Raw genomic sequence first — 131,956 nt, forward strand, 5'->3', positions numbered from 1 at the left:
GCCTGTGATATCAGCCTGTGTAAATGTGGTGTCTAATTACAGCATCATTTGGTAGTAAGACTATGATCTGGTAAAATGGTATCTAATAGGGTATGAGGACTTCTCATTTGGTTTCTAATTCTAGTATAATTTTGTATAAAAGTGCGTAAGTATAGTATATTTTGGGTCTAATACTGCATTAAATGCAGCTTCTAATTCCAGCATAAATTAGGTGTATGGTGTAACTAAGTAAAAGTAATGGTGTCTAATTAAAGTATAACTATGTTTGTTTACTGTCAAATAAAGAACATATTTATAATTGTTGTCTAATTTGATATGAAGTATAGCTTATTTTATCTTATTAGTGTAAAATAAAGTGCAACCTAAACAAGTGATTATTGAACTGCTGGAGGAGTGCTGGAGGGTTCAATGTTGAATGTTTAATCCCACCCACTGTGGTTTGATTGGTTTGACTGTCAAATTTTGGGTGGAGTTAAACATCGTTGTCATTGGTTTAGGTAGGATGGAACATTAAACTAGCAATGTATGCAGACAATATTATAGTCTATCTCACAGACAGTTCACTACCTGTGTTACCAGATTCAATTATAAGATACATTTAAATATAGCTGAAGCTATGGAAATTGGTGGCAGTTTGACTTTAAATTGGAGCGGAGTAATGCAAGATATCTGGGAGTAACCATACCTAATCACTTTGAACACCTATATCACTGCAAGTATGGAAATTTGGAGAACATTGTAAAGGTAGACCTGAGTAGGCGTAACATTTTACCTTTCACCTACTGGAAAAAGTCAGAATTGTCAAATTTAATATTTTGCCATGTTTTCTATTTCTATTTCAGAACCTGCCATTATACATGAAACCTACATTAAAGCTCAAACATGTTAAAAACGTGTAAAGTCTAACTTAAAATCCTGCAACAAAAGAGAGACGAACGGGAATTTGCAGTAGTTCAATTAATTACAGCTATACAGCACAGGTAAAACTGATTTTAATATGGATGAATAATGTAACAAGCTTCAAATGGAATCCCATTGAGTCCAAACTGACGGAACCATATTGAGTGTATTCAGTATATTGATTTTCTCTGGTTATAAAAAACTAAAGATTAAAATACATATATATCACATTTAAAATCTGGAGAAGAACATGTAAATTAATCAAAATCAAGGAACAAGAACAAGACACTGATCAGATCTGCTGCAGGTAGCAAGCACAGGTTTGAACCTGTTGTAGAAGTTTGTCATTAAGTCTGGTGACAGTGTTGAAGAGGTGGAAGAAAGATCGTGCAATCTTGTTGATTCAGAGGTGGCAGGATAGTGAAGAAGGGGAGACAGTAGTGTTATCAACTATCAAAGATGGTACCAAGTTTGTATAGGTTTGTAAAACTAGAGGTGCGCTGCACACCTGCAGTGTGTCAGTGGAGTTCTGATACACACAAATCTGATTGAAAGAAAGCTTGTTCATGTGTCAGTTGACCAATGTTACTTCACCCCCAAGCTACCACTATAGGGCCGTTTCCACTGCAGGAACTTTGGGGTAATTTCACAGAGTTGTGACCGTTGGCGTGTCTCCATAGCAGGAACCATCTCTGAAGGACAATCTTCTGGAACTTTTACAGGGGTAAAACGAGTCCCTATCTTGGGGTATGTTTTTATTTTTTTTATTTATCCTTTATTTAACCAGGCGAAGTCCCATTGAGATATTAAAATCTCTTTTACAAAGGAGCCCTGGGGCAACAAATAGACAAGTTACACAGAAACATTGATGACAAGACTGATAAGAACAAAAATAACATGGAAGAAAGACATGATGACAAGACAGGCCAACAGAAAAATAGCAACACAAGCCAACACAACAAAACAAAACAGATTTACATATATTACATGTAAAAGCAATTTAAAAATGAGGTGGGTCATTGAAAACATGTGCATTGTTCAGATTTGGATTGTTTAAGTAATTGTTTAAAATGTCCAAGTGGGATAAAAACAGAAAGCTTCAAAACTTTTTGGAGCAGATTCCAACACCAAGGAGCAGCATAACTAAAAGCAGTCTTACCAAATTCGGTTGTAATACGTGGAATATTTAGAACCAGAGTGTCAGCGGAGCGGAGATTGTATATAGAGTGATTCCAGGTCAACAGACTAGCGAGATAGCTAGGTATATTACCGTTAATAGCTTTATAAATAAACATGTGCCAGTGAAGCCATCTACGCAGACCTAAGGAGCTAAAACCAGTCATCTCATAAAGACGACAGTGATGAGTGCGTGACTTGGCATTAGTAATAAACCGTAGTGCACTATGGTATACTGTGTCCAGTGTGTGCAGCGTGGTAGAGGCAGCATGCATATAAATAACATCACCATAGTCCAGGACTGGCAAGAAAGTGGCACTGATCAGCTTCCTCCTAGCTTGGAGAGTAAAACAGGATTTATTTCTAAAATAAAAACCAAGCTTTACTCTCAGCTTTCTCACCAATTTATCTATATGAGCTTTGAAGGTAAGCTTTTCATCAATCCACAGACCAAGATATGTACTCCATGCGGCCCCGAAAAATTCCTCTGTGGGGCTTGAGGTGCTGATTGGGTATACTCACGTTGCCTCGGTGACATGGCGGTCAGAACTGTCGCACAACGATTACGCTATGATCGAAACTGTTGCAGAATGCTTACATCACCTCCAGAGTCCGGTGGGTCCTATCAAGGTCCTACTCTGCAATGGAGACACAACAGCTGAGAGGACCGAGTGAGAGGACGTTCCTGTAAAGTTTCCACCTCCTAAATTTTACCCAAAACTTCCTTAATGGAAACCGAACTTATAATTAACTTGGTAGTACTAGTAGCCCAGCCCAGTAACACCCAACTAGCTAATGTGTGAATTAAGCTGGTTAAAATGTAGATAATAGCCTATATTCAGACCAAACATGTCATTTGACTATAACAAAGGACTATAACAAAAATATGTTTTGACAGTTAGGTTTGGTACTACATACCAGCGTTGGTCTTCATACTTCATCCTCCTCTATAGATCATCCAGTCATGTGACACTCAGCTAGCATCCAATCACAATTGACGTTTATATATCAGGCTGCAGCTAGGTATATCTGAGCTGCTCTGCTCTGTGGCAGGGGGGAGTGGAGATTGACTTCTGAGGGTAGATGAACTGAAGGCACAGATAATAGGGACGATCTAAGAACCCAATATGATCGAGCAACTTTATTTTAGGATGCACATTATTTCATTTTTAAATGCAGCTCTTATTTTAGGCTACTTGATATGAGAAAAGAACATGTATTTACTATTCGAGTACTTACTATTTATATCATCAGTGATATAATATAATGTTAGTTTCTTTCATGTTGGTGTATGTACTCATATACACCTCACATCAACTTTATTCATTTTTCTATGTGTTGAAGTAACAGGTGGTGGCCAAGCAATCAGCCTGTTCTAAACAGGAACATTTTGAACGGTCACTGCACTATTGGCTTTAATTAGAAAAAAAAGCCTCAACTCAAAAAATATGTTCTCACAAAGACAGAAGAAGCAGACAGATACACACACACACACACACACACACACACACACACACACACACACACACACACACACACACACACACACACACACGCACACACAGGAACAGGCAGCCTTTACTAAGTGTGGCGTGGTTCTGACTGGCAGTGGATGGCAGACCAAGGCAAGATCCCAATTATTGGTCAAATAAAGCAGCAGCTGTTGCTCTCAGTGAAATGGCTGGGAGGCTTGTTAGGTGTTCAGCTGCTAGAGGAGCTGGTCCTCTGGGAGCGTTGCTCTCACATGTGTCTTGTTACCCCATCAGCCTGTCCTCAACACACTCCTGCTTAATGAACGATTATGGAAAGAACCAGTACATTATATTTATTTCTTTAACTGTGCAGGGTTTTAGTGTAGTTGTACATTTTGTACATGTTTTAATGTTGCTTTTACTGTGTGTGTTTTTGTTTACTGTGTATTGCTCTGAGCTGTAATTGCATTACTTACACAGTTTGTATCCCAGTGTCTATTACAAGAATCAATTCAGACTCTGATTCTGACTGTGAGAATCCAACAGAGGAAATCATACCTCACTATTTGAAACACATGTTTGCAGCTCACAAACAAGCGTTCATAGAGAAACTGTTTAAACTTAATAAAGGAAAACTAAAAAACCCTAAATTATATTCTAAACGTAACAATAATAAGTCAAAATAAGGGTTAAAATGTGTTTATAAAAGATGAAAGTTTATCACAGTATCTTCACCACATGCTGCCGTTTGATCCTCAGCTGAGAGGGAATGTCACACCATTTATTTAACATTCACAACAAGCATGCTGCTTCAATAACTATAACCATCAGTGATGTCAGCATGTACTGACACATCCTTGGACTGAGCAAAGTTGGAGCCCCACAGTTGACATATTAGTCAAGTTTCCAATAAATTCTCAAATCATGTATGCCCAGGACATTGCTCTTTTGTTCTTGTCTATATAAGCATTTGGTGCTCATTCAGTTCTGCCCATGCTGCTACACTGCTGCCTGCTTCAGAAATCAAAATCCCTCCACCTTCCCAGCCTCCATGTGTATTAGCATTCAGTTGTTTGCAAATGTTGTATGTTTCTTTAGAAGGTAACTACAAATTCAAATTCTGCTACCTTCCTCATTCCCAATGTATTCAAAAAATGCATGGAGCATAATGACTATAGGGGGAGTGGCCTTGTATCATGGGCAGTGTTACCAGATTGGTTGGTTTTCACGATTTGGAAGGGTTTTTAATTATATTTCAAATCCAATCCACTTTATTTATATAGTAGTTTCCAAAGTGCTGCACAACAAGATAAAACACAATAAATAGATAACACAGTAGACGCACAATAAAAAGATGAAGTAGACAATATAAAGATGAAAGCAATAAAATAAAATGAAAAATAAAATAAAATAAAATAAAATGCACTGCCCGCACAAGATAAAACTATGCATGTATACACATAAAATCAACACTTTACATGGTGTCAAAAGCCAAAGAAAAGAGGTGGGTTTTAAGAAGCGTTTTAAAATGAGACAGAGAGGAGGCCTGTCTAATGTGCAGCGGCAATTCGTTCCAATGTTTTGGAGCTGCGATGGCAAACGCTCGATCCCCTCTGAGCTTTAGCCTAGCTTTAGGCTTTAGGCAGGAGCAGCTGGTCAGCTGACCTGAGAGATCGGCTAGGAGTGTAAGGGTGCAGCAGCTCAGAGAGGTAAGGTGGGGCAAGACCATTCAAGGCTTTAAAAAAAATTTAAAAAATTAAAAATGAATCCTAAAATGGACGGGCAGCCAGTGGAGTGAAGCTAAAATAGATGAAATGTGCTCATACTTGCTTGTTCCAGTTAAAAGACGTGCAGCATGACAAATGACAATATATTAAAAAATATATATTCACAAAATGTATTCAACTAAATAATTTTTTCCACATCCAATCACTTTTTGTCAGCGTCACCTCTACACCTCATAGTGCCTCTGCTGGACGGTGGGATGTGTTGGTCTGATTTTGGCGGCAGTAAGTTACCTAGCTAGCCAGTTGTTTGTGTTTGTGTGTGTTTCGTGTTAACTTATTTACTTTTGCAAGAGGCCAACACAGGAAAAAAAACCCAAAACAAAAACACGTATGCATGGATAATGCCAGCTACAGTCAAGGTGCATTGCAAATTTTGCCCCATTGCAAAGACATGAAAAGTATTGTTGTTTGCCTAGTGTCAAGACTTTTGCTGTATTTATTTATTTATGTTAACAATGCTTAAAATTGCTGTGGAGACAAAGCCAGAGAGGAGAGTAAAGGTGGACACGTGCACAGCTCCAGACCATATCAACTTTAAAAGATGACAAAGTCATTGTTGTGTGTATTATTTGTTGCACTGACCCCAAGTGACAAAAGAAACAATGAATGTAATGTTTAAAGAATAATCTAGTGTTTGCTGACCTGCAGTGGTTGAAGCTCTCATCATACTGTAGTGATGTAAAAGTGTATTCAGTGTGTGTCCATACACACAATGACCGCACTGTTGAGTGAGCACACCCATCATGAGCAACAGACCTGAAAGTTTCCACCAGAGGAGGTAAGAGAGACACTGCTGTTAAGCTTCATCACCAGTCAGCAGTGTCAGACTGTGTCCATTCAAATGAATTCAGTCACCAGTGGTCCTATAGCCCAAATGAGAGGAGTAAATTCCTGTTGTGTCTTTTAGATGATGTTGGGTTTGAATGACTACAGTGAACCCAAGACACAACAAAGAGAGACTTGTTGTGTTGTAGATGGGCATCAACCATGACCAGGCTCCATCTCCATTTATTTGTGAGGCAAAGCAGACCCACAGCTGTGTTTGTTAGGCTGTCGTCAGTTAAGCAGCAGAGACATTCGTCAATATCCGTCCTCACTGTGTGCTTTTAGCATATTTGCATATTAAATGTTCCATATCCTTCTGTCCAGTGAACACACTGACAGGTGCACACAGGACTGAGTTCTTCATGCTGCTCTGCTTATTCCCAAATGATCATCCAACATGTGTGAGAGCTCCTCTGGAGATTTGTAATGCAAAATAGAAAATAAAAAATATTGAATACAGTAATGATATTCCATTCTCACTTTCAGGTTTTCTTAGATTGTGGCCTTTTATTGTATAACATAGGAGTCTGTTGTGTTATATGATGTAGTACTAACTATGGATGTGTGCTGATGTGGGGCTACATCTTTTCATTTCATTTAAGACACATTTGTACTAAGATAATAAAAGTCCAGATTTGGCAGACTTGTTTCTGATAATTGTGTTATATATCCTGTAGTTAGCCTAATAACCGACACAATTATTTGACTCAATAAACAAAGTTGTTGACTTATCAGCTACCATGCCAATTTGTCAATCATTACAGTTAAGCTTCATTCTCTGCAGAACCTTTTACATTTAGGTATAACACTCCTAGCATCAGGATGCTGCATTGAAAAAACACAACAGCTGGATTACCTGCAGATCTGTGCAGAATAACTCATTAGGACAAACATAGAGGATCATCTACGTTACTCTGGTGCAGTCATAATGTGAGTTTATGCAACAGCCTACCAGTGGAGGTCCTACACTTCTCAAATAGGGACATATGACCCAAATGATATAATTAGAACATTCTTTACTTTACAGACTGCATATATAGATTGCTGGTAATATACTCAGAAATGCATGTCAGAACACCCCTAATCCTTTCATCTATGACTGAGGGGCATCCAGTTAACTCATTTCTACCATAAGTGGACATCTCACACAGACTAAGATGAGCAAATAGCTGAAAATAATGAAGGAGTAGCATTACTACGGAGCCCCTAATGGGCAAAAAAAGAATCAAATTCTTGAAATGCATTTGCATGCACATGAGATACAATTCCTTATTAGGATAAACTGACTTTATAATCTACATGCTTACTTTTTCACCTAGAAAATATTTAAATTTTGAAAGTGCAAAAGGTGCACTGTACTTCATGAGCCACTTTTTACATTTGCTGATTTCACTGCAAGATGAAAGCATATTTATTTGAAATACATAATAATACAATTGGTCCTATTGCACAACTTGCCCCATGATATGGGTAAAATGAGCATGGGATAAACGACATTGAATACTGCCACCATTAATAATATAAAAAAGACAGAAAATCAAATAATTTTAATGGATAATTTTGAACTTTATTTATGCCATCATTTTAACAAAGGCAAACTATATTTGTGTCCTATTGTTCAAAATGTAATCTCTACATTTTCAGTAAAGATTAAACCGTAATCTGTGTGTGCAGGGCCGCCTTAACCTAATGTTAGGCCCCGGGGCTGAGAGGTTTTGTAAGCCCTCCATCCCCTCGATTTATAGAGTCTCATTTTTAAAAAGTGTAATATCTGGGTAATCTACATCTAGTGGTGGCTAGTGACATAAATGTTTGGGGGGGGCGCAGTTTGATGGTTGGTGGTCCTAGGGTTAGTGTCAAACAAACCATAGCACCACTTCATACCGCAGCAAAAAAATAAAATAAGAAAGGAAAACCAATCTAAAAACAACACAACACACTATAATGTCCCCTGGTTTGTGGAGGAATAAAACATTATAACCAGACATGATAAAATGCCCATTTCACTCACATCACCTAAAGTTACCAGCAGTTAAAGCAGAGTTACCAATAAGGTAATATGCTTAAAAAGACTTATCACTTGATTTCTAACCTCAGTAAACATTTTCAAAATGTGTTTATGGTCTCAATCGCTAGTTTAAAGCCTTCTTCAATGCAGTATGATGTTCATTTGTGAAATTTTGGCCTCCCTGATCTTATATGTGACGATAAAGCAGGCATTAGGGAGTGGTTACCTCGTGATTGACAGGTTGATTGGTTCACAGGTTCAGGAGGGCGCCTCATGCTCCTCCTGATGCCCATATAAGTAGAATCCGTGTTTTTATTTTTCCAGGCATGCACCTGAAATTTTCAAGACGGCACTGCTCAGATCCGATACTATTGGCCTCCGAGCAGCAGTCCACAAACCAATGGGTGACGTCACGGATGTTACGTCCATTTTATATACAGTCTATGAATGTACCCCAAATTAACTGTAATAGTCAAAATTACTTCCATCATTTCTTATCCTGCATTTAAATTTTCTACACTTCATAGTTATGTCTTTTATAAAGTCTTTTTAACCGTTTACAATATTAATAAGAGGAATGCAGTTACTACCTGATCTTTTATATGTCCTGTTGGAGCTGCTGGATGCAGCCACTGATATGGACTGAATCTATGTTCCTCTTCTGGAGCTTGGCATAGTGGAGGTCCACATGTGGGCAGATGTGGCCAGCTGCAGAAAGAGCTCAGCAATGCTAAGTTTGCTGAAAACAACTTAGCTTCATGCTATTGTCTTGATGGCTACAGCTACTTTAGTGTTTGCATTTTTTCAGAGAGATGTTTTAGGTCTCGTTCCCCTGTCGTTGTCCACAACGTTTCGGTGCTGACACTTTGAAACAGCAAACAGATAAAGCTATAAAAGGACTAACTCACACCACATCCAGCTAGCCAGCTCCGTTTATTATAACAGCAGCGGGAGAAGCTCCGGGTCTCAGCTCGTCCTCCATCACCTGCTTCTGCTGAAGCCGGTCCAGTCTAAACTGATTTATCCTCTTATTGTCTTCTAGTTAAAGTCTGGTGAAATGATGTTTTTGTATAGAAATGACCAAATAATCTTTAATTTCCGCGGCTCCACTTTAACATAATCTCCTGAAACTACAGCTAACGGGAGGGTGTGAATGACAGTCAATCAATCAATCAATCAATCAATCAATCAATATTTATTTGTATAGCGCCAAATCACAACAAAGTTATCTCAAGGCACTTTCCACATAGAGCAGGTTCTAAACCGTACTTTTCAGGTTTAATTTTAAAGAGACCCAACATTCCCACATGAGCAAACACTTGGCGACAATGGCAAGAAAAAACTCCCTTTTAACAGGAAGAAACCTCAGAACCAGGCTCAAACTGGGCGGTCATCTGCCTCGGCCGGTTGGGGTAGAGAGGAGAGAGAGGAAGAATAGGAGAGAGAGAGAAGCACATAGAAAATCAACATTGAAGCTAGAAGGTCCGGGACTGGAATCTGTCATCCGGACGTCTACAGGCCCAGATTACCTGTGAGATGAGAAAGCACAGACAACTCCGGGTAAGAAGTTTAGGTTATTGAATGAATTAATAGTACATGAATGTTAATGGATATAGATAGTGGGATAAAGAGAGAGAGAGGAGAGAGAAGCTCAGTGCATCATGGGAGTAGGAGTCCCCCGGCAGTCTAAGCCTATAGCAGCATAAACTAGGAGCTGGTCCAGGACAAGCCTGGCCGGCCCTAGCTATAAGCTTTATCAAAAAGGAACGTTTTAAGCCTACTCTTAAACATAGAGAGGGTGTCTGCCCTCCGGACCGAATCTGGGAGATAGTTCCACAGGAGAGGAGCCTGATAACTGAAGGCTCTGCCTCCCATTCTACTTTTAGAGATACTAGGAACCACAAGTAGGCCTGCATGCTGGGAGCGCAGTGTTCTAGTAGGTACATAAGGTACTATGAGCTCTTTAAGGTATGATGGAGCCTGACCATTAAGAGCTTTAAAAGTGAGGAGAAGGATTTTAAATTCTATTCTAGATTTTACGGGAAGCCAATGCAGTGAAGCCTTTAGAGACTTGTGAGGACAGCCTGATAATAATGAATTACAATAATCCAGCCTAGAAGTAACAAATGCATGGACTAGTTTTTCAGCATCATTGTGAGACAGGATATGTATAATTTTTGAAATATTACGCAGATGAAAAAAGCGATCTTCCCCCGAGCTTGGTTTAATAAATCCGGTGAGCTTTGGGATGCTCTTTAGTAATTCTTTTTCGTGCAACTTTTCTTAATACGTTTTTTTCTTTTCTGGTCACCAATCTCAAACATCCTCCACTTAATGTCACTCATCATAGAGGGACACACCCCAAAACTAACCATAGACATTCTGATAGGTAAGCACACGGGCCATTGGCTATGGGGCCACGTGGGCTAATTTGGATCAATCCGCAGCCACGTAACATGCGATTAGAGTGACTGACAGAACACATGACAAGTTACAAAACAATATGACTTTTTCAGGTCATCATGACCCTGAACATGGGAGCCCGTACATTAAAGCGGCCTTGTTTGTGTGTTAGCTACAGAAAGAATGTATGTGTAAATGTGCTTTTTTGTAAATGTACAGCATGTTTGTGTGTGGCTTAAACTTAACATTAGTAGTTAACAATTATTCATATCAACATTGTAAAACTTCTAACAGTGATCAAACATTAACATTAACGTGTGTGTGTGCATGTGTGTGTGTGTGTGTGTGTGTGTGTGTGTGTGTGTATGTGTGCAGTGAACGATGACTGACCACTTTTAGTGAGACTCAGGACAGCACCTCTGTGCCTTACTCCATGTTCCACTTCTGACCAGTGCATGTAAAAACCAGCAGTTTTTTCCAACCAGCTGTTCCAACAAGTGTGATTTGTCTTTGCAACTTTTTATGACATCCTCTCTTGGAAAGATTTCTTCATCCATTGATTTGAATGTAAAAGTTGTCTTACGGAGCATAGGGCACGCCTCTTTTCAAAAATCTTGCTTCAAGCTCATCCTCTGAAACTTTCTCTAATGTAGTCGAATACTTTGGATTTTAACCTACCAGCAAATTTGACGACAACAAAATCACCTACAGCAAGTTTTGTCAAATCATCATAACTCCATTCTTTCATACATGCATCATCAGTGCAGTCATTTAAGACAACTGTCGTGTCACTTTCATGGATTGTGTATATAGGCTTAGATATTAACTCCCATCTGGGGCTCTGGTAGTGGTAATATGGAACCGGGGGAGACCTTAGGCCTGGCATCCAGATGAAGCCACTGCAGGGTCTGAGCCATGGCATAGCAGGGTACAGGGGCATCCATACTGGCAGCTGGTGCTGGGCCAAATGCCACTAGCTAGTCAATGTGCCTCTCTGTCCTGGATCTGGTGTAGAATGGAGATTCTCACCTGGAGCTCAGAGATGATGGCTTGATTAGTCCCCATGTAGATAGTCTTCTTGACTGTGTATTTTTATTGGCCTTTTATGGGTTTCTGAAGTGTGGTGAGTTTTTTGTTTATTTGCTCAACTAATCTAACATTCATCATAATCATGTGTCATCTCCTGTGGTCTTCATTATTTTAAATTAGTTGTTTCTGTTCCTGGATTTATGGATCATGAAGTTGGAATTCCTTGGACTTCCTGTATGGTCCTTGAAGTCAGCAGAGATTAAAGCAGGGTTACTGCAACTGGGATTTGAATCAAGTTGGGCTCAAGATATTTGGGTTTTTGTAGTCCATGGGCAGACATGATCACTCTTCATCACAGTTGAACTTCGCCCTTTTTTCTTTCTTTGAGATAATTTTCATATGCTGTCAGAGATGTGTATTTTATGTTTCACTCTGGATGGCTGTGTTGTCTCTGCCAACAATTGTCAGTTGTCAGTGTATTGAGAGTGTATTTTATTCTCTTTTGACAAGTTAGGCCAGTAGTTTCCCCGTTTCTCCAGTTTGTGCTAAGCTAGGCTAACACATCTGTCAGGAGTCCTGCATTTGCAGGTGTGTGCAGTAGTTACTAATTGGTATCGACAGAGCAGCATCCAGTCATTCAGATCACAGTGCAAATCCTTCCTTGACAGACGAGGTGATTTTATTCAGCAAGGATTCCAGGTCAAAGGTCGCCATCAGAATCAATAGCCATGGAGAGAGCTGATAGGAGAGGCAGCACCTCTGTGATTGTCATATTGATGGGTCATTACTCAAAAACAAGAAGCAGATGATGTCTAACAAATGCTCATGTCTAAATTAACTTCATGGTAGAATTAACAACAGCACGATACAAAATACAACTTCATTTATTTTTTTAATCTAGTGTATATATTTATTTAATACAAATATATACACTAGTTACTAAATAGCAAAAATGTTGAATTTATTTATTTGGTAAAAATACTTTCTTAAAACCAAATCAATAATTATAGTTTACAATACAGTCATCTCAAAAAACTACAATGTTATAGACATGTAAGCATGTCATATACACACAATAAAGCAAAGAAAAAGAAAAAGAACCAGCAATAAAAATATAACTAGTAAGTTTATGGAGACACAAAAAGTTGCAACAAATAATTTCATATATTTTCTATTTAATCCATAATCCCTAATTATTCTGGAAGTTTTTAATAAATTGATTTTAATGGTGCAATTCAAATGAATTAAATCACTTTATAAGAAGGGTCTGAGCCTGCTCAGGAGACTGGGGTCTTTTGGAGTGCAGGGGGCACTCCTGAGGACCTTCTTTGACACTGTGGTGGCATCAGCCATCTTTTATGGGGTGGTCTGTTGGGGCAGCAGCGTCTCAGTTGCGGACAGGAAGAGACTGGACAAACTGATAGAGAAGGCTAGCTCTGTCCTGGAATGCCCATTCGACCTGGTGGAGACGATGGGAGAGAGGAGAATGATGGCCAAGCTGTTATCTCTGATGAACAACGACTCCCACCCCATGAGGGGACACTGACTGCAGAGCTCGTTCAGTGACACACTGCTTCACCCTAAGTGTGTGAAGGAGCAATATTGCTGCTTCTTCTTCACTGCAGCTGTCAGACTGTACAACCAGCATTGCTCCCAGTGAACCTCACATACCCGGATGATTTTTTACTACCACTGTTTTTTTTATAGCTTTTGTACTTATTTATTGTTCTTTATTCTTTTTTATTGATGCTCTTTCTATTTTTACTATCTACTTTGCTACTGTAATAATGTCAATTTCCCCACCAATAAAGGAATATCTTATCTTATCTTATCTTATTTTAATTCTAAAACTTCACATCGCGTTTGTTCATGCAGGACACGGAAGTCATACGGCCCAGCTGGAATCAGCTGAGAGCCACTGATTGAATCAGCATACCTTATCAGTCTAACACCAAGCCATTCTCACCACAAGGTGGTCCCTTTAAATATGACTCCCACCTACACAGATCTTGCTTCTTCAACACTGCTGCTCACTGTTGCTGCTGGCAAAGCTTGCCTCCACCCCCCCCAGCCTCCACCTTTCTGTGTCAGGGTCCCTTCATGGCTCAAGGGTCTTTGGCCCACTCTGCAGGAGGTTTTGCATTGCGTTCCTTGTTCTTGCTCAGCATGCTGCTGGCTAATCCAGGGAGCATCTTAGAGTGGAGCCTTCAGTGCAAAGTAAAACTGTATTTCAATGTGTTGCAATAAATGGTTTGATCTATGACGACAGTTTTCTTGACTAAACTGGGTATATTTTTCTTATATTATTTAAGACATCTACAAGCTGTATCATTAACAAAAAGTGACAGTGTAGGATCTCGACACATCTTGAAGCCACATTATAAATGCTATAAATTACACCTCTGCTTTTATTGCTATGACACGTTATTATGCCAGATGTGAAATAAAAATATGATCCATCTTAAATGTCCCTTTTAACAAAAGTGATGAAGTGTGTTAAGTTCTGGAAAAATGTTGGTTATACTGCACAGTAGGAGATGTGTGCAGTTTCAGAGCAGGAAGTTATTGAAAAATATGCAAAAAGCAGCACTTCAACATTCAGCTCTCTCTGCTCCCTTCATGCTGTGTCAGTTGTTCTGGATGTAACGTTCTGTGAACACGCTGCATTCACTGTGAACGGAGCAGCTAGTAAATTTCTCTAAAAACACTGCTGACATTTTTCTCTCCATCTGCTCACAGCTCCATCCACCACCTTCACAGCAGATTGATGCTTCGCCTTATTTTATAGTAGTGCTATTGATTAGCACTGTGCTTGTCAGTGGTGCATAAAATTAACACTGTGTTATAGGGGCATGGATTTCTGTCAGCCCCTGACAAGATAACCCATTATTGGACGACTGCTCCTAATTTGTTTTTGTTTATTCAGAAGTATAAAGTAACATTCAGCCGACCCCAATAATAAGTCTATTACCTGCAAATCCTCGTCGCGCCATCGATGGCAACTAATCTTTGCTGCTCCTAATTACATCAGGTTTCTCAGCCTTAATTAACCAATCTTTACCCCATTTTACCTGCTTAATGCTGCACACAACTAAACTGCTGTTTGCGTTTGCCGAAAAGGAGTTACCACTTCTCAAGTTGTTATTTTGAAAGATAGGTAATGTCTTTGCATTCTATGCAGCTTAGATTGAAAAATGACTATCTATTCATTTTGTATGATCATATTTTGGTTTGGATGTGGAAAAAAACAAAACAACCCTCAGCCACCATGTACTGCTAGAACAGCTTCAGTTTGCATTGTCATTGATTCTACAGTCTGTAAACTCTACTGGAGATGAACACTCTTCTAAACATATTTCCTAATTTAGTGTTTTGACGATGGTATGAAGAGCGCTGTCTAACATGTCGGTCCAAATTCTCCCATAGATGTCCAGTTGGGTTGAGATGTGGTGACTGTGCTGTAGCATATGATTCAAACCATTTTCATACTCATGAAACCATTCAGTGATCCCTCGTGCTCTAAGGATGGGGGCATTTCATCTCGGAAGAGACCACTCCCATAAGGATAGAAATGTTTCATCATAGGATTAAGGATCACTCAGAGCTAATTTTCAGTGACCCTTCTCTCTAAGAGCGAAATCCCCCCCACAGCATAACAGAGCCACCAGATATCCTCACTATATGGGTTATGCATTCAGACCTGTTCTGTTTTTTTTCTTTCATTTGTCCCCTGTATGTAGTTGTCATCTCACCCAGGACACTCGCTGTTTGAGCTGCTGCCCTCAGGCAAACGCTAGAGGATATTGAGAGTACGCACAAATAGATTTCAAAACAGCTTTTACGCTAAAGCCATAAATGCACTAAACTGCATTAAATAATGGCAATTATTTATTTATTCTTGTTTCTGCACTTTAAAGACGGCATCTCAATTTCGTTGTGCTTTGTAAAATTACAATAAAGACTTTCTATTCTATGCTATTCTATTCTATTCTATTCTATTCTATTCTATTCTATTCTATTCTATATTGCAAGTGCAAAATAGTGCTATGATGCATGGAAGATATGTTAGACAATGTGTTCCAATCAAACACAGAATCAACTTTAAAATCCTCCTCACCACCTACAAGGCCCTCAACAACTTAGCCCCCCCCTACCTTGCTGACCTCCTTCATCACCACGCCCCCTCCCGATCCCTCAGGTCCGTCTCTGCCAACTTGCCAAGTCCCTCGGACTAAGCGCCGGACCTGGGGTGATCGGGTCTTCTCTGTTGCTGCCCCCACCCTATGGAATTCACTCCCCCCTCACATCAAAATCTCCCCAACCCTCTCCTCTTTCAAATCTGCACTAAAAACACACCTTTTCATACTAGCCTTCAACTCCTAGCTCCTACTGGACTCGTCATGTTTTAACCTTTGTTTTTGTCTTCTTTTGTTTGTTTGTTTTTTTAACCTTTTATAACTTATAAACATTTGTTTCATAGTTTTAAATAGGGAAATAGGGAAATTGTAAAGCGTCTTTGAGCACCGCATAAAGCGCTATATAAGTCTGATTTATTATTACTATTTATTATTAATGTACATCACTGTCCATGATGTACCATTTGTTCTTCAACAGAAAGATTCCAGCTCAAGAAAGAGATTTTTTTTGTGGTAATACTGAGTTTACATGATTGTTTTACCTGCATATAGTCTTGTATTTGCCTATGAGATGAATATAGACTATTCATATTGATTTAAAGTAACCAGATAAATCTTGATTTCTCTAGAGGAGAACCTTCTATTTGATGAAACTCCCCAATGAGGTGGCGGTGAATGCTCACAATCATTAGTCGCAAAGAAGAAGAAATCTAGGGCCAAATTACCTGCAAATCACGGTCAGTATTCTATATCCAAGTGTGTACAGTCAAAATTACTGTTTGAATAACACTGTTGTCATAATTTAAATTCATTAAAATGTATTTGTTCAAACGAGGGTATATAGAATATTCAAGAAACAGACACCCCATTTACCAAAAAGCAGGCGTAGACTACATTTTCCTAAATAGAAAAGAGCAGAGAAAGCAGAAGTCAGTAATAGAATCCATCGCAGTCCTATTTTGGTCCCAGACATTCCACCGGCCAGCCCCTTTGGTCAGGAGGATTGTACAGTTCTATAAGCTCCTATCATTCACTCCTAATGTGATTCTGGAGTGACTCCTATTGTGATTCTACCACCACTTTGAAAGTGGTGGTAGAACCGATAACCCCTGGAAACAACCCTATCAATCCTGACTCTGCAACCAAAGCGCCCTCTGATTTACTGGATTAGACAGACTAGCAAGATACAACTTTGGGACTTAGATGAGGTTCAACCAGCAACATATTGTAAGAAAGAACGCACCACACCATTGGAACAAAGAGTAAGAGTCCATCAGCCACTTTAAAACAAGATTCATAGTTATTCACAAAATGAACAGGAAGGTCTGTTGAGGTGCAGTAAGGCTAGCTACAGGCATGTAGAATAACAAAGGCTGATGCATTAAAAACAAGTAGGAAAATACGATTTGTTAAGATTTTGTAATGATTGAATTGATTGTGTCCTTTTGTGCAGTCCCATAAAAGTTACCCAGTTGGACATTCTAAAATAATCTTCTGCAGTTTCGAACCAATTGAAAATTGAAAACCACTGTTATCCTGAAAGAGCTTGTAGGGGCCTCGTAACCAAAATTGATTAGATATGGTATTTTACAGAGAAGAGTGACAATTAAGACCTTCCTACAGTGACAACATGAGGCTTTGGGCAGTGGCGAACCATGGCCCTGGATCATGGGTAGTGTTGCACGATATATGGAAATGTAGGTACTTTTTCAATACTTTTTGGATAAAAACAGTTCATATTAAAATTTCCCAATGTTTAGTCAATGGGTCTCTGGTATAAGTGATCGAGAGGATGAAATGTATAATTTGTCTGAATTTACACTAGGTGGCAGTACTAACAAGGCTTGTACGGTCTATCGTCAGGGGACATTTGCCTGTACATCCATTCACTTAACACAACCTGAGACTCATTGAGAGAGAAGCAATGCCTTTGCCTCAACATGTCTACTACTGGCAACAACAGTGTGTTATTTTCAGAAATAATACCTCCTCAACAACTAAATTACTGTTGGTGAAAATTGCTCCCAAACGCAAATTAAGACATCTGGTCCTTTTTAAAGAAGAACCAAAGTGTCAGTAACAGTTAACTTTAGTTAATAAGATTAGCTTACTTCTGTTATCAATGCAAACATTTATCTTTGAAATTAGTGGGAGAAATATTTACTATTTAATGCCATCGCTCCGCTCTTTCATGAGTCGATCAAGGCAGGTATTGTTTTGTCAAGCATTATTTTATTATGAAATATATTTTACAGTACAGAGGCACACAGTCAGGTGAACTGCACCCTCTCAGGTCAACTGCAGTGTCAAAGAAAGGTGAGCTGCAGCCTCAAAAAATGTGCCTATCAAATTTAAAACCAAACCTATGCCCTTACTGGATTTTAGTGTAATCTATGCAGTATCCAACTATACTACTATATACCTTTCTTCAACATTCACTGTTTTACTGACTTTATTTGAAAGTGAGTAGGTAATGAAGGCTACACAAGCTTATCTATTTAGATGTCCTTAGTTACAGTTACTAGATTGTTTATTCTCTGTCTGTGCCATTGATAACCTGACATGGTTTTGTTGTACTGAAGAAGTGTCCTAAATGTGACATGACAGACATTTTGTCTTAATGTGAAGATTGTCTTTGAGGACTGCTCACCAGTCAACATTTCAGTGGTAGATTGTTCCTCAGTGGCTGTAACAGCACTCTGCAACAATGCACTGTGCACAACTCCTCACTCAACCTTCATATTGTAACTTTGCTACACCGAAACAGAGCAGCATTGACACAAGCCAAGAAAGACACAAACTCAAATGGTTTAATACAGATTTCCTTTGTGCCAGGAGTGGATCTAGTATGTTGACCATATGTATGGCCATTTTTAATTAATTTGATAACTCTTTGTATAAGTAATAGGGTGTAAAATTGTTCTTAAAGTCCTACTTGTGAAATTAAATTCATGTACAAGGCAGTGTGGAGAGATCTGATAAGTGCGGATGTCCCAGTGGTTGACTCCATGAAAGTAGTCAAAGACCAGCATCCATTACCAGTGAGTCAAGTTGTAGTACACCACCCGGATGCCCCTCCACCACCACCTCTACCTGTAAGTTGCTCTAGGCTGGAGCCTGCCAGCTGCCAATTTGTGTGCAGTTACCAACAATCACCTTATTAGTATTGACAGTTACTTGTCACTACAGCAAGGAAAGTAGAGGTTGCCACCAGGGAGCAGAGCAAAACTGTGGAGTGGCAACATGTTAAGAGGCCGAGAATAACTTTGATTCAGGGAAATATGCAGTGGAACAGGTCAGAGTTCTGCTGAAAACCTGGCAACAGAGAATTCAAATGGAAGTGGCTCAGACGGTTGCAATGCAGGGGAGTAACTGGATAAAAAACACAAATTACTGGCCTTGTTGTGGTTACTGGCCTCATCCACCCAGATGGCCCCTGCTTAGGGTCATCTACTGATGATGTGGTGTTTGACACAACTGAGAGCCTGCCTATCGGACTGCTGGAAATGAAATGCCCCAACACAGAGATCTATGTGGACTGTAGCTACTTGAAAATGCAGAGTGGCACATTGAAATGAAAGCAGATTAACAACTTGGACTTGCTGGTGCAGGTCTCCTACTTACACATCAGGTTGAAGATGGTTTGGTTTAGTTTTCCCATAGACTGATATGCACTACATTTTTCTTTGAACACCATTGACACTTAGCATTGATTCTTAAAGTCCCCCTCCATTTAAAATGTGTTTTTCTTCTTGCTCCTGCAGTTGACTGTTTGAGCTTCATGGTGCAGAATGATATATGAGCAGTGTTTGACACTAGATAACTGTTTCAGCTTCATCTGTTGAAAGTGGAGAGTTTCTCTGTGTTTATTCTACGAGCATGATTTGAATACAAATTACAAATAGTTTGTGGTCCAATATTCAACTTACACAAGTGTGATGTGGAAACTTGAAGCCTCCAGTGAACATACACTGAGAATGGACTTTACAGTGAAATAGAAGACATCTTGTGTCCAGCAGTTAAACTTTTGAAATAAAATAAAAATTGCATATTTATAGATTCTGTAATTTTTAATAAGGGAGGAGATGTCATCTTAAGGATTTTAAAGTTGTAAGTACATGTGCAATAACCATATCACACACATATTATTGTTCCAAACAGAGTATGTACAGTATGTATAAATACATGTCATGAATGGATCTTTAAATGATACAGAGCCATTGTTACTGTTACACTTGTGCTTGTCTGTGTTCTACAGTGCTGTATGTTAACTGGGAAAACTACAATTTAGGAAATTGGCTTCTGCATTCTCACTTTCCAGTTCAGCTGAAAATATCACTCGATGCTGAAGAAAGATTTAGAAATATCATTGAAATTCCACACTATACAGAGCTTGTTTTTTTCATTTATACTGTGGAAACTTTAAGCCGTCGGTGGACATATGCTGAAAATGGACTTTACAGTGAATTAGGAGATGTCTTGTGTTCAGTAGTTAATACTTTGAAATTAAAATATATTTGCATACTAATAGTTTCTGTAATTTGTAATGACAGACACTATTCATGTGGGTGTTTCTTGAGAGAAATACGGGAGGTAAACCTTCCACAGAGCCACAGTGTCCACAAGGAACCCTTTTTCAACCATAATTGCCATGTCTGGTGTGAGTAGATTTGCGATGCCAGACAGCTTGAAGATCTCATGCTCACTCATGGATCCTGCATACAGGCCAGACATGAATGAAAAGGCTTCATGGGGTGCCATGCCAATCTTGGCCTTGAATGTAAATTTGTACATGGAAAACACCTTTAACAGGAGAGAAGATGCAGTCTGGCAGAATATTTCATTGCGGGCACTTGTGTGTCAGGGAAAGCTGAAAACTCTTTTGGAAGTTGAGCTCTGGCAGATTTAGTGGCATCCACAGATGTTTTCTTCCAAGCAGGTTGTATAGGAAGTGTGCTCAGGTGGCAATAATCCTGCTGTGGGGCAGTAAATGCCAAACCATTATGCCAGACCCCCGAGGGCCAGGCACACTGACCTAAGGACATGCATAAGGAACTCCAGCAGCTCTTATATGGGTAGAGGTTTCTATGAAATTAAATCATTGTTAGGCCTACTTTTATACATTATATTTATTGTCACATGCATTCATGCCACACTATGGTTATGCTGCATGACTGTTGAGAACTCAGAGCTGCTGGCAAGAGGCAGTCTTAGTGATGTGCACCATTTTGGTGCTGACTGCAGGCTCCACTCATTTCCAAAAGGCCTGGAAATGCTTGTATGAGATAAACCTAAGAATTTAAAAATGTTCATGTTAGACTTTGTTTTGTTTTTAAATTGGCTTCCCCAAATGAAACATGTTTTTCAAACTCCTACATAACAACAGACCAATGATGTAAGTTTGGTTTTAACTTTGGTTGGGACATTTTTTAGACTTTTGATGCAATAGAATGATGCCTGAAAGTCACCAACAGATCAGCTGGACATGCTGGGGCTAATTTAGCTGACAAATAATGTTCATGTCTTAATGACACACATGCAATAATATGAAACTGCTTCAGTTTCTCCACCAGATTCTCCGCTGCTAGTCAACAATGTGTAGCCTTAAGCTTGAAGTTTGAGGGTTGGGTCATCATCAGGTTGAGTGTTCCCCATATCCTGCTCTTTTACTCTTTATCATAATTAGACACTTTTTTTGCGGAAAACACACAAACCTGGGGTCTCTGCAGTGATTTTTCAGGTGACATTTCGTGGACTTAAAGCTGCTGGATTGTTTGAGATCAGTTAAAAAATAATGGCAGACAATCCAGCAACACCTCATGTCCCTACCGTCCATACCCAAATCTATGCCCATGCAACACACTGATAACAGGTCAGTGTAAAGCTATTCCAAAAGCCTTACAAATAGACCTGATATAAAAACAAATGTCCTCATCTGATGCCGCCAAGCACTGTATACCAACATTGATTGGGTGCTGTAGCACTTCCAGTTGATGTTGAAGCTCCCTAACCTTCTAATGCAAGGCTTCATTTTTTTTTTGCCATTTAATTTGCTATCCTTGCTGTCACACAGTAATCATGATCATGAACCCTTGTTTCCATCTTAGACTCAAAGTCTGCAGTTATGTCTGTGGTAGGGCTCTCTGCCCTCAGCCGAGGCTCCCAAACATGTGGTCTTGTGTGGGTAGTGCAGACTCATTCCAGAAGAAGAGAACCACTGTAGCTCCTATTTGTAATCTCCTCAGTCCCCCAGCAGTCACTACAGTCTCCTGGCTGAAAATTCCTGCTACACATGAGTTTTTTTTGGTGGGGTTGAAAATGTCCTTACAGATATTGATAAGCCACTGAGCCCGTGCTGCAGTATCTATGGGAAACGAATGCAAATGTATCTCTGAGTTATACTGCTATTGGTACAAAGGGAAACACAATAATGTAATGCTGAATTTCTCACGCATTGGAAGGCAAATTGACTTTTTTAAATCTTAAAACCACACATCCTTACTTACACACTAGTTCTCTATTTCAATGTCAAAACTCTTTCGTCAACATCAGTGTGAAAATGCTCAAACTGGAAGTACTCATCCTCACCCTCATACCCCAGAAGTTGATATCCATCTTGTGCATGGAGTCTATTGTGCAGGGCAGGTCTATAATACACAATATATAAACATTTGACCCAATAAATATAACCATAGATCAGCAACAACAACATGATACTGTATGTCCATGTGTCTCATTGGGTCCTTGTTTTAAATACAAGTTCTAAGAGTTCAAGTGAAACCACAAAGCAATCAACCAGTAGTCAGCTGTGCAATTCCACCACCCATTAATTTACCCAAACATACCCCAAAGATCAGACAGATGTCAAACAACTGAACAGGGCAGTAGAAGAATTGATTTGTCTGGATGTATATTGTGAAAAAAAAGCCGACATCAGGAGTCTTGTGCATGAGTTGGACAAAAGGTATGACATGCTGGGAAGAATTTATTTTATGTACATTCAAATACCAAAGCTCTACCAAGAGACCAGAAATACCCTCACTGTGAAACTGGCAGAGAAACCATACTAAAATGTATTTTAGTTTGCAGTTGATGTTTAGAAACACTCAATTACGAGTAAAAAATATTACACTGTAGAAGAAGAACAAAAAAGAGGCAGACAGCAGTTCACTGCAGTTAAAAGCATGATTTTATTTCTAAATACGCTACAAGTCAAATGGCAAAACAGGAAAATCTCTTTCACCTTTTTTTGAACATTTTTAACCCCTGAGCACCACAATCCAGCATTCCCATAATGCACTGGATTCATCCAAGATGAACGAAAGGGAAATGAAAGAAACATTTAAAGCTTCATACACAGCTAATAAAGCCATTAGTGTCTAAAAACTACCAGCATAGCATAGCTAAAATACAAAGTAAACAACATGTTATTTGATTACATAAGTCAATTCTTTTTATTTTTTATTTAACTGCTGCAGACAGACCAGTTCCTTTCTCTTTGTCTGCTCTGCTGTCGGATATGACAAAAAACAAAGTTTAAAAAACTCTTTGGTGAGAAGAATGCCAGTGATTCCATGCTGCTGCTTCACAGTCATCTGAAGGACTCAGTGACTGGCATCATTCAGCAGTATGTGCAGGAGGAGGAAAAGACTATTATGAGGAATAGACTGTGCCAGTGCTGCGTTTACACAGAGAATCTGTTCAGTCAGAAGCATCATGGAAGTAGAAAATACACAGGTGCACTTCTGTTCTTGATAAAGGACCCTTATCATGATCACATTGTTCAGATTCTTAAAATGAGTTCATCTTTTGAACTGATGACTTAACCAGGAGAGTTTCATGTCCATGCAATTCAAGTTCCAACAGTCAGTCACCTCACATTATCTATGAGAAAATAAACTAGACTTTTACTTCCAGAACCCCAAATGCCTAAAATACCTTCATCCATATCACAATGATAAACATGTCTGGATTCTTCTGGATTAGATTAATAAAAAAAAGTGATCAGAGGTCTGAAAAGACCCTAGCTTTGCCTGAACAAAACAAACACAACCATGACTGAAACGTTCATGCCAGACTTTCCAGATGATAGAAGTCTGTGTAGCCCATTTATATTGGTTATATTTATATCTATGGTTTCTGTGTTCAAGGTTAAAACACCAACTCTTTGTATAAGGAAGAGAACTTTTTTGGGCTTTTCTGTAACTACGTGCAAAATAGTCAACTGGCAGCTGAGAAGTCCGCTCGTCTCAGTGGCTGAGGATTGTCCTCTGCTGCATGATTGTGTCTGTACAATTTTCAACAACAAACAATCTATACACAGTCACACAATGTATTGTTAGCTTCATCATCAGTTATCAGCCTGGAGCCTTACACTGTCATCATGAAACTGAACTAGGTCTAGCTTTTGGCTGAAATTTGTGAACATTTGTGAACAATCTGCATGAAAAATTCTACACAGTGAAGAAGACACCAACTCTCAAGAATGCAGATCTGAGGAAACATCATGTGTCATTAACATCAACAGGCTTCATGAACTGGGGAGCATGAATAAACTCAGTAAATTCAACAGTAATATACTCATCTAGATTTCTGCTTTTGTACAAGCAGGTACATCTTTGTCCTGATGGTCATGTTAGAGAAAAGGTCAGGGGGTAATCAGAATCTGTCAGAACCACCCTCAAAGGACCATGAACATCCACAGGACATTTGATGAAAACTGGGACATTTAGTTGTGTTCTTGTTCTGGAAATAAGTGTTGACCAGATTGACAGATCCACTAGGATGGAATACTGAGAATTACAATCTTGATATTTCCCAGTAGGTCTCCCCAAAATCAAATCCCTTTTACTGGAAAAAAATACCTGCAAATTTTGAATAATGTGTGATAACATGTCTTTGTGCATCTGTGTGCTTCAGATACTTCACTGCCACACAACTGCTAAATACTGAAGTGCAACATTGAATAACTGCTACTATGATATGAGCAGATCCAATTGTCTTTAAGGACTGCCTGCTGTATTCAGAACAGTAAGCAATACTGCACTTAGTATGCTTTAACTGCATCTCACAGCATTGTCCAACTAATAATATTATGTCTTAGGCGAATGTAAATTAAATCAGAAACATAAGAATATTCCAGAAACTGCAGTTTTGTGATTAAATACCTGCAGTTCTATGTTTTACTCAAACTGTAAGAAATCATGTATTCTGGGAAAGAAGTCACATAATCCTGGGAAGTAATGATTTTAAAATGACAGAAAAACCTTCAACCCTACAACCAACTGAAGTTTCCATCATCAGGCCCTGCTGGACAAGACAATTAGGAAATGTGTGGTTGGCATTGGTGCGAGGTGCTGCCTTCCTCTACATTTTTTCATGCAGATATCAACCATTTTGACAAGTGTCCTACTGTGTCTCACTAAAGGCTGTTCTGTTGTGCCGGCACAACACCCAAAGTAAAAAAGCACTTTGAACATGTTGCTTCATTCTCTAGTATAAACCATTTAAGACTGAAAAGCATTTTGTGTTCACATAAATACATTAATATGAAACACCATGGATACACTGGCAATTAAGATTGTGGACATGCTTGTTGGCACAGTCTATAACAAATGAGGTAGATGTGTATCAATAAAATATTCCCTTCTTTGGTATAATCATACAAAATATGAAAAACAAAAATCCAGTGATCTGTTGAAGAAAAACATTGATTTTCAAGTGGCTGTACAATAAAAATAAATGATGAGGTATATCTTGTATTCATACTTTACTATGATTATATACAGGTAGATTGGTGAGGTATCTGCATTCAAGAAGACTCTTAAAAATGGTTTGCAAACAAAGTGGTGGAACTGAATGCAACATTTGCAGGATTGAATATAAAACAATAAATAAAATCTGCAATTAAAAGCTTTAACTGCCTTAATAAAAACCCATATATCTTCAAACAACGTTCCCCATTTCCCTTTACAATAAAGAAAATATTTTATAATTTTATAAAAGAAAGAGAGAGTAAGAAAGAAAGAAAGAAAGAAAGAAAGAAAGAAAGAAAGAAAGAAAGAAAGAAAGAAAGAAAGAAAGAAAGAAAGAAAGAAAGAAAGAAAGATGTAAGGATAAGGTCTCTGATGTTGGATACAAGTGCATTACTTAAAAAAAAGAAACCTGGATTCTATTCACAATATAAAACCACTGTGTGACTGATGACTCTTTCCTACAGGCTACCTGTCTTTGTATTTCCTGCTGTCACCTCTTTATTTCTGTTCACCTACTGCCTCAAGTGCTCTGCCCTTTCCTGTCACCATCAATTCTCGAAGAATTCCGCGACACACAAGGACTCTCTTGATTGTATCTCAAGACTGTCATTTCCCCATCAATATCACATCAGCTTTGTGCTTCTGTCTTATAATGTTAATCAACATCACTGCTAGTGTCTGGTCATGAATGGTCCTGTTTTAGTCAATGTGTGTTGCAGAATATTACTGTAAAGAAAGATGCAATCTCATGTGCTGCAGCTCTCCCCCCCACGCAGCCCCAGCAGAGATGTTGTAAGTATTTCTGAACACAACCCCAACAGTGGAGCAATGATGTTGATTGTGATATTTACCCTAATGAATGTGGAAAGCACTGGACAGGAACAATGCTTGTGGTCTTTCCTGACAAGCTTGTGTTCAAAATGATGATGTATTCATATTTTGTGATCTCTACTCAACAAATAATTAATTTTATGATCACAATAATGAGTTCTCGTAATCAAAATCATTTGAGACTTATTTTGTGATTACAGTAAAATAAAACTTGGAAAAAAGATTAAACGAATGTCCTCAGCTGCTTTCCATAAGGGCTTCCAAGTGATGGCATACTGAACAGCTCTTTGTTTTTTACATGAACACCACAGCTGACTCAGCACATGATTCATTTTTGGGCAGTTTGTAGAACATATTATTTCATCACTGATGCGTGTGAATAATTCTCTGTTTGGCTAATGGTAGCTTGTTACCAAGCCTATCATAAAGTTGTTTTTGCTGCATCTGATTAGCACAATAGCTAAAATATGAAAAGTTAATAACTGTGTCCCAGTTTCATATTATATACTCTTCCTAACTGTGTGAAGGAGTCTTTAGGTGCAGTGTTTAATACACAGCGTAACAGAAGAGGTAAGGAGCCAATTTGTCCCAGTGGCCAATCACTGTACTGCATTAAAAAATCTCACACAGACAAAATAAAAGAGATGTAATAATTGACCTCAGCAAACAAGATCAATTATTACCTTCTGAAAAATCAAATCATGAAATTGTAAAATTTGTAAAACTCCCAGAGACCAGAAAAAAAAGTTTGTGGATGAGATGATCTGAATGTAAGCACATAGTAAAGGTCCAGGACCACTGAGAGACACTAATGCACATGCGCAATGAAGCGCACCACACAAAAGCAAACCAAGAAGAGAGAAAATGTGTGTGTGTGTGTGTGTGTGTGTGTGTGTGTGTGTGTGTGTGTGTGTGTGTGTGTGTGTGTGTGTGTGTGTGTGTGTGTAGTATTAGTATACAATATGGATTGGGACTGTGTTTGTTACTAGTGGATAGAGCTATGTGTTAATTTAAAGCATAGGTGCTTGGTTCAGTTGGCCTGCTGGCTAGTTAGCAAGCTAACAAGACAAAAATCAGCTGCTTATCTTCTGTGGACTGAGCTGACTGTGTTTAAGAGAAGACAATTTACTGTCACTAAGCTATGCTACACAAATCCACATGTTAAACACTTCACTTTCACTGCGTGGATCCACAGTTACATCACTGTGCTAGCCATGTTGCTGCCTACACGTTGACTCATTACCAACAAACTGTCCAGTGAAGATCTGATATAGTTGAGAGACAGTGTCACAAGTCTCTAATGAGAACAAACGGTTCTGCAGTCTAGACAGTCATTTCCTCTTCAGATGTGCTTTGTCTGTTTGTATTCTTGCTATAATCTTTGATCATTGGTGCTAAAGCTGTAAATGCATGTTGAAGAAGCATAGATCTGTTTTCTTCTTTGGTATTAGTTGTAAGCAGCAAGTTTCTGAGGTCTGTCATAAAGCCTACAAATAGATGAACTGTGATTCCTTGTGGAAGTTTAACTGTCCGGCCGCCTCATCGTTTGATTATTTCTGGGGCACGAGTGAGAATCTTCATTCGCCTTCCTCCATGTTGCACCTCGAGGTTGACGAGCGACTGTGCCTTTGAGCTGTTCCACACTGAACAGATGTCTCTGAGGACTTGCAAGACAATTATAACACACAGAGGTTGAATGTCCTCGAAAACACACTGCTAATTCAGAGCAGTAGGAGCAGGAGGAGAATGGAGATGGAGCAGATCTCTTGCCAAAGTATTTAGTCTGTGAGTTTATTTGTTGCTTTTCATCTTGTTGTCAGCTGACATACAAGAATTCTGATGAAGCGAAAGCATCCTTCAAAAACAGCTGGAGTGTATCTGATGATTGTGTGTCTGACTCCTCCCTGGTGGGGTGGGAGGAGGAGAAGGAGGTGAGGAGGGACAGGTAACTCACGGGGAGGAGTTTCTGTGTCCGTGTAGAGAGGAGGAGGAGGATGAGGAGGAAGATGAGCAGGACGGTTGGAACTGTGTGGGACTTGTCTTTCCCTGAGTCTGACAGTTGCTGTGCTTCCCACGGTGTCCCGTAATCCCTGCTATGGCCGACTGCCGAGCAAACAGGATGCCTGAGGAGCAAACATGAAGTCAAAGTCAGCCTCAAACTCTACGCTGTCCTGCCATCACTTTTTAAAGGACCATGCTACTGTTTTTTTAATCTGTTTTAGTCTGTTTACAAAAAATAACATCACTTTTTCATACCTTCCAAGCTGCATAGTAAACACTATCTGTTTAATTGTTAATATTAAAATAATACTATATTACAATACTACTACTACTACTAATAATAACAATAATACACTAACATAATTCAGGATTTTTGCATCTAAAGATCAATTTAACATTGATTTATTTTTAATCTGCCACATTTGATATGTCCGTGTCTGTTTTAATCAAGAGAGATTACATTTCACTTATCTGTAATTGACTTCAATTTAATTAATTATCTTAAAATCACAATTGTGATCACAAAATGTGACCCACAGTTTACAAAATTGGAAATAAAATTAAAATTAAATTTTTGTGCACATCTTATACACATTTTTATATATGCAAATGTAAAAAATTGGACCTGTTTTTAATTAAACAAATTCAAAAATCAGTATTCAAACATGTTGTATTCTCTTCAAAAAACTGGTACAGACTGTACATCCCTCTGATACAAATGTGTGCTTCAGGCTATGTAAATAAATAAATAAATAAATACATAAATAAATATATAAAAAATAATAAAGCTGTCAGAGTAAGAGCTCAGATGTGAAGTGACGACCACTGGGCCAATACCCTGACATGTTAAAGTACAGAGGCAGTAATTACCTCAAGAAACAAGCTACCTCCGTTTACACGCACACACACACGCACACACGCACGCACGCACGCATGCACACACACGCACACACACACACACACACACACATACACACACACACACACACACACTAGGCTGGCACATAAGACAATAAGCCCCATCGACCTCCAATCTACAGGCCCAATTTTGAGATATTTAACTTTTTTAACTCTATTGGACTGCCACTTCATTACAATGGATTTTATAGCAAAGACATCAAATTGCGTAGAGGACTAAGCACCAGGGTGCTGCTATAACTTATTGAATTTCCTGCCTGCAATTACATCAGCAAACGGCCCCTCTATTTACCTGTGTAGACAACTCCATTTATTTCTATTGACATGTTGATGCTGCTAATGCCGTTGGTAGACAGGTTCAATGCGGTTTCTTGTCTATCATCTGTCAAGAGAGGAGGCAGAGAACGAGAGAGAGAAAAACTCAATATGAGCATTTAGAAAGGGAACAGAAGGAGCAAGAGGAGCGCCCCAATGGAGTATTGGTGATAATTCAGAGAGTGACAGGATAAGGAGAGCTTTATTAAAGAGTTCTGGGGAGAAAGAACTGTCAAAAGATGTTACAGCCATTTGTACATGTCAGTTATAGATGAACAGTATCGCAGCACACACACACACACACACAGCTGGAAAACTTGCTTGAATAAATGTGACTGGTTCTGAAATAATGGAAATGTCTTAAGAAAACAGACTAGCACTACACGCACACAGTGATCTTAGGTAGCTGCTGTGATATCAAATGCATCTGGGTGGAGACAAATAATAGTGTTTGGATGTAATCTTTAAATGACAGTGTTTATATGTGAGGGCCAGAGCCAGACGACCAGCATGGAAATTAACCTGGGAAAGATTCTCACTCATTTTTCCATCAGTTATCAAGTGCAAAGCCTGTTATTATGACTAATATGAGAGAGGCAGTGATGCAGACAGAAATGATATCACACTTGAGCAGATAGGCCTCTTATTCTTCCTTTGGCCTCTATCATTAAGTCATATGTGACTTATGGCTTGTCATGAGCTGTGCTGGCTGCAACTAAAGCCGAGCCAGATGAGCATTTTTACTCATGACAAGCTGGATTCTGCCTGTGGTGAAGAACTATTTCTTCATAACATCTGTGGAGCTGAGCTCAAATTACACATGTTATATGATGAACTATGTGCACATTAGTGGTTCAGGTGTTTCACAGTGGGACCTCAGACAGCCTCACTGGAAGGGCCATTAGCTGATTTTGACATGTCACCCATTGGTAGACATATTATCATTGAAGGAGGCTGTTGTACCTGATTTGACATGATACATTTAATGGCTATATCCCTGTGTTTTACTAGATCCATATGAAATATTTGAAGGTAAAACAACACTTAGTGAGTTAGAATGATCAGCTTTTTAAAGGATAAGGCTGGCATTATTCTAAATAGGACCAAAAGAAGAAAAAAAAGTGTACTTCCTTATTCTGTCTGTGACACTCAACTCTTCCTTCAGAACATTAAAACAAACATGACTCAAATAGGAGGATATTGTGCAACTGCTGGTGTTTATTTTCAGTGTGGGATTAATATTCAACTGGTGCTATAGTGAGTATTTCTGGCAGCAGGGTAGTGAGTTGAGCCCAAAATAAACTACAGTGTGTGTGTGTGTGTGTGTGTGTTCATGGTAATGAAGGAACATGTTACCCAGTACAACAGTGTGGCTCACTGAACAGAGAGAACAGCAGAGAACAGAGAAAACATCTCAGATCAGTGTCATCAAAGCCCCTCAGAGAATCTCACCTCTGTTGTTAAGTTTGATGTTGAGGGGCAGCTGGGTGGCCATAGCCAGCAGGTTCTGCTGCAGTGCGTGCTGCATTAGCCTCTGCTGTTCCTCTGCCACCATCATCATCTTCTTCTCTGGAGGTTCACCGCTTTCCAGCTTCTCTCTGAGCTGTTCCAGAGCTGCCGCCTGAACGGCTGCTGCAGCCTGAGCAGCAGCCTGAGCCGCTACTGCCTGGGCAGCCACAGCTGCAGCATGATGGCCACTGGGAGACATGGGCAGGGCCATCCGACTGGGCAGGCAGCTAGCCATCATTGGCTCCTCTGGACAGAAAAAGACTATTAAGAGGGTGACATCTGTCTCTGAACCAGTCTGCATGCTTATACATGTCTCAAATACACTGTGAGAGCTCCTGTCACATTATGATATAAATAATGTTTGTCTTTTCCTTTAGCTCATACTGCTCTCATGTTTTTCAGCAGCACTAGTATCTTTGACATCCTCGATCATTTCACATTTCTTCATCATATTTATATATTTTGTGTGAATATTTGTATTATCTTTAGCAGAGAGTCTTTTGAAAGCATTTTATTAAAGTTCTATTTATCTTATGAGGCTGCTATCTGGGTTGTATTTAAACATCTGAAGATTACGCTCTACAGAGCCTGTCCTTTAACAGCAGCTCTCAAGTGATCACATGATTAATAACAAGTAGACTTGTATGCTTGGAGCAGAACACCCAATCATAGAAGATTCATCTTACATCTGCCCTGTTGTCCACTCAAACATTCCTTATATTGATATTCTGCAAAGGCATTACCTCCAATAGAATTTAATGCACTAAATTATTCAGTATCTTAAAAGCACATAAAAAGGGATGAATTTACAGAAGATCAGCTCAATTGGGAAATTCTGCTGCTGGTTGAGGACATCCAAAAAACATAACAAGAGGCATGAAGTACATAAAAGATGGAAAAGAAAAACGCTAACAACAAAACAAATGTTAGCTATATTCTGAAATTTACAAAAAAATGTGGTGTAACATCTTTTTAAATATGCTTAGAGATCAAAACTTAGATGAAAGCAGCAGCTGCAGCTACTGAGTGACTGAACTGAACTATTCTGTCAGAGCCCTCGAGACAAAGCCAAGGACACACCTTCTGATATGATACAGTATCTCTCTAACACACACTCATAATATATCTGCCAGCCTTTACTGAAGCTATTAATACAAATAAATGAATGTTCTTTAATTCTTTATCCTTATAAAAAATGACTAATAAGAGTAGAGTAGTGGCTACAGTAGCTTTGCTTGTGCTTTAGACATGGCTGATGTAAAAACAAGCTCTATCTCCATGGAATGCTACACAGATCAGTCAGATGCTGTTTTTCCTTGAGGACCCATAATCAAAGAGCTCCCGTGCTCTTTGTGGTGCATTAGTGTGTCTCGGAAATTGCTGGCGCTGATATAAGGAAGTCCTGCAAGATGTTTCCTCTTTGGGGAGAATGACCATACTGCCCACAAGTTACATGAAGATGAATGGATGGAAATGGGGCAGCTATTGTGAAATCAATTTCTGACATGCAAACACACTGACTTCTCCTTAAGTGGGCAGGTAATCATGCAACAATTTCTCAAAAAGATGTTGTAATCTGTGTAATAGATCATGTGCAATCTTTTCCTCGACAAAGTATTCATGAAGGAGGAAATGAATCATCCTTAGAGGGACAGAAAAATAATCTGGCCTGATGATTGCATTGTGACAAAAACTACTAAACTGCCTAAAAAGGTAAAACTGTGATTCAAACTTCACCAACAATGTTAGCTGAAAACTACACATTTTCTTACTTCCCTTTAGTGGTATTTAGCCATAGTTCTGGTTTCATTTGATATAGATATCAGTCTCTGATCGTATCATAGCTGGTCTTATCTTGTAAATGATAAAATAAATGTTAAAAAGGGAAAGTGAGAGCAGTATCAACCTGCTTCTATCTGTTAATTGAAATAAAGTTGGAGACTTTATCTTGTTTAATATTTCTTCACATCTTGTGTCATATATTGTTTTGTCTCATCCTTGTATCTTGTATGGTCTTATCTTACCTTTCTTGATCACAGACACCTGGGAGATATGGCCACTGTTATGATGGGGCATAGAAAGGTGGGACATCTGCATCTTTGGTGAAGACAGGAGGGTGGGGGTGCCCACAGGAGAGTAGCTGAAGATGGTGGAGCCGTAGCTCTGCCGACGGCCTTCCCGCCGGTTGCTGTCAATAGCTGCCTGAAGCTCACCAGGGGAGCTCAGTCCCCGCTTTTCACATTCATACGGGTAGAGGTACTTCATATACCTGCAGGGAGGGAGACAAATTCAATGATTTACTTGGCTTTTTGTCACTTTGTCCCATGTTGTCAATCAATCATCCAATAATCAATTAATTAGTTTCTGCCGGGTGAGATTTCATGTATGTACCTGCAAATACAATTGTTTTCATATTAAGCACAGTTTACAAATGATAATAAACACTGTATCTCAGATAGTTCCTTTGTCCACATTATCACCAAAAACCACAGAGCTTCTATCCCTTTAAACTAAGTCACTTCTGACATTATATATACATTAAAACAGCCACATTTAACTAATTAATCAACCCATGAATATGGACTTTCTTTTACCACTATTCTGAACAAGTCTGTCATTAATAGTCAATGATGCTAACTAAAGTGGTCTTCTGCAGTCTTCTAAAGTCTTGTTCTTGGTTTAACAGTGAGACTTTTAAATATATTCTTAAAAAGAGATTCAAACAGAATCTGAGTTCAGAGCTGTACGTGTCTTGGATATAAAGTATTTACAACATCCAAAAAAGGAACTGGATTGACGGCAGGACGTTCTCTTGAAACCTGATAAAACTGCTATGGATATCATATGTATTGACCCTTGGATAAAAGAAACAGTTTCCTCTTAATGGAGGATGGTCTGGATAATCTTTTTCATTACAGAAGAATTCATACAGCATGGCAGGCAGTGCTTTATTTTGAAAAGGAGAGAGAGGAGCAGAACTGATTGGCCAGGCCATTTGACACCAGAGCACACTTATTGATAATATATTCCTTCTGGTGCAGCCTGTGGCACAGTCAGAGGAATCTGTGCTTTGAGTTCCCACCAACTCCTGTGAGTCTACACTGTGACTCACTGACACACTGACAAATACCCATATCATTGATTCTGAAGCAATACCGAAAAAAATCAAAGTTGCGGTTTGTGGTTTTAAGGGAAACTTTGACTACTACACTGAACATGCACATGAGTGAATTCTTTATACATCCGTATTTGGGTCAGTAACAAATAAAGGTAGGCAAGATGAGCAATTAAAAAATATGCTAAAAAATATTTAAAAAGCAGCATCAGGTTTGTTAAAATGTACATTTAGTATTTGTGTTGGTTTTATATCATTTGAAATGACATTTGCACCATTTTTTACCAAAAGTAAGACTGAATGCTCCTGAAAATGTCAAATGGTGTAACCACAAAAGAATGATAAATCCTGATTGTCATGATTCCCCAGATTAATTGTAATATTTAGAACAATTGTATTCCATTACCTTTATTTAATATAAAAGTTATAATGTAAGATCATGCCAAACTAGTTGATATGGTGTTTTATTGACAATTTACTGTTTTTAAGCAAGTTGAATTATTTGGTACAAAGTTTTTATGGTTACACCACTTAGACATTTTTGCCATAATCCTCTAATATATTCTCTCTAAATGGATTAAAAGCAGAAATTTGATGCTGGGTCCACAAAAAAAGAATGTGTGAAGTTATTCATACGTTTATTTTCACATTTTAACACTTTAAATTTGACTAAACCACACACAGGTCTTGTGATGTGTGTTACTAAATACAAATAATCTTTATAGCAATATAATGAGCAGATTCATAAATATATCCAGTAAAAAGTACTGCCTTTTCAGAAAAAAACTTTTAATTTTTCATAATATTCCTTTAATAATTACCATGCTTTATCAAGAATATGAAACCTAAGGGTTTAGATATTTTTTTAGGCCGTTCCACATATAACCCTGTTGAATACTGACAAAAAATGAATTGTTATTCAGCTCAAGACTGCTTTTCTTATTACCAGAAAGCTTCACTTTAAGGAGGTCAGAAAATATCACCTATTGACAGAAGGGTCTCATTGAATAATGATAATTAATAATAATGTTTTACGCTTCTCTGTTTGGCCAGTAGATTGCTGTGTGCAAACACACTGGTGTGGAACAACACTGGGACTATAGCTTAAATACAGATCCACCTAGAATACTATAATTACCATGAATCACAGCAGGGACTGGCAGGTAAAGACCACACTTATATTTCTAAATAAAGATGACTGTGCTTTTCACCTGTCTGGACAGTTGTAGTCAAACATTAAGCTTTTGATGGGCATTTAAAGAAAAGAAAGGGTCATGTTTAATCACAGAGACCTGGCTGCTTACAATATAAACATCAAGTATTATGTCATTCATCTTGGACACACATGGAACACTTGTGGCTAGCCCGAGTGAGAGCAGGTTATCAATCATCTGGGGTTATCATCTCTGCCTGTACTCACTGTGTTCGGAGAGTGAAAGCAGCACTGGTAATGGAGGTAGGGAGGTTAAGGCCTTTGGTGATCTCACGCCATATTTTCTTATTGATGACTTCCACTAAGCCGCCTTTTTCGGTGACGAGCTTGTAGAGCATGTAGAGATCTAACACCTGCTTGGCCATGATAGGAATCCGATTCACTGGAGTCCCTGCAGAAAGCAAACACAATATCCACAATCAATTCCATTAACTTTGGTTCCTACCATCAATAAGCTTCTGCACCTTCTTATAAGGCCAATTTATCTCGACCCAGTCAAATGTCTGACAGCTCTCTTAACAGCAGGAAATATAACTTTCAAAAAAAAACTTTCTAGTGTCTTATCCGTGCATCTAATCTGTAAACTTCTGTATTACTTAGAAATGTATTATTTCTATGACGTGATAAAACACACATCTATAATAAATATATCATAAATATAATATAATAAATATCCCTTGGACTGTACTTTGAATAAGTGAAAATATGCAGTGACAAAACACATTCTTAATTAATAATGTAAGACAACAAACTGAGAAGCTGCTCCTAATAGAATGAACGTACTAGGCATGAAATAAAAGAAAAGTAATTACCATAACAAAACAGATAAATTAGACTTGACTTGTTTCAAACTTTACAAATACAATCTGTGGAAGATGGGATGTCGTCTTCTATTTAATGACTGCCATGCTGGACCCTTATTAGCAAAATAAAGGGGCTCAGATAATAATTTGTATTTGCAATTTAATGTTAGGCAATAAAGAGAGAATGGTTGTCTCTTTGTGAAGATTCCAAAGTGGTTGACCCTGAGATAATTAACCTGCATTTTGCTGATAGAGTTCCATTGTGCCCATCGGATTTACCATAATAGCGATCAATAGCTGCAGAAATATAGTGCAAACAACAGCAGTGCGACCTATACAGTGAGGGGGGAGGACAGCTCTGAAGTATCGTCTGAGGTGGTAAAACCACATCAATTAAGGTCAGTAATTACGGCTTCATTTTGCGGTGCTGGCATGTGAACAAATGAGACACTATTAAAACAAAAGATTGATGGTCCCCACTCCTCTAAAGACAATGCCAGCAGTAAGTCTAGAGCTGCAGCTCCTGAGCATCGCTCTTTAGAGGAGAAAGTGCAGGAGTGGCTTGATTCAGGCAAAAAAAATGACTTCAGCTGGTAATAAATGAGCTTTCACAGGCATGGAGTTAGTGAGCTAGTCTAATGAAATGACAGAGGGATCCAAAGCTGATCGAATGAGAAAATTCTACCTATCACATGACAATCATTGCAATATATATATGTCACCAAGTAAATGTTGACAGTGGACTCACCCAGGGCACTTTAACACGTTAAAGAAAGTCAATGTGAAACCCTAAAACACACATACATAGCACCACAGTGGTCCTAAATCCACATACGTCTTCTGAAAACCCTCGCTGATGTTTAAAGACATCAGCATTGATCTGGACAAGGCGTCATGTCTTGTTGACGTGAACAGTCTGAACATTATGGATATCATTCTACCATGGTGCTGAGCATCAGTGCCTGGTGGCATCAGCACTGCAGACAGTGGTGCATAGGGCTGGGTATTGTTTAAAAAATGACGATACCCTTACCAATCCAAGTACCGTTAGAGTGATACTGATACCAACTGAGTACTTCATTGATACCCATTCCACATTTAGTGCACTTGTTTGTATCCGGTGTAACAGGTGTGTAGTGTAGACACACTTTAGAGTATTTAGGTGGCATCTTGGCTGCTGGACTCAAATTCACCACGACTTCACCACCACAGACGGGTTGTAGCTGCTGTGGCAGTGAACCAATCACATGTCGCATTAAATGAAGAACGCTTGTGTTGATTGGCTGTGAGCAAGTCCATACAAATAGTCATATTTTGGGAGAAGTTTCCATATTCAGTGGTGGACAGTAACAAAGTACATTTACTTGAGTACTGTACTTAAGTACAGTTTTTGAGTATCTGTACTTTACTTGAGTATTATTTTTGGGGGATACTTTTATTTTTACTCCACTACATTTCTATTGATGCTCTCGTTACTCGCTACTTTTGAGCTTACGCCAGCTGATGATTTAAAAAAACTTTTTTTTTTGCACAATTCTAAGAAAATAAACTGTTTCTGCTGATTCGCGTATATATTATACTAGTCGTATTGCCGTACCTGTACTACGTCACTACTTATCTCAAACCATGTTTGATGTTGTTTGGTGTTCTTACCGCCAACAAATTATATCACGTCCTATAAAAACTTGTCTTCCAACCTGAAAAAGCACGTCGCGGTATGTAAAGTAGCTACTAACCTTAACTAGCTTAATGTTTGTTAAATTGCAGATGAACATTTTAAACGTAATTGTATGTGCTTGTAGTAACATAGTTAGTTAGCTAAATATGGCAACTGTTGCAGTGCAGTTGAATGATTAAGTTAAGCTGTCTTTGATGTGGCTGTGACTGATGCATGATATAAGTAAACTATAAAGTAAACTAGCCAATAAGTTGTTAATCCGTACATGTCAATAGAAGTTCTTGTAGTGTTTATTTAACTGAAGATATTCATATTTTCTATCTTTTTTATGTAGAATGACAATAAAGCTACTTTCCTTTCCTGTATTTCCTGAGATATGTTTTTAATACTTTTACTTAAGTACATTTTTAAGTATATACTTTAGTACTTTTACTTAAGTAATGTTTTGACTAAGCTACTTTTACTTGTATTGGAGTAATATTTGAGGAGTATCTGTACTTGTGTACTATGTCCACCTTTGTCCATATTACTTGGTATCGATTTATTTCGGTTGATCCCTTAAAGGTATTGAGTACCTATACCTACCCAGCCCTAGTGGTGCCATCTGAGCACAGCACTCACTACTTTTGTGAATCTGTAAATAAAGTGGCAGAGAACCAGGACACACCAGATTATGATGGACTTTCACCACATGTAGTGGACTCACCTTCACACTAACACCCAGGAAAGCTTCTTCACCCTCAATCATCTGGACTGTGAAGTCTTGGGAACCCATACACTATCCTAGCTGCTCTACATCCTCCACGGCACATTTGATGTAAGTATTCTGTCTGTGTAGTATTTCTTTTAACTCCTTCTTTTGCACATTGTTTGAGACCACATGTCAACACAGAACATTTAAGTTCACACAGCTTTAGTAAGGAAAGGCTACAGATTAGAGCGTCCTCCTTGGCATATTTTTAAACCCTTTTTATACCTTTTCTTTGTAGGGTGTTGGCACATCCTGTTTTCATGTCTCGTATGTTGTACAGGTTGTACATTCTTGTGATGTGTGTCACTTTACAATTCACTCTCCATCCTGCGTTGTGCTTTTGAGAAAAACATGAAACCAACACAATTTCTCTTTATCTTTAACCAAACTTTAACCAGATCATTTCACTTCAAACTGAGTTGGCAACTGTAGGCATGAGACACTTTCTCTGTCATGTGATTAAAACAGATATTGTATTATTGTTTAAATTTAGGGCTGTCACTTCACATTTGTACTGTATGTTCATAGCCTTGGCAAATTACCTGTACAGTGAAATACGACAAACCCAGCAGCAGCCTCCACCCCTCCCCCTCCAGCTTATCTTTATTACCACTGATTATAATGTGTATCCATGCCGATCTATAATACTGTTATTATGTAGAACACACAATGGCCAACCAAACAAGGATCGAGGCAATAAATAAAAGCCTCAGCCTTTGTCTGACAGAATCTGAGGCTAGACAAGCCTGTTAAAACAAGATTTATGTGCTTTCAATACTGAGGGTGATGTATTTGTCCCTCTGATTCTCTGAAAGAGATATAAGGAATAAAAGAGTGAGGATGGACACCTTTTGTCAGCACAAACTATCTCATCAGGTCATGTATCATTATGACAATGAGCTATAGTGGACAAGGTGGAAGAAATCCACTTTCCTCTGAGTCTAATAGTTGTCTTCTGTTAATACCTCAGCTGCTAAGAGAAGAGGAGTTTGTAATTGGAAAAATGTGGAGCATCAGGGGCTCTAGTAGTGCAGTAATCCTCTTTATGCTTGGCTTCATCGCTGATGCGTTCACTTTGCACCTTCGAGCCGATAATGGGATGAGAATTTCTCCTCCTCATTGACTTTGCTCTTTTAACCCATGAAATGAACGATTAATGCAGCGTCACAGGGGAAACAGCTGTTTATCTACTTCTGTTCATCTCCCTAAATGAAGATGCCTGTCAAACATCAGCAAGATATGAACGAACACTCTTTCTCAGGGACCTAAGTGGCCCCAAACCTTAAAAACTAGCCTGATATATCTTATTCCTCTTCTCATCCAAAAACTGTTAAAGACACATCAATGAATTACCTTACACACACACACACACACACACACACACACACACACACACACACACACACACACACACACACACACACACACACACACACACACACACACACACACACACACGCGTACAATTTCCAGATTTACATCTTCAGTAAGAACCAGTGGGCAATGTCACACACAGAGTAGGGAACTAAGAAGATAAAAGTAAAACACTGTTAAACTTATTCCTTAACAAGCCTATAAAAGAGAATAATAAAAGCATTGTTTTGAGTGTTTTTAAATCCCAAGTGTTACTGTAAGACAGTAGCAGTAGTCATGCAGTCTAAAATATATGCTAAGTAGCCATTTTGATGTTTTAAGGTAAGGTAAGGTATCTTTATTGATTCCCCTAGGGAAAAATTCAAAATTGACACAACCTTGTAATGGTGAAAGTGATTTAAAAAATAAAAAAGATAAATTAAAATAAAATACTATATGCAATAAACAATCTCTGTGTAAAATAATGTGCAATTATATCTATAATAATATCTATAATTATATCTACAATATACATACATTCCTTATATTATATACAAGTGTTCAGTGTTCCTGGGATTAAACAGTAAGGACAGCCTGAGTCACCAACAAAACAATGGTTAACTCATTTTGAAAATAGTCAGCATGTTGACTCAATCACACACACACACACACACACACACACACACACACACACACACACACACACACACACACACACACACACACACACACACACACACACACACACACTGGATGGAGCATTGTACAGATGACTAGATCAACCACAAACAACAATTCAAAGTGTAAAACTGTCCATCTTGTGATTGGAATCAAAAAGACAAGAGAAGATTATACATCTGGCCTGACTTTTAATGTCACCTTCCAATACTTGACAGTTTTTGATTCTCAGTCATCCACACACATTTTAGTGAGTACCCAAAAAGTAGTTACCCAGCTCTACCTATGACCCAGTGCTTCATTAGTGTCTGCTCAGCACAGTTTCCTCTACATGGACATCATTCACTGAAATAAATACTGACAGAAATGACAGAAAATGAACTCAGGTCCCTGCAGTTACCAGCATTATCAGTCCTGTGCTAACTGTGTGAAGAAAACATCAAAATAAAGGAAGTCAGAGGGAAATGAAGGGGGGAATATTTAGTGTCACAGCGATCGAAGACTCAGTCATTTTTTAAGGTAACTCTCAAGTAGCCTTTTCTTCTGCCACATAGTATTCTTAAGCAATTAGGTGTGAGACAAAAGTTGACCCATTTGAGAAAAGGTGCTGATGGTAGTCCTCAGATAATAATCAATTAATAAGCACAGCCCCGGGGCAACAGTAAATCACCATGGGTATTTATCAGCACACAAAGGAGCCTATGACAGCCATTGTCTGCTCTGCTTTTGATGGAATCTCTCAATGAGCATTCCATGCCTCTGCCACACAAAGGTTTTCTGACCATCTACTGCCTGATGCAACACTTTAACGTTCCTCTGAGAAGAGACAATATGTCAGTGTACTGCATCACTATCACGGCACAGCTGCACCTCTTTGTAGTGGAAAGCAGGGCAGAACATAGTGAAGAATCACGGACATCTCATCTAGAAGAAGATATTCAATCAATAATCAATAAAAACAAACACAGTCGATTTCTTCCTGTGGAGCCGACATGAAAACTCTTTTGTATCAGTACATTTCTGCTGTCAGTCAGCCTGGTGAAGACAGCTTGTCTGTCAGCTGTTCTATCAGCAGGTCAGAGTCACTTTAATACACTTACACACTGCTCACCTCTCTCTGTGCAATCCAATTTCATTTGTCCTCATTTTTTGGTCTTTTTTTCCCCATTTGCATCAACAATTCTTTAATCTACAAATAGCTTATACTGTACACATGCTACACATGCTACACTGCTAAGTTCACAGCTACAATGTTATTGTTAACTTCATACTCACCCTCACACACATGCTCTCCCTCTCTCTACACACACAACCTATACACTGAGCTATTCCTTAAAGGAGCTACGCTACCTGTATAACACATTTCAGTTTAAAAAACATCTCAAAAATACCTTTAGAAAAAATATTCTCTGATGCTCTGATATTTTAGTTTTGAACCATTGATTAATCTCTTATGAACCTGTTGGTATACATGTGCAAATACGTTACTGTTACTAACTGTTGGCACCTGCAGGCCTGTGCAATAAAAACAGCTGTTTACAGATGAATTAGCAACAAAAATCAATCAATCATAAAAGTAACTTTAGATGTGTTCTGACAGGAAGCTGATCCGTCCAATGGTTGTGTCCAATGAGATGAATGTCTGTAAGGTCAAGGGTCAGTCAGAGGACCACTGAGCTGAATGCTGGATTAACACCACTGTTTTAAAAAAATGTTCTATTCTCACATTTTGCAACATTCTACCTGATTAGAGTGTAAATGTGCATAATAACAATGATTTAAAAAAATATAATAATAATAATAATATTCCTATACCAATCTCTAAAGGAGACCCTATCTCCTCAATAGAGACATTCTAAGCAGATCCTAAGCATCAGTATCAGAGCACATTATTTTATGATCAGATGCAGATCCTCTCATTACTGTGCTCCACAGCCTGCTACAAAGCAGAAAAGGCTCCTTCAGGAGAATATAAATATATCTGTATTATTTATTGTTCTGATTGTAGCAGTTGAATGTTACAGTTACATCTAAGCTAAGTCTTATTTCTTCTAAAGCGAAAGTTAAAAACCAGGGTTAGGGTTAGTTGTCACCTTTGACTCTTCACTGCATTTAAACACCTGAATGATATATTCAGATATGCTGTATATTAATATATTTCAACCATTGTGTTATATTATTGTACTGAACTATATGTTAGTTACTTATTATATCATTTTTATGACTTCCAAAATGTAGCTTCTAGAATTCTTACTATACCAACTTATTACCTGTGTCAAGCTGTTTTTTATATTTCACTTTATATATATAATTATTATTATTTATATATATATACTTGTAATGTGTATCAAGACACTGTGACTTTGCAATGTAATATGAGCATAATAAGTTAGTATGGGTTCCCTATTGTGATGAGCAGTAGCTACACACAAAGGGGACTGATCTATCAAAAGGCATAAATGCTTTATTATCCATTATGAAAGAGGTGTGTGTGTGTTGTTTCCTCTGAGGAAACTCTTTCCAAGTAACTTTATCCTGATACTGGGCAGGTTCCCACATAGGGATAAATATAGCTGCACACACCCCCACCCCCAAATAACACTGACAGGACCTGATCTTCTTTTCATCTGTTCAATCTACCAGGGTTTCTAATCATTCAATACACACACAATGCACGTGACCCGAGGCTGCAACCAGACGCCACACACTCGAGGCTGAACACTGTCAACACATCTGTGAGAAGACTTTGTTTCATACATGATGATTTATAATCCTCTGACTGCTATTCAAGAGGGTTTACATCACTGCAGTCATTCTAATGATTGTAACTATCATACAAACACTGATCATGTTATTGTATTCACACTAACGTACTGATCAATGACCTTCCACCAGTGTTCCAGCTGAGTTTACACAAGATGAACGTCACTCAAGGCTGGAAGGTCAGACAAGTTTAGACCAATGACATGACCCCGAACATGGTACGCATGTGATGTCTCCATGCACAGACGTCACCACGGTAACCCCCATCTCAATGGCAAATAAGCACAAATCACACCTCAACAGATTTATATTAGAAACTAGCCTTTATTCTTAATTTTCTTGGTAAGGTATACTTTATCATATTTACTGTAGTTAATAGTACAACTGTTTTCATTTGCTAATGATGCCTTATGGCAGAGGTTGGCAAATAGTGGCCCGTGGTCCAAATTCAGCCCTGCAGCAAAAATATTTGGCCCTCTGATGAAAATTCTGACTTTCATAGTTTATGTCAAAGCATTAACAGAATTGTTCACAAATCTACAAATAACAAAATAAACACAAAGCTCCTGTAAATCTCAGTTATTGTCATATATACTTGTTACATCTAATCCTGCCCCCACACCAGCAGAGGCAATCAAACTGTCATACTATCTTAAGTCCAATAAACCTTCCAGAAATCAAAGTTTAATACATATATAATACATATTCAACAACTTTTGGCAGTGGAAGAGAAATGCTGTGTTGATGCCATTTTCTCTATTAGATAAAATATTTAACTGTGTTGTAAATCTGATTTATTCTTAAATGAGTTAAAAGAAATAAACATATAAACCTTTGTTTTAACTGTATCGATTAACACCTCTCCCCCAATGACAAATCCTTAAAAAACTGGCCAGTCATTGAACCTAACTGCTGACCCCTGCCTTATGAGGTTGTGCAAATGAAGAAAAACTAAATATACTCTATATCTTAAGACGTCTCAGATACAGGAGAGCCCAAACCTCTTGTATTGTTGTGACCAGGATTTAACAGTCAATACATGAACGATATTAAAGGAGCCCTGTTTTTTTTGTGTGTTTGTTTTTGACACTTTCTCAGTGGGAAGCTGATCTAACTGACATTTGTTTGTCAGTGCAAAATGACAGTGATGATTTCAAGACACATTGATCGGGATATTTGGAGCAGTCCACTCTGATCACAGTTGTCAGAGGTGAACAGTGGAGATAGGCTGCCGCTGATTTGCTTCGCACTGACAATGTCTCCCTACACTAAGTCCAAAATCAATCTCTAATTGAACGCTCCAACAACAATCCATACTGTCTCTAAACCCAAGTGACCACCCGACTACATCATTACTCCATCAACGAGTGCTTTCCTGCAACTTTTCACAACTTTTTGGGGATATTTCTACAATTATCATTTATACAGTAATGTGTCATATTTAAAACATAAAACATCTGTCTACTGTGTGTGTCAGAAATGTCTTTTTTGTTTTAACATCACTTCAAATTGCATTCATTCTCATTTTTGATATTGTGAAACATACCTGTGAATGAAATGTCAAGTAGCTTTTTTCATTAAGTAGGATTTAGTCTTTTTTCTTTGCATATAAAAGACTGTGTGCTGTTTATTTGTAAGTTTGTCATATAATAAATATTCATTCAGTAAAAATAGTGTTGCTATCAGTGTAGGAAACTCTGACTATTACTTTAAAGTCACAAAATGAAGTTTGGTTGAGTGTGTAAAATATGTGTGATCTATGACATGACAAATGGTTTCATCCTCACACTTCAATGTAATCCAACACATGTTCAGTTTATAATGGAGATATACAGTATCTCTGGAATTCAGCCAAGTTAAATTCTCATTTGTTCAGCTCTCTGCAAATAAAACACATGCACATATTAAATGTGAGTCATTTCTTCTGCTCAGTTGAACAGGAACATTCTTTTCTTAGACTGGACAGGAAATCAGAGGGCAGAATTTGCTGTAGGTAAACAAAGAAATATTTTTATATGATACCAAATTTAAGACAATTTGATGTTCATATTTCAGATGAAGTAATGTAATAGAAAATAAACTTTGTAAAAAATATGCATTTCCTGATATATATTAAAGCCATTGTTTAGTAACTCAAGGACAGACAGGTGAGGACATGAGACAAATGTATCTGCCAGTGTGTAAAACATTGTGTACAGAAGAAAGAATTCAAAATAACAAAAACATGGCACGCTAGACGTGTGCCTAAAATAGACAGTCATTGTAACTGGCAGTGCCTTTTATTCTCTACTGGGTGGTAAACTTCCTGATATTATGCAAGGGTCTAAACACAGATCTATTTCCCCAATAAAACCAGCTGCTGCCGGCAGAATCCACACTTTGGGAAAATACACCGTCAGGCTGTAAGTGGCCAATAAAAGCAGAGGATGGATCACATTTTCAGGAGGGTGTCGCCCTATGCTTATGTCTGCTATTGTTAAGACTAGGTCAAAGCCCAGTATATAGCCAGTATATGACTGGATTGTGTATAGTCAGTATCCAGACTTACAGGGATAGTCAGTGTCATAATGTCAATTCTTAGATATTAAATATTTATCTGCAGTTTTCTGTAGTGGTCCTAGTAATATGTGTTGTTAGTTGTACTGAAGTAGCATATAACATGACAACATGGTTAAGCTCTGTTTGAGTACAAAAAAACATTACACTCACATCTTGGGAAGTCTTTGAAAGAGAAAATTTGAATATTTAATTATAGCTATATAATTATCAGTTAATTCCCCCTGCTCTTTCATCTGTTTCACTGTTTGGATGTCTCTTGTTATTCTAAGACTCACTCTGTATTGAGTGTTTTGTCAGAATGATTGTTACTTGCGGTACTTTAACTGTGTGTTCTCCTTCATGCCTCCCGGCGCATGAAGAGCTGTTTTTTCTCTCCTACTCTGTGAGCTTGTGCTGTTTGACCCGGCACCAATGCAGCTGAAGCTGAGTGAACTCACATCACAGATTCTCATGTGCAGCGGTCTCAAGCGCACCACCGGGTGAGCTGCTGAAATCATCTTGCCGGCTTAGTCGCAACAGCGCTTCCACACACTCCTTCAATAGTCTTGCAGCCATGGTGTGGGAACAGTCAGTCAGTCAGTCAGTCAGTCAGTCAGTCAGTCAGTCAGTCAGTCAGTCAGTCAGTCAGTCAGTCAGTCACAGACATCCATGATCACAGTGCTGGTCCTGCTACTGCAGCACTGCCCCAAAGCTGACACTTGTCGGGCTGATCACAGCAACATTTGTGGTGCCAATCTAAATTTCTTGTTTAATTTCTAAGTGCTTTATTTATTTTCATTTAATAACTGCAGCAGATCACAGAGATTGAAGCTATTTTATTTATAGCTGACCTTTATTATTTACAGCTATTAAAAATACAACCAAGGTGTAGTCTGAGGTGGTGGAGATAGTCAAATCACAAAATTCTTTCAGAAAAACAAACAAAAAAAACAAGCTTCATTTACAAGCTTTTTGTCTCGTCTTCCTCAGTGGATGAAGTTGACAAAAGTTGACAAAAGTTTCATAGTTTAGTCATGTATCCACCAGTAGATAAGCTAGTGGTTTGCAACCTTTTTAGCTTGTGACACCTTAAAGCAAAATGTCAACTTGAGACTCTTTGTCTACCTGTTTAACCTCAGCTGATCACAGTTTTTTCTTTGTTATATCTACGTCTAAATCATTTCTGGAGGCCTGGAAAGGCACATTTGTTTAGTAATTAACAAAAAATAGCAATATTTGGAAGCTGTGAGTAAAAATGTCATACAGGGAACTGACTGAAAGCATTAGAAATAACCTTGTCATGGGCTTTGACACATTAGTGAAATCAAGAGCTTGGACACAATGTGAGCTGAGCTGGTGATTGGGTTAGCTGGTATCGGTTACCAATTACTGAAATGTATTCATAAACTCTGTAATATTTTTATTGTGAAGGACAAGCAACACCCAAACTCACAGTCAAACACCACAAATATATGTGTATAAAGTGAGCATGCCATGTGGTGTTCTAAAGAGGAATCACTTACCTCGTTTCTGCATGAAACTGAAAAGGTCATCAAGAAACTCTTTGCGCTTTACATCATCATCCAATTCATACAACTAGAAAAAAAGAGAAGCAAAGAAATCAATTAATAATTAAGTTACATTTTTCACCAAAGAAATTAAACAGCATGTAGGTGGAGAGGCCTTTGAGTCTCCTGAACAGGGAACGTAGGTTTAGATTGTGGACAACACAGACAAGGACAATGTGTGACTTTAAGACAATCTCTGAGTTAAACTTGAGCACAGCGAGTGTAATGTAGTGTCACACAGCAGCACCTTCAATACAAAGACACACAGTGCCACTCTTATGCCACAACTATATCAGGAGAATGCTATTTAGCCATGAATAGCTTTTTCACATCCGGAGCATCACTAACGTACGTCTTTGTCAGCGCTAAACAAATGACCAACACATCAGTTTGTCATGCAGCTGCACACCACATCGTCTATGAGAACATATACACAACGTAAAGCAATCCATTCATGCAAATCAATGCAAATACCTGGACAACGTTGTTTTAATAAGGTGTTGAGGAGGCATACATTATCAGTACCTCCCAAATGTCATTAAATCATTGCAACATGACCAGAAACTTAGATTTAAAATAATCTCTGACTCAATAACTGAGCATGATACCTGAAATCAGCACAGTGCAACCTCATCTGCCCCACTTGCACTTCCTCACTGCAAACACATCTGTATTGATAGGAACCAAGAAACTACTCAGACCCAACAAACTGCTCTGCAACTGTGTTTGCACTGGCAGCTTTTGTCTGGCACTCAAACAAAAATCTAAAGCATCATAAGAGTGGGATGGTTTGTACGGTGGATGAACTGGGTTTGTACCTGATACCTGTTGGTTCATTTTTAAAACACTCAGATTTTAGAATACTATGTTGTTATAATATACGATAAGATAAAAGTTAAAAGTGTTGAATACAGCTTTACATAAACAACATACATGACAGACACAGTGACATGACCAAAAATGCAATATTGAACACAGTGACATAAGTATGTAATGAGGTAGGTGAGTTGCATATTGCACATTGTTGAATAGTGCATGTATTCCTAAATAAACATGGACATATTAAGGCACAAGGTAAAGAAAGAAAATAATAATAATTTACATAAAACCATTCAAGTAAAACCTATTTTAAAAAACTTTAAAAAGTCCTAAAACATGAGTAATAAATAGTAAGTGATTAATAGATTAAAGTGATCTCAAGCTAAAAGGGATATTTGCTTCTCAAGCTTAGGTGTGTTATGTGTGTGGCTGTTTGTTTAGCAGTGTTATGGATGTTGAAATGATTACTTTAGTATCTGCTGCTCTGAAGCATTTTCCTGATGGTAACTGTTTGTATTAATGATGGAGGATGTGTGTGTGTGTGTGTGTGTGTGTGTGTGTGTGTGTGTGTGTGTGTGTGTGTGTGTGTGTGTGTGTGTGTGTGTGTGTGTGTGTGTGTGTGTGTGTGTGTGTGGGTGTGTGTGTGTGTGTGTGTGTGGGTGTTGGGTCATTGAGGATTCTGTGTGCCTGTTTTATTACTTTTGCATCATAGATGGATTGAAGAGATGGCTTTCCTTTATGTCCTATGATTTTAATAGCAGTTTTCACTTGAGTAAAAAAATAAATATGCACACATAAATATGCCAACATTGTAAAGGAAACATAGATTTTTAAAATTAAATTAAATTTTAATATCAGACAGTGCTAGCACAGTAATTAGTAAGGCAAACCCAGGGTGTAAGCCACGCTTCTTAATAAGGTCTATAGTCCAGCTGCTCTTGACTTAACCCTTCTTTATATATGCAACATATGAAACTCTTTCCTTTATTCATTTATTAGTGTTTTGTATTTTGAATGTGTTTTCTTCTCCTCTCTCTGTTGTTTAACGGTCATATCGCAGCAGGATACCTGCTTGTGTCTGTGTCTGTGGCCCTCAGTATATTTTAGTAGCACTAGTTTCCTTATTGGCATATCCATTATGCTCCTCATCCTGCCCTATTCACAGGGGCAGCGACGGAGTCAAAGAGGCTTTTAAATGAACCTCTCCAGCCAGATGCTGGTGGAAATATGTCAGTGGCAACGTTCACTTTCAGTAAGGCCCAGAGTCATGTTAACAGGCCCACTTAATCAATACTGGAAGACAGAAGGATGACCTTTGGAATCAGTGGGGCCCTGTGGACGAGGCCCCTGAGATAATAACTGATCATTTAGAAGTGTATTAGCTGTCACCAATATTAAAGGACCAGTGCAGGTCAGCACTCAGGAGGAAACCATAGGGGGGTTGGGGGTTCGTTAAGGGGAGGGTTCCGGAGGTGGGAGGAGGTGTACATGTGTGTGTTTGCGTTGGGGGAGGGGAGGTTGTGAGTGCATTGTGAGTGCTGCACTGCAGGCGGTCCGTGGTGGAGGGAATATCGAAAGGTAAAGGAACAGCAAGCGATTGCAAAAATGTTAAGTGCACAAATGCACAGCGGATGACAATGCCACAGGATCAATTGTGAGGCCCGTGGTGAGCAAAGCATATATCCACAGACAATGATGCACATGTGCTCATAGAAGCAATAACACGTTGACATGCACACAAACACACACACACACACACACACACACACACACACACACACACACACACACACACACACACACACACACACACACACACACACACACAAAGAAGTACATTTAGTGAAATTAATTTAAAATATTTTTCTACAGTCAGCTTTAATAAAGATGACATGGAAACATTTATTTCATTACATGTATGGGTATATTTTAAGTAGTTCAGCAACTTTACAAATAAAAGCATGAAAACATTAATTTCAGGTGGAATAGATATGTTGCACTAAACAAATGCTTTGTCAGTGTAGTAAGCAACTAAACAACCTGTACAGTACTCTTCCATTTACTCACGATGTATTCTTAACTATTCAGAATTACTATTTCACTAAACTAAATCATTCCATGTGAAATATAGTGTGTGTATGCCAAACAACACATTTATTTAAGTTAGGCTAACTAACGTGACATTTCCTGCAACTTGAAATAAATTAAAATCATGGAAACTTATTGACTAAAAAAGACGTTTGTGTTCAAACATCCATTATACATGAATTATTAATGAATAATAATCTCATTTACAGTTAAACATAATAAATGAAGGTTCACAGTTCAAAGTTCAATTATATGCATTTATTAAATGTTCTTTCTTCTAAAACTGACGTTGCTCCTGAAATAGTGATTCACACCAACAGTACAGTTTTAATTACTGAATCACTTTGGAACAAAGCAGAAATTGATTCCTTGAAATTGAGCGTGTGTAGTGCAGGTTTTTGGTAACAAACTTGTGCCAATTTTAAAATGTATTGCACTGGTTTAAAACTATTTTAAGAGACTGTGTACAGCTATTGTCATGGCAAATACTGTCTTCTGTATCCCACTATTTAAATGACAGTATAAAAATAAGCCTAACAAATACAGAATTATTTGGGCCTATACCAATAGGTAGAACTAATACATATCCAGTAATGGTATAATGGCATATATATATAGTAAAACAATAACTTAAACTTGTTCACAATGACACCAGATGGTCACCTATGTTACACTGCTGGATACTGTGAACTGTCTATCATCTGCCTACATATATACCAAAACCTACTGTAGAACAATAAACACTTGCCAGCCAATGTATCTATTGGGCTTTATAAAAAGAAATACAAATATAGTTCTGGAAAAAAACCAAAACAAACCCTAACCTTTAACTGAACACATAATCCTGAAACAACGGTTTTAATACTGTAGTAACAATAACACACATTAAGCTTGGCAGACATTCAGTAAGTGCAACAATATGAAAGGGGATTGACTCTAGCAATATATCTCACTCATGTATGAATGAACATAGACTCGCAGCAACTGTCTGATGAACTCATGAGCTGAGTGCCTTCATTTAGTTAACATAACAATAAAAAGTAACTGAATCCACCATCATTAACGAGATCTCATGCATCACTTATTCAATAATTACATTCGAACTCTACACGAGATTAATAAGAGCTTTGGTGGGAATTGGTTTTGAAAAGCAGCTGAAAGTGCTTCTCATGGCTTTAGGGTAATCCAGATGAAAAATCACATGACCCAAACAAGAGGAGAAATTCTTGTGGTAGTTTCTGAGGATCGTCTATTACAATACCAACAAGTCCAACAATATGATCAGGATGTAGGTCTACATTAAGTAGTAAAGCAAAGGTGAATAGCATGCACACCGTTTCCTCACATGACTTCATTTGTTTAGGTTTCCTGCATCCAGCTCAGAGGCAGAGAGAAATGAACTCAGTGAGAGAAAAGTCACTGGGCAGCATTCCTGTCTGTTTGGACACGTCTTGATACCCTGTTTGTTTTTGTTTTCCCCTCTGTGTGTGTGTGTGTGTGTGTGTGTGTGTGTGTGTGTGTGTGTGTGTGTGTGTGTGTGTGTGTGTGTGTGTGTGTGTGTGTGTGTGTGTGTGTGAGGTAAATGAACAGACAGACAGGCTGAGGCAGGCTGAAGGACACTGAGTTCAGCTGAACCTGAAGGCTGCCAGTCACCGGGGTCAGCTTAGGGAAGCCTGCTGACATTGAACCTAGAAAAGCCTCCTGGCCATTCTGCTTTCATCAGAACTACACCTGTAACTCACAGTCTGAGAGTGATACACACTGTAAAAACTACACCTGTAACTCACAGTCTGAGAGTGATACACACTGTAAAAACTACACCTGTAACTCACAGTCTGAGAGTGATACACACTGTAAAAACTACACCTGTGACTCACAGTCTGAGAGTGATACACACTGTAAAAACTACACCTGTTATTTCAAAGCTTCTCATTCATTCATTTTTGTTTCTTAGCATTTTCACAAAACTGCCCAAAACAGAAATAATATGAAGTCATTTGGAAAAAAGTGGACTGACAACATCGAAATTCCATTTTGGATGTTAATAAGAGGAAGAGCAAGGTGTGTATACGAGGTAGCAACAGTGTGAGGTTTACTGAAAAATAAAACATAAATGATGAATTAATATGCATGTGACTTAAATCAAGCATCAAACCAGGGATGTGTCATTAAAACTGAATAATCAACGAGTCGTTCGCAGGGACTAATGTTGACCTTTGTGCTGTGGTTGTTTTGTTTAGTTTCGTTGAAAAACTCGGTAGTAAGTTATCCTGCTAGCTAGCTGACTGGAGGGAACGTGATGGTAGTAAGTTAGCCTGCTAGCTAGCTGACTGGAGGGAACGTGATGGTAGTAAGTTATCCTGCTAGCTAGCTGACTGGAGGGAACGTGATGGTAGTAAGTTATCCTGCTAGCTAGCTGACTGGAGGGAACGTGATGGTAGTAAGTTATCCTGCTAGCTAGCTGACTGGAGGGAACGTGATGGTAATAAGTTATCCTGCTAGCTAGCTGACTGGAGGGAACGTGATGGTAGTAAGTTATCCTGCTAGCTAGCTGACTGGAGGGAACGTGATGGTAATAAGTTATCCTGCTAGCTAGCTGACTGGAGGGAACGTGATGGTAGTAAGTTATCCTGCTAGCTAGCTGACTGGAGGGAACGTGATGGTAGTAAGTTATCCTGCTAGCTAGCTGACTGGAGGGAACGTGATGGTAGTAAGTTATCCTGCTAGCTAGCTGACTGGAGGGAACATGATGGTAGTAAGTTATCCTGCGAGCTAGCTGACTAGAGGGAACGTGATGGTAGTAAGTTATCCTGCTAGCTAGCTGACTGGAGGGAACGTGATGGTAGTAAGTTATCCTGCTAGCTAGCTGACTGGAGGGAACGTGATGGTAGTAAGTTATCCTGCTAGCTAGCTGACTGGAGGGAACGTGATGGTAGTAAGTTATCCTGCTAGCTAGCTGACTGGAGGGAACATGATGGTAGTAAGTTATCCTGCTAGCTAGCTGACTGGAGGGAACATGATGGTAGTAAGTTATCCTACTAGCTAGCTGACTGGAGGGAACGTGATGGTAGTAAGTTATCCTGCTAGCTAGCTGACTGGAGGGAACATGATGGTAGTAAGTTATCCTGCTAGCTAGCTGACTGGAGGGAACGTGATGGTAGTAAGTTATCCTGCTAGCTAGCTGACTGGAGGGAACGTGATGCAGACGAAGCCACACAAAAGTCCAGCGTGGAAAAACTGCTGACTCATCTGAGGAAGTATCATCTGCTGTGACGGTTACTGAGGGAGACGGACCTGACGCTAATCACCAGACTAGTACGTCAACATCTGGAACAAAAGTCTCAGAGAGAAAACTAATGTTACGTCTCTGATTGCTAACATGATGGTAAAGGAAATGCTCAGTGTTGTTTATGACGGGGAGAAAAGAAAATCCACGCTGTTCTATGTTTAAGGGTTTGTAAGCCTTTACGATTTTTTCTTTTAATTAATGTGTAAAGAAATGAAGACAATGAAAAGCTTGTTGTTTGTTATGAATATTGAATATTTTTTGACGCATCATCTATTTAGCTCCTGTGAATGTTGGCATGCAGCGAATATTCAGCTAGTCGTCGATTATACCCACCGACTAGTCGACCCTGAAATGTGGCCATGCACATCCCTAAATCAAAGTCATGAGACACTACAGATACTAACTTATAGTTACATAACAGAAAGTCATTATTTGAAGTTATAATTGAGGAGATTTCAGTCCCAGCATGATTTGGCAACTCCTGTGGTTACTGGTGGTAACAGTAAGTGTGTTTTATAAACCTCTGGAGACAATGAACACACCTGGAACAACTACGATGTCAGAAACACAACAGAAGAGGAGCATCATTGTGTCATATAATAATCCTAATTTTGATTTACTACGTCATAATTATGAGAATTGATGTCATTTGGTTTTTGTTGCATTTTGTTCATGTGTAAATGACTACACTGAGTGTGTGAGAGTCTGTAAGAGTGTGTGTAAGAGATAATCAGAGAACAAAGCTGCAGTTGCCTTCCTTGACATGCTGGCAACTTTCCAGTTGGCTAAGTGCCAGCAGTAACAGCACTCTCATAGGACCTCTCTCTCTCTCTCTCTCTCTCTCTCTCTCTCTCTCTCTCTGTCTCTCTCTCTCTCTCTCTCTCTCTCTCTCTCTCTCTCTCATTCTCTCTATTTCTCTCTCTCATTCTTTCTCATTCTCTCTCTCTCTCTCTCTCTCTCTCTCTCTCTCTCTCTCTCTCTCTCTCTCTCTCTCTCACACACACACACACACACACACACACACACACACACACACACACACACACACACACACACGCAGCATTGACAGAAGATGTGGAAGCTAATATGAAGAGGCATTCTGTGCCTCTACAGGATTAAGTGGCAACAGGCTGACCACATATTGGCAGCTCTAAGTGTTATTTTACCATGGGCCGATGAGAAGGATGAACAAACAAACACACACACACACACACACACACACACACACACACACACACACACACACACACACACACACACACTCATACTGATACTGATACTGTGCAGTAAAGGGCAGAGACTTGCAGCACAGCAGGGGGCAAGAGATGAACCAGCAGGTGATTATTTAAAAACAAAAACAGTGACACAAATACTATATTGCAGTAATTCATAAGTGAGTCAAGAAGTGAGAGCTAGCAGAGACGTATTCAGATGTACAGAACAAGTTAAGATGGCAAGTGAGGTCAGAATGATGTGTGGCCACCTGTGAGCACCCAGTGTGACTGTTGAACTCAGCCTATTTAGTATGTGTTATCATCACACATTTGTAGAATATAAGGGCTACTAGGGGCCTAGGAGGCTGATCACCCATCTATTTCAGTATGCCGGTGTTGGTGGAGCATAAGGCCTGTTATCAGAAGCTGTTACGTCAAATTTCTTTCAGTGAATACCGAAAAAAATATTCGTTTTTTATTTCAACACAGTTAATTACTTTCCGGAGTGGCCTGAACAAACATGGATGCTATAATTACCAGCTAAAGTATACCAGGTGAACCAACATCCTCCTGATTTTTTCACCCTGATCTAATGCAGTAGAATTTATTTTTTGGCTCAAGTAGATTGTTGATATATTTAGAAAAGATGGCTGATTTATTCACTTTGTAACAAATCTCGATCTAATGGGAATTGTCGCTTTTAAATACATTGATATATTCCCCATCATTAGATTAAACTGTAGGTATACATCAGGTGGTTTAAACAGGTGGCAAACACATTGGTGATTAAAGTCTAATTATTAAATGGGTGAAAATGGCTGTTTTTTCCATATTTGACAGGGCTCCTAATTGTTGCCCAACAGTGACCATACCAACATGAGAGGTGAGGTCACGAGCTTTCTATGACAGCTGCTCCTGTGTCTGTAGCCCCTCCTGTTGCTGATTGATAGACCTACAAACATGCATCAGGTTCAAGGTTCAGAAGTCAATATTTCAAAGCAGGAGCCATGTTTCATCTTCAGACTGAGGTGATGTTGTAGAGCATTTTGTAGGTGTGACAGCTTACTATCAATTTTTGGCTATTAGAAATAATCAATATTTGCATAGCATAACAATAGATGATTAAACTTGGAAAACTAAGCTCACCCTTTTCTTTAGGTTGGGTTAGCATACTTTGTTGTATTTTCTTTTACTTGTATAATTCCAGATACAATTTGAAAGCAATGTATATCATCTTTTAAAACCACTATGTGGAATGAGTAGTGGATTTTCACAATTTCTACTCTACCCAGTAATGATTCTGGTATTGTTTTCTATCTGTTTAAGTCTTGTCTCAATTTATTTTGTTCATAATGTGTATTGATTTTAATGATTACATTAATAATAATGATCTCATTAATTATTGCTGATAGCCCACAGTAAAGTGCAGGGGGCACTACTCTGTATTGGAGGAGGGGAAGCTTACCTGACATACAGTATATATGAAAAATAAAATAAAAAAACATAAATCTCAACTTTGCATGGCTTGTTTAAGTTTGCCAGCCAGAGTGCCATAACAATCTCATTACTGCCCTTTACCAACAACTGCAGTTTTTAACCAATCAACTTATTGTTGGTATTTTGGGGCCGTAAAGAAACCGGTCCAGCTTGGAACAGCAGAAAGAGGAATGAAACCATTGCACTGGATCACTTCAAGCATGAAGACTCAGTGGTTGACTGGGCAAATGTACTCCAGCTTAGATGAGTAAGCAGCATCTGAACCCCCCCTTAATGCCTCTGTGGAGTCATTTATGTAAAGAAACAACAACCGACAACCACGCCCGAAGAGGGAAGGGTTCGAATTGATCTCTAAAGCAACTCATTTTCGTTCCTTACACAACTCATTCTGTCTTTTTGTGAGTGAATGCCTTCGAGGAGAGACTGTCTGAAACTGTGCTACATTATCACTGCTTGAAGGATTCATCATGTTAAGACCACAGATACATAAGGAACAGAGCGATTGGAGAGATTAGGGAAGTATGATATGACTGCAGGCTTCCACCAGCCAGGTCAAAATGAAATGTTTATACTTTTAGATGTAGTCAGACATGGCATATAAACTGCTTCATGGCAAGCATACTGAACTCTTAACTTTCCCACCTTTAATGAAGAATCTGACCTTCCTCTAACTTCTTTAGCCAACTACTCCATTGGGAGCATCTCCCACTGACTGGATGAGTAGAAAAGATTTTCACTGTGAATACAATGTGGATCCATATCAAATAATGTCCACAACACCATGGCAACTTGCATGCATTGCTCTTTAATCTGGACATAAAACATTGTTACCTCCTGTGTTGCAATATGTCAGTAAATATGATGTTGATTAACTCCCACAGAATTTCCAGGTTAATGATGTCAAGAGGCACGTCAAGTTTGACCTCTGTCACCACTACCTGTACATGCTGGACCAGTAAATTGGGGATCACATCCATGTCAGAGCAGCAGATTTAATACAATGAGATAAACCGGCCAAAGGATTCCCATGATCTCTCCCCCTTATTCCCTGTCATCAATCACTTTGGCAAAGAAGCATTACAGGGTTAATCCTGAGGTCTGTCCTCCACTGTGAAAATCCATGTTTGATATAGAAGAGCCTTCAACACTGAGGACACTCAAAGCCCCTTTAAAATGACTGCAGTACTAATAGAAGCAGGAGGCATGCAGTGCTGTCTTTGTCTGTTCAGGAAACACCTCAGGAGCTCACATTCTCAGCCAGATGGCTTTAAGATAACATTTCACACACAGTAACACTATAAGTCTTTGTGTTTCAATTGTTTGTCATTGACTTTAAAGGCGCAATATGTAAGAATCATGTTAGAATGTTGTTTAAAATATTCAAAAATTAACATTATCAACAACATAATACTTCTCTGACTTCCTCAATGTCCTGTAACAGCTAGTGAAACTATTCTTGGGACTGTTTTGCCAGGAAAATCCAAAGGATGTGAAGTTTGTGTCTCGACTCTCCGGCTAATACGCCAACGAGGTGCAACGCTAGCAAACGTTAGCCTAGAAATGTAGTCTGTTAATATCTAACAATGACCAGCACCCATCACAACAGAGTACATAACGAGTCCACCTAAGCACAAAAAAGTTGATTAGTCAACTTTATGTATCACAGTTGTGTAAAGTTACCCCTGCAAACCCAGCATTTCCTGCTTAACTGCTTCAAAATAAAAGCTTTTAATTGACTAATGTGAAGAATTTACAGGAAGTGAAACATGGAGATTTGTTAGCAGCACTAAAAACTGGTGATAATGCAGGAAGGAATAGTACAAGCAGAAACAGCCAAAGTGATGATGATGTTTGATGAAGAGCTGCAGTCGACCAGCACACCTCCAACAAGTAAACTACTTATTTTACTTTGCCCTGCTGTGTAATGGAGTCATGGCTCGGTAGGACTGCTCACAATGGAAAAACTGAACTCATTGTGGAGCAGATGACCAAATAAAGAAATCTGTCACAAGCTGATGTCATCTTGGGCTGCAAGTACATACAGTTGCATTGTTATTTGACAAATTGGACACTTTTAACATCAACATCTGACACTGTGACATTATATTTATGTCTGAAAATTTAAGAAAAGCCTCTTTTATTGTCAATGACTGTTGTGATCCAAACAAATCCATTCCTTAAAACTAGCAACCACCAATTTGGACAAACACTCATAAATAGAAAATCTAAAACTCACGTTAGTTCATGTTAGGGCTAAGGCTGGGCGAACTGACTTCAAATCAGTATTACAATTATTTCAAACTTCGACCTGGAACTACCTCGATTAAGAATTAAATATTTACGTCAAAGTCAAAGCACTCATCGCTTGAAATGAAAAGTTCTTGTGAAAAAGGTCACATTTTAGTTTTTCTATAAAAAGCAAGTTTCATAAAAAAGTTGAATATCTTGCATCTTTTGCAAATAAATCATTTTAAATAATGCCATGTTAAAAGTAGAAAATCATAACTTGCATCTCTTACTAACAACATGAATTATTTTAAATAATGCCATGTGGAAAAAGGCCAATGGAACACTGCTGATTAAGATCAAGAGAAGAGTCCTAAGTGCATGTCGGCTTCATGAAAAAAACACAGCATGACTAGTAATGTTCCACTTACCAAAAATGTGTATCACTTTTGATATTTTCCACAAGGATTGTGGACTCTGTACAAACCGGTGTGACACAAGATGATACTAACATTTAAAAACATCTCTGTAGAAAATGGTGCCAAATATTTCAGGTTGATACAAAATAAAAGTGAAATTATGCTTCTGTATGTTTAGCCAGGCGGATCTTTAAATTTCATACATGTTAGCAACAAACACAACCTACAGTTTAAATTGTTTAAATGTGTCATTTCTCATACACCAAACTCAGCCTGTAAGGGTTAGGGTTATCACCACACTGTAGACATGCTTCATGTGGCCCAACGATCAGTATTATCTGCTGTTGATCTTTCCTCTCCCCTCACTGGAAACTGCTTCTGATGAACTACACCTTTTTTTTTAGATACATAGGATTGGTGAGACATGATCCTGTCAGAACACCGGAGGCTTGGCAATATCTCCCCACTTAACCAAATATAAGGAATTTTTGAAAATGTTCCTTTAAAAAAACCTGAGGCTGTATAACAACAAATATTGATGCACATAAACAGCTTATGTACACAGCTTTTTCTGTTCATTTTACTTTCAGTAGTTCCTAGTTGTTAGTCTTGTGTATTTAGTCAATGAAAACTAACAAACATATTAGTTCATGACATTTTAACATGACACAATAAAAACTATGAAGACATGTTGTACAACTTTCAATCATGGTTGGCAGGTCTCCAGAATGGGGCTACTTCTGAAGTGTTGCTGCAGGTTGATTATTAAGTCTAACGGTTGGGTAGACCTTTGTATGCAAATGACATGAATAATATCAATGAATAAAAATCATATTTTGAATGAAATTATTTATTTATACCCAAATCCTAATGAATGTGCTGTCTCTTGAAAACATTTAATACTGGCACATTACTTTGTAGATATTACAATGTATTGAGCAATTATAGCAAAGCTAGTGTATGGTTTAACGACTATGTGAAGTCTGAGCTGCAGTGCATAGCTGATAGATATGATATTTGTTACATGATGTAACAGAAGTGCATATTTTACAGATTCAGTGTGGACAGAGAACGTCTGATGCTGTAATGTGATAGTCAGTCACTCGTGCTGTTAGGGTTAGGTAAGACACAAACTTCACTATAATGTATGTAGTTATTGTTCAATAAAAATAACCATGATCAAATAACTCAAATGTGACCAATTAATAAAAAAAAATCATTTTCACACGTAAACTGTCATAATCCCACTGTAACATAACATATGGTATAATAAAGTGTGTGTGTGTGTGTGTGTGTGTGCGTGTGTGTGTGTGTGTGTGTGTGTGTGTGTGTGTGTAGATGGTTGTGTGTGAGGAACATCTGCAGTTCCAGAGGTGAAGGTAAAAAGACAACATGTCCACTTCTGCCTCTATGCTATAACACAATGACCACAGCCATTATGAGCAGCTTCACATGTCTCAGAGACCACTGCTCTCCTTCATCTGAGCCACTTCAAAGGACAACGTGGCCTCCAGCCCAAAGGGCAGATATAAGGCACAGTAAATCACTGCAGACACCAAATTACCATGCTGTCTCTCCCATCCTTTTATCCTGAGAACCTCCTCCTTCTGATCTACTCTGTAATGTTAATATGCAACAGTGCATCTGGTTTCTGCAAGAAAATACCTTCTTCCCAAAATAACTGTGACAAAGCTAATGCTGGCGACAATAAAGCTGTTATTCCATCTTAACAAAAGATCTAACACCTGCATTATAATCTTGAGGCCCCTTGTTGCAGAGGGGCTCTGAGGGCCCCATTATGTAAGTTATTTCAGTTTATTGCAGTGACATAGTGCATCTTCCTAAGTCAAGTTTTTGATCAAATCAGAAACAATAACTAATTAAATGGGGTGTTACGTTGCTCTCGAAATAGTTTTAAAGTTATGCATGCAAGCATTAAAATGACCTTTGAAAGTGTGAATAGTTTGAATTTACATCACAGAGGATTTTTGTGACTTCTGCTTTAAAACTGTCCTATTGGAACATTTAGTTAACAAAAACTGCTATAAAAGTAGATAATCACAAATCACAAAGGTCATGCTTATTGGCTTTGTCCATGAGGCTCTGCATGGACCGTCTGCCCTGACAAACATGTATGAATACATCTGTGTGTGTAAACACCCAATGTAGTGTAAGTAAACTACATACACATGCGTGCCCACTGTCCACCTCATGGGACTATAGATCCAAGAATAATAGTGGTTAACAACCACACAGCAGTCCTGAAGGCTCAAGTAGCCACAATAAACACAACTCCTGTAAAGTCAGTCTCTTGATCCCTGAGGTTATCACATGAGAAACACTGCTGTGATGGTAGGTGTTCTACCATAGAGACATATAACACTCTGACACTTAACTGATGACGTCACCACTATGGCATTCAAGGAATTTCACCTTATACACACAACTACATTCTCCAAGCACATACAATATCCTGCTGTGAACAAGACTGCTATAGAAAACAAGTTGTGACTGCTCTAATCTGGCCTGCAGTCCTCTCACAGGCCAGTTTCCCAGCTGGAACCAACAGCAGCACTTTTCCTCTGCTCTGTGTGTGTCTGGACCCTGTCCCACACTAAGTGTGTGTTTATCCTTGAGTTCTCAAGGCTGCTGTTCTAATTATCCCCACGTGAAAACCATCATGTCCTGCATTGTCATTAAAAATAGATTTAATAGCCAAAGCCCCAATACAGGTGTGCTACATTCATTAACTTTTTCTTTTTTTACAACAAATCCCTCACCACCACATCGGCCCCTTCCTGTTCCATTTCACAGCTCAGTGCCCCATTACTGTCGCCCTGCCTCCACTTAAATCTACCCCAATTACTATGTAATCCTAGCTAATAAAACACTGAGTGTAATATTCTCATCTTACTGCCTGGGTCAGTGGGTCAGTCCTGTGCAGATAATGGCGGGTAACAGTTGTTAGATGTCATGGTGATCAGGGACTGTACACATTCCAAAAATATCAAAATATCTTTTTTACGTTTTTAATCTAGACAGTGGTGGTACACTTTCTGAACCATTTATTTCTCAATTCCATGAAAAGAACAAAAACAACCACAGTATTTACCAAAGTAAAGCCTGTATCTAAATCAGGCATATGGCTCAACAGCCAGTAGAAACAAATAAAGTCTGTTTACTATTAGAAACTGGATAGAAAAACATGTACTCAACACTCTGTTCTCACTCAACACTTCCTAAAGATGTTTCACATTTAAAGCCTACCAGGAAGGGAAACTACTGGAAAGCTTTTAATGTGAAACATCTGTGCAGGAAGCATTTGAGTTGTAGTTTAATACTGGTCAAAGAAACTGAAAAGTAGTAGTGATTTAAATAATGGTGTTTTCAGCAGAGTGGTGAAATACAAACATGTCTCTAATATAAATCCTGTTTCAAATAAAAATGTTCCTCAGCAGTTGCAGTTAAGACTTCACTGTAACATCTGAGATAAAAGTGCTGATTTATATTCATCTTTAGTGACCTTTGGAAATTTGCCTAAAGTTTACACAGCGAAGAAAGATCTAGTTTGAGCCACAGTGAAACGGTTACTGCCATTAAACAGTCAACCTAATCTAAGAAACTAATAAAATAAAGACAATGACAGCGATTGGGTTGGTGGGGGTAAATGTCCCCTCCCTCCACAAACAGTGGTGGTGACACTGAGCTCAGACAGTAACTGCAGGCTCAGCATGAACAGTCAATGAGCAGCAGGCAGTGTGCCCAACACAATACAACACAGGCCGGCTGGAAGCTGCTCCATGTTACACGATCTGCTGACACACCGAGGTCACACTCAATTCACTGACACCAGCCAGCACTCTGCTCACAACTCTAGGTTCTATTGTTTATTTAGGTTATTTATCTGATTTCATTTTGGGTGTCTGTATTGGATTATGTGAAGCAGTCATCATCACATCTTTCTTTCATTTTCTCACAGTGAAGTCTGAGTTACAGTAGCTGATGCTCTTTCTTTATTAGTCAGTGTAATTATGTTATAAAGACAACTCCTATTTATTCAAAGCAACTTAAAATGTAAAATACATCATCTTCTGTGTGTCAAACAGTGCCAGGAAATGATACACACTACTCTGAATGTAATCACGGTTCTATTAAGGAGTAGATACTGTGTTAAAAAGTGATGCCTCAGTCATTCCTATGAAAGTTGTTCAGTGTCACATATTTTGAAAAAATCATCTTCATGCTTCTGGCTTCGTGCCATAATAACTGCGCTCACAGAGCATGCTCACTACAGTCTTTCTCCAGATGAGCCGACTAAGCATGTGTGTCACACTTCTTCTGGCCGTGCGGCTCACTTCCTGTTCTCTCCCCACACCTACGAATAGTATGAAATAATGTAATCACATGACTCCTCTAGACTTCAGATCATCAGATTTCCAATGAGTGTACATTGGGAGGGATGCCTTTTGGATGAGTGTGCATCACATGATGGTAGTGACATTAGAATTAGACAGCATGGCCACTACAGCAGAATCATTTCACAGCTCAGTGCTGCTCCTGGGACACTGGATGTCATGAAGCAGCAAATGTAAAAGCTTTCTTGACCTGGTTGTAGGTTTAATCACCAACATACTGACATTTGTGATACAAGGCATCAACCAGACTAAGAGTCCAAAGCCATGCTAGCAGCTCTGTGAGGTTGAACTTAAACAAAGTGGAGCTTGAACTAAATGCTGATGTCAGCATGCTAAATGACTCATAAAGACAATGAGGATTGGATTGATTTGTGCTGATACTTACTTTATAAAGCAGGAAAGAGTTTGGTCAGACATGACAATTCATATTAAATATAGTTTCTTCTTTAGCTCAATGATAAAAGTCTGTGTTTCTGCTCTCAGCTAACTTTATGAAGTCACTAGCTTTAAGTGGCATAGCAATTCCTTCACATAAAAAAAGGAGAGCATTGGTAGTGAATCTTAAGATACCCAGAGCTGAGACTTCAGGATCAGGACTGGATAGAAACAGTTGGATGGGTGCATCAGTAATGATAATATTAACATGTTGGTGTTTAGTAGGAAATGTTTCCTGTGGCCAGTTATGTTTCTTTAGTGCTTCAGCATAGTCACATTGCTAATTACAGCTGATAGATGTTGAGGTATTTCAGTCTGGACCAAAGTGGACTGATTTACATTAGCATACTGAAAAACCTGAATCAGAATTGGAATGAGAGTTGAGTTCATAACATATTTACACAATACCTAGCCTGACTGACAGAGCGCTCCCCAAGCACTTAGCAAAAACATACAGAGGCTGGTAAGTTCATGTTAAGATGTTTTTTTAGTCTCTGAAAATCAAAATCAGACAACATCCTGAACTAGTGCTCTGTAAGGATTTGAGTTCTGGAGGCAGACGACCCTGCAAACCCCCCCCAGAACACCTGGTGTCACATGTTCTTGACCCACCAAACACCTGCACTGAGAGTGTCTAGGCTCCTTATGGAGGGGTAACGTGGACTGTAACTGGTGGTGAGGGAAGTAACTTCAGGTTGTGGTCAGCTGTGTAGAGACATTCATTCACTTTACAGCTCGATCAGCTTTTCCTCCCTTTCATTTAGTCAGTTCACTGTTCTCTCTCACCACAAACCTGCATTCTTCTTTTGTATTTGCACTGGTACAGGTGACACACTAGTGATGTCACTGGTCACTCATGTCAGTAACAAATATCAAACTGACTGAACCAGAGTGAACAGACCCACTCCAGAGTAACACTGCTGTCACATCATTATCATCATCATCATCATCATCATCTGGGTTTGGTAGAAAAACAAGCTCATGTCCCAAAATGTCAGCCTGTCTTTAAACTACTGAACTGTACTTGCACTGTGGATGACATGACATTTGACATTTACTAGAATAAATAATTGACCAATGCTCACTAGTACACTATTTCTTTTGTGAGCAGGGTCACGTTACTGCTAGCACCTATCAGACGTACACAGGCACTAGTCTCATATCTGAAACTATTTCCAGAGGTAAAACAGACCCCATCCTCCTCCCAAAGTTCTAAAATAGACGTGGTGAAGAAGCTGGAATGCTGCCCAGAGCAAAAGTGTTAATCAGTGTCAGACAAGCAGCCGTTAGACATCTGATATTAAAATAATGCTTCACATTATGCGAGGCGGCTGCTTAATGTTCTGTTTATAGAGCTGTTTTTCTTTCTCGTGCTTGATTAATTTATTCCTGGTCAGATGTAAGGGCTCTTAAAAAAGTTAAAGCTAAACAAGAAGCATGTGATACCGTAGGCCATTCAAAGCTTAACTGATGTTAATTCTAACTTATTAGGATTCAAAGAGCAGCACCGGTCACAAAGTCCAGCTAATGAAACACAGCTCGGATGATATCTCCTGCCCTCACTGCTTTAACCAAACCTCAGGTAACAAAGGAACCCATTTTTATAACTATGAACCAAATAAAATAACACAAATATAATTAGTATCTTATTTGAAGTCAGGTAATCAGTGAAGTGCTAACGGTCCCATAATTATCTTGAGAATGAGTATTAGTGTGTCATAACTGATTATGGTCACTTAACATTTCTGAACAATCTTCGTCCATCTGTGAAGCTGCAGTTTACACTACTTTATATACAGTTAGCTAGTTTAGTCCAGTGGTTCCCAACCTAGGGGTGGGGCCCCTCCAAAGGGTCAGCAGATAAATGTGAGGGGTGGTGAGATGATTAATGGGAGAGGAAAGAAGAAAAAACTAAGTTCTGATACACAAATGTGTTTTCAGTTTTTTTGACTTTTTCTCTAATCTTTGATTTTTGCTGAAATATTGGATCATTTGAACATTTATTGAAATGAAACCATGTGAGAAGTTTAGAGGGAAAAATCAGTATTTGGTGGAGCTGTTAACAACTCATAGACATCTGAAATGTGAGCCTGACTACACACTGCTTTTTGTTTTTGTTTTTATTTTAAAAGCTTGTTATATTATCCATTGTGTCAAATCTGCATCTGAAAAGTAACTAAAGCTGTTAAATATGTAGTGGAGTAGAAAGTATAATATTTCCTCTGAAATATAGTGGAGTGCTTTCCATCACTGACTCTTGGTGATAAATACTAATAGAAAACATGATGGTCAGCTTTCAGATTCTGTAATTAAATGAATTTAGAGCAGGACAAGATTGGGATGGCATATATTAATGTGTGGTACACCATGTCACCATTTAGTTGTTGTCTGCTGTGGTAACAAGTTCACTGCTTTTAAAGGGAATGACAGGAGCTGATTTGATTGGCTATGATGATATAATCTCCTAATACCACTGCTGCATACCTCAGCCACCCCCTTACACTGCAGCATGTACCATTCATTTACAATAACGCAAACTTGAATATTGGAATGAAAGCTTTTATATGTACACACAAACTCCATTGATGTTATTCTTATTCATGGCCTCTAGTTCTTTACTGTGTCCAATGACCCAGTTTTCCTGAGAGAATCAATCTCACATAATCTAGCATCATCTAATCTCATGTAAGGAAGTCGGGACACAGATTATGAATGTTTTTGTTTGTTTGTTTGTAGCAAAAAATATGTGGACATATGAAGATCAGAGTTATTTGCTTACCTGACAGGTTGAACAAAGTCCAACAGCCACCGCACACGATGACATGAAAAGGGAGAGAGAGAGAGAGAGAGAGAGAGAGAGAGAGAGAGAGAGAGAGAGAGGGGACACATTAAGAACCTGGTGTATGTTGTATAGTAAAGACAATTACTTTTATTACATTATGATGGACAGTTTAAAAAAAAAAGAAAAAGGAGAGCACATTTCACTTTGACTGTACTGTATGAAGCAGACTGGACTGTGAATTCTTTGTGTCATGACTTGACATCTGACTTAAAGTGAGAATGTTCACAGTTGTCATGTTGGTTTTTACAGTTTAGCATATCTCATATCTCATATCTCATGACTCAGAAACAAGATTCAAATGAAGAAGACCTGTGGTGTTTACTTTTTAAAACCACATCATAGTAGAATTTAAAAGCTTATAATCCACAAATTCATACACAATCTTATGAAAGAATCCTCATTAATCAGGATTAGTATATGTTGTGAACATGATTTAATCATACAGGCATGGCCATAAATAACAGACAGAGTACATAGAAGAAATATTAATATGTCACCTGAAAACATTGCACACTCCTGATTGAGCTAATGTTTACCATGTCTCCTATTATAGTTTGATAATGAGTCACTATCACTGCTATTTCACCACCTGAAACTCACTAAGCGGCTCAACTGAAATGTTGCTCAACTGAATAGTTTTGTAAAGGGTCACAAACATCTGCTATCTGCTCTATAGCCTGTGGATACAGAGACAGATCCATCATGCTGAGTCACCTTCAACAACATCTTTATAAACCCAGGCTTAACCTTTAAATGAATTCTGCAATGTGTAACTATCAGAGGGAGTGTTTATGGAACAGCGGGGACATTTAAGAACAAACTCTGTCCTAAAGTCAGCCCAGCTGCTGCAAAATATGTCAGTGTGCATTATTCTTGAGAACCAATCAGAATCATTGAATTCACATACTGTAAATATCAGCCTGTATCTGATAACATGTATCAGAGACTTGTAACATTCAAGACTGCTAATAGCATTTCATTTGATTTTTAGGCCAACAATGGGATAAATCAAGCACAAAGCTAGAGCCCAACCCATATATCGATTGGTATCTGAATATGTTGTCCAATATGTGCTGATATTTTTTTTTTTTAAATTCATAGCTAATTATACTCCCAGTGAAAGTTATTGTTTCAGTGCACTGATTTCATTTTATCCAATAAAGTTTATTGTTAAAATGTAAAATATCATGCTTTCATTACATATCTTGTAATGATCATTGCAACAAAAAAAAAAGGTGTTTATCTTTACATATAATATGATCTACTCCTCAGTATTGGTATCCAGTATTGGTTAATATTAATATTGGTACTGCACAAAACAAAGTTGATATTGTATGTATCTATACTACATGGCCTAAAGTATATGGACACCTGAACATTCCAGTCTATCTAATGAATGCAACATTAAAGAAAAATACTTCTCAGAATATGTTCTTTATTTTGAACTAGAGGTCTGTCCAAACCTTTAATAAAACATCACCAGACCACAAGTACACAGTCACATTCTCGTCCACATACTTGTGTCCATACAGTGCACATCTCTAATATTTAAGGGAAGGTTGATGGTCTTGCGTTGAAGGTCAGGCTGTATGTGTGTTGTCCAAGTTTTCTGTTTTTTTTAAACCAAAACCAGAAAAGACTTTGTGCCTCTACATGGAGCCATTAATTGTGTAATGTTTAACTGTTGTGAAAGGCTTGGTTTAATGAACAGTGATAAAACATTACTTCTTCTACTTTAATTAACAACATCCTGTGAATACACTCTGGTCTCGCTCTCCTGCCTGACTGAGGCCATGCTGACCTCTGTCTTTAACTCTGTCAACTTATATGTTCATTCAAACATTAACTCCAGCTTTAATGCTACAGGTCTGCAGGTCCACTTCTTTGGATTGGTTTAGTGGAGCTGCAGCAGGCCTGAGGGCTTGGATGGGTCAACAGTGTAGCCATCTGGAGTGCACTATAAGTGGGGGGCAGAATTAAATCAGCCGCTGCTCTACAGGAGCAAATGAACATCAGAGTTTGTTGAACTGGTTACGAGACACACTCTGTAAACTGGCTCAGATGTGCAGTTGATTAATTTTGCCAACTGAAGTCTGTTCCCACTGTGCTGGGCTGACTCCACTGAGTGGATACACATTCAGAGATAAAGTTTAAAGGGCCATGTTTCAGGCTATTAAGTCTTAACTATTAAGACTTAACTTAAGCTGCCATTTTCCAAAGCACACCATAAATCTTTGAAATGTTTCTGATGTACAGGCAGCCAATGGCTTCGGTTCATTTCAATACACTATGAAAATCAAAGACTTGCAACCTGCTGATAGTCAATCCATTAATGTTGACACTTACCAACCCTAAAACAGCTGGTCTCTGTAGTTTTTAACAAACATCAATTAAACAGGAGGAAATAAGGCATTTCTTGGGGACTATTTTCAGCAGCGGATGAATCCACATTTGGTATTTCTGGCAGAAAGACACAAGTGTGTGTGTGTGTGTGTGTGTGTGTGTGTGTGTGTGTGTGTGTGTGTGTGTGTGTGTGTGTGTGTGTGTGTGTGTGTGTGCGTGCGTGTGTGTGTGAAAACCTGATATATCATATTACTAGAGCTCCTGTTGCACTGGGTGACATGGTCCTTCATTATACGAACACACACACTGTAGTTTATTTTGACTCAATCACACACACAGACACAGACACAGACACACAGACACATGCACTATAATTGTTAGTAAATGGGTTCAGTGTTGGTTTGGCTCTGCATCCTTTCATTTCAATGCTTCTGGCCTTTGAAATGTCTGAAAATCACACTGCAGCCAGTAGAGTTTCAAGCCAAACATTAACCCAGGCAGTGCTGATATAAACATATATTTCAACAATGTTTCAACCACAGTCATAGATATACTAACGTTTGTTCCCAGGAAGGACAGCAGCCAGACCCTCAGCACACTAACATACCCTGTAATCTAATTGATTGGACATCTTTCAGCCTAATGACAGATTGAGGGAAACCAACCAGGTGTCCACTCTGTTAGTTGGGGGGTAGAGGATTGGGAAAATCATGGGTAAGTGAGTGTGTGTATGTGTGTGTTCAGACAGTGAGAATCTAAACTTTTATAATTACAAACGTGATTAGTAACTTTTAAGATGTGGTCTTCAGCATTTTCTGTAAATCATTTCTCTCATCATCAATCATCCCAATAATAACAGAGTCTAACTGAATGGAGGCACACCTCTATAATACCATCGGTTTTAGAAAGCCAGCTACACCATGTCTACACAGAGAGTGTAGTAGCAGTGCTCAGTAGCATGTCCATACAGGAGGCGTTCAGGTACCATGTTGAACATAGGTCAATAAACAGGGACTGTAGTAATGTATGTAAAACAGAATCAAATAGACTTAAAGTCTAAAATGAAGCTTTGAGCCAGTACATGTCTGTGTAGACAGCTGTACTGATGAACACAGAAGCATTCTGTTCAGTCTGACACGCGTGACACAAATGACAGAAAAACCTTTTGTTCACCTCTCATACTGTTGTTCTAGCCAGCTCAACCACAAATACATGTGCACTACTTTGTGTGATTGAACCATTACAAAAAATGTGTCCCTGTACCTGTATGTGTTGCTATTTAAACTTCAGGAAATAGAAGCTGTCTGTGTGTGTAGTACTGAATGTAACAGTGTTAACATAATACATTTCACATTATAATTACAATTACAGACACAGTATGTGTTTGTAAGTCCTCAACTGTTTGAGAATGTTCAGGACATAATCTGAGCAGCAGATAATGCTTCCTCTGTTTTGTAGGAGATGGAAACTAGTTGATGCAACTGTCAACACTGGAATGTGTGTCCCAGTCTATTTTGGAGTCCCAGTCAACTTTTTCTTTCTGCAAGGGTTTTCTTGACTTTGGGTCAACAGTAGCTCTGATAGTGTGTTTTAACAGTCTGTTATATTGATAAAACCTGTTAACTTTAACACAAAACTGCCTATGTGAATGCATAACTATGATTGTGCTTTCTGTCAGATTTGAGCGTGCCTCCTGGCCATGTGAAAAGCTGAGACATGTATAGTGAGGAAGTAATTAGCGATCAATGAGGCTACCATTAAAGAAACTCGAAAAGTCAGCTTTGACCTCATTCTATCCTTAGTTTTAAACCAAGTCAGCTTTAAATCTCTTCTTTGACTTGGAATATTCTTTTCAGTGGAGCCATTTTAAAGGATTAGATATGGAAAGTTAATTAAAGGCTGTGTGCTCTATGGGAAGAGTGTATTATTGCCTCCATCAGCCAAATGGCTACCACAAACAGAGGCCATCAGTATGAGACGATGGGTAATTGTGTGGCCATAAACCGCGGGTGTTAATCTTGAGTCTGCCACCAATCTGGATGAGTCAACGACATCAACCCCCACCCTAAGAACCACACCTACACAGGCAGATGAAAGACCAACACCCAAACCCTCTGCTACTTCAATCAGCTGCACAAACTTGTCTTCTATGCCTGGTTACCCCTTCACTAATGTTTAAAAGTGTTCAGAGGAGAAAAACAACCAAATGTCTAGTCAACACTGTTCTCACCAGATAAGCATTTTATATAGCCTCCACCACTCCCTTCTACTGCGGCTTTCATCACAGTCAGTGTGTGATAGAAAACTGGAAGCAGTGATCAGTCGTGTCTATCTCTGCTCTGTTTGAAGTTTTTATGTAAGCTCATTTTATTATTGTCTCTCTCTCTCTCTCTTATAAATGTTCTTCTAAATGATAAATCATTCATTTTTATGTTACATTTTAAATGAATGTATCTGCAAAATGTTAACTGATGTCATGTATTTGTTCTCCTATAATATCCAGTCCAACCTCAGCATGATTATGTTTGATATGTTTCTTTTAGTAGCTGAAGCTTAACCACATGCCAATGCACAATTCATCATATTTAAATCAGTTTCAACTCATACCCCGTCTCCATTGATCTCATTGTGTGACATTGTAAATAAAGTTGCTGTATGAACACATTTTCTAACAAAGTTGCATTAAGAAATGACAACATTGTGATACATCATGTGATGAACTGTGGAAACCAGAGAACCCATTAAACCAACCCCAGTTCAACTTCTGAACATCTTCTGGTAGCAAAAAAGGTCACATTCCATTGTGTTCTGTTCTCAGATTTAAAGAAGTTTAAAAAAAGAAAAGAGAAAAAAAAAGGAAAAAAGGGGTTGGACTAGGAAAGTTCTTTACTTCATCATACACCCTTTCAATCATTGAATGGTCTAAATAAAAATGATGTCATTTCTAATCTGTTATAATTCACTGTCTGTTTATTTGGTTTCATTATTTTAACATGTTCAAATAAATAAATGAACTAAAACTAAAGATGGTTCAAATCATAAGTTAAAGTACATGAAAGACAACACAGTGAAGCTATTAAGGCCACAAAAACAGTTGAAAGTGTTAAATAACTGGAGTCAACAGTCTGACTGAAGGAGGAACTGCAAACATTAGCCAGATATTTAGTTCACCATGCAGAAGAGTGATCTCTGCCAGGTGTGTCTGGGTTCAGTTCCCTTTGAGATGCATAGAATAATGTAATGGTATTGTAATGGAGCATCCTCCTGGGTTCATATAAGTGTATAATGAACAGTAAACTGAACCATCTATTCTCTACTAACAAGTCCAAACTTCTCAATTTAAACATTGTTATTTATTTAGGACATTTTGTTGCAACACAGCACACAAATAAAACCCTGCTCCCTCTCTCCTCCCACACAAAGAGGAGGTGAGTCTCACTCCGTTGTCCCTCCATCCTGACTCATCTCTTATTGTGCTTAACTTAACTCTTACATACTGTTCATATTCTCAAACCTCTCAGTATGTTCTGGATCAGTTTGACCCGGTCTAAGAATCCCCTCATAAAAAGTGTCTCTACCAAACGTTGAACCACAGATGTGTTTATAAAGCATCAATAGTTGATCTGACTGATCAATAAATGTGATTAAACCTTGATTCATGTTTCAGAGAGCAGAGAGAGTGTATTTTTTAGCTTTTACACCAAAAACATCTCCTATCACACAATATCATGTCCTATTTTACCTAAGACATGAAAATATAACATAGCAATAATGATGTAAATGTATTTAATGTAAAGTGAAAATGAAGTGTGGGGTTTATTGTATAACCATTAGAGCCATCAGTCTTCACTGCTACATCATAAAAAGAAATCCTCATAACTACTATCTTATTAAAACTATTAACTATTCATTTCACTAAAACACATGTCAATATATATGGGTTAAATGTGTAGCACCTGTACAAAACTATAACATTTTTAAATAATTACATTTTTGTGCATTTTGGGTCACTTTAGGAAATGTAATTACATTTCAGTATAAACGACATTTGGGGTGTTTTTAAAGCTGTTTAATGTCAAAACAAGTCAAATTTGACCTGAACAGTATGTAAGGGTTAATAAGTAGATCATAACATATCAGGTATTTAATTCATGTGCAGATGCTCCACTTTAAGATGTGACTTAACTATTTTATGGATGCCTGTTTTTGACCCTTGACAAAGGCCAAAAGGTGGCCTGCAACACACTTGTTTTTAGCCTAGCTGATTAATGGAAATGCCTTTTACTGCAGTTGCTGATCACTTGTGGCAACTGCCTGCTGGTTAAGAGGAGTGAGGAGACAGCAGTTAATGGCAGTGTAAAACCTGTTATAAAATAGTTTTTCTTAAATAATTGTGAATCACTGCAACCATGAGAGGCTCTTGAGCACACAGTCATAAATGTGCACAAACTAAATAAGGCTGATAGGCCCAGTAGTGTAAGATTATGTGCGGCCAGATAAACACACACACAGACACACATGATTGAGGATAATAACTGTGCTCTGACTAAATAAAATCCTAACTCTATGACAGCCTGCTCCTTCAGTCCTCTAACACCTCCTCCGTGTCTCTCACACTAACAAGCCGCAGCACGTTTCCACTGTGAGTCATTTAAGCACATGAAGGCACTCCAGCTGAACGAGAGGGGCCATTCAAGATAAAAGACAACGCACATCGTCATCAGAAGATGGAGAGAAGATAATGAGGGCCTCAGTGTTTCTCCACAACTGAGCTGACCCTGAAGTTTTAGTGGGGGTGCTTCTGGGTTCACTTTACATAACATCTTTATCCTAGATGAGAAGGAATAAACTCCACTAGGTATGTCCACTTCACTTCACTCCAGATCTTACATATTGTTTTCATAACAGTGTAATAGTTTAATCAGAATGAGTTATTTTCTATGTTGATATACATTTATAGAAAGTACAGAAAGTACTATTCTGAACTGGAAGCAAATGGCAGAGAAATGTGAAACAGTCTCATTGTTAAGGACTGATGTGTCCTGAGGCAAAGTTCAGAAAGAGTTCAGCCAACCAAACAGCTCATGTTCAGAACCACATATACAGTATTCTCTATCCAGATCCAGACCTGTAACTGATGAAATATTGAGGATTGTTAAATGTTGTCAGAGTGTTTCTATTTTAACGGGCGCAGCTTCTCCAGCTACTACGGTAAAAGTCACAAACTCACAGTCCACTGTGCATAGCCTTCTCATGTGACACTAATCAGCCAATCAAATCCATGCATTCAGACAGGCTGACTGGAATGTCAGTGAGATTCACACGGAGAAAAGAGGAGAGATGTTTTGTTATGAAGTTATTAGATGTGAAATTAAGTTCATGGTTTAAGTTTAAGTTAAGTTTCAAAGTAATAATTGATTCTTTTTTATTTTTCTAAAACTAAACACTTTATTTAAGAAGCACAATCAGAAGCTTTCTGTAATGCATCTTTATTTGATATAAGAAAAGAACATTTATTTATCTTATTCTGTTTTAATTCTTATTTTATTATTTATATGAATCCCAGACATTGAGTGTAAATACTAATAAATGAATTCTACTGTATTTATTTGACAGTCTACAATCTAGCCACTAGACACAGATGCTGATGGAACTACAACGCTACTTCAAGCTACTGAAAGATAACACAGACATTATGATGTTCTGGACCTTCACTTGAGGACATTTTCACTAATTAGACCTCAGTGAATTTGTATTGAATACCTCTGCAATATACACTGTCAGTAACATACAGCCCAACCAAAAAATGTTCAACATTCTGGATTCTTGTCTATTGCATTATGTGATCATGATGTTTTCAGGGCTATAATAATGTAAAGTGATTCACATGCTTTGAGTCTTTCTGTCATTACATTCAGGTAATTCAATAGCATCACTATCAGTGTTAAATGGAGCATATAAGTAGGATCCTTAACCCTTATCCAATATTTGAATGGAACAATAAATACGAAGAAAAGGATCCAAAAATCTCCTGAGTCAGTAGATCTAAAATACAAACTCGTCCTCACAAGCACGAATGGACACACAAACATACACACTTGCCTATGCTTGCTAACCACAAACACAGAAACACGCTCCTACGGTTGAGGAGTGTGTAAATCTCACTCTCCCATGCTATTCAGTCCTCTGTGTGGGACTCAGCCAGCTGGATGAAGGCCAATGCAAGCTCTGGCAAAGAAGTCAGGAGTGTAAGCGCTGTGAGGAGGGTCAAACAAAGTGTGTTGTGACGTCTGCGCTGGCAGAATACCAGAGCTGGAGGATGCAATGGCAGGAGAATACAGAACGGCGTGGTGAGCGCCACAGCTGCTTCCCTTCCCCGAGGCACCGCCAAGCTCCTTCATCGCCTTCTAACACAGATGCTGCAGAACATAGCTGAAGCAGCAGATACACAGCGACAAGCTAAACCGGTGAGTGTCAACATGCTTTTTACATGTGAGTGAAGGAGCAGGGAGGAGTTGGTGTAAAGCTGTGATGGAATAGTAATTAAAAAAAGAGCATCATACTGTCAGCAGAGAAGCATTCATTTGTCCTATAAATGACTAAAGATTCAAATCTCTGCAAGTGGTCACACAATAATTGTAAAAGTTAAAAGGAACCGGGACAGGAACCATTACCTGTCCCATCAGAGACCGTTGCATCCTCTGGGGAGCACGACTATGTCACATCACGTCAGAACCACACCCTTTTTTATCAAACCACCTGCTTTAGCCATAAGACCAAAAAAGACAATTAAAGGAATTTGGAGCACCACTTGCCATCATGAAATAAGCTATTATAAAGATGATATGTTAACATGCTACAAGGTCCCTACATTTCATTGATTACCTACTAAAATAACAAATTACACAAAAAACAGACAAATGAATGACTTATCTACCGTATTACACTGCTTACATTAAGTATCAAGGTATTAATATTTGACTTTGACTTTATTTAAGTTGATGCAAAATTTTGCTTGATTGTGATGCTTGAGGAAAAGTTAAAGAGTCCAAAATGATTTATCTTCTTCAGTGTGCTGATGAATAGACATCTCGCTGCCTCATTATTACATTTGTGAAACCCTAACAATAAATCACCAGTGTTGTTATTAATTTAAATAGCACAATGAACTGAAATAAATAAAAAAAATACTAATACTACATTTTAAGCTCTAGGTAAACCTGTTTGGTTCTTTGGCCCTGACAGTTATAAAAGCAGAGTTAAAAAAAGAGTCAACTTTCAGTGTCGGCTTGAGCATTCACTCTTTCTTATAATCTATTGCCGACATTATCAACTATACAGAACAATAAACTCATTTTCCCAGACGTTGATAGACCAATGATACTTTATACCTGATGTAATGACCTTTGATCTACCATCTGTATTATCTCTCTCTCACTGTGACTGGCCTATGAACCTTTTGATAGGGGAACGTTTATGAATGTGTACACACACACACACACACACACACACACACACACACACACACACACACACACACACATTTCTGTTTATACGTGTTAGTGCATGTGTGTGTTAGTGTATATGTGTGTTAGTGAATGCGTGTTAGTGTATATGTTTGTTAGTATGTGTGTTAGTGTGTGTGTGTTAGTGTATATGTGTGTTAGTGTATGTGTGTTAGTATGTGTGTTAGTGTATGTGTGTGTTAGTGTATGTGTGTGTTAGTGTATGTGTGTTAGTGTGTGTTAGTATGTGTGTTAGTGTATGTGTGTGTTAGTGTATGTGTGTGTTAGTGTGTGTTAGTGTATGTGTGTGTTAGTGTATGTGTGTTAGTGAATGCGTGTTAGTGTATATGTGTGTTAGTGTATATGTGTGTTAGTGTATGCGTGTGTTAGTGTATATGTGTGTTAGTGTATGTGTGTGTTAGTGTATATGTGTGTAGTGTATGTGTGTGTTAGTGTATGCGTGTGTTAGTGTATGTGTGTTAGTGCATGCGTGTTAGTGTATGTTGGTGTGTGTGTGTGTGTGTGTGTGTGTGTAAGGAAGTTCTATCTTTGTGAGACATCCGGTCTTATTGAGATATGCACCAAGCAGCAGGCACACTGTAAACGTTTCTAGTCCTCTGGATTGTGCATGCAGTCAAAGCATGGTGTTCTCCTCATGCTGTGAAAGCACTCTCCTCTACATACACACACAAATCTCATTTGTACTCGTAGATTTTCCCAGTATAATACATTATCTGTTAGGGTAATATTTCCCTCCAGCTGTCAGACCTTTTTCCACCTCAAACACTGATATTTCATGTGTAAATGAAAAGCGAGAAGTCACCAAAAATATTTGGATTCATCTTTTGGAAACCTTCCTTTTCTGCAAATCTGTTGTATTGACAAACAAACTCAAAATCAGTTATTTCAAACTAATTCTATTATGTTCATAATTCATTCATCTGATTTGGTTAAATGTGTCAATCAAACAATTTACAATCAATAAAAAACTCCAGTGTATATGATGTATATAAAGAGGTTTTGGCATATGGACAGTGAGGAGGAGCTCACAGTTAGCTGTGTGTCTGAGATTATCACCGGTTTTATTTTGGAGGTGCTGAAGAATCAGCATGGCAGCAGTAAGAGGCAAACAGTCAACACCACAAACCGTGAAGACATGTCAATAGGCTGATAGCATATCAGTGACATAGGCAGTTAGGTGTGTGTGTGTGTGAGCGTGTGTGTGTGTGTGCGTATATGTGTTGTGTGTGTATGCGTGTGAGCAATAAAAACGGTAACAGTAACTGTTTTTTCTGGGAATCATGAACATGCTCAGTTGATTTATCGCCATCCTGATCATCAGATTTGGAAATGTCTATGTCAGAGTGGAAATGTGACCTGATGGTGGTGTTGGAAGAATTCAAAAAAGCTTGTGAATGCTGCAATCCGTACCCAATAGTTGCTGAATATCTTGCTCTACAGCAAAGGTTCTCACTATGGACACAACATATTTGCAATATTCAAATTGAATTTGAATATTGCAAATATAATTTTCCTTATCTTTTTAGGAGTATTTAAACATATTACATGCATACCTACCAGACTTCCTTTTGACACATTCAATGTTCTCCTCTCTCTGACACTTGGTTGTTTTAACTGCATACTTTTGTAATGTAGGAGCAGGTTATTTAGCTGCCTTGCTAAGCTAGTTTAGCAGAGCTTGAAGGCTCTGTGAATATGACCTTAAGTTCATGACAGCACAGCAACCAGAACAAGCAGCACTCCCTCACTTTAAACTGGCTTTCCCTGTCTGTGTGGTATTTTGGTGCTGCACAGAGCACCGTGCACAGGTGGGAGGAGAGGCACCAACAGATAAGAGGTTCATTCAAATGAAGCAGCACAAACTTAAGTGTTGGATTTTTTTGTAGAAACTGAGTCTTAGACGTTATGCAGAGAATATAAGAATGATGTCTGATACTGGAGCAACATCAGTCCACTGACATGATGATTGTATCAACAACAACAAACATACATAGAAATACGTAGACATAAACTTTTAATAAACCAGCCTCCAACCAGTAGATGTGTTTAAATAGGCATAACTACTTTTCATATCTAACTGTATAAACTGAACAAATATAATTACATTCAAATCTAATGTAATACATTAACTCCTACAGTTCCAGACATTTTAACACATTTTTAGATCTTAAATATCAAAAACGAAATTTAAGACTTTATAAGGATCCGCGGGGACCCTGCTCATATTGATGAGTATGCTATGTTGTCTATCTTGCCCCTGTCGTTGTGTTACCAGCCTGCAAGGAAGGGCTTGGGAAACAGGGTTGAAGTACAGAGGAGTGAAGGGAGGGAGTGCTTGTAATTGTTAAAATTCTCTGCCAGATCTACCCTTTTTTTAAAGTTACCTACAGCAACTGTAATGTGTGAGTCATAGAGAGAACCGTGAGTCCCAAAACTCTTCATTGACTCTTCTCCTGTGAGGAGTGCTGAATGTTATCAAATGTAATACAGAAAATGAACATTTCTGATGACCACATTGATTCATGGTTACTAGACTCAGCTGTAAGAATGTGATCATGTGACTTAAAAAAAAAAAAACGTATATGACTTGGTGTGTGTTATGTCATTTGAACAGCTGAAGATGAACACAGTAAACACACACACACACACACAAACACAAAAAAAACCTCTGGTCAATATTAGCAAACACACAAGGAGAGCTGAGGGTAAAGTAAAGTCTTAGCCTCTCCCAGATAAAGAAGAGTGAAAAGTCTCCTGCCCCCACACTTCCAGACGAGCTGATCCTCAGTGATTCCACTCTGGTTTCATGAGCACAGAGGAGCATTTCATTGAGCATTTATGGCTCTGAGGTTGTTAACCTTTTTCCAAAACTCTTCTGCCTACTAAGAGCTGCCGTGGTTACCGCTTTACCGCAGTAACACAATCATGTCAAACCCACTGCAGAGTCAAGCTGATGGTGAGCGGCTCATGTGATGGGAGAGTTGGCCTCTTAATGACAACACTGGAATAAAGATATATATGGAATAGACAGCTACAGGAATAATGCTTGTAACTGCCAATCTAATTCACAGGCAGGCTGCGTTTGTATTACTGGCCACCGCCCTGTTGTTGAAAATTCCAACAGGTGATGTTAATTAAACCAAAGCGTAATTTTGATTTAATAACTAAATAATTATCTTTATGAAATGAACGTTAAATATGTAGTGAGCTTTTGCATAGGGAAGGTTAGTGGGGTTAGTGGGGGGAGTAGACCTGTGAGTGATGGAGGATCCTGGTCAGCTTTATGTTACTGGTTTTCCTCTTTAAAATTGTCTTTCTGTTTTTGTTTTGTTGTCTCCTTTTGTTTCAAATATTATTGCACTTTATTTATTTACTACCTTGTTTGAATTAGTTAAGAAAATGTATTCTGAATACATTTGTGGAATGTATGTTAAATTGAATTGTTCAATAAAAAGACATTTGGGGGGAAAAAAAGTATATAGTGAAGTCTATGCCGTCACATTAAGCAGAGCAGTGACCTCCAACAGTAAGACATGAGACTGACTGACCAACACACACTGTAGCATTAAGTACTTAAACCAACTCTGAGGTATAAATAACTCTCAGTGTGTTCTTATCACTATTTTGTTGAATATTCTTTGGACATATTCAATTAAAAATTACATTCCACTGTGCTGGGTGCCTTTTTTTTTTTTTATTCAAAAAATGAGAACTTCTTCATAAAGTTACTCTGAATTCATGAAAATCAACAATTTCCTTAGCATCCCCCATATTGGGGAGAGATTAAAAAAAAAACATAATACAGTATATAGGAATCAATTATTATTAAGATCTGAGGTTTAAATGATTTTTTAAGGTGGTTACCACAACGGTTTGAATGGCTTTGCTAATTTGTGCGGTAAGGAAAAAGTCAATACTGTGGCAACTCTTCTTACTATACACACATCGTTAAGACTGTTTGCTTTGCAGGACAGAGAGTAAAACTGGGCATGTCACAACATTTAAGCCCTGAGTCACTGTACAACAGCTATCACTGACTTGCTTCCATTTCCATGTTCATTCTATAAGGTGTGTAATGTACATCCAATACAACACACGGCAAAGTCCCACACTTGCTGTGCATCAACTGATTTGTGTTTGGGACTGTGCACCGTAAGGCAAAGTATCAACAAATCCCAGCAGACATAATAAATGCATTAGGGTGGGTCCTGCTTTATGGTCTTAAAGAGGCCCCCTGTTAGGGGTTGAATAGAGCAATCCCTGTATTTTCCCGGAATGCTTGTCAAAATCCACTCCCTATTCCCATCTAAAGTACCTGCTGCAAGCTGCATGTTGCATGTATGTACTTGTTCATCTATGTATACGATGTACATTTTCTCAAGTATTTTGCTTTAGTACAATTTCAAGGTAATTGTACCTTATTTAAGTATTTTATGTATTTTATACTCCACACAGTAGAAGTTGTGACTTTGGAGACTGAAGATTTTTATAGAAAACATATGACACAGCCAAGATAGCAGCTTACAGTCCATGTGTGGCAAAATATCACTTCATCAGACATGCAAGCCTTTCTCAAGACATGCTGCATATTTGTTTAATCAAATAACCACCCAACAAACTTAGGACTACATAGTGGAGAGAGTGTATACAGAGAGGGGGGGGGGCTAGGGTTTATAGGGGCCAGCAGCTCACTCTTGTCCTGGCTCCTAACAGGTTCATCTGGCCATGCTGGTGCTAAATTAAAAAGGTTAACAAACATATCATATCATGATTTAATGCTTTCTTTGTTTACTGAGTCGTCATCTGAGCCAATTTACCAGCATTATGTCATTTCTCCCACAGTAAATGCTAGAGTGTTGCATTGTGGGACAATAATATCCATCAACAACACTCACATGGGGATTGAGCAATTATAGCCTGCATGCTAGGATTAATAAGCATGCTTCATTTTCTGATGAATGTATGGTATGGGTATGATTGCACCACAGGTTCAGCTGTGCATGTTAAATTACAAAAGTGTCACTTTACAGTCGACCATTCATCAATGCATGTATTAGATATAAATATTAAACCATACAATCTAGCACTGACAGTGGTTAGTAGTATAATGTACAGCAGTCTGTGTAGCAAAACATCTTAAAGTTGCTATAAGGAACTTTCATTTTGTGTTGATTTTCCCAGAATGAAGACTGCATTTCCCATGACCACCACTGCCTCATGTCATATTATTAAATGTAAAATGATGATGGTGAAACAAAGTACATGTTGTTTTAGTATTACTCATATACCGAGGTTACATGGAAGGCTGAATTCACACACTGTGAAATAATCCGAAAACAATGTTTTATTTCTCAGATTCACTCTTTTGTTCTCACTACACCACCACTCGCTCTCTTCATTCACTCTCTAGCTCACTCAACCATCATTCTCTCTCTATTTGTCCCCATCATCCCCTCATCCTAGCAGTCTTTGTACTCCCTCATGCTGCAATGCTACATGTCATGTAAACATGGACTGCATGCCGGTAATCATTTGGTCTGATTTTGGAGGTAAGCTGCCAGCCATTTAGAATAACTATATATAGGTCATATAGAGACTTCAGACCAGTTAAAAGTTCCTTGTAGTACATTAAGATATGCAAATCATTATTATGGTGTTTGAACATGTGGAAAATGTTCTGATCATGGTCTTAGTTAAACTGTACTAAGTAAACACATCCTAGCTTTTGCTTCATGTCACTTTTGAATTTTCCAATATCAAACCAGAATGATCTTTCCCTAAACTTCACTAACCTTGCTGCTGTGGATGCTTAAACATAGCTTTAGTTTCCATGAAAGGTACAGGAAAACAAATAAAATACCAAACATGCTGACATTTGTTCAGAGTGAACAATTAACCAAAAATGTATCTTCATTGTGTTAATTAAATCAATGTCATTTGGTGGCATTATGTTTTTGCTGTAGAATAAAAATGTTATCTCTTGGAGAAAGGGTTGCAGAGACAAAAGCAAACTGTCTGCATGGATAGACACAACTAGAGGTTAGTGCATCTTTTGTCATTTGGGTGTACTGACCCTTTAATGTAAATCTGTTTCTTTTGTAATTGTATTAATTTGATTTCATACATCAAACTCCTTTAGGTTTTTATTGAGGAAGATCTTAAAATAATCAAATGTGTGTGTGTGTGTGTGTGCGTGTGTGTGTGTGTGTGTGTGTGTGTGTGTGTGTGTGTGTGTGTGTGTGTGTGTGTGTGTGTGTGTGTGTGTGTGTGTGTGTGTGTGTGTGTGTGTGTGTGTGTCTGAGCTGCCTGGAGTCCTGGCAGGAAATACCAGCTCTGTGTGATGATGTGGCACTTTGAGCCATAAGTTTACCATTCCTTCCCTTTCCCCCCCCCCTCGTCTCTCCAGTCAGCTCACCCCCTCCCCCATCCTGTTATCCACATCCACTAACATTCTCTCTCATCTCTGTGTTCCACGCTTCCTTGAATTCTATACTCTACTCTTCTACAGACTATGTAAAGCCAGAATGTTTCCATCAATAACCATCCTAACACAGTACATTATGTACAGATGCCTATTTTGCAATACAGAGATAGTTATTTAAAAAAAAAAAAAAAAAAAAGGCTCAGCCCAGTGATTTCCTGCCATTTAGCGGTTGTTTTGTGTCACTTGATTTATGGTCTGATTTGCATCCATCTATTAGATGGATTAGGTTATGGTAATCCAATTAAAATCTCACTAGCAGAAGAACTGCTGCATGGCTTGGCCAGGGGAAATGAAAACATTGGGACAGTCATTTATGAATCAAGATACATTTGGTATTTTTTACAATCAATATCTAGAATTTGAATATGACTGAGCTGTCCTTCAATAATATGTACTGCTGCTATATTAACACTGATCAGCCAAAATATTAAAACTACTGACAGGCAAACATTGACCATCTCTTTAAAATGGCACCTTAACAGGTCAATGGGTGGGATACATTAGGCAACAAGTTCTTTTGAAGTTGATGTGTTAGAATCAGGAAATCTGAGCCAAACTGTGATTGATAGATGACTGGGTCAGAGCAACTCAGAAACGGCAGGTCTTATGGGGTCTTCCCTGTATGTAGTGGTCAGTACCTATAAAAAGTGGTCAAAGGAAGGACAACTGATGAACGTGCAACCGGATCATGGACAACCAGGGCTCAATGATGCTCGTGGAAGCAAAGGCTACAGCCAATTGTAATGACAGAGTTCAAGAGTTCAAGGTGTTGCTCTGGCCTCCAAATTCCCCACATCTCAATCCGGTTGGGCATCTGTCGGATGTGTTGGAAAAACAAGTCCAACCCATGAACGCACCTCACAATTTACAGGATTTTTTTTCTAACCCAGCCTTTGATAAGCATGACACCCCCCAAAATAGACTGCACCTTATACACTGGTGCGACCTATACACCCTTTTTTTACGGTAATACCACTTTAAATATACAGCTATGTTATAGATTCACCATCATTTGACTTTTTCAGTATTTTTTACTGACACCTCATAAAAAAACAGTCACGTTGTATGATAACAGAAATCTGAATACAAAATTCAAGTCTTGGAGTGTTTCTATAACCGGTCTTGCTCTAAAATAACAAGTGCTGACATTATTTTAAAAAGAAAGACTGTTGGGAATTATAGAATTTGACTGTAAATTGATTGCAAAAATCACTTAAAGACTGTGTAAAGTGAATTCAGACATTTTCTAATAAACACATTAAATTGGTCATAAATTTATTTCTAAAAAAGGTGTAAAAAGCATTTCAACCATTTAGATTTGAATTGTGGAGCTAGGCTTCACAAACTGTGTTTCAAGATTTCTGTGTTCAGGATTTAGTGGGCGGGTCTGAAAATTGGCATAAACCCGCCTCTGCTGCTGTAGAGGTATAAATACATTCAGCGCACACTACTACTACTACAGTCTACAGTTAGCCAGTTAGCAGCTGAGTTAGCCGCCGAGTTAACCACCGAGCTACCCGCTGAGTTAGGGCGCACTCACACTAGGGCCAGTTGTTCCGTACCGTGCTGAAGCACGGATGTCCCCCCTCCCCTGTCCCCCGCTGGCCAGCACTCACATTACCTCAAACCCAAGTGTACTCAAGCACGGTTGCGCTGCGACACATACGTTGCGCAAAAACCTATAGACAGTTTACTCTCATAAAACATGCACAGGTGTGTGTTGGCGTGCTGTGTGCCGGTAAAACACAACACAGCTGATCAGTTAACACAACGCACTATGATTAAAAAGTACAAGCTTGTTCTTCTGAGTCATGCCTGTGTAGTATGCAGTACTACATACTTGTGTAAAAGCAGACGTACTGATTCAACTCTTTACTCCAGTAAAAGTAAGACTTAGTTTAATGACTTAGAAGTCACCAAATGACTTTAACGAATTTCGTTAGTTTATATAATGCAGATTAGTAAAATATTACTTTTATGAAGGTCAAAGTCACAGATAATAAACTTACCATTTCATAATTGTGGTAGCAGCGGTGCAGCAGATGTAATGAAGTCAACGCAGCACGCTGGATGCTAACTAATATTAAGCCTGTAGCCTTTTCATTATAATGTCGATGGACATAAATTGAGTTCTTTTGTCTTAATAATGATTATGGATGCTCGATATTGACTTTTCTGCCGATATCTGATATTCCGATATTCCCCAACTCTTAATTTCCGATACCGATATCACCCGATACCGATATTTGCAGGCTTTTTACACCAAAACTATTAGGTAACAACATAACATATCTCCTATTGTTGAATTAACACATTATGCCTAATTTTATTGTGAGGACCCACTGGATGCAGACATAAATGCAACATGGCTTTCCACATGTAAACACTGTCTGTGCAAAATAACAGAACAACTTCAATTTAAGTTATAGAAAAAAGTGCCAATATAACACTGCCATATTTATTATGCTGCTTTGCAGTAATTGCAAATTACAAATGTACTATCCGTAGGGAACACTTGGAAATAGTTCCAAACCACAGACATAAGCCCCGTTTCTGGAGGCGGGACCTTTTATAGGAACGTCCTCTCACTCGCTCCTCTCAGCTGTTGTGTCTCCAGCATGGTCTCTAGAGTAGGACCCAGATAGGACCCACTGGACTCTGACGGTGACGTCACAGGAGCGACTCGCCGAAAGCATAACAGAAAAAATGACAACGAGGAGGTAAACCTTCTGTTTGTGTGTTTGTGTACATGGCGGTGGACGTTATGAACTTGTTAGCCACGGTTAGCCACGGTTAGCTACGGTTAGCCACGGTTAGAGACCCACGAGTCTAGCGTGTTGTTGTTGTTAAACGTCATCAAGCGCTCGCCGGTAAACGTCCCATGCTGCGTTCATGCAGGCTCGGAAATGCTGAAGCCTACAGAACAAATATCGGTTATAAAAACCCGATACCGATATTTCCCGATATTACATTTTTAAATGAATATCGGCCGATAATATCGGAGGGCCGATAATATCGGACATCCCTAATAATGATAAATTAATAAACAAAAAATGGTTGGTACTCAAGCACGGTACACTTGCACTCACACTAGCCAAATAATCCGGACTTTAGGGGGCAAACGTGCTTGGGCACGGTACGATTGCCTAGTGTGAGTACGCCCTTAGCAGCAGAAAGTTCTCGGACCTAGCGTCCATGTTTCTGGTAGAGGTGGTGACTTTGATTGACAGGTGTCACTTGGTAGGGGGCGGGGTTTCATCGGACTCGGCGGGCACTCCCACAGCGTTTGGGAGCAGAGAAAGAGGCTGATTTTTACACAACTTTGAAGCCTAATTTCATATATTTGACGATTTTTTTAATCATTCAAATTTGGCAGGGTGGTTAACAACACACTTTTCTGTGGTATGTCAAACTCAGAACACATATTTATTCTGACTTTACACAGACTAACAATATTCTTAAAAAATGTGAAATGCGTGTAAAATGATCACAAAGTTTACATTTATTACATTCTATGTACATTTCTATGTAAATTAAATTTTTTTAACAGTGTGGACCAAGACTTTAATCTACAGGTATGCAATTACCTAATCATTTTTGCTTATTTCCTGACAGTTTCCAAGCAAGGAAAGAACCATATAATATAGTACCAAGTAGGTAAAATAGAGACAGTTCTGAGTTTACAAATATTTGTTGATTTCCAGCCTTGAGCCCAAATAAATATTGATTCATTATCAGTTATTGGAAACATATTACTTTCATCTTGATACATAGCAGGTTTCAGTAGTTGAACATAAACTGAATCTTCAATTCCTTTAAGGTCTTTCACTTCAATACTGTACCTCAAATGAATTTGACACTTACAACGGTATCTTTAACTTTCAGCACTTCCATTTAACTGCCATTCCAGCTTCTTTCAGTCATTCTATTTTGACACTTTGAGTTCTTTCACTATTCCAACAATTTCAAATGTTTCCCAAAAAAATGATATTATTAGAAACTGTAGCAATTCATTGTAATTAATTAATTAAGTTAACCTGGTGAACATTGACGTGCTATCATTTCATAATATGTTTTCATCAAGGTTAAAAAACTAATAACTTAATATTCAATCCTTGCAAAAATAAATAAATAAATAAATAAAATATGTAAAGTGTGTATACAAGAAGTGGAAGAACTGTAGCTGACTTCATATAAAATGATGTAAAATAGTCTTTGGAACAGGACATTTGATGTCACTATCCAGTCCATATGAAGCTGACCTGTGTGGCTTTGTCTGCACTGAAATGGGATGTAGGATTAGTCTTGCAAGCAAGCTGATAAGCTGCATTGAGGTGATAATAACCTTATAGACAACAACATGGTCTAAGTTTCATACTACATACATTCTATTTTTAACTCAACTTTTTTTTTTTCATTATTAAGACAGTAAATAAATCCCTTACAGCTTGGAAGACAGATTTTTATTTTGTTTCAGTTTGTGCAGTTTAAAAAGGACCACCGGCTGCACCCTGTACATAAATGGCAACAGCCTCATGTGCTCAATGGCTAATCTGTTGTTTTAATCTGAAGTTGATCCACTCAGTGATCTCTGACCAGTTTAGGTATGTAGGAGCACTAAGCAGTATTCTGATGGGCAGCGACTCACAAGTAGGTCAGAGGCTGTCAAATAGCTCTCATGCCAAACAGAAACAAAGTGTCAGCGAGCTCATGTTAGATTTCACAGGAGTACACACCGATTAAAGGAGATCAGATTACATGGCAAGGCCACATTCTTAAAGTCAAAGAGTGTGTATGACTGAACACACCTACAAGCAAGAGAATGCAGAGATATTCAGGTCTGTTATTATGAGAAATGTAAGAAATCAGTATATGGACAGAGATCATTCCACTGCAGGTTCTCTTGCTTCATGAAGTTGAAAGAAAGGATTGTTACTATCTTAAAATAAGACAGAATAACAGACAATGGACAGGAAATGATTCCCAGCAATGTAATAAAATGACAGTGATCAAATAAAACAAAGCTTAAATAATCATATAAGAAAATCAAGTATAAAAACTTCCTATCTAAAATAAGTGAATAACTTAATACAGCAGCATATGTCCATAGCAGAAGCAGTAGCAGCAGTTCACTGAGGTTCACTTAGTGAGGTAGAGAGCCTCAGTGAATTGCAAAAAGTCCATAAACGCAATTGACAATTAAACCATCTGAGCAAACTCCAACCACTAATGAATGACAAGCGACATGTCAAAAAGCACCAGAAAAAATAGTTAACAGACCGTTCACATTTTTATTGTTAAACTGATTCATTGTTCAATTAAAAAAACCCTATCAGCAGTTCTTAGAACACAACATGGTACAAAAGGTCCAAACTGTACACTTCTCTGTATATTTCATACATTCCCCATCAGTCATTGATAAATGTTTGATTCAATCTCTTGCTTGATTAATCTCATCGAGAAAAAAAAAATCCAATCACTAAACATGTTTGAATGCTGATCTTGGATTTTTTTTTTCAAACTTTGTACATTTGCATATATGAAAATGTGTATCAGCTGCACAAACATAAAAGAATGATGCATTTTATTTCCACTTCTGTAAACTGTGGGTCACGTAAGGAGAAGATGACTTTTGTTGTTTTGGATGACAAATAATGAACTAAATAATATGTTAAGGCTGATAGCATCAATATCTGAGAGATACAAACATCTGATATATCAACAACATATGGAACAGTAAGCTTTTGTAAATGATTTTTGTGCCTTTATTAGACAGTAATAGAGGAGAGAAGCCTTTCTTCTGTAATGCACTTATTATTGTAATCCACATTACAATGATGTGAAACAATATCAGTATATGCTTAGATTGGTGAAGCTGAAAGAAGTTTGTATTTTAACTTGTATTAATCATAAATTAACTCATTTATTGAAATGGTTGATGAATGTTCTGTCTAAACAGAATTGACTATTTGCTTTAAGAAAATGAGATTTTGGTATGAAATAATAGAGGAAATGACTTGCTCAGACAGACTCCACAGTGCTGACACTGGCTGCTTGTGATAGATAGTTATTTCTGCTCCATCAAAAGAATTAAAATCAATATCACACCCTTAGAATTAAGACAGACTGCAGGGGATGTGTACTAGTTAACAGTAAAGCATGCCATAGCTTCACATTAGAATTCCTATGTGTTATTTACTGAGTCATTGTCAGATCCAGCTCCCTGAAAGAAGGCCTCCGTCCACTAACATCCTTCCTCACACAATCATATGGGGCCTACTTGGCTCCAACAAAACAACAGCACTTTTTCCTGCTGCTGACTCTCTCACAAATTATATAGGTCTCCCCTGGCTTCTTTCCAACAAGGTCAATATTGATTTTTCATTCCCATGTGAGCAACGCTGAATAATCTTTTCCATGTCCATTTCTTACTATGCTGAGACATTAGTCAGGAAATGGATGGGGCTGGAGATAAAATTGTTAAGGCAAATAAATCCATTAAGAATTCTTTTTAAAATCATTAGGTCTCATTCGATGAATAAAATAAGACAAATGTCATGTGTGCTGGTTGTCCCCATGAATATTCTCTTCTCAAGCAATAAACTTGGATTCATTTCAGACATTATTAATAAGGACATCTATTTTCATACTGTTATATTTGTGAGGGAATTTACTTATTTCCCCATGGCCCCCCGCGAAGCTCGCCATAAATTAAGTCGCCTCTCGCGGTGCTGCTAGCCTTCCTCTGTTTGTACAACATGTTTTCTCAAGCAATCTCAACAGGAGAAAAACAAAGACAGGAAGTACAACTGTTTCCTTTTTTCGCACTGAGCGATCCATAAGCACATTAGGAACTATATCTAGTTTGTATTGATTTCAGCTACACTTTGGCTTGAATTTACTGATTACCCTGAACCTGTGAACAAAGAACACAGTGGTGAATTTCTCTTTGTCACAGTTAAAGTGACACGGGAAATGTGTTTTAATGATAGTTATCACTCAGTGTCTGCACTCACTTTTCCTTCTTTCTCGCCATTGTCCACCTTTCATCCCTGTCTTTCCAGCCACTCAGAGTATTAAGGTGTTTGTAGCATGCCTGGACAAAGAGCCACATCTGCTTGAAGTCAAGCAATTTCCATGTGCCAATGAGCTGTGGAATTCCTCTGGGACCTCTCCATAAAAAAAGGACTCACTGATGTATAATCTCATCTTCAGTACATGGCATGCACAGGATGGGAGAGCCCCAGTTTGTGCCTCTTCTGTTTTATCATTACATTCCAGCTACTTCTTTCTTTAAAAAAACCCAGAAGGTCATTTAACAAAACTTGTACATACAGCTTTTTGAAATTATTGTTTCCGAAATCCTCAAAGACCTTTTGACCATCTGATTCAAAACATATTCTGTTCTTGCATGCTAAAAACAGTTTGAACACTTTTCCCAAGTTGTGTGTCCAAACAAAGACTGTAGCCAGAAATGACTTCTTACTTTAATTTGAAGATGTTCAGTACTAGGTAGATGTTTCTGTGTTAAAGCTGTATTGATTTCTGGTCATTCAGACAGAAGAACAAGCTGAAACCACAACATTAGTATATTATCACCATACAAAATTGTTATGGCAAACGTATTCACTAATGAGCTTTTAAAATGATTAAATTAGCTACTCAACTTTATGCAAATATATTTCTTTGGAAATGAGCACCCAACACGGAGCAACATTAAAGGATAAGTCTATCTTAATGAAGTTAAATAACTTCCAGTACTGATATGCCAGGGTTCAACATAAAGGCCTGTCCACTTCCCAGCATGACCCTAAAAACCTCACCTGGACTCTAAACACACACTATAGTTAGAGCAGGCCCTGCTATTTCAAATGGAGAAAAAAAAACAAATAATAGCTGCCGAGTCACATAATATCCACAAAGCACTGGTAACCACTTACTCCACAACTACAACTGTCAAAATCACAGTAATATTATCCCCATTAAGCACTCAGTTTGTTCCATCCCAGATCACAGAATTGTCACCAAATGATCATAATCATATTGGTGAGATCGCTGCAGTATTGATTTCAGATTGTGTACTAGCTACAAAATGTATTAGTTTAACAACAACAGCTCTAATACTGCCTATGTTGTTTTGGCCTGTTCTATTCTATTGGCCTGTGTCCACATCACATGACAAGAAACAACATCAACAACAACAACAAAGAAGCCATTGGAACGCCTTGTAAGCCGAGTGGTTAGCGCTCATGCTACATAATGGCAGCGTCATTATGTAGCTCTTCCCTCTCTCCCCCTGTCTCCTGTCGGCCTCTATGCCATGTACTGTCTAATGAAGGCAAACAAATACACACTAATAAAATAGGCTGAAAGTCTTTTTTTCTCAGTGGAAAATGCAACATTATAAGATTTTCAGCAACGACATAGTGGAGTTATCTGAGCTGTTATATTTTTTGTTGTTTTTTGATGATGTGGATTTTAGAGCGCCCCTTAGAGATGGCTTGAAAATGAAATCCAGAATTCAGAGAAGCGGCTGCCTGGAAGTATTTTCCTCATTGTCACTGTGTTTTATTTGAATGATATCTTTAACATTTCACAAAAGATAACTCAACAATATGATAAGTTGATATTAAGGCCCTCATCATAATTTCTCCTTCAGTTCAGAGAAATAAAGTTTTTTTTGTCAGTTGTTGTTAGCCGTAGACTACAGAAGAGGATGGTGTTGTTTTGGGTTGTCTACTGATTCACTGTTCTCCTGCTCTGTCTCACACGCTGGTTAAGTTAAAAGCTAATTGTTACAGACTAAAATGAAAGCTGTCTGTATCTAGTCTAACTGTTTAGCTTAGTTTGCCACATATCTTAAAATCTGGTAAAAATGTGATGTCCCCCCAATAACTCTAACTCATTTTGAGCTTTCAAGTATTTCAATGAGTGTCATATAAAGGGTTAAAAGTGATCATTTAAAAAACCCAATTCTTTTGTTATGAAAGTATTGATTAAGAACTGTGCCGACCAGGATAAGTAAAGATCAAATCCTAACATATCATCCCTACAGCTGACTTTGGGAGGATGAGCAGGTTTTAGGTTGTTATTACTTTGACTTTAGATGTTCAGCTCAACACTTATCCAGTTTCTAATAAAGTCAGAGATTGTTCATTTCCGGCAGTGTTGAATAGTTTTGCAGGGGAGTGATATCAGCTCATTGATCAGCTATCAGCTTTTCCCCTTGGCTCACTTACTGCCAATGTTAAATCCATGGCAAAGAACCTTGGAATAAGCAGCTAAACTTAATAGTGTTTTCCTTTTCCATCATATCACATTCATTTTTCCTCCTTATTTTACTATTTCATAGTATTTGATTTCATTTTCATCCTATTTTATTTCAATTTAAAAGATGAGCCCGAAGATTACACAACTGACCAAGATCATTTATTCTCCCAACACCAAGAATAAGGAAATGAGGCTGACAACTGGCCAATCAAAAACATGCAATGCTTTACATACACCCAGTCACACACACAGTCATACAATCATGTAGATGCTTCCATGCAAGGTGCCAACCTGCTCATCAGGAGGAGAATCAAATGCATTCACACACACTCACACACACACTGATAGCACAGCCTTTGGGAGTTATTTGGGGTTCAGTATCTTGGCCAAAGACCCTTCCATAAGCAGACTGGAGGAGATACGGACCAAACCACCAACCTTTGGATTAGTAGATGACCTGCTCTTGCTCCTCCTCCTCCTCCTCCTCCTCATCCTTCTCCACAGCAATGTTTCAGCCTCTGATAAACCTTTAATCTCCTGAATCTATTACTCAAAAAAGGCCTGAATCACATTTCACTGTCTGACCACTACCTAAAGGAACACACTCACACCCCTTAACTGTCTGATACATGTGGCCATATAACAAAGGACAGAACTTTCACTGCTGTAAACTCGTGTTGTTGAAGTTAAAGCACAAAAGGACTGTGCTATGTTCATTTTATAAAAGTGTTGTCAGGAGCAAGAAAGCTTTTGATCAAAAGTTTCTGAACAAATGAACTGTCTTTGTGAATTATTTGTATGTAGGATGCTATTATGACCTGAAGCCATTATAGTAAACAAAAAGGGAAGTACTGTATACAGAGCACATAGTACAAAGACTGTACAAAGAAAGATGCTGTTTGGACATTAAAAGCTAAAAGCAATGATGATCTCTACCAAACAATACCGTTTTTACAGGAAGAGAACAGTGTGGAGTGATGTGGCTTTGATCACCTGCACAAGTAAAGACACTGCAGTCCATCGCCTTTCAGCTCATTGCTGTATGAAGGTCAGGTTACACATTCATTACAACTGTGACACTTGATGATTTAATGGCACAGAAAATGTCTCAGCCTCACATCAACACTGTATGACATGTGCTCATAGTATGTGCTCTTAGCAGCTTAAACTTGCAAAATCTCATCAAGCTCGTGGCTCTTGGCTGCACCCTAACATTCAGCTCATAACCTGTTCATTTGTCTTCCAAACCTATCATGAACAGCATGTTCCTACATCTCCAACCTGCCTGACTGTCTACTTACCATCTGGGATACAATTCCATTTGACAGACAGAGCTAATAATTGACCGCCGGCTCCCACCAACGCCCGTGGTTAATTACTCAGTATCTGTCCCATCTGATTTCCATCCGTACTCCATTTAACGCAGTAACTCTCAACCAGGAGCCACCAGTCTACAAAGCTCTACAAACAGGTCAGAGTTTGATTGACTGACTGGTACACAGAGCAGAAACCAGGTTGTTTTCTCAGACTTGATACTGTTGTTTGACAGTAGAGTTGAATATAACCAATGATAGTCTACATATCAGCAGCTTGTTAGCATTAGTTAGCAGGTAACATTTATGACCCTCAATGAAATCACCATGTTACATTTGTGCAGTGATGTAACAGCAGATTAGTCTGCATTCATGTACCTGCTACCATCTTAATGTATAAAGTAAAAGTAGTGGTTATTTGGCAGTTATGTATGCATATTGATGTATGAATGGATGGATGGATGGATGGATTACCAATAGCATACATTAAACAACTGGTTCAGAAATGTTCAAGTATGCCTCAAAACAGTCACTCGCCCAAATTAACATTAAATCTGTTTTTCTGACCATTAGAAGATCCCTTCATAATGTTTACAATGGAAGTGATGGAGGACTAAATCCACAGTCCTCCTTCTGTGTAAACATGGATTTAAAAGTTGATCTGAAGCTAATATGAAGCTTCAGTCGTCCAAATGAGTCTTCATCTTCATCTTCTATGTTTCAACGTTACAGTGTTTTTAGTACCAAAGTCTTTTTGTTCCTATACTTCCACCACAGCTCAACAGGGAAACACTAAGAGAGAATTTGATGCTAAAAAGACTGTAAATGTGTCAGATATCACTTGATATGACTAACTCACACTGATGAAGCTCAATAGAAGCTTCTACTTTTAAATGACTGTGTGGACACACTGTGGATTTCCCCCCATTCCTGGAACACCTCTTTACTGTTCATATGGACACCTGACTTCTGGTTTAAGAACATTTGAACATTTCCTTTAAGTGACATCTCTCACTAACATGAAGTTAATCCCCTGCAGGATTCAGCAGTGAAGCTCAGACTGCTGAAGCCTCAAATTAGCTTCACGTCTACTAGGAGTGAGTAGGATTCTATCAGTCAGGTATACTGGAGTATTAGGCTAATTTATTGTCATTAAAGTGACATGTAGCACTGTAGAGGTAACTGCTGCACCTCTGAGAGTGACACGTAACCTGACACTACGCCTCTGACTCCACTTTATGAATTCTGTTGATTAGTGGGCTGACTAGGGAGGCTCTCTCCGTATAGTGTCACCTCTCACTTCTCTTTCAGCCAGAAAGGGTATTGTCTTTCCATCAGGCTGCAGTGGTGCGAGAGAAGGGGAGGAAACATGACCAGCAGCTATTGTTAGGCCGATGTCGCCCTGTCACTCACAGCGAGTGAGGGGGTGGGTGGGGGGGGGTTTGGATGTGGTGGTATCTGAGATTGCAGGTCAGTCTGTGGGGGGAGATAATGATTAGTGGGTGGGGGTGGAATGACTGACCTCCTGAATCAGAGGCTCTGAACTGCCACCGCCACTTGAATTTCCCGGCTTCCTCTGCGCCAGCGCGCTGCCTCTGCCTGACTGAACACACATTTTAAAGGAAACACTTGATTATCTCTTTCTGATAGTGGACACAGCTTTCACACTGCAGAAGCAACATCAACAGTGACGGGTGTTTTATTTGCATCCTCTGATAAACCTACTGGAAAATCTGACACGATTATCTCACATATCTACTTGGTTAATGACAGAATGATGACAAATTTATAAAGTTTAAAAAAGATTATTTCTAATCCATCAGTGTTCTCAGATCATGATTATAGACCGCCTACACACATTTAACGACATATAAAGAGTCACTTTATAAGTTAACTCAAGTTATTCGGCATTTCTCTTGCCTATTTAATTTTAGCTAGCTTAATTTTATTCTTCTTAGTCTTTTTTTTTAATCATTTTATTAATTCTATATATTATGTGCATCTTTTTGTCATGTATTTGTTGAGTGTATGTGTTATTGTTGAGTGTAAGGAGAGCAGTAAAGTAAGAATGTCATTACACTGTCTGAACCTCCGTGTTTTTACTCATAAACTTCTTGAATCTCGAATCTTGAATACAAATGATCTGCTTAGTATATTGATTTTCTGCTGGACACGAGATGTCTCCTACTTCACTGTAAAGTCAGTGTTTGTGTACTGGAGAATTCAAGTTTCTACATCACACATGTGTAAGTGTCATGCTGAAACATGATTGGCTCCAAACTAGTTGTGATATCAGAAATCATGCTTGTATGAATTCATCTTAAACTATTAATTGTTCAAATCAAACGCCACGTTTTTCATGATAGCAGCATTCCATTAAATGGAATTATTTCAGATGTCTGGTATAGGCCTGGGCAATAAGGACACAACCAAATATTAACATATTTTTGAACACATACCTCGATAACGATATTACAACAATATTGTAGTTATGACTCAGATAAAAATATTAACACAAAGAGAATTTTGTTTAATAATCATAAGTAATGTGGATATAATGACTGACAGGATAAAGGCAAATAATAGAACAGCTAGAACAGTCTGGTAAATTCAGAAAATGACATCACTGGCAAACCAGGAAAAGACAACACAATATCACAATATTACCATATTACAATATGCACATTTTAAGACTATATCACAATATCATTATAATATCAATATATTGCCCAGCCCTAGTCTGCCTGTTATCTAACACAGGCTATTACTTTATACCTACATTACACTGTCTGTAAGGTCTTTCTGAAAATCTAATAAAAGGGTTTTCCTTTCATATTCTGATAGATGATTGTCCACTATTTAGATTTCAATATCTCAACAAAGCAGTTATTTTCTTAACATTCAACAGCTGCAGCTCCCACAAGGTTTGGACAGTGTCTTGGTTAGAAAAGTACACACCACTAATGAGCCCATAGAAAGGTACTGAGAGACTAAATGAATGCAAAAACTCTACTAGTATTCCATGCAAAGCACATGCAAAGAAGCCATTTGTTAGTTGACGTCAGTCAAGACAAAGGAGAAAACTCTCCTTTTTTCTTTTAGTGACTGTAAATCCTCATTCTTCTTTCTCAAACATGTTCTCTACCTCCTCTTGTTCCTCTCAGATTGATCTAATTCTCTGCATATTTCCCCACCGCTTCATGACCAGATGTCAAGCTGTGTCACAGGGCATTATGAAAATAATTCCTTGCGTAAATCAGCAGGATTAACAGAGAGGTTAATTTACTTATGTTACACCTGATCTTTGTGGCCCCTTGGCCTGGAAAGATCAGAATGGACAGCTCCAGATTACCCTCAATCTGGAGTTAGAGCAGAGACAGTGAGACCATGCTGCTAAGCTTCACACATGTCTACTTCACTATCTGACATGTGAGTATTTGGGTGAGCACTGATATGCTGTGGCCCCTCAGGCTTCAATAGGAATGTAATGGCATGCATTATGGGCACACACACACACCTGCACAAACACATTAATCTATGACAGGAGGTACAACAGATGGAACTGGTGTGTGTATCTCTTTCTGGGTCTGTCAGCTAGTCCCCATTTTTGCATTTACATCAACCCCCACCCTCCAAACTACATGTTGTAATGGTTCATGTTTCAATCCTTCCCAGGTTTCAAATGAACTCTCCAAATTCACCTCCTACATCTCCCATCCATCACGGACTAAAGCAGATATTCATTAACCAGCACTTCTCTTGCTCTTTAAATACTTGCTGTGCTATTCTACTTATGTTGCCAGGATGCAAGGAACCCTGTGCAAAATAATCAGAGGAGTGGAGTGAGAGAGGAGAGGCAAACACTTCATTATCATAGTTTGGGAAAACAAAGTGTCAAAGTGAAACCATAACTTCCAGGTTCTGCTCCTCAAGTAAGTAAATCTCACTGTATTGTAATAATACTGATACATACAAATTCAGCCCTGGACCATAACCTTACTCAACATTATGTTTAATTATTAAAATATTCCGGAGTCATTTTCAGTCTTTCCTTCTTTTAGATCTAACCCATTAAAATTCACTACATGATCTTCAGAGCAGCTCAGCACCTGCAGTCACCACAGTTACTGTAACAGGACTGTCATGACTCAAGACTGCTAATGTAGCAGCTACCATCTATATTACTGTTTAATGAAAATAACCTTTTAAAGTATATCTTTATCTTTATGATGTAGACATTTAATACATGCAAAATTAATCAAATAAATTACACATATTTTCCTGCCTTTCTTTATGTCATGTCAACGTCGTTACCAGTTTATGACTAATAAATACTGTTCACATCAACATCGGAGTCAACAAGTTAGAAAAGTTTCAGAATATCTGATTTAATGATACAGAAGTGCCTGCATTCAATGTAACACAAGTCATAATATAGTGTTATGATATATGAGCCATTCTGCAATCAATCAGTCATTTTGAGTTGTCATAAATATATTTCCTATCTGTGCTTGCCCTTCACATGAAATGAACAAGCATGAGCACCAAGTTTGATACACTACAGGACTTTTCCCAGTTTTAAATTTGTTGACATGAAAGTTATTTACAAGTCGGAAGCTGGACATTAACTCAGTATGAGGCCTGCAAAGAAGTAATCTGTGAGAATGGACTGGGAGGGCTGAACAGCAAACACTTTGAGTGTCCTGGTGTCGTCCTCAGTGGTTGCCTGTTGCAGTTGTTCTCGATTTTTTTTTAGCGAAGTAAATAGTGAGGATTATATTATTATACCCTTCTGTTTAGAGGAGTTTTGATCAGTTTTCTGGTGGTTGGTCTACTTTTTTTCTAAGCATAATGTTGCCACTGCACAAAAGTCTGCGGACTCCATTTTTTGTTACTGTTACAGTCGGGATCAACTCGTGGCATTCCAACCAGCCGACATGGCCAACCAAACTCACCAAGGAGCACAGGAGAAAGTTTCAGGGATGACAGGAAGGGAGAGTGAATAAGATGGACAAGCTAACAGCACTAAGAAGGAAGTCAAAGAGAGTCCTGGCTGTGAATATCATGTAGTTCAGTTAAACATGGCTGCAGCAGGTTATCCCTGGCCTCAATGTTTCCAGCGACGGTTTTCAGACTTTTTGGACCAACAAGGACTGCACCGAGAACGTTAAGCGCAAAGGCGGGGACCTTATTGTTCAGATCGTCACATAATAATAAAGTATTTGCTGCCCAGACATTGAAATGTAGCTGTGGGACTTCAGCCATATTATTTGCCAAGGGGAATTTCACATGCCATTGTGGTATCTGTTTACAAACCCCCAGCCCCCACCAACCTAACATAGGCATGTAACGTCATTCACAAGGCCGTACCTCAACTCTGGACTCAACATCCAAGTGCCCTCATTGCAATCTTCACCATGGCGACAACCCTGCCCAACTTTATCCAAGTATGCAAGCTCTCCAACTAGAGAGAAGAAGGCTCTGGACGTGTTTTATGCTAACGTTATGGAAGCATACAGCTCTTCTACCTTCTCCTCATGGGTAGGTCAGACCAAAACCATGATGGTCAAGATGGTCGGAGGAGGCAAGTGAGACACTTTTTAAGTGACAGACTGGCAGACAGGTGAAGATCAGCAAGGCTGAAAAGAAGTACAGGAGGTAACTGGAGTGGAAACTCCAGCAGAAGGACGTAAGTAAGGCATGAAGACAATCACTGGTTACAGGCCGACTGGCATCACACGAGTTGAAGGCTGTGACTCAGGAGGTAGAGCGGTCGTCCACCAATCGGAAGATCGGTGGTTTGATTCCCGGCTCCTCCAGTCCACATGTCCATGTGTCCTTGTGCAAGATACTGAACCTCAAATTGCTCCTAATGCGCCAACTGTGTATGAATGTGTGTATGTTAGTTCTCTCTGATGAGCAGGTTGCTGTGTGGTACCCCTGTCAATAGTGTATGAATGTGTGTAAATGGATGAATGTGACATGTAGTGTAAAAGTGCTTTGAGTGGTCAAAAAGACTAGAAAAGTGCTATATAAGTACAGTCCATCTTGGACAAGGCCAAATTAATCTGTCCTTCGGAAGATTTGACACTACTCATACGCTCCTTGACTCATCTATTGTCTGCCTACAACCACTACATACTCCACTGCCCCTAACTCCTACTCCTTACAGTCCCCCATCTTCCAGTGACGGTCCTACTCACCCCTCAGACTAACTGGCCTCTCCAGCCTAGATACTGTTAAGAAAAGAGTTCATATGTGTCATTTTATATTTAATTTTTATTTTATTGCTTTTATCTTTCTATTGTCTACTTCATCTTTTTATTGTGCTTCTATTGTGTTATCTATTTATTCTGTTTTATCTTTTTGTGCAGCACTTTGGAAACCTTGTGACATTATGATGTTCTGGACCTTCACTTGAGGACATTTTCACAAATTCGACCTCAGTGAATTTTAGTTGAATACCTGCTGTACACCATGGACTTCAACTACCACAAAGAGCACTGCCATATTTAGAAGTTTACTGATGATTCTGCTACAGTTGGATGTATCAACAGCGGTGAGGAAGCTGAGTACAGGGCTATGGTGGGAAACTTTGTCATATGGTGTGCTCAGAACCATATGCAGCTCAGTGTGGCAAAGACAAAGGAGCTGGATGTGGAAGACTACAAGTACCTGAGAGTGTACAGTTACAATAACCAATGGACTAAGAACACCGAAGCCCTCTACAAGAATGTTCAGAGCCGTCTCTACTTTCTGAGGAGTCTGAGTCTTTCAACATCTGCCAGACAAGGCTGAGGATGTTTTATGATTCTCTGGTAGACAGTACTCTCCTGTTTGTAATTGTGTGCTGATGCAGCAGGTTGAAGGTAGTGGACGTCGACAACAAACTGATCCACAAAGCCAGTGATGTTGTAGAGGTGGAGCTGGACTCTCTAGCGGTGCTGTCAGAGAGGAGGATGTTGTCCAAGTTATGTCTCATCTTGAAGTTGAGCAGCTTCATCATGTCTTTATCATTTATATTTTCAACTAGACGATAATGACTTAACAGTGCAATCATTTTGAGGCTCTCTTTTCCTTCATCTAAAACTCTGCCATTTTAATCAGCTGATACTTTGCTAGCTTGACCAGCTGACTTGGCTATGAGCTGATTGGCTATTGAAACTAAAAAACAGCACACTGACAGGACAGAAGTGAACACCTCAAAGGACTCAAACAAGAACTGATTCAGCAGCAGCGACAGATTCTCCACAGTGCACGAGAGAGACCTTGACTCACAAACACACACTTTTATGGCAGCAATCTAATATGCTAGCTTGGTGTTTACCTATCAATTATTACTCAGGCTTGTTAGTGCAGCGGCCCACACATGTCACACATGCAAATCTCCAGCCATTGAATGTACAGCTTTTGATTATATATATTGGGTCATAAAAATGCTGATTGTGCATTATACTGGATGCAAATGGGGCTGAAGGTCATGTATATTGAAGAATCAGTGAATTTTTTGACCCTGGTTTTTTTTTATCTGTAGCCTCTGCAGGCAGTGACTGATCTGTGTGAGTGTTGTAGTGGCTTATACATTCAACAAGATCGTACCGATAACGCACACATATAACTTGCATGTACACTAAATACATTTTTCTAGATGCATATAAATGTTTAAGAACAGTACCTATCTGCTCCCTGCTATAAAAAGTGATTTGATAACTAGATTGAGGTCAGTCTAAGGAGCAGGTCTAAGGTGTGGACGTCTCCATGCTATTTTGGTATGTGCAGCAGCTCAACATGCAAAGAAGCTGAGAGAGGGCCGATATAGCTCAGCGGGTGTGTGGTGACTAATAAATACTCAGCCAATCATATTACAGTTCTCATTGCTCTGTAACTACGTCCTAACTGATATATCAGTCAGTCATTATTATCAGCTGTGCGGTATTGGTGTTTATTTTGTTTTGTTATTTTATATATACATATATAACATTTTTCTTATAGTTAAGTTATATAGGCAGTATTTTATGTATATTTCATAATTTTTCTAAATTCAAGTTACTTTTTTTAGTTCTATGTGTCTTTTTTATTTATAGTAATTTAATTTATAATGTGTATATATTTCTTATTTATATATATCATATATATTCTAATTTCTGTAGGTTCATCACTATGGGCAACAAACTTACAGACGTTTGATGGGTTCTTATTGTAGAAAATATTGATTATAATTGCTTTGATGTTCATGATTGGTCAGATGCAGTGGAAACAAACAGGATTGATGAACTTCTACTTCACTGGTTTAGTTTCTTAAACTTTAATGGAACTATCTAGTTAAAAAGGGGCTGCTAACATAACCTTTACAACAACAACAGACATTGTGCATAACTCAAAACAGGAATATTTTACATTTATTTAAACAAAAGTTCATAATGTATTAAAACCAGAAGCTTCTGGAAAGATATTGTTAGGGTTACTGGGGGTTTATCATACTAACCTGGGCTGAATAAGGAGTGTTAAGACTAACACAGGGTTAACTTTAGAGGTGCAGCAGTTGCAAAAAAAGTGTACGAAAAGCCTTGAACTGCTTTATATGGTGATTTTAGGGATGTTGATTGTGTTAATGATCATTAACAAGTGATTTACAACTAATTTAAGCTGTTAAGAGAGTTTGTTTAATCACATTTAAAAACACTTGAATGAGCAAACCTCACAGAAAAAAGAGAGTTGTAGAAGTAGACTGTAACCCCTGAGACTTTATGATTCATTTCATGGAGATAAGAAAGAAAATAAGTCTTAATAAACAGGAGGTGCTGAAACACTCCAGCAGTGAAATGTTTGTGAACACATCTGTTCTACTTTTCATTCCACAAACTCTTAATCAGGTTTATTTCTGCCCTTTGATTTTTTTGACATTGTCCCCTCATAGAGTGCCTGCTCCAAACTCAATTACACAACCCTCAAGGGCCTCTCAGGGCCCCATACCTAACGACACGAAGCAGTGTACCATTATATTGTGTTATAGCACATTATCCTATACCAATATAAGTAGCGATGACATGATGTACAAACATGATGTGATGTAAAAACTGATATACACATGCATTCAATCAAAAGATAACACGTTGTCATAGTAATGCCGAGGGCCTCCACAACAATGGCGGGATGGAAAAAGCGAGTCAGAGACTCAGCGGTGAGGCAATGTTTGCCCAACAGTCGGATCTCGTAAACAGAGAGGGGGGCTTTTGCAAGCAGCTGCAGAAATTCCAGGCTGCTGAGATTAAAAAGTAACACCCACATTGAGGGTGGGTGGGTGGGTGGGGGGCGGGGGGGGGGGGGGGGGGGGGGGGTGTTTGAACAAACTGACCCTGCCTCTGTTTTAATGAAAAGAGAGGAGTCATTTGCAGTAAAAACAACTATGTCTCAATGGCGCATTGTGTCTAGCCCATTTCACTGCATGGCCACTACCAGGTCTCACCATGCAGCAATACAGCAAGAAAGGAGAAGACAGTCACCACATACTGTCATCCTCGGCACAGTGGAGGCTCCGCAAAGGAACTGGATGGCATGTGTGTGTGTGTGTTTGTGCGTGCGTGCGCGCGTGTGCGTGCATGCGTGCGTGTGTGGAGAGTAGGAGTGAGGGGATCAATGTACTACAGATACCAAGGTAGTTCCTTCCTACACGCACTATTAGATATCATTGTGGTGTTTCCTGACCCTTTATGAATGAATCATATGAAACATTTTATCATTGAACATGTTGAAACTTTTTTGGACAGTCTGCACGACTGCTTTCACAAAGAAGAACACTTCCACAACTGCATTTAAATTGTTCACTGAACATTAACTGATGACAATCTTGATAAATAGTTAATCAATCAAGTCACTGAGTTCCAGCGTTCCTATTCTTTTCTTTGTTCCATTGCAAACAAAACAAAATAATTCAATGCAACAGCAAAGTTAAATATAATTTATCAAGTGGATTTTATTTGTATAGCCCAGTATCAATGAACATACATTTAGCTTCAGGGGGCTTTACAGTCTGTACAGCAATACAACAACCTCTGTCCTTAGACCCTTCATTCCAATAAGGAAAAACAAATGAAACAGACCTCAGGAAGAACAACAGGGAAGGGATCCCTCTCACAGGATGGACAGATGTGCAAGAGATATCACTGAATTAGAAGCAAACAACAGTTCCAAATGCAGCTGCAACACTTAAATTATGAAATTCCAAAAAGTTGTAAGTTACAATGTGAATTTCTATTTCTATTTGCAAGTATTTAAGGCGAGGCACCCGTCCATGCATGAAAATGGTTCACAGAAGGACAATTTAAATTGAGTAACAGAATGTTTTAATACTGTAAGTACTCATATCCTGAACTAAAGTAGCAATACCACATTCAGCTAAATATATTAAGTATTAAAAGTAAGTCATTATTTTGCAGAAAATCAGTGACCGATAATAAATGAGCCAGGTGTAGAGTTCTGCCAATCAAAGTTTGATACATTTTTTTTAGACTTTTCTCTAAACTTTGCTTTTTATGTGAAATATTGTAAAGTTTTACATCTTCAGATCTAAAATAATGATTCATTTGGTTGAACAGCAACATCTGTAACATGAGCCACAACTACACACAAGCCAAACAGAGTGGGAACTGTTCTCTGCTCTAATCCTCAACCATTTTATTATATATTAAGTCTATTATATATTATTCAATGTAAACGTATTCATTTGAAAATTAACAAGACTTTATGTACCAAAATAAATGTAGTGAATTAAAAGTAGCATAAAATAAAAATATTCAGTCCCTCAAATCTAAACTGATATGTTTCTGTAGCATGGAGTATTCTCAGTATTTAGTCTTGTTTTAGTTTTAGTCTCATTTTTTTCAACTTTGGACTATATTGTATTTAGACAGGGCTGGTTTATTTAACATTGATGTATTGTGCAATTTTGCATTTTTTGTTAAAATGTTTAAATTCCCCTAACTAAGGTTGTGAAAAAAATGCTGTTTTTTAAAGAAACATTAATCTGTTAAGGGGCCCCAGGTCAAAGTTTGCTTTTACTGACCCCCACCCACCTACCTCTGTGGACTGTTTATATAAGTTTCCATCAAGTACAGATTACAGTATACATCACAGTCTCATTATAAGCAGTACTCGTAGGATTAACCAGCTCATAGGCTGATTTTTTTCATAGTTTTTGGTAATTTGATTAAACACCACTGTATTTAGGAATATGCATCATGTAATTACCTGTTTCCTAAACCAGCCCTGGGATTAGTTCTTAACTTGACAAGTTACACAACACACATTTCAGATCATCCTTTCCCTCTGTCACTTCTCATGTTTTCTGTTTACAGCCCCCCCATCCCCCTTCAGTCCATGTGGCAGCCCGCAATATAACCGTAACGGCACATAGTGAAAGAATCCAGGAATGCTATTAAAGCATTTCCAGTGACTGAGCACTTTTTAAAGTGAGCTACAGCTGTTAGATGAATATGTCGAGCAAGGATCCTGGCGGGAGGCCGGGGCCCCACACACTCTGCCTACAGGCTGTACCCCTTCATATCTGCTGCAAGAATAATCCAGCTCTTTGCCGTATGGAGAATTGTAGTAATATGTTTTACAGTAGCTTCACAGGATCAGACAGTGTTTCCACATCCCTGACAGAATGTTGACACAGGAGTTAAAGTGTAGCAGCATGTGTCTCTTTCAGAGCTGCTCTCCCAGCCAGGTTTTATGGTCACATTAAAGTGGTGAGGTGGTGATGGGGCAGAGGGGGAGGGGTCAGATGGGGCTGATTGTTTTTCAAGACGAGCCCTCTGATAAATAGCTGAAAAATACTGGAGAAACATTGAGAGGACCATACCAGACCTACCCTTCACTGTATACTTTACAATACACATAACTGACGAACAATGCATGATGTAGCAATAAGAAATACTTTGTTGAACATTCCAGGGATCTATCTGCAGTTAGCGTGTAAACAGTTACTGTCAAAATGGTTTAATAATCCACTTAATCCCATGTGTGGAACCATAATTGTAGAGCGTGACTTCCACCTGGAATGTTTTGGGAATATTTTGTTTGGGCAGTAGCAAAGCTGCTCATGGATGTATGCTAGCCAAGGTACCCTGGTAACCCTGGTTACCCTGGTTACCCTGTAGCATCGCTGTAATCAGAATAACAACCGAGAGACCTGTAACAATAAACAGAATGCAATACCAGTATTAAAATATGCTCTGGTCATCGACGTGAGCAATGAGGAGGCTCTCTATACCAGTGTATTTGTCTACTGATGCTTTTTATATATATATATATTTATTGATTTGGGATGATTGCGTAAGTGTGTGTGTTTCTGTTTTTTTATATTAAGGCACAGCACAGCAAATGTTGTTGTACTTCTTGTGCAATGACAATAAAGTCTATTCTATTCTATTCTGAAACAAAACATGTGCGCATAGATGAGGTAAATAAATATTAACAATCTTTATTATTTTTTTAACGCTCACAGAAGCTACAATGGAAACTGTAATAGTGAGCCAGTCTGAGCTAACAGCTGTAGAGTGATGAAAGATTACGTAAATGCTATTTCTAAATGTGAGAGGTGGTTAAACCTCTTTACGTGTGTTAAGCTTGCACTACGGCCCTAATTACAACACAACATAAACAGTCTATACAAACCTATATTGCATCCGTTCATTACACATAACATGAAGAAATGCTTGTTTTTAATGATGTTTCACTTATCTGATGGGGCTTTAACTTCCCCTACAAAAATCCATTTGATTTCAAGCCCTGCATCATCTTCAAATCTAAAACTATACAGTATGACCTCATAAACAGTCAGCAGAAAAAGTAATGTAGACATAAATGTGTAGTTTAGGAGCAAACACTGTTATAAAGACGTGTGGTATCTTCACTCTATCACTATCTCATTATACCTGTTAATGTTCAGCTGTCATCTTAAAAAAAAAAAACTCAGAGCACAATCAGGTGTAATGAATAAAGAGGAACGGAGGAAACTGGCTTTTAAGCACACAGTGTCCACCATGTGATTTGGAGCAGGATTTTAGAAAAGAATCCAGTCATATTAGCTGTTACTGACTTATTAATCTCTTAGTCTTGAGTCTTATTTTAGTGAAAGCAGTGAAACACTGGTGAGATATAGAATCATGCTTTCCATTTAAATCAACTTGTTTCAGGAATTTTTCAGAACAAACTTGAATCTTAAACATTTTTGTCATATTTCTCTGTGTCTTCGCTTGTTTGTGACCTTTAGGTTAATTACAGGCTAAATGACTTGATGTTGGATATTTTTTGCAGTGTGGATGATTTGAGTGGCAGGGGGAGGGGAGTGTAATCATACACCAGTACAGCTGAAGCTTCCTCCTCCTCTTCCTCCTCCTCCTCCTCCTCCAGTTTTCTACAGTTGTCGGAAAAAACAAGCTGGATAGAGGAACAGTCCACTGAAAGGAGTTCCCAAAACACAAACCCATCAACTGACATCATGTTCATTACATGACAGTTAGTTAGGCATGTTGTCTGTGTGGGAACATTCTGAGCAAAAATACAAAGCAGGCAACTGTTTGATTCCATCTGTGTGTTTTAAGAGCACATTTTCAACATGCTGACACACAATGCCCCATTCTACACTGAAAAAAGCCTTTTAACAAGTCATTGACTTTACGGCCCTCAACCATTACTTCAGCAAGCTTCTAAAAATGAACAAGGCAGAGTAAGAGGGAACACTGCACTGGACTTAAGAAAATGAGGCAAGTTCATTTGTATTGGAAACTGGAATTTTCACTCATTTTTATGGTTCAGTTCAGTCCTGTTTGCTTTGTTTGTTTGTTAGCAGGATGTCTCAAAGCAATGACATTACATTCTATGAAAATGAAAAGTTCCGATGTAAGCATTCTGTATATGTCACCTCAGGCTGATGATGTTGCCTCCAGCTCCAAATACAAACAACACAAAAAGACAAACATTAGAAATGCAACTGTGTTTTACTGCTGTGTGTTGTGTAACTGCTCTGGAGTGTATTGCATTAATGCTGCATGTGTTTTATGTGATGTATTTATTACATTACATTATTATTACATTAAATACAAAACCTACCTTCTACAGGCTTTTCTATTTTACTATCAGTACTAATGTTACAATATTTACATGATACACCATATTTCAGTTGACTTTTTTAATCAACTATTTTAACATTGAAAAAATAATAAAACACTTCCCAGATTTTATAGAAGCGTACACACATGTTGGATTACTGCTTTTCCTTCAGAGACAGTGTTTTCAGTTCCAGTACACACTGAAAATCAATCGGAGAGACTTGAATCCTGCTTCAGTAAATCACCACACCGAGCGACTCAACTGTTGTTAGAATTACAGGATTGTTCTGCGGTAAGGCAGCACGGGCTTTTAACATTTCTACTTTTAACACTACACACACAAAGCCAGTTCTTCTATTGTACACTGGTCTTTACACAATGAAAAAAAGCTTCACTATTTAGATAAATCAACACTTATCTATTTACATACTACGCTGTGGGGGTTTTTTTGGGTGGAGGGGGGGTTGAACAATTTTTAAGTTGTGATGAAACAGCACTAAGGAACAGACTGTGCTGTCTTAATATTATGTCAGTTCATGCAAATGCTTGCAGGCTCACATATCTTTGCCAACACACTAGTAAATAACGCGTATGTGAGTGTTTCAGAGAGGAAGCACGGCCCAGTGTGTAGTAACAGCACACGATTTTGTTGCTGTTTCGTAATAGTTTGGCACCGAGCCGACTCACAGACACACAGACACACACACACACACACACACACACACACACACAAGCATGCAGCCAGACAGGGAGATCCCAGCATTTTTGGGTGTGAGCCAGGCTGGAATACCACCAAGTCCACTTCCCTGTATTTTCTGAACCACTGCCAAAACTACACACCACACCTTCTCTCTCTCTCTCTCTCTCTCTCTCTCTCTCTCTCTCTCCCTCTCTCTCTCTGCCTCAGGTCTTTTAGTTGTCTGCGCTCACTCAGCATCTTTTTCTATCATTGAAAGGAATTTCTTTTATGTTTTAACATCTCATCTCTTTATATGTTGCTGCACATTGTCTCCTGCTGGGTCATCACTGTAAAAGCTCAAATCAGGTTTTACCAGCTGTCAGTCAATGTTTTTTTTTACAACAAATATTTGGTTTGTGGTTGTCTTTAAATTCCTTCTAATTTAAGAATTAAAAAAATATTACTTAAAATGAAAAACAAAAGCTGTCCGAATGACAAGAGTTTTTTTTCATTTAAGAAAAGTTTCTTTGGTGTGTTTATGCCGGCACTGACGCCCGTGTTGTTCCTGAAGTCTACAGAAGTGATTTAGGAGCTACTGTAAACACGGCCGGTCCCTTTTTTGTTCAGATCAGATTAAAACTTGTCCGCCTCAGAAGGGCCTTTTTATATTTAGCCAACATCTTGTTCCTATTTCCAAAGATGCATTTACTGCCTTCAAATGTGGTTTTGTTTTGCAGCTTTGAGCATGCTTAGTATACTGGCTCCACTCTGTCTGCCTAGCAGCCATAAGCATCCTTTTATTGTCCCATGACCATTACACTGAATGACTACATACAAATGACCCCCACAATAACTGCACATCCTGAGGAATCTTTGAAGCATATAGGCTGATTTTACGTGGCGTGTACATGCACGGCCCCGGGAAATTAAATTGACTTAATGAAAATAAGAGTTATCAGCAGATAGTAATGCTTTTATAATGACAGTAACAGGTTTTAAATCCTGCCACCATACATGAGATCTAATAAGTAGTATAACATATCCTATGATGGTAAATATCAAGCAGGCTATCAACTCAAATGACCAGAGAGATGATATACATAACCTATAGCAGGAATAATTCTAAATACACCATTAATGAATCATAGATGTTTAAGAGAGAAAAAAATGTTGGATGCTGGACATTCTCTTCACAGGCTCAGCTCACCATCCTCCACACCTAATTGTCTCTATATTGAGGCTATTGGTTTCAGCCCCTATTTAAATTGCATTTCCATGCATTGGGTTGCTTTAATGTGCAGCTCTAATGCAGGCACTAATGTACACATCACATTTAAGGAAGTCTGTAAATGATCTGTCATAAATAAAAGATGACATGGAGAATCCACAAGCGCTCAGAGAGTATAGATCTGCCTGCTGGAGGCTGGACATATATGGAGAATTATATATCAATCAAATAACTTAGTGACATTAACTAGCCGCTAAGCTAAGGAGCTTCAACCAGATCTCAATGTAGTGTATAAACACAAAGAGGCCACAGCAGCATTTTCTAATAACACATATTTTCTAATGGCTTCATTAATGGTATAAAAGGTCTTAAAACAAAAACCATGTATTAATACATTATAAGCATTGAATTAGTTGAATCATTACAGAATAAACAGGAGGAACCCTCACTTAGAGGAATTAGTCTTAATAATGAATAAATATCCTTTCTGTTTAGATGTAATGCAGTTATAAATGTTAGTAATTCATTAATGAATGCTTAATAAGATTTTCTCTGCAGAGGATAAGTGGTTGTATCCTCCACATCAGTCCAAAGGAACACATCTGTTCTCATGTCTTATAACTGATAAACAGCTACAGCTCTGTAGAAAAATAATTCAACATTTAAAAAGCCCTGACAGCTCACAAACCCTTTATAAATTGTGCCTTAATTGTTCAAAAAACCTCGTTCAAACTTTCAGCTTCAATTCAACAGAAAATGATTCTGATAATTTTCAACATTTCACAGAAATTTTTTTTAAAAACTCCACGTTGACTTTTTCTCAAATACAAGAAAGAAAACGAAGATCAAAGCAAATGTAATGTTGTAACTTTGTGCTGCAGAAATAAGTCAATGATAGAAGGCGCAAAAAGCTTCCAATTAAATGACATTTCTTAAATAAAAATGAGTCGTGACTGATGAAGAAACTCATTGACATTATGGAAGTAAGTGCTGATAGAATCTGTAAAGAGTTTAAAAACAAGCTGTTGTCCAACAACTATCACAGTGAAGGAAGCAGCAGCCGTACAGTGAGGAGCCGGTCTTACCTGTTTGAACTGCTCCTCGTAGGTCCACTCGTGGTGCTGGGACTGCGGCTGTGCCGACGGGGACTCTGCGCGGCGGGCCGGAGCGAAGGGCCCCGGGACTCTGGCCATGAGATGCATCGGGCCGCTCTTCGGAGACAGGCAGGCTTCCTGGAGAGAGGAATGCCGGTGCTTGTAGTGGTTCAACCCGATATCGTCTTCGTCGTCCTCCTCTTCATCAATTACCTCCTGCTCCTCCATATCATCTTCCTCATCATCCCGCTCCTTATCATCGCTGCCGGCTCTGGAAGAGTTTCTGTCCTCGTCGGCTCTGCGGACCTCCATGTGAGGAAGCGTCACCCCGGGGGAAGAGTTGGCAACTCCGGCGGCCAGAGCGCCTCGCATCGCCGCCTGGTAGTGACGGAAAGCCAGGGCTTGTTGGTGTATTTGGGACTCCACCATGGAGCGGAGATCTTTCTCCTTCTCTGCCTGCCGAAGCTTCTCCTCCAGGGCCAGCCGTGCTGCCTGTTGCCGCTGCAGGTTCTCCATGACCGCCTCGAGCTTCATGCCGCCGCTGCCGGGCTGTTGGGACTGTGAGCCGGGGAACAGGCTGTGGGAGGAGGCGGAGGGAGCCTGGAGGGGAAGGCTGCTGGCGGACGAGAAAGAGTCTTGCTGCGGGAAAACGAGAGGACGGTCATGTATGATTATTACTTTATTTGATTTACTAATAAGCTTCATTACCCAGTTTCATTAAAGTTGAGTAGAAAGAAGAGAACCTGTCATAGCCTAACCTTATTTCATAAGCATACAAGAGAACAAGAAAAACATGCACAAAGTGGACATAACTCAGCTAAATTGTCCAAATACAACGTTTCTGAGTGTGTCACATTATTAGTAGTAAAATGATGCATTTGAAAAAGATTATAAATCAACTGTAGAGTAGTGAAGTCTAATAATCCAATAAATCCTGGACGCTTACCAAAGCAGATTTAGTTGCTAAACTTGTGTTATCAACCATGCTTCTCTCCGTCAGATGCGTCCAAATATTATCAACCGGATCAAAGGAGTCTTCTTTCAGTCCCGGTAACGTTCCGCATTCAACATCAAGTATGTAGGTCTCGACAGTGAGCTGAATAAATACTTGAAATATGTTCGCTGTTGAATGGTGTGGAGCTCCGAGCTGCTTTTGGCAACAAGTGGCAACTGTAGTGAGAATGACCTCTGGAGGCAGAGATCAGCCCTCCTGCTCCATCTGCTAACAACACGTCAATACTGCGAGACACTCCACACCGAGACAGCATACACACCGCACCGATGACACATGACTCTATTATCTCTTTATGTGGTAGCAGTAATTATTAGGTGCTTTTTGTCTGTTTTTTAAAAAAAATGTTATTTTTTCCAATTCTTGCAAAGCTCCATCAGATTTACATCATGATAATTAAATTATTGACTGAGATGAATCTTCCTCTATCTTTCCTCTATTCTTCTTCTATAGGCCTGTGTTATTTTATAATTTAATAGTGATAGGCTACAGTAAACTTTCTGGAAAGTCAATAAAGAAACCTGGTCTGCTGCTGTTTTTGTTATACTGTAGTAATAATATGTTTTACATTGGTATGATGTGTGTTAGCCTACTATATTCCTGTGATATATGTGTTCAGTCCTTGCTTGTAAACCAAATTTTCTTCCAGAAACTAGTTCAACTTGTTTTAGTGAGTACACTACCTGACGAACCAGCTATTTTATCTAAACTCATAAATAACAGATATTGCCATAAAGCAGTTCTACTCATAAATGTGCAACATTGACCACAAAGACATGATACACAGATATGAACAGAGAGATACGTGTCTGTTAACATAATGGAAGACTCACTGGTGGTGGACAAATCTATATGATTATATCATCATTCCCTACTGGGACCTTTCACCTGTATTTTCACATGTACAGTATGTTAATCAGCCCTATGTTTTACTCCAGAGGGCACAGAAACATGACCCCTTATGTTGCAGCTCATATATGATTACAGATGGAGAGAAAAAGAACATCTGTCCACTGACTTTCTCAGAGCTGCTCCTACTGCTCAATTCTTCAGCTCTGAGCTCTGACATTACTACAGCCACCATTACTGCAGTTATGTTTGACTCCACTTTTTTATCAGAATACTTTTCTAAACTTGTCTTGCATCCTAAGCCGTACAGTGTTTCACCTACAACCTACACACAGTTAAGTTCTTTGCTTTTTCAGTTGGTAACTTCTTAAAAGAACTGAACGGCAGTTATCAACAAACTCATTTAGAAAAAAGTCTTGCATATGGACTTTCCAGTGGTATTTATTTTAAGTCACATTTACTTAACAAAATGCTGTTTTAAGTGAAGAACTGTTTTACTATATGTCCATGTCTGCACTGCAGTGTAAACAGATTTTCTGTGAACCCTGCAATTGGCTGCCATTTAACACAGTGACCCTACAATTAAGGCTTACTATGATGTAGCATACACCTATCAGCCAAAACATTAAAACCACTGACAGGTGAAGTGAATAACATTGATTATCTTGTTAAAATGGCATCTGTCAAGGGGTGGGGTGTGTTAGGCAACTAGTGAACAATCAGTTCTTGAAGTTGATGTGTTAGAAGCAGGAAAAATGGGCAAGCAAAAAGATCTGTGCGACTTTAACAAGGACCAAACTGTGCTGGCTAGTTTTCTGTGCTCTCTCATCTCACAGGTGGAGGTGGGGGCATCGTGATGATTCCTGTCCTGGACATACTATTTTCAATGTTGATTTTCAATGTGCTTCTCTCTCCTTTCTCTCTCTCTCTCCTCTTTATTTCTGCTTCTCCCCCTCTCCCTCACCCTCTCTCTCTCTCTCTCTCAACCCCAACTGGTCCAGGCAGATGGCCGCCCACTTAGAGCCCAAGTCTTTCCTTCTGGTTTGCCTTGCTGCTGTTGCCAAGTGCTGTTAATGTGGGAATGTTGGGTCTCACTTTTTCTAAAGATTTTCTCTGGCATAGACGCCTTTACTTGAAAGTAGAGAGACAGGAAATTACAGGAGAGAGAGGGGGGTGTGACATGCAGAAGGGTCCACCGGCCAGGACTCAAACTTGGGCCCACTGCGTACATGGCATGCGCCCTTAACCACTCAACCACCGGCACGCTGGAATGTTGGGTGTCAAGTGAGTACAATCTAGATCTGCTTTTGTTGGGATTTGGCACTATATAAATAATGATTGATTGATTGATTGATTGATTGATTGATTGATTGATTGATTGATTGATCGATTGATTGATTGATTGATTGATTGATGGATGACTGGGTCAGAGCACCTCTAAAGTGGCTGAACCTGTAACAGGATCATGGGCACCCAGGGCTCAGTGATACACGTGGTAGTGTAGATTGGACCGTCTGGTCCGTTCCCACAGAGGAGCTACTGTTAATGCTGGCTATCACAGACCGGTGTCAGAACACACAGTGCATTGCAGCTTGCTGACCTCTGTCTAACGCTACAATCAGTATGTGAGCATCAGAACTGAACCATGGAGCAATGGAAGAAGGTGTCCTGGTCTGATGTATCACATTTTCTGCATCCAGCCACACTGCAAAAACTAACAGGAACGGTTAGAGGAACATGACAAAGAGTTCAAGGTGTTGCTCTGGCCTCCAAATTCCCCACATCTCAATCCGGTTGGGCATCTGTGGGATTTGTTGGAAAATAAGTCAAATCCATAAAGACCCCACCTCACAACTTACAGGGATTAATGGATCTGCTGCTAACATCTTGGTACCAGATACCAGAGGACACCTTCAGAGGTCTTTTATAGTCCATGCATTGATGAGTCAAAGCTGTTTTGGCAGCACGAGGGAGACCTACACAGTATTAGGCAGGTGGTTTTAATGTTTTGGCTGATTGGTGTATGTCATTTAGCTGAAGTAAATCAATTATCATCAGCAGGGTCAGCACTGGTTTGGTAATCTATGCTTAAAAAAAGACAGAAATTCCATAAACAAGCAGCAGTTTGTCTTTTTTTCTAATGAGTTTCAAAGCCAAACCTTTTCAGTGAATAGTGTCCTCTTCTGGGAACTTAATGGAGATCTGAATATTAAGAGGTTGTTCAGCTTCATTATAAAAAGTTTTTCCAAAATGAGCATGAGCTGTTTATTTTTTTTATCCCATGAGTTCATCTATAGAATAGAATAGAATCAAACTTTATTGTCCACGATGGTGGAAAATTGTCTTTGGCTCACCAATAACACATACAGCAGACAGACATTACATAAACACCATAGAATCCATAAAATTACATAAAATCATTCTTAAAATACATAAATACATAAAATATGCATAACAAGTGCATAACAGTTCCTGTATGCGTATTGATCATTTGGAAGTTTTTAAAATATGAATTGCATTTGGGATGAAAGACTTCTATTAAATATTCTTGGTTGCCAAAGGAACTCTGTAGCATCTTCCAGAGCTCAAAAGCTCAAACTGGTCAAAGAGAGGATGAGAGATGTCAGTGACAATGATACTCGCTTTCTTCCTCGTCCTCTCAATGAACAGCTGGTTCAAAGAGGTTTGAGGTGAACCAACTATTTTACTGGCTAAGACTACTATCTTAGAGAGCTTGTTCTTAGATTGGCAGCTCAGATGACTGTACCAGGCTGGGAGATGAAAGGTTAGAACACTCTCTACCAGACTCTTGTATACAACTTCTAATATCTTCTGGCTGACATCATGGCTGCAGAGCGTCGTTTCGAACATTTTAAAGAATATTTTCTGTATTAACAGAGAAGGTGATCTGAGAGTCCAGAGTCCATCTAGTTATTTTGCTCTCAGTTCTTCACTTAAGTCTCTTTTAGTCAGAAAAGACATCTTCAATCTTCTTCTTCTTCTTCTTCTTCTTCTTCTTCTTCTTCTTCTTCTTCTTCTTCTTCTTCTTCTTCTTCTTCTTCTTCTTCTTCTTCTTCTTCTTCTTCTTCTTCTTCTTCTTCTTCTCAGCTCTTGTCAGGAAATTAGAGGCAGGTGGGTGTGGAGCCTGATCACACAAGAAACATGAACATGATAAATAGTTTCAATTGTCTACATATGGCTTACTGTTACAACAAGCATTGCTGCTGTTTGCACCTTTTTATATTGCATATTGCACTTTATTGCCCTTGTAGATTATCAATGATTAATGTCTTAAATTGTTTTACATTGTCTTAAATGTTATTATGGCTCAGGGAGTGCTATTTTTATTATTTATTAATTATTTTTTATATTGTCTGACCCTCAATATAATAACAATAAAGCTAATACTACTATTAGTTTAATGAAAGTCTTTGCTTTATGCTGTAACAGACTGTGAGTAATACTGTGATTAGAGTGTATTACTCCTTATGAAAGATAAGGAGAAATACAACGAGAGCTTCATCTAACCATTATTTTTTATTATCAATTAATCTGCTTGTTATTTTTTTGATAACTGATTAATCATCACAGTCTGCTGCAGTCCAAGGTGATATCATCAAATGTCTGCTTTGTCTAACAAACACTTCAAACCTAAAGATATTCCATGATGGCAACAAGGAAAAGCAGCAAATTCCATCAAATATTTGACATTCAAACTTTAAAAATGATGTTTACATTGAATCGATTATCAACATAGTTGCTGATTAATTTTTTTGTCAATCAACTAATCAGGTCTAACTACTTTCCTTTCAGAGACACATTACATATAGAGGACCCTCCTCATGATGAAGTGCAACAGTGAGGAAGGTACTGTGTGCAAAGCAAAGCAACAGTATTTTGAATGAGATGCATATCACACACACACACACACATACACACACGCACACACACACACACACACACACACACACACACACACACACACACAGGATTATCCAGTTTTCTGTTTAATTACAGCAGTGACTTTTAAACTGGTTTTTTTTATTTGATGGAGAGATTATAAGTAGGTATGTTGCTCTATGTTCCATGATACATTCCTGTTCCATTTACTGAAAGGTTCCATAGATGTTTTGATGTTTTCATTTCTTTACAAATAACTTTAAACAAGTAAAAGTTTCAGAAGGTGTGTGAGGCTTTCACTATGAAGAGCTGACTCAGTGTGTTGTAGAACAGCGCTACCCAGTGGCACTACAGGAGACTGCATCAGACAGTACGTACGCTGTGCTGCCTGCAGTGTCACACTGTGGACTTCGATCAGCTGTTTATTGCCACGGAGAAGATGAGACTCATTCAGTAAATAGATAAACTAGCAAATGAATTAACCCACTCCCTTTTTTTTTACCCTGTAACAAATGTTACAATACAATGTGTTACTTTATTTGTGTTGTATCACTTAGTTAAATAAACTAAAGTAAGATGTGTATTAAGGTGTTTATTGTTGCACCCTGGATGGGCTTGTTTCTCTGCTGGATGACAGAAGACAGCCTAAGGAACATCAGCTCAGTGTTCAGGGGAGAATGTCAGGAGTCTTCTCTCTTCACTTCCCCTCTAAAAATTCCAGTGAGATGCTTCTTTAAGAGCATCATTGTGTGTCCATAGACAGCTTGTATGATTACTGTATAATAACATATGCAAAGATTGTATCTACATAATCTATGTTCACTCCCACTGTGATGTTTTTTCACTGTGGTCCCTCACCGGTGAACAGTATCCATTATGCATGCGCTTATACCTCTATAAGACAATAGAGAGATCTCATAAAAATTCAATTCAGCACATGGCTTTGAGTGAATGGATTTATTGGAATAGAGGACAAAGGAAGAGTTAGACAAGGGAGAGAGAAAGCACAGCAGATGTGGGGGTCAATAATGATCAGTGATATTGACCAGCTACTATGGCCTTCACAGTCACCACATCTCAACCCAATTAAACACCTATGGGTGGTGACCAAACACCTTACCTTACATATATACCCCTGGTCTGCACTATATGTGATGTAGATCTTTTACAATATATACTGCGCATCATATATTTTAAATTCATTTTAAATTTGAATTTATACTGAATTCAGAACAAATATTGAAGATACTACAACAAACTTCCATGTTGTGTTGAGTGGCACCTTTAGTAAACGAGTGAAAGAATGATGCTACTTAGTTATAATACTATGTTTCTTTTTTAAACACAGCTGTTTGTAGGAAGTATGAGGATGAGGTAATGTATCTATTTGTGGCTATGTCAAATTAATAAATGAAGTCATACATCCCAGCTGTAACAATCAGAAAAAGGTTTTATTTCTCACTCGTTTGTTCTCACTACACCACCACTCGCTCTCTTCATTCACTCTCTAGCTGGATCGGCCCCAGCTTTTCTTGCTAGTGCTCTTATTCTCTCCTCTTTTTAAAAAGAGTTGGGAAGCTAAAAACAAGTCTAACTTTACTTTCACATTATCAAACAAAGGGAATACCCTCCCCTCCTCCTAATAGTCTTTCTACTTCTCATGCTACAATGCTACATGTCATGTAAACATAGATTCTTCTAGTCTGTGCGCCATAAATAGTTTGGTCTGATTTCATGGCTTATCAGACCCATGTGAGTAGTTTAAGAAATAGCCAATCTTCTCGCTGATGGTCCCATTTGCTTATGCAGGTGTCATATGGAAGCCTCAAAGGCATTATGAGACTGTTTCAGAACCAGTTAAAAGTTCCTTAAAGTAACTTTTCTTAAATTCAGTCCAACAACTATTAGGCCTCTTTATCCCAATAACATCTCCTGAGGATACTGCAATCAATTGTTATTGACACTGTGTAAAAATGACTATTTAAAAACCCAATGATACAGTTACTGAAAATAAGAGATGTTGTACTGTCTGGATGACTTGAATCATAAGAAAAACTTCCTTTTTTCCCCTCTGGCTTCATGAAAGTCAGCTTTAACACAATGATTCTGCTGCCATTTGTAAAGCATTTATTGTTCATCAGCTATAATCCCCCAAAATATCTGCCCAAGCTTTTGATCATAAGTTTATGCCCACGGCTTTGAACAGTTCAAAGATGTTTATTATGGAGGTTTATTATAGAGGTGAGGGTAAGTAAAAAGAACACGTGGGTCACCATGACACCTATCACCTGTCTCATCTAGTAGGATTTTTGAAAGCTTGGCTTTTGAATTGTTGATATGAAGGACTTACATGAAGCTATGTGTAGCACAAGAGCATAATTCAGCTCAAAGCAGCATCCAGGTTTTATCTGCAACGTGGTCACTAACTTTTTTTCTTTCTATTTCTCAATCTGCTATGTTTTTAATCAAAGGACAGTCCTTCAAGGATATTATGAGGTCATAATTGTGACATATTAAACCCTTTAATGTGAAGTGGGTGTCAAGCAGAGAGTCAAACCATGATGTTGGGGGCAAATTTGCTTTATGTGACTGAGCAATGTGATGAACCACAGACATTTGATCCTGACATTGTCACAGTCCCCTCTGATGATTAAGCTCTTGTCAACACAGTTTGCTGCTGAAGCTAATCCACCTCTCCATACTCCTGCTTATGTGCTGTTTCATATTTTAGACTTTAAATGGTCTGTTCTCTGTCTTTGATCCCGTTAAAATGTATGAGCTCATGTTCATCACTTTAATCATCTTGGCACCATCTTAATGTATTAAACTTCCATAATACAAAGTACAAGGCTCATTTTAATCGTCATTGTACAATGCAAAATGAAATTCATTTGTAGCCCACATGTAGAACCTGATAATGTAATAATTTCCCAATAATGTACTAATTTCCTGATAATGTAATAAAGTGCATTTCCCAATAATGTAACAATCTCTGTACTGATGATGTAATACATTATTACATTAATAGGAGGTTATTACATTATTGGGTTAACCTTATTTTGCAGAACCTAATAATGTAATAATTTCCCAATATTGTAATAACATTATTACATTCTTTATTGAGTTATGAGGTCTTTTTATTGGGAGTTATTACATAGTTGGGAAATGATTACATTGTCAATTTCTACAAGCCTGGAGATTTAATTCCAAAGAAACACACCATAAAAGGACATTAAACACAGCCAAGCAGTTTCAGTCCCACACTGTTGGAACAGTCACAGGGAGGTACTGTGTTTCAAACTATCAATGACAGTATTAAGCCAGCAGGTGTAACTGGCCTGTATTACAGTTTATGGTTCATGTTCAGATATATATTTTAAAAAGGTTAATTTCATTATAGTGTACATATGAACTGCTATCTTATATATGTAGAGATGTGTATTCTATTGTTTTCATTGTCTCAGACAGCTTGCTCCTTATACCATGCCTCTAATCTCTTCATAAAGTTGTGGTAATTTGAGGGATGGAGGCTCTTGAGACAAATACTCAGCGAGTTCCAGATGAAGGGTTATCGACTGACCCCGGACGGACGCCTTGAGCCATGGAGAGGCTGACCCCTCCATCCTGTTAATGATTAACCTCCAGGGATTGTAGACCAAATCGCCGGGTGCAATCAATGGCTTCACAACTGTCACACACTGACCACTTCCACTAATGATGACAGACTAATTAGTTGCTTCTCACTGCAAGGGCATCAACTCTTCAATAATTTATTTAACCTGTTTTATTCTGAGACATACAATGACCATGCCCTATGGTCTACCTGTCACCTTACCATAGTTTCATCTCCTCTCTCTTCAATACAGCACAGAGGACAGCTGAAATCCAAGATTTCCAAACTAACTTCAAAATGTTCTCGAAATCATAACAGATCAATGCTTAAGTGCTTTATCTTGTTATAATCTCACTACTACCAACCCAACCGATACAGATACACACACACACACACACACACACACACACACACACACACACACACACACACACACACACACACACACACACACACACATTTTCCACTAATCCACTAAACATTACACTTTACATTTAGAGACTGTACATTTAATTATGTACAGTCTAATTACATATTTTAATTACAACCATTATGACCATTATATGTACAGAGGAGCCCCTGAGCACAGCCAGTATTTCAGTGAAGTGACTTTACTGTGACTTCATTGTTCACTCAAAATAAAGTCACAGTAAAGTCAGCTCAGTGTGCAGTGGTTAATTTTCACTTTTTTTCTCTCTTTTTTTACTTGTTGTGGTCATTCACTTAAAGCAGGCAAGGAGACAGGAAAGGAAATCGACACAGGGCCTCAACAAAGAGGAACTTCCTGTGGTAAATCTCTTCACCCTTCCTACTCAATCTATCTTTACTGTGAGTAAAGCATTGTTTCTGTCTCACCAAAATAAGGTGACACTTATAAGCATTTGCAATAACTACATCGCAAATGTTTATTTTGTGAAATACACATGTGGCTTAATGTTTTCATTAAAAACACTGAAAAACAACTGAGCCTACATCCCGTAAATACTCTTGCACTGTAAGCCTACTTACAGTATATATATGTATATATACACGGTCGCCAATAAAGTTGGAATAAAATATTTTAACAATGTGATTCTTGTATTCTTGATAGATAAAGTGTATATATTCTCAAAATTGTATTGATCAATCTCATTATACCTGGTCAAAGGTGATTACTGATGTGTATGAATAGAAAATAAAAAGAGGAATGTGTCTGAAAACAAAATTATTCCAACTTTATGGGCAACCGTGTATGTGTGTGTGTGTGTGTGTGTGTGTGTGTGTGTGTGTGTGTATATGAAGCCTATATGAACTAAAGTGAAAAATAACAATAAGGGTTGATTTACTTTGTGTAGCCAAACATATGTGTGTGTATACATATTATATTTATATTTTTATACAGACTGATGACAAATTAAAGGAAGTGAAAGCACTAGTCTGTATGTATACTGCTGCCAATTGATGCCACTGTATCATGCCAGTATGTGCGTGGTTTAGGTCTTTGACTGCCGTCCGGTGGCTCTAGTTGTGCACTACAACCTGCAGTGCTTCAAGAAGTTATGCAAGGAGAAGACAGATACATTGATGAGACTGATTATTATTCAAAATGAATCTTATTGTCAACAACTTCCATGAAAAGACCCAAATCAACACTATGTTTGTCAGCCTGTAAATTCTGTCTGACTTTCCTACCTGGCACTCAGGCCTAAGCTCATTGGTTCCTATTGAAGACATACTGTACCTGTACTAGAGTAATCTAATGCCACATGTTGTAGTTGAGGCTGAGGAGCCATGAGGAGTTTCATCTCAGGCTGCAGGCTTTTTTCTACAAATGAGACTGTGAGACCTTTAGCCTACAGACATCACGTCATTTCAAGGAGCCCAAGCCTTATTTTCATTCTTATTGAAATCATTTCAATTAAGAGTTTGGGTCAACTGTTTGTATAGGATGTTATCTAATACCTTCTGGTGTTAACATGTGCTGATGCATTTAATCAGAATAGCTGTGTGACATGTTCTTTCAGATTGGGCTGAATCACCAACTGTCTACCTATTGAGGTGGTTACATGAGGCATTTTTATTCTGACTATTATTCTGATTATTAGTGGAATATTAGGGTGCACGTAAAAGTAGCCATTGACACAAAAAAATCAATTGAGGATTCTATGTCTACTGCAGGTTACCCTGTACTTCTCATCACCATTAGGTGGTGCTCTCATCTGAAAGACAAGCGAGGACATAGCAGAATCAAAAGAGAGTGAGAGAACAACTCATATCATTAGTCATTAGATTTAGTTTAGTGTAGTTCCTGTTCAGTTCCTGCACAGACTTCAAGATCTACTGACTACTTGCAATATGTATCCTGTACCAAATGGTTTGGGGTAAATACAGCCTCTATTCATCAGAACAGAGGAGCAGCTGGTGCATCTGTTTGCAGTGGAACCAAACAAACTCACATTGTTGTAATAAAGAATGGAGTCCATTACTGCAACCTTAATGTGATTTCATGCTGCACACGGCTAAAGTACTTTGGAGTTCACTGTCAAAATACCAAAATTGCAAAAATGTAACTGATTGTTGCCACTGATGTTGTTGCAGACAAATCTGCCAGGTATCTGTAAGAAAACACACATGACAAAATTGGCCTAAACCCACTCTAAGAAAAACAAGACTAGGTGTGAAAACGGGGTGTGCAAAATTGTGGCCAATTTGTTACAGGGATAGTCAGTGGTAGTGTGCATAATGTGAATTCCTGGATATTAAGTATTTATCTGGAGGCTGTGCTTGAAACTTGAAATTATATGAAAGTTTTGACAACATTGGGTGCAAATCCAGGAGGCACACCTACACTCCCTCACCACAAAGTCTGATTTGAAGCACTCAGAGAACATACTCTTGATTTTTGTTGGTATTTTAACATAGTTATATTGGGCTGGGGTTACATGTTCGATAGTTACAAGAAGTTTCAGGGTTAATGCAATCACAAATATCCATATATTAACTAAAATAAGATTAGATTAAGAAACATATTTTTTTTAGTTTATTAATCCCTGAGGGGAAATTTAAAATGTCCAAGTAGCAATACCGCAATACATGGCACAAACATGGCACAAGACAACAAATACAGAAATCACATAAAATACCTAAGAATGTATTTTTTAAAAAAAACTCCCACCCTCAGGATTGCTAGAACCCAGTATAAAAGCGAGTATATAGATAAAAGTGCATGTAAAGGCACAATAGTAAATAATAATTTATCAGCCCAGGGGAGAGTAAAAGCATCCTTTTGAGTCACAGAATTCATTCTACAATCAACACAGAGCTTCCTCACCATTACAATTGGAGCTGCCTAGAGGCTGGAACTTTCTGCTATAATGCCACTTTGCAACATACCTTTTAGAAGAGATCTCATGACTTTGCCTTATGGGGGCTGCATTGTCTGTGCGTATGCAATATTTCGCCACTTCAGTCTTCCTGAAGTCTTCCTTGTGGGCAAAGAAAGACACCTTCAACTTGCACAGCAGAGCGGCTACCTGACCCTGCTCATCTAGGGCCAGGGTTTTTTTTTATTGTTTTTTGTTTTTTAACCTGTATTTAACCAGAAAGTCACAACCTCTTTTGCAAGTGAGACCTGGCCAAGACAGGGTCATTTAGCAGCATCACACATACAACAGGACAACAACAACAGCAACAACAACAACAGAATAACAAAATTATAAAGTGCGAAACAAAATGTAAAGTGAAAAATACAAATCATAACAAAGGCAGCAATAAATAGGCACCTCTCAATTGTTCAATTAAAACAACTGCAACTAGAAGTGTGAACGTTTGTATCCATCCATCTTCTCTCCGCTTATCCGGGGTCGGGTCGCGGGGGCAGCAGCCTTAGCAGGGAAACCCAGACTTCCCTCTCCCCAGCCACTTCGTCCAGCTCTTCCAGGGGGATCCCGAGGCGTTCCCAGGCCAGCCGAGAGACGTAGTCTCTCCAGCGTGTCCTGGGTCTTCCCCGGGGTCTCCTACCGGTGGGACCTGCCCTGAACACCTCACCCGGGAGGCGTCCGGAAGGCATCCTAACTAGATGCCCGAGCCACCTCAACTGGCTCTTCTCAACGCGGAGGAGCAGCGGGTCTACTCCGAGCTCCTCCCGGATGACCAAGCTTCTCACCCTATCTCTAAGGGAGAGCCCAGCCACCCTACGGAGGAAGCTCATTTCGGCCGCTTGTACCCGCGATCTCGTTCTTTCGGTCACTACCCAAAGCTCATGACCATAGGCGAGGGTAGGAACGAAGATCGACTGGTAAATCGAGAGCTTTGCCTTTCGGCTCAGCTCCCTCTTCACCACAACGGATCTGTGCAGAGTCCGCATTACTGTGGACGCCGCACCGATCCGCCTGTCGATCTCCCGCTCCATCCTTCCCTCACTCGTGAACAAGATCCCGAGGTACTTGAACTCCTCCACTTGGGGCAGGATCTCATCCCCAACCCGGAGAGTGCACTCCACCCTTTTCCGACTGAGGACCATGGACTCGGATTTGGAGGTGCTGATTCTCATTCCGGCCGCTTCACACTCGGCGTTGAACCGATCCAGTGAGAGTTGGAGGTCACGGTCTGATGAAGCCAACAGGACCACATCATCTGCAAAAAGCAGTGACCGAATCCTGAGGTCACCAAACCGGACCCCCTCAACGCCCTGGCTGCGCCTAGAAATCCTGTCCATAAAAATTATGAACAGGATCGGTGACAAAGGGCAGCCCTGGCGGAGTCCAACCCCCACCGGAAACGAGTCCGACTTACTACCAGCTATGCGGACCAAGCTCTGACACCGGTCGTACTAGGAACGGACAGCCCGTATCAGGGGGTCCGATTCCCTGTACTCCCGGAGAACCCCCACAGGACCCCCCGAGGGACACGGTCGAATGCCTTTTCCAAGTCCACAAAGCACATGTCTGGACTGGTTGGGCAAACTCCCATGCACCCTCAAGGATCCTGCAGAGGGCGTAGAGCTGGTCCACAGTTCCACGACCCGGGCGGAAACCACATTGCTCCTCCTGAATCCGAGGTTCGACTATCCGACGGACCCTCCTCTGCAGTACCCCCGAATAGACCTTACCAGGGAGGCTGAGGAGTGTGATCCCCCTATAGTTGGAACACACCCTCCGGTCCCCCTTCTTAAAAAGAGGGACCACCACACCAGTTTGCCAATCCAGAGGCACTGTTGCGATGTTGCAGAGTCGTGTCAACCATGAAAGCCCCACAACATCCAGGGCCTTGAGGAACTCCGGGCGGATCTCGTCCACCCCCGGGGCCCTGCCACCTGCTTTTTGACCACCTCGGCGACCTCGGCCCCAGAGATAGGAGAGCTCACGCCCAGGTCCTCAGACCCTGCTTCCTTACCGGAAGGCGTGTCGGTGGGATTGAGGAGGTCTTCGAAGTATTCTTTCCACCGATCCACAACACGCCTAGTCGAGATGAGCAGCACACCGTCCCCACCGTACACAGTGTTGACGGTGCACTGCTTCCCCCTCCTGAGACGCCGGATGGTGGTCCAGAACCTGTTCGAAGCCGTCCGGAAGTCGTTCTCCATGGCCTCACCGAAATCCTCCCATGTCCCAGTTTTTGCCTCATCGACCGCCGCAACCGCCCCCCGCTTGGCCTGCCGGTACCTGCCTGCTGCCTCCGGAGTCCCACAGGCCAAAAAGGCCCTATAGGACTCCTTCCTCAGCTTGACGGCATCCCTCACCGCCGGTGTCCACCAGCAGGTTCGGGTATTGCCCGCCACGACAGGCACCGACCACCTTGCGGCCACAAGACCGGTCAGCCGCCTTGACAATGGAGGCACGGAACATGGCCCACTCGGACTCAATGTCCCTCGCCTCCCCCGGTACATGGTCAAAGTTCTCCCGGAGGTGGGAGTTGAAGCTCTCTCTGACAGGAGACTCTGCCAGACGTTCCCAGCAGACCCTCACAATGCGTTTGGGTCTGACAGGTCTGACCGGCATCCTCCCGCACCATCGGAGCCAACTCACCACCAGGTGGTGATCAGTTGACAGCTCCGCCCCTCTCTTCGCCCGAGTGTCCAAGACATGCGGCCGCAAGTCCGACGACACGACTACAAAGTCAATCATTGAGCTGCGGCCTAGGGTGTCCTGGTGCCAAGTGCACATATGGACACCCTTATGCTTGAACATGGTGTTCGTTATGGACGAGCACAGAAGTCCAATAACAGAACACCGCTCGGGTTCAGGTCAGGTTAAGGCCTTTGTTTAAAATCATTTAAAGGGATGAAGGTTTTCTAGTTTCAGTTTGGATTGAAGATCATTCCAGGACCAGGGACCGTAATAAGAGAGGCTTGATTTTCCAATTTCACTTCTGACAGAAAGTACTTTGAAATGAAGCTGACTTAAGGTTGTGAGTGCTCTGTAGAAGTGTGAATTTCTGACTCAGGTACGTAGGGAACTTGCCTGAGATCACTTTGTAGAGCAAGATATACCAATGCTGTAGTCTGAGCAAAGGGAGGGACGACCATCCAACCAAGTTGTATAAAGTGCAGTGGTGGGTCCTGTAAGCAGAGTTAGTGATGTACCTCAGGGCTGAGTGATACAGGGGATCAAGTTTTGATAAGGTGGATGGTGAGGCAAACCCGTAAATGGTATCGCCAAAGTCAACCTGGGACAGAAAAAGGCCAGCAACTTAGCGCTTTCTTGATGCGGCGGATAAGCAGGACTTGAGCCTGTACAGAACGCCTTCAGTTTCTTTGAGAGATTGTCAATGTGATGTTTGAAATTTTATTTATTTGGCTGGACTTTTGTCCAAACTCTCAAATATTTTTAACAATCAACAGATTGAATAGGAACACCATCTAGAGTAGTGACAGAGAGGGTTGGAACATCTGCTCTCCCAGAAGTAAAAACCATGGTTTTAGTTTTGTTTGGAAAGCAATGTCAGATCGCACAGAACAGACTGTAAGGAGTTAAAATCAGACTGAAGATTGGAATAGGCTGTCTCTGTGGTGGGGGCACAGGAGTACATGACCGTGTCGTCTGCATACACATGGAAATTACAGAATTTAAAGTTGTCACAGATGTTATTTATGTAAACTAGAAAGAGCAGAGGACCCAACACTGAGCCTTGGGGAACACCCTTTGTTATAAGAACGGGGTCAGACATGACGTTACCATTTTTGACAACCTGTGAACGATTGGACAGATAACTGAGGAACCACTGTGAAGCTTTTCTGCCAACAAGGTATTGATAAGAAGTGAGTGGTCCACAGTGTCAAAAGCCTCAGAGAGGTCAATAAACAAAGAGACACAGGTGTGCTTCTTGTCAATAGCATCTTTGATGTCAAGACTTTCAGAGTGGCTGAAACTACTGTATCCAAAAGAAAACCAGATTGCATGTCGTTTAGAATGTTGTGTGAGTCCATGTATAATCTCAGTTGGGTGGTAACCAATGCAAACCGATTTTTGAGAGTACGGGCAGGATAGAAATAGGCCTGGTTTTACTTTATTTATTGGATTCGATGTAAACAAGTGCATCCTTCTGCGCATCAAAGCAGCCCGTGAGAGGGGAGGGACAGAGGCTTCAAAAGAGAGGCGAAAGAAGAAGAAATAAAATAGGTTGATCAGCCAGCTTCAGCACTTCAAACACTTGGTCTATGATGAGGGGGTCAGACTAAAACTCATTTTCCACACTAAAAACTCCTTGCTGGTTAATTTTATGGCCCTTGATTTCAAAACTCTTAGGGCCTGATTTACTAAGATCCCAAATAGTGTGTACTAAATTGCGTGCACGGTGCAATAGATTGTGGTGCAATAGATTGCACGTGCTGTTTGCGTGCGTTTTGCAGGTGATCTACTAAGAATAACTGCGTAAATGAAAACAGGTGCAACAGGGTGGAGACAGCAGTATTTAAATGAGGGTTTTGTGTCTGAATGGAGAGTTTGGACGAGCAGAAAGCTGCAAGAACAAAATGAAATGTGATCAGGTTATAGTGGAAGAGGTTAACTAATATACTGAGTTATAACAAGGCAAGGCAAGGCAGTTTTATTTATATAGCGCATTTCATACACAGTGGCAACTCAATGTGCTTTACATAAAACAAACATTTAACAGAAAAAATTGGAGAAAAAAACAAAAAACAAAAACAAAAACATAAAAACAAAAACTTAAAAACATGGAATTTGAGAAATAAAAATAAAACCCAATAATAGTAAACACATACACCCCCCCCCCCCCCCCACACACACACACACAAACACACACACTAATAATAAAAACAAAGTACAGAACAATAGAAAGAGAGAGAAATAAAATACTAGAATAGAGCATGAAATATAAGGTTGCAGCATAAAATAATGATTTGCTTTAAAATCATTAAATGGACATAGAGTGCAAATGAAAGATTACAATTTAAAGTGCTTTGAAAGAGCTCAATCATAAGCACAGGAGAAGAGAAGTGTTTTTAACCTGGATTTAAAAATGTTCACAGTTGGGGCTGATTTCAGTTCTGCTGGTAGTTTGTTCCAGTTGTGTGCAGCATAACAGCTAAAAGCTGCTTCACCATGTTTAGTCTGAACTCTGGGCTCTACTATCTGATCTGAGTCAGTAGATCTCAGAGCCCTACTGGGTTTATATTCTACTAACATGTCATTCATGTATTCTGGACCTAAACCATTCAGTGATTTGTAGACCAGTAGCAGAACTTTAAAATCTATTCTATAGCTGACTGGGAGCCAGTGTAAAGACTTTAGAACTGGAGTAATGTGCTCTGATCTCTTTGTTCTGGTCAAAACTCGAGCTGCAGCGTTCTGAATGAGCTGCAGCTGTTTAATGCTTTTTTGTGGGAGTCCAGTCAGAAGACCGTTACAGTAGTCGAGTCTACTGGAGATGAAAGCATGAATCAACTTCTCCTGGTCTGTTTGGGACATAAAACCCTTCACTCTGGATATGTTCTTAAGCTGATAGAAGGCTGTTTTGGTGATTGATTTGATGTGACTGCTGAAGGTCAGATCTGAGTCTATCAGCACGCCAAGGTTTCGGACTTGGTCGCTAGTTTTTAGAGAGAGTGACTCGAGATGTTTACTGACAGCAATCCTCTTCTCTTTATTGCCAAAAACAATTACTTAATTTTTGTCCTGATTTAATTGAAGGAAATTTTGGTTCATCCAATGTGTTACTTGCTCTAAACAGTGACACAATGACTGTATTGGATTGTAGTCATCCGGGGACAGTGCTAGGTATATCTGCGTGTCATCTGCATAACTGTGATAGTCTACATTTCTGCAGAATTTGACCCAAAGGCAGCATATATAGACTGAACAGAAGGGCTCCAAGAACTGACCCGTGAGGAACTCCACGTCATAGCCACTCGATCGGATTCATAACCTTCAATGGTCACAAAATAACTCCGCTCCTCCAAGTAGGACCTGAACCATTCTAGAACTGTTCCGCTGAGTCCTGCCCAAGTTTCCAACCTGTTCAACAGTATACTGTGATCCACAGTGTCAAACGCAGCACTGAGATCCAACAGGACCAGAACTGACACCTTGCCTGAGTCAGTGTTTAACTTTATGTTGTTTAACACTCTAATAAGAGCTGTTTCTGTACTGTGGTGAGGTCAGAAGCCTGATTGAAATTTGTTAAAAAGGCCACTGGAGTTCAACAAATTGCTGAGTTGATTAAAAACCACTTTATCAACGATCTTGGTTATAAAAGGAAGATTTGAGATAGGTCTGTAGTTGGTTAACATGGAAGCATCCAGCATTCTCTTTTTTAAGAGTGGCTTAATGGCAGCTACTTTCAGGGGTTTAGGAAACGTGCCTGATTGAAGTGAGCTATTTATTATTTGTTGCAAATCTGTTTGGACAGAGTTCATAACAGTTTAAAAAAAGTCTGATGGCATTGTGTCAAGACAGCATGTTGATGCTTTTAGATGCTGAACTGTTTCCTTTATGGTTTTTTGGTCAACTGTATTAAATTCTGACATCGTAGTTGAGTTATTCCTGGGAGGTCTTACTGATTGCATCATTTTATTGTTTTGTTGATTTGTGTTGATATGTTACCTTATGGACTGGATTTTTTCACTGAAAAAGCAAATTCATTGCATTTTTCTGTGGAAAGGAGTTCTGGAGCTGTCTGTTTAGGGGGGGGTTGTAAGCTTATCAACCATAGCAAACAGAGTGCGAGTGTTGTTGATGTCCTTATTAATAATTTCAGAAAAGTGTCGCTGTCTAGCCTTGAGTAACTCATAGTTAAAATTACAAAGACTACGCTCTGCTTTCCTGCATTCTGTTTTCAAAGCCTTTACCATCATAGTGTTCCTCCATGGTGTTTTCTTTCTGATCAAGGTTGTCTTAGTTTTAGTTTTAATAGGTGCAACAGCATCCATGACATTTGAGATTTTCCAGTTAAATGTATCCAGGAGTTCATCAACTGACTCTGCACTCACAGTTGATGACATAGCTATAGCCTCCATAAACTTGGCACTGGTATTCTCATTTATGTACCTTCTCCTAACAGACACAGAGGTTAACTGAACATTTGGAATGATCTGTAAGTCAAAGAACACACAGAAATGATCAGAAATAGCCAAGTCCTTAACATCAACAGAAGAAATGTCAACACCTTTAGAGATAACCAGATCCAGAGTGTGTGTGGGCCCTTTCACATGTTGCAAGAGGCCAAAAGTGTCAAGTAGAGCAGAGAGTTCTTTGGCATTACTGTCCATGTTATTGTCTACGTGAATGTTAAAATCCCCTGTTATGATAAAAGAAAGTTGTAGTCAGTGCAGATAACTGACAACAGTTCAGCAAACTCATCAATGAATTTTCTTATTCTTATCTTGGGGGTCTATAAATGATTAAAAAAAGAACTTTTGGATCATCTTTTAATAAAAAACAGAGATATTCAAAAGAGCTAAAATCACCTAATGTAATTTCCTTGCATTGAAATACAGATTTAAAGATGGCAGCAACTCCCCCGCCTTTCTTACCAGTTCGACACTTGTTCATAAGTAAATAAAACTGACATTTCTTGGTGCTGCCTCATTGAGAATAGTACCACAGGTACATTCAGTCAGCCATGTTTCACTAATAAGTAAAACATCTAGATCATAGGTCATAATGATGTCATTAACTAACAGCGATTTGTTGACTAGTGATCTGATATTGAGTAAAGCTAATCTTGTGGAGATAACAGGAGACACTGGTATATTTCTATATTGCTATACTTAATACTTATACTTAACAAAAACAAATATTACCAGAAAAACCCACATATGGGAGAGTATTAGTGACGAAGTCAATGCTGTTAGTAAAACCACAAATATTCCAATCCAAGATATTAACACAGGTGGAAAAACTATGTCCTGTGTGTATTCTGTCATTGTGCCTCCGTCTCCTCGTCTCTACAGTAACAGAAGTCCTTTGTGTGCAGTGAGCAGCAGGTTAATACCTGTCCTTCAAAGGTATTATTTATAGACACAGTTAGCGTCAGAAATAATACCTTCAGGTTTGTTAAATCACAATGCGTGTGCTAAATAACATATTTACATTTTCTCCTCTCTGTATTTTGCACACTGGGGTTAAAACGTCTCATATTACATATTCATTATGGTAAACTACTAAATGGACAGCGTGTATTATCTTGCACAGTTGAAAGATGCAAACCTCATTGCGCTGCGTTAGTAGATCAGCTTGCACTTTTTTTGCGGGTGATGTCAAGTTTGCACACGTTTTTACACACACAAACCTTTAGTAAATCAGGCCCTTAATAACATAGCC

At 38.9% G+C, this 131,956-nt stretch overlaps 1 protein-coding gene across 1 annotated transcript; it reads right to left on the reverse strand.

Annotated features, from left to right (window-relative positions):
- Positions 1-28,272: 28,272 nt before the first annotated feature.
- On the reverse strand, positions 28,273-111,805 carry arid3c (AT rich interactive domain 3C (BRIGHT-like)). Its single transcript, XM_062417394.1, has 9 exons — positions 111,767-111,805; positions 110,812-111,459; positions 95,228-95,308; positions 47,481-47,553; positions 35,601-35,784; positions 33,090-33,334; positions 31,004-31,311; positions 29,534-29,633; positions 28,273-28,445 (listed from the first exon to the last, which is right to left on the reverse strand). Exons 1-9 carry the CDS (start codon positions 111,803-111,805, stop codon positions 28,273-28,275), a joined length of 1,851 nt encoding a protein of 616 aa, XP_062273378.1.
- Positions 111,806-131,956: the final 20,151 nt, after the last annotated feature.

The sequence above is a fragment of the Scomber scombrus genome, chromosome 4 (genome assembly GCF_963691925.1).
Source record: "Scomber scombrus chromosome 4, fScoSco1.1, whole genome shotgun sequence".
Taxonomy (NCBI): domain Eukaryota; kingdom Metazoa; phylum Chordata; class Actinopteri; order Scombriformes; family Scombridae; genus Scomber; species Scomber scombrus.

Bases quoted from the DNA above. Each gene is read 5' to 3' on its own strand.
- arid3c (XM_062417394.1), bottom strand. From the start codon at position 111,805: ATGGTTGATAACACAAGTTTAGCAACTAAATCTGCTTTG. The intron at 95,309-110,811 runs GTAAGACCGGCT...ATGTGTGTTCAG, and splicing joins ACGAGGAGCAGTTCAAACAG to TCAGGCAGAGGCAGCGCGCT. The intron at 28,446-29,533 runs GTAAATAGAGGG...TTTGCTCCTCAG, and splicing joins AAATGGAGTTGTCTACACAG to GCATCCTGTTTGCTCGGCAG.